A 144179-nucleotide genomic window follows, 5' to 3' on the forward strand; every position below is an offset into this window, starting at 1 on the left:
TGAATGGGAATATTTTTGGTATATGCCTAAGAGTGGAATTGCTGGGTCTTGTGGTAGACTCAAACCCATTTTCCTGAGGAATCTCCATACTGATTTCCATAGTGGCTGTACTAGTTGGCACTCCCACCAGCAGTGGAGGAGTCTTCCCCTTTCTCCACATCCTCTCCACAAACTGTCATTGGTGTTTTTTATTTTAGCCATTCTGACAGGAGTAAGATGATATCTCAGAGTTGTGTTGACTTGCATTTCCCTAATGGCTAGTGATATTGAGCACTTTCTCAGGTGTCTCTCAGCCATTTTATACTCCTCTATTGAGAATTCTCTATTTAGTTCAGTCCCCCACTTTTTAATTGGATCCTTTGGTGTTTTGGAAACTTGCTTCTTGAGTTCTTTGTAGATTTTGGAGATAAGCCCTCTGTCAGATGTGGGGTTAGTGAATATTTTTTCCCAATCTGTAGGGTGCCTTTTTGTCTTGCTGGCTGTGTCCTTTGCCTTACAGAGGCTTCTCAATTTCAGGAGGTCCCATTTATTGTCGACCTCAGTGTTTGTGCTACTGGTGTTATTTTCAGGAAGCAGTCTCCTGTACCAATTCGTTCAAGGGTACCTCCCACTTTCTCCTCTAAGAGGTCCAGTGTGGCTGGATTTATATTGAGGTCTTTGATCCATTTAGACTTAAGTTTTGTTCATGGTGACAGACATGGGTCTATCTGCAGTCTTCTACATGCCAATATACAGTTATGGCAGCACCATTTATTGATGATGCTATCTTTTTTCCATTGCATAATTTTAGCTTCTTTGTCAAAAATCAGCTGTCCATAGGTTTGTGGATTAATCTCAGGGTTTCAATTGTATTCCATTGGTCTACCTGTCTATTTTTGTGCCAATACCAAGCTGTTTTCAGGACTATAGCTCTATAATAGAGTCAGGGATGGTGATGCCTCCAGACATTGCTTTGTTGAACAGTGTTGTCTTGGCTATCCTGGGTTTTTTGTTTTTCCATATAAAGTTGAGAATTGTTCTTTCAATGTCTGTGAAGAATTGTGTTGGGATTTTGATGGGGATTGCATTGAATCTGTAGATTGCTCTTGGCAGGATTGCCATTTTTACTACATTGATTCTACCTATCCAAGAGCATGGGAGATCTTTCCATTTCCTGGTGTCTTCTTTAATTTCTTTCTTTAAAGACTCAAAGTTCTTGCAATACAGGTCTTTCACTTGTTTGGTTAGCGTTACCCCAAGGTACTTTATGTTGTTTGTGGTAATTGTAAGGGGTGATCATTCTGATTTCTTTCTCAGCCATTTTATCATCTGTATATAGTAGGGCTACTGATTTTCTTGAGTTGATCTTGTATCCTGCCACGTTGCTGAAGGTGTTTATCAGCTGTAGGAGTTTCCTGGCAGAATTCTTTGGGTCGCTTATTTAGACTATCATATCATCTGCAAATAGTGAAAATTTGACTTCTTCCTTTCCAATTCGTATCCCCTTTATCTCCTTTTGAACTTCCAGCACAATATTGAAGAGATATGGGGAGAGGGGACAGCATTGCCTTGTTCCTGATCTTAGAGGAATTGCCTTAAGTTTCTCTCCATTCAGTTTGATGTTGGCTGTTCGTTTACTGTATATAGCTTTTATGATGTTTAGGTATGTACCTGTTATGCCGGATCTATCGAAGACCTTTATTTAAGTAATTACCCCATAATTGTTAATCTAAGTATTTCTCTTACTGGAGAATGGTTCCAGGCTTCCTACCCCCATGGCATTACATCTTGACTCTCTGTGTTTCTCCTTCCCAGAATCCTCCTCGACTCCTAGTCCCTCCTATCTAGGTTTCCTATTGGCTCAACAGTACTTTATTGACAAATGCACAGGACTTCCCCCAACATCTCCTCTTTTCTGTTTAAACAAAAAGAAAGGTCTTAACTTTAACACAGTCAAATTGTATATAACAGAACAGTTATCAAGTAAGAACATAGTTACAATATTTTAGCATGTGGTAGAGCATAGCTTTTCAAAATATGACCTGATGATTCTCTGAATTTCCTCAGTGTCCGTTGTTATGTCCCCCTTTTCATTTCTGATTTTGTGAATTTGCATGCTCATACTCTGCCTTTTGGTACGTTTGGATAAATGTTTGTCTATCTTGTTGATTTTCTCAAAGAACCAACTCCTTGTTACACTGATTCTTTGTTATCATTTTCCTAGTTTCTACTTTATTGATTTCAGCCCTCAATTTAATTATTTCTTGGTGTCTGCTCCTCTGGGCTGAGTTTGCTTCCTTTTGTTCTAGAGCTTTCAGTTGTGCTGTTAATTCCCTAGTGTGACTATTTTCCAGTCTCTTCATGTGGGCACTTAGTGCTATGAACTTTCCTCTTAGCACTGCTTTCAAAGTGTCCCATAAGTTTGTTTATGTTGTGTCTTCATTCTCATTGAATTCTAGTAAGTCTTTAATTTCTTTTTTTAATTTCTTCTTTGACCCAGGAGTGGTGTAATAGTGTATTATTCAATTTCCATGAGTTTGCAGGGTTTCTGCACTTTGTGCTATTGTTGAATTCTAACTTTAAGGCATGATGGTCTGATAAGATACATGGAGTTATTCCAGTTTTTTTGTACCTGTTGAGGTTTGCTATGTTGCCAAGTATGTGGTCGATTTTTGAGAAGGTTCCGTGAGGAGCTGAGAAGAAGGTATATTCTTTTGTGTTTGGATAGAATGTTCTATAGATGTCTGTTAAACCCAATTGGGTCATAACATCTATTAGGTCCTTCATATCCTTGTTAAGTTTCTGTCTTGTGGTCCTGTCTAGTGGTGAGAGTGGGGTGTTGAAGTCTCCCACTACAAGTGTGTGAGGTTTTATATGTGCTTTGAGTTTTAGTAATGTTTCTTTTATGAACGTAGATGGCTTTGCATTTGGGGCATGGATGTTAAGAATTGAGACTTCATCTTGGTTGATTTCTCCTGTGATGAGTATGAAGTGACCTCCTACATCTCTTTTGATTGATTTTAGTTTAAAGTCTAATTTGTTAGATATTAGAATTGCTACCCCTGCTTGTTTCTTGGGTCCATTTGATTGGAATATCTTTTCCCAACCCTTTATTCTGAAATAACGTCTGTCTTTGAAGCTGAGGTGTGTTTCTTGTATGCAGCAGAAGGATGGATTCTGTCTTCAAATCCATTCTGTTACCCTGTGTCTTTTTAAGGGCGAGTTAAGACCATTAATATTAAAGGAAATTAATGACTATTGATAGCTCATTCTTGTTTATTTTGGAATGGTTGTTGTTGGTGTAATTGTATGTGGATTTCCACTACTTTTTCTTTTGCCTGTTGGCAAAGTGGCATTATCTATTGCCTATGTTTTTCTGGTAGTAGTTAACTTCCTTGGATTGGAGTTTTCCTTCCAGAAATTTCTGTAGGCATTGGTTAGTGGATATGTGTTGTTTAAATCTGGTTTTGTCATGAAATACCTTGTTTTCTTGATCTATATATCGATTGCAAGCTTTGCTGGATTAGTCTTGGCTGGCATCCATGGACTCTTAATGTTGGTAGAATATCTATCCAGGACCTTCTGGCATTCATAGATTCCATGGAGAAGTCAGGTGTAATTCTGATAGGTTTGTCTTTATATGTAACTTGGCCTTTTTCCCTAGCTGCTCCTAATATTCTTTCTTTATTCTGTATGTTTGGGGTCTTGATTATTATGTGTCGAGGGGATTTGGGGGGGAGGTCCACTCTATTTGGTGTTCTGTAGGCTTCTTGTACCTTCATTGGCATGTCTTTTGTTGGGTTGGGGAAGTTTTCTTCTATTATTTTGTTGAATATGTTTTCTGGCCCTTTGAGGTGGGATTCTTCACCTTCTACTATACCTCTTATTCTTATGTTTGGTCTTTTCACGGTGTCCCATATTTCCTGGACATTTTGTGTTAGGGATTTGTTGGACTTAAAATTTTCTTTGGTCGATGAGTCTAATTCTCCTAGTGTATCTTCAACACCTGAGATTCCCTCTTCCATTTCTTGTATTTTGTTGGTTATGCTTGCATCTGTAATACCTGACCATTTTCCCAGCTTTTCTATTTCCAGTATTCTTCAGACTGTGTTTTTTTTTATTGTTTCTATTTCAGATTTCAGCCCTTGCACTGTTTGAATTGTTTCTTGCAATTTTTGATTTGTCTTTTGTGCCATTTCTTGCATTTTTTAATTGTTTTTTTTTTCCATCTCTTTAAGGGATTTTTTCATATCCTCTTTGAGGGCCTCTATCATTTCCATGAAGTTGGTTTTTATGTCATTCTCTTTTGCTTCATTTGTGATGGGGTGTTCCAGTCTTGTTGGTGTAGGGTCTCTGGACTCTGGTGGTGTCATATTGGTTTTTCTGTTGCTCTTTGTGTTTTTATATTGTCTCCTTCCCATCCGTTCTTGCAGTGGGATCCAGAGGGTGCCTCTTCTGTTGGGTGTGGGACCAGGGTTCCCTTCTGGTTGTAGCAAGTCCACTGTCCTGGTAGTTTTCCACTTCCTGTACTCTTGGGTGGAAAAATGGACTAGGATGCTGGGGTGCTTTGGATCTCACTTGGATGGATGGGAGCCCCAGTGGTATACCCCAGGCACAGGAGTGTTGTCTGGAGACCGGCCCTTTTAGTCTTTGTCATGTGGGTGGAGCAGGAGACTAGGATGCTAGGGTGAGTTTGCTCCTGCCTCTGGGGTGGAAGCTGCTGTGGCAGTCCCCGAGCACAGGTAGGCAGTATAGTCCTAGTTCAGTAGGTGGAGCCGGAAACTATGGCACCTTGGCTCCTGCCGCCTCTGCCGGGATGGAAGCCTCAGTGGCAGAACCCAGGCCCAGGCAGGTGGTCGAGAAATCATTGTAATGTATTTTATTGTATATGAAATACAAAGTGTTGATGTTTAAATAAAAATCTTAGGCTGCATTGTTCAGAAAGTTTAAGGTTTTTTTTTTTCACTTTGTGAAAAGGCAAGCTTTAAAACAGACTAAGTCAAGCATGATGACACACTCCTATAATCCTGGCTCTTAGAGATGGAGACAGGAAGATCATAAATTCAAGGTCAATGTCTTAGTTACTTTTCTGTTGCTGTGACAAAACACCATGACCAAGGCATCTTATAGAAGAAAGTGTTTAATTGGGTTTGCAGCTTCAGAGGGATAAAGTCCAATGTGGTGGAAGAAAAGCATGGCAGCAGGAAAATCTGTAGGAGGCAGGAAGAGCTGAGCATAGCACAGGTCTTTTGGAATCTCAGAGGCTCATATCTTAGTGACTGTTTACTCCTGTGAAGATACACCATAACCAAGGCATCTCCTATAAAGGGAAGCATTTAACTGGGGCTTCTTTACAGCTTCAGCGGCTTAGACAATCATCAACATGTGAAGACAATGACAGCCTGCAGGCAGGCATGGTGCTGAAGAAGTAGCTGAGTTTTACATCCTTGTCCTCAGGCAATAACCTGGGCCAGGGGGTGGGGTATAGACTTGGCCTGGCATGGGCTTTTGACACCTCAAAGACCATCCATCCCCAGGGGCAAAACACCTCCAACAAGGCTAATTTTCAGCCAGTCTACCAACTGGTGAGTAAGCATTCCAATATATGAGCGATGGAGACTATTCTCATTCATACCATCACACCCACCCTCACTGACAGGCCATACCTCCTAATCCTTCCCAAGGAGATCCACCAACTGACCACTAAATATTCAAACATAAGCCTGTGGGGCCATTTTTATTCAAAGCACTACAGTCATCTGCTGGTGCATAGTGAGTTTGAAGTCAGTTTTGGCTGTTTTAGACCCTATCTCAAAAAAAAAAAAAAAAAAGATTAACAAAATCCCAATGCAGTATACATTACTGGTAATTTAAATGTGCTCATAATTTTAAATTTATTAGATGCAGAAATTATTACCACTGTTAAATACTTGATAAGCCCTATCATTGCTGTCTTAATATGATCTACATTCTTGGTCCTTCACTTTAACAGCTATCATTCCAAGGGAAAGAAAATAGCTTCTTGCTTATTTCTAACTTTCTTTATTCTAGAGGCCAACTTCTCAGGCACTGATTCCTCTTGGAGTTGTGTAGTGCCTTTTGAGTCTTTATTTCCTAGACAAATCTGACAACTTTGAGTGACTCAGCATGTGTGTATGTGTATACATGAAGTGTACCCATGTGTTTGTAACAGGAAAGAGTAAAGATGACTGGCATCCAAGTGAAGAAATACTGGACTTCTGATCCTGACTCATTTGGCCTCAGCACAAGCTCCTTTGTCAGTTTCCCTATCTCTTAGATAAGAACTGGACTTGAAGCCCAATAGTGACCCTGTTAATACCAGCAAGAAAATCCCTTTGAGGCCAGCTAGACTACACAGTGAGTTCTAGAACAGAAGAAAGGAGTTACGGAATAAAGGCAATGAGGCCAGGCTTGTGTCGGGGTGATCCTGAATGCAGGCCTAGTACAGAGACCATTGTGTCAAGCTATGAAGGTAAAGTCTGGATTGCCCTGGAGAACCCAGTGTTAGAGATGCCAGAGTCAAGGGACACCTGCCAAGGAGAACTGCAACAGGGAGTGCAACCAGCCCAAGAGAGAGCAGTGCATTGCAGTTAACAAAGCTGAAGAGAGTTGGAGATCTGAAGAGTGTTCTGACATCACACAGGGAGATGTACAGTTTGGAGTTGCCCACTTGGTGTTTGGTCTTGCTTTGGTGCAGTATTTCCTCATGATGCTCCCTTCCCTATGTTTTGGAAAAGTAATGTATATCCTGTGCCATTATGTGATCTGCCTTTTGATTTTGATTTTTACAGGTGCTTACACTTAAGAGATTGTATGAATCTCAGAAGCAACTTTGGACTTTAAACATTGTTGAGCCACTGTGATACACTATGGGGACTTTTAGAGTTGGACTAAATGCATTTTGCATTATGATGTTGCTACAAACTTCTGGTGGCTAGTAATGTGGTAATTTGAACACAATTAGCCCCCAAAATTTCACAGGGAGTGTCACTGTTAGGAGGTGTGGCTTTGTTGAAGTTGGAGTGCGTATGGCCTTGTTGGAGGAAGTGTGTCACTGTGTGCAAGGGGAGAGAGGGGAAACTGGGGTTTGTATATATAATGAAAACTTTCTTTAAAATAATGTTTATGGATCTATATAACTATATGATATGACCTAAATAAATGAATCTCTATTCAGAAAGACATTGGAAGGGCAAAAGCCATAAAGGACCATTACCTGGAGAGATGTGAACATCACTTCCTAACAGATATCTTCCCTTGTTTCAACCATTGTCTGCTTTTCTGCAATGCTTAGATATTACTTTTCTGTTGATTTAAAGTAAGAATATGCAGATAAGTTTACACATATAATCTATATTTACACACTCCTATTGGTCAAAAGTAATGCCCAATACAATGTCTTGAGCTTTGACCCGTACCATGATCACTGCAGTTAGCCTAAGTATAAAGGAAACTAAATGTACTATTGTTTCAGGCTCCCGTCTTGATGCAAAGAACAAACTATGACTGAGCCAGAAATTGGGTCACTAGGATTCACAGAGAAGGAAACTGAAATTTAGTATGTGATTACTACGGGCGTGAATTAGCAACTTAAATTATACATTTGATATCTTAAGCTGCAAACTGTAGGCCAGATATAGAACAATTATGCATGTTTCTATGCACGATAAAATTCATAGCATATTAGAAGATAACAGAAAGTAAGATCCTGGTCCAGGGAGAGAAAGAAGAAAAGTTGTTTAAACAAAGATTTAATGATGTCAAGTTTACAAATGTTTCAATATAAAGCTTGATTGTAGGAAAAAACCAAAATCATGCCTTAATGTGAGTGGGGGTCCCACTCTGAGCCCCAACTCCCAACATCCCTGGCTCCATCTCCCTGGGCGTTTTCTGTGCCTAGAGAAGACCTGCCCCTCCCGGAAGGACCACCCTGAGTATGCTCATACCTCAGTCTTCAGTATCTTCTGGTCCTTTCCTGGTGCTTAAGGTGAGTGGGGGTCCCGCTCTGAGCCCCAGCTCCCTACATCCCCGGCTCCTTCTCCCTTGATGTTTGCTGCACCTAAAGAAGACCTGCCCCTCCTGGAAGGACCACCCTGAGTCTGCCCACACCTGTGTCTTCTGGTCCTTTCCTGGTGCTTAAAGAGAGGAAGAGACCCCACGAGCTCCCACTGAAAGAAAGGATGGGAAGAAGGCAATATAAAAACACAGCCAACAACAGAGAAACCAGTATGACACCACGAGGGTATAGAAACTCTACACCATCAAGACCTGAACATATCAACACAGATGAAACAGAAAAGAATGACCTTCAAAACAACCTCGTGAAAGTGATAGAGGCCCTCAAAGAGGATATGAGAAAATCCCTTAAAGAAAGCACAAAACCAAAAGCTACAAGAAACCAACAAATCTCTTAAAGAAAGCAAGGAAACCCAAGAAAAAACAATCAAACAGTTCAGGGAAGGAAACAATTCAAACTGTTCAAGACCTGAAAACTAAAATGGAGACAATAAGAAAAACACAAACTGAGGTAATGCTGGAATTCGAAAGGCTGAAAAAACAATCAGAAACTACAGATGCAAACATAACTAACAGAATATAAGAAATGGAAGACAGAATCTCATGCACTGAAGATAAACTAGAGGAAATAGATTCATTGACAAAAGAAAGTCTTAAATATAACAAATCCTTAACACAAAATATTCAGGAAATATGGGACACTGTGAAAAGACCAAATCTAAGAATAATAGGTATAGAAGGCAAAGAAGCCAGCTAAATGGTACAGAAAACATATTCAACAAAATCATAGAAGAAAATTTTCCCAACCTGAAGAAGGACATGCCTATGAAACTAAAAGAAGCTTACCAAACACCAAATAGACTGGACCAAAGAAAAAAATCCCCTTGCCATATAATAATCAAAACACCAAACAAAGAATAAAGAACGAATACTAAAAGCAGCAAGGGAACAAGGCCAAGTAACATAAAAAGGCAAACCTATCAGAATTACAGCCGACTTCTCCATGGAAACTATGAAAGCCAGAAGGTCCTGGATAGATGTTCTACAAACACTAAGAGACCACAGATTCCAGCCCAGACTACTATTCCCGGCAAAACTCTCCATCACTATAGATGGAGAAAACAAGATATTCCATGACAAAACCAGATTTATGCAATACATATCCACAAATCTAACCCTACAGAAAGTTCTAGAAAGAAAACTCTGACCCAAGGAAGTTAACTACATTCAAAATAACACAGGCAATAGATAATCTAACTTTACCAGAAATCAGAAATAGGAGAAATCCTCACACATAAAACCATCACCAAAAACGGATCCAAAGCAAGCAAGAATCAACAATCGATGGTCTTTAATATCCCTGAATATCAATGGTCTCAACTCACCTATAAAAAGACACAGGCTAACAGAATGGATACAGAGACAGAATCCATCCTTCTGCTACATACAAGGAGCACACCTCAATTTCAAAGACAGAAATTACCTCAAGGTTAAGGGTTGGGGAAAGATGTTCCAATCAAATGGACGTAAGAAGCAAGCGAGTGTAGCTATCCTAATATCTAACAAAATTGACTTCAAACTAAAATTAATCAAAAGAGATGAAGAAGGTCACTTCATATTCACCATAGGAAAAATCCATCAGGAAGAAGTCTCAATTATGAACATATATGCCCCAAATATAAAGACACCCACGTTCATAAAAGAAACATTACAATTCAAATCACACATTAAACCCCACACACTTATAGTGGGAGACTTCAACACCCCACTCAGACCACTGGACAGGTCCACCAGACAGAAACTTAACAAAGAAACAATGGAACTAACGGAAGTTATCACCCAATTGGGTTCAACAGACATTTATAGAACATTCCACCCAAACATAAAAGAATATTCCTTCTTCTCAGCACCACACAGAACCTTCTCAAAAATTGACCACATACTTGGCAGTAAGCAAACGTCAACAGATACAAAAAAAGTGGAATAACCCCTGTATCCTGTCGGACCACCACGGCTAAAATTAGAATTCAACATCAACACAAATTGCAGAAACCTCACAAACTCATGGAAACAATGCTCAACTGCATCACCCCTAGGTAAAGGAAGAAATAAAGAAATAAAAGACTTCATAGAATTCGATGAAAATGAAGGCACAACATACACAAACCTTTGGGATACTTTGAAAGCAATGCAGTTCTAAGAGGAAAATGCCCACATGAAGAAACTGGAGAATTGCCACACTAGAGAATTAACAGAACACCTGAAAGCTCTAGAACAAAAAAAGCAAACTCACCCAGGAGGAGTACATGCCAGGAAATAATCAAATTGAGAGCTGAAATCAATAAAGTAGAAACAAAGAAAACAATAAAGAAGCAATGAAACAAAGAGTTGGTTCTTTGAGAAGATCAACAAGATAGACAAACCTTTTTCAAACCTAACTAAAAGACAGAGAGAGAACATGCTAATAAACAAAATCAGAAATGAAAAGGAGACATAACAGACACTGGCAAAATCCAAAGAATCATCATGTCATACTTTGAAAATCTGTACTCCACTAAATTGGAAAATCTAAAGGAAATGGATGATTTTCTGGATAGATATCACTTACCAAAATTAACTCAAGATAAACAATTTAAACAAATCTATATCCCCTAAAGAAACAGAAGCAGCCATAAAAAGTCTTCCAAACAAGAAAAGTCCAGGGCTAGATGGTTTCAGTGTGGAATTCTACCAAAAATTCAAGGAAGAGCTAATACCAATACTTTTCAAGTTGTTCCACACAATAGAAGCAGAAGGATCACTGCCAAATTCTTTTTACAAGGCTACAATTACATTAGTAGCCAAACCACACAAAGACACAACCAAGACAGGGAATTACAGACCAATCTCCCTCATGAACATTGATGCAAAAATACTCAATAAAATACTGGCGAATCGAATCCAAGAACACATCAGAATAATCATACACCATGATCAAGTAGGCTTCATCCCAGGGATGCAGGGATGGTTCAACATATGAAAATCCATCAATGTAATCTACCATATAAACAATCTGAAAAAGAAAAACCACATGATCATCTCACTAGATGCTGAAAAGGCCTTTCACAAAATCCAACACACCTTCATGATAAAGGTCTTGGAGAGATCAGGGATAACAGGAACATACCTAAACATAATAAAAAGCTATATACAGCAAACCAACAGCCAGCATCAAGCTAAATGGAGAGAAACTAAGGGATTCCTCTACAATCAGGAACAAGACAAGTATGTCCACTCTCCATATCTCTTAAATATTGTACTTGAAGTTCTAACTAGAGCAATAAGACAACAAAAGGAGATCAAGGGGATAAGAATTGGAAATGAAGAAGTCAAACTTTCACTATTTGCAGATGGTATGATAGTCTACGTAATCGACCCAAAGAATTCTGCCAGGAAACTCCTACAGCTGATAAACACTTTAGCAAAGTGGCAGGATACAAAATTAACTCAAAAAAATCAGTAGCACTACTGTATATAGACAATAAAGGGGATGAGAAAGAAATCAGAGAAACATCACCCTTTACAATAGCCACAAACACCATAAAACATCTTGGGGTAACTCTAACCAAACAAGTGAAAGACCTGTATAACAAGAACTTTGAGTCATTAAAAAAAAGAAATTAAAGAAGATACCAGAAAATGGGAAGATCTCCCATGCTCTTAGATAGGTAGGATCAACGTAGTAAAAATCGCAATCTTACCAAAAGAAATCTACAGATTCAATGCAATCCCTATCAAAATACCAGCAAAATTTTTCACTGACCACAAAAGGACAATCCTTAACTTTATATGGAAAAACAAAAGACCTAGAATAGCCAAGGCAACCCTATACAATAAAGGCTCACTTTGTGGCGTGGCTAGGGGCGTGTACGGAGGAAGTAATCAAAGACTGAACAGCAGAGCGCTTGCTCTCTTTTCGGCTTTCGGTTTGGTAGCAGAAGACTTGACTCCTCTGGGTTGCCCGTTTTTCTCTTGTGAGTAATTTCTACAATAAAAAGTTACCTATACTCTCAACAAGTGTGCAGTTTATCATTGCAGTGTCAGAATACTACTCAGCAGAAAAAAATTAGAATCTTGAAATTTACAGGCAAATGGATGGCACTGGAAGAAACCATCCTGAGTGAGGTAACCCAGTTACAAAAAGACAAGCATGGTATATACTCACTCATATATGGATTTTAGACATGGAGCATGGCATTGCCAGCCCACAACCCCACCGCCAGAGAGTCTGGGGTGCTTGGAGGACCCTAAGAGAGATATGCATGGTAACCCGGAGAAGGGTTAGGGGATCCGATCTCCTAACTGGATTGGGGGGAGAGGAGGGTAGAAGGAAATGGGAGAGAGAGAGAGAGAGAGAGAGAGAGAGAGAGAGAGAGAGAGAGAGAGAGAGAGAGAGAGAGAGAGAGAGAGAGAGAGAGAGAGAGAGAAGAGGAGGGGAGGGGAGGGGAGAGGAAGACATGGGAGAACAGGAAGGTTGAGCCAGGGTAAGAATAGAGGAGAAAAGGATGGGAGATACAAGAAAAGAGGGAGCCAGTATGAGTTGGAGGAGAGATCTGGCACTAGTGGAATCTTCACAGATCTACAACGACACCAACTGGCATTAAGGCTACCTTAAATGCCCTCCCATGATAATGAGAACTACTCTCATGCAATGATTGATAGAGGCAGAGGCAGACACCCACAGCTGTGAACTGAATTGAACACATGGAACCCAGTTGCAAAGAAGAGTAATGACCGAAGGAATCAAGACTGGGCTGGCGAAACCCACAGAGGCAACTGACCTAAACAAGGGGAAACACATGACCCCCAGACTGATGACTGAGGGGCCAGCATGGGACTAATCCAGACACCCTGCCACTGAACCTGGGTGACAGAGAGGAGGCCTTGGCAATCTGTGGGACCTGGGAGAGTGGAGCAGTATTTATTCCTGGCATACAGAAGGACTCTGGGAACCCATACCACACAGAGGGATGCTCTCTCAGCCTGGACACACAAGGAAGAGCCTGGGCCCTTCCCAGGATGATGTGATAGACACTGAAAATCCCTCATGGAGGCTTTTGCCCTCCCTGGGGAGCAGGGGGGGGTGGAGTGGGGGTGATAGGTTGGGAGGACTGGGAGGTGGGGGAGGAGGGGAGGGAGAGGGAACTGAAAGTGACATGCGTAAAAAGTTAAATAAAAATATATGGAAAAAAACAAAATCATAAGTTCTTTCTTCATGGAAAGAATACAAACTCTGATAAATTTTCTGAATCAAGTAATAAACTGGGAATGAAGAAGTACAAGTTCATGTTGTAAAAAGCTAGAATCAGAACAGGGGAAACAATGCATTCCGTGCAAAGCTTTTCCTTCTGTCTAGAGCAGAAACACCTCCTGACCACTGTTCCCAATGACACCCGGGAAACATTCCAGTCACATTCGCACTGCTGTGCTACAGAATGTGTACTCACTCCGTGCCTGGACACCGAAGAAAAACCCAACTGCAGGTGAAAACCACGGGCTGAACACACCAACAGGAAACTCATTGGTTGGGTCTCACTTCCTCCATTCCTATCAGTGTGCAAGACCAAGAAGAGGAACCCCAGTCCGAAGACACTTGAACTCCCTACCTCAGAAAGAGGGGCCTCCTGGCGGTTACACTGTGGCAACTCTCTTAACTCAGCCCACAGAAAGCAATCACCATCTTACAAACTAAGAATAAAATGACAAGTGTGGTGTTAAATACTCTTAATTCCAGCACTCCATGGGCAGAAACAGGAATCTCCAAATTCAAGGCCAGCCTGGTCAACACAGCAAGTTAAAGAGCTACACACACAAACCCTGTGTTAAGAAACAAATAAACAAGGTCAACAAATGGATAAACAGTTAAAATGAGAGAGAGAATTTATGTAAGAAAGTCTATCAATAGGACCAGCAAGATATAGAGGAAAGGGCTCACTGTGTGATCCTGAGAACCTGAGCTGTCTCCATAACCAACTGTAGAAAGATAATCTTCCAGCTGTCCCTTGATTACCATATATCCTGCACGAGAGTGGGCTTGTGTGTGCCTGCTGGTGAGCTCTCTCTCTCTTTTACACACACACACACACAGAGAGAGAGAGAGAGAGAGAGAGAGAGAGAGAGAGAGAGAGAGAGAGAGAGAGAGAGAGAGAGAGAGAGAGAGAGAGAGAAAGAGAGAGAGAGAGAGATTGTTTTGAACCATTAAAAATCTGGTCAGTGGGGCTGGAGAGATAGCTCAGCGGTTAAGAGCACTGACTGTTCTTCCAGAGGTCCTGAGTTCAATTTCCAGCAACCACATAACCACCTGGTGGCTCTGAAAGACCTCAATATACCCCCTTGAGACTCAGAAGGTTGCCTCAGTGGAAAATTCCCCAAGGTCCCCAAGGCAGGGAACAAGGTCAGATTGAAAAGAACATCTGGTCCAGAGTGCTGACGCAGGAAATCGGCAGGCTGTTAAGATAAGCTTAATTTTGACCTTGTGGTTTCTCCTGGAAGGCTAAGTTATGCCCACGCTTTTTACAATACCCCTATTGCTTGCCCAGATCTGCACCTGCAGCGGCTCCACTTCTTACAATACCCCTATTGCTTTGCTTGTCAAAATTATGTACATAAAAAGAAAACTGTCGTAAAGCCTGGCACGCTCAGCTAGCTAAGGCTGCTGGAGTGTCCGCAGACGCCTGTGTGAACAATAAACCTCTTTCAGTTTGCATCCAACTGTCTGGTTATTGAGCTCGGGACGTCATGAGGTATTCAGCCTGATTACTTCAGGTTTTTCATTTGGAGGTCCCACTGAGATTTGGCGACCCCTCTCAATAACCTAGACGTCAGGAGGTGAGACAATTGGGTACCCCTTGTCTGTCTGTCTGTTCTTCTGTCTCACTGTTGTGGTCTGGTGTGTACACTTCTGAATCTGGGTGTCCAGTGAGGGAATTGACAAATTCCGTACTCACTTGGTGCCGCCACCCTGGGAGACGTCTCAGGGTGCCTGGGGCCCCGGCTTTTCGGGGCCCACTTTGTATCTGAGGGTGAACAGGCCACCCTACTGGAGGACCAGCTAAGATTGCCTGTCCCTCTGTCTGTAAATCCAATTTTCCATCGGTTCTGTGCTGCACGGTGTCTGGCCTGCTGTTTGTTTGTAGTCTCTATTGTTATTGTTTGTCCTTTGTTGTTTTTGGAAATTTTGGGGGGGATGGGACAATCTTTAACCACCCATTTAAGTTTGACTCTAGACCATTGGAATGATGTCTTAGCTCGAGCACACAACCAATCCATGGATGTTAAAAAGAAGAAATGGCAGACTTTCTGCAGTTCTGCGTGGCCATCTTTCAATGTTGGTTGGCCCCGGGGCCGGCACTTTTAACCTGAATGTTACCCTCCCCTGATTCCTAGACCCAGGATGAGTCTGACCCGCGGTCCACTCCTATTCAGGCTCGCTTACGTCTCCACAGAGAACAACCTCGTCAGGAGGGAGAGGATGGACCATGGTCAGCTCAGCTTTTTCCCTTAAGATCAGTAGGGGGCCAACATCAGTACTGGCCATTCTCTGCATCCGACCTCTACAACTGGAAAACCGATAACCCCTCCTTTTCCCAAGATCCCCAGGCACTGACCAGGCTCACTGAGTCCATTCTAATGACTCATCAGCTCACTTGGGATGATTGTCAACAGCTTCTCCAGACGCTCTTAACTACAGAGGAGAAACAAAAGGTCTTTCTGGAGGCGCAGAAAAATGTACCAGGTCCCAATGGGGCCCCCACCCAACTCCCCAATGAGATCGAAGCAGCCTTCCCTTTGGAGCGCCCTAACTGGGACTACACCACCCCAGCTGGTAGGGAACAACTTCATCTCTATCGCCAGATTCTCCTTGTGGGTCTCCGGGGCCCTGGGAGGCACCCCACTAATTAGGCCAAGGTAAGAGCAGTCACTCAGGGGATGCGTTTTTAGAAAGGTTAATGGAGGCATATCGTAGATATACGCCCTTCCACCCGACCAGTCCAGAATGCCGGGGAGAGATTATCATGGCCTTTATAGGACAGTTAGCCTCAGACATTCGGACTAGGTTGCAGCGGTTGGATGGCTTGCAAGACTATACCCTTCAGGATCTTATGAAGGAGGCAGAGAGGATTTATAATAAGAGAGAAACCCCAGAAGAGAAGGAAGAAAGACTAAGAAAGTTGCAGGAAGAGAAAGAGGAGAGGTTAATAAAGGAACAAGAGGAGATCGTGATAAAAAAACGCACTAGGGAGTTAAGCAAAATCTTGGCCACCGTAGTTCAGCCTAGATCAGAGCCAGGGAGGCAGATGAGGAACCAGGGGGATATCCGGTACCCATGGCCTGGCCATGACCAATGCACCTACTGCAAAGACAAGGGGCACTGGGCCAAGGACTGCCCGAGGAAGCAAGGAGAAATGCAGGAGGCATCCCCCAGGTCCTCTCCCTTGAGGATTAGAGGAGCCAGGGCCAGGAGCCCCCCTGAGCCCAGGCTAACCCTCAAGATCGGGGGCAACCCGTAACCTTCCGGATCGACACAGGAGCTCAACACTCAGTGTTAACCAAAGCGCTTGGTCCTCTGAGTAATAAGACTTCATGGGTGCAAGGCGCTACGGGAGGGAAAAGCTACCCATGGACTACCGAGCGAGAAGTGCATCTGGCCACAGGTAAAGTGACCCATTCCTTCTTACATGTCCCAAATTGCCCTTACCCTCTCCTGGGGAAAGACCTGCTGACTAAAATGGGAGCCCAAATTGATTTCAACAAACAGGGGACCAGTCACCAGCCCAAATGGGAGTCCCCTCCATGTCCTCACCCTAAAGTTGGAAGATGAATATAAGTTGTTAGAACAGCCTCACAAAACCCCCCTGGAAAGCATCCAAGCCTGGCTCAAAGAATACCCCAAGGCCAGAGTAGAGACCAGGGGAATGTGATCATCCACTGCCCAGGACACCAGAAGGGGAATAGCCCCATTGCTTTAGCAACCACCTGGGGGATGAAACAGCAAGGAGGGCAGCATTTGGGTCACAGATTCTATCCCTGCAAACTAAAAAGACTCAAACAGCCCCTCCCCAACCGAAATACACCTATACAGCAGAAGACCTGGCAGAAGCACACAGAATAGGAGCCAGATATGACCCGGAGGTCCAAGGATGGAGATTTCAGGGGAAATTGGACCTACCCCAGAAGGACACCAGAACATTAATAGCGGACCTCCACAAATTAAGCCACCTTAGTAGGAAAAAGCTATCCACTCTACTAGAAAGGGAAAAGTTCTTCTTTTACATACCACATGTGCAGAATCTCATTCAGCAGGTTATTGATCAATGTGTTCCTTGTGCAAAAGTCAATGCAGGAAGACTAAAACTTCCAGAAGGATCCAGGACCAGAGGACACCGCTCCGGTGTCTATTGGGAAGTGGACTTTACAGAAGTTAAACCTGGCCTGTACGGTAACAAATACCTGCTAGTTTTCATAGATACCTTCTCAGGATGGGTTGAGGCCTTCCCTACCAAGAGAGAAACAGGTGGTAGTTAAGAAGATTCTAGAAGAAATCTTCCCTCGATTCAGCCTACCCAAGGTAATCAGGTCTGATAATGGGCCGGCTTTTGTCTCCCAGGTAAGTCAGTTGGTGGCCAAGTTACTGGGGTTTGATTAGAAATTACATTGTGCTTATAGACCACAAAGTTCAGGTCAGGTAGAAAGAATAAATAGAACAATTAAGGAGACCTTGACTAAATTAGCATTGGAGACTAGCACTAGAGACTGGGTTCAACTCCTGCCCCTGGCCCTCTACCAGGCCAGGTGTCAGAGCCTACCCCAGCTGCAAGTACCCAGGTACCCGAAAAGCCCTACAAGTAACTCCATTCTATGTCTGCCCTAGGGACAGCAGATCAAGGTCAGAGGTGCATAGATGTGGGGGCTCGGGGACTTCTTTTGCAAACAATGGGGTTGTGTGACCACATGAGAGGTTCCATGGCACCCCTCGTCAAGCTGGGACTTAATTACTGTTGGGAGGGAAAACCAGACTTCAAACACCCTTAATATAACTTTCACAAATCTGGGAAAACAGTTCAACGATGGGTCGAGGGACGAACCTGGGGACTAAGATTCTACATGCCAGGGAGAGATAAGGGACTTTCATTCCAAATTAGACTCAAGATAACCAGTCCCCTAACGGCTCCCATAGGACCTAATGATGTGTTGTCAGAACAAGGGCCGCCTAAAGCCCCAAAACCCCAACTTCCCCCAGTCTCATCCCATGCCTCCTTTGACGGAACAGAGACTCTTCAGCTTGGTTCAAGGGGCTTTTTCGGCCCTCAACAATACCCAGCCAAACCTTACTACCTCTTGTTGGCTATGCCTAGCATCTATACCTCCCTATTATGAAGGGATTGCCACGATGGGAAACTTTATTAACACCACCACCAGCCCTAACTGCGGCTGGGAGGTGGACCATAGGTTAACACTCATCCAAGTTTCCGACCAGGGTCTATGCCTACGAACCCCTCCATCCTCCAAGTCAGGTCTCTGTAACCGAACCGTCCAACAGCCAGGAAGTCAAAATTACCTGGTCCCAGAATCGGGACTCTGGTGGGCATGTAAAATACTGGACCCACACCCTGTGTGCACACCCAAGTCCTAAATGCCTCCAAAGATTTTTGTGTCCTAGTCCGCTTGCTTCCCCTCCTGAAGTTCTGGAACAAGTTTATGAGGGAATCCCATTAAGGTACAAGAGAGAGCCTATATCACTTACCCTAGCCCTCCTATGGGGGGCAGGAATGGCAGCCGGAATGCCTAGGCACAGGAGTGGCTGCACTGGTTCAAGGGTCCCAAGGATACTCAGAATTAAAACTAGCCATCGAGGAAGATATCCAAGAGGTTGAGGGCTCTATTACTAAATTAGAATTGTCTGTTGCTTCCCTGGCTGAGGTTGCCTTACAAAACCGAAGAGGTCTCGACCTCCTTTTTCTTAAGGAAGGTGGGCTCTGTGCCGCCCTCAAAGAAGAATGTTGTTTCTATGTTAACCATTCTGGGGTCATACAAGATTCCATGGCAAAACTTAGGGAAAGACTCAACCAACGCCGGAGAGACCGGGAATCTCAACAGGGTTGGTTTGAGAGCTGGTTCAATGGGTCCCCCTGGCTGACCACCCTGATTTCTACCATACTAGGTCCTCTGGTTATTTTGTTACTGTTACTTACTTTTGGCCCCTGTATTTTAAATTGCCTTATGATGTTCATTAAGGAACGCCTATCTATCACCCAGGCCCTGGTTCTCACACAGCAGTACCAAGCTCTTAAACAACAAGAGGGACCATAAATTTTAGGATTGAAACTTCACAAAAAAGAAATGTGGGAATGAAAGACCTCAATACACCCCCCTTGAGACTCAGAAGGTTGCCTCAGTGGAAAATTCCCCAAGGTCCCCAAGGCAGGGAACAAGGTCAGATTGAAAAGAACATCTGGTCCAGAGTGCTGACGCAGGAAATCGGCAGGCTGTTAAGATAAGCTTAATTTTGACCTTGTGGTTTCTCCTGGAAGGCTAAGTTATGCCCACGCTTTTTACAATACCCCTATTGCTTGCCCAGATCTGCACCTGCAGCGGCTCCACTTCTTACAATACCCCTATTGCTTTGCTTGTCAAAATTATGTACATAAAAAGAAAACTGTCGTAAAGCCTGGCACGCTCAGCTAGCTAAGGCTGCTGGAGTGTCCGCAGACGCCTGTGTGAACAATAAACCTCTTTCAGTTTGCATCCAACTGTCTGGTTATTGAGCTCGGGACGTCACGAGGTATTCAGCCTGATTACTTCAGGTCTTTCAGCTCACAACCACCTTGAATGAGATCTGGTACCCTCTACTGGCCTGCAGACAGAAGGCTGTATACACAATAAATAAATAAAATATTTTAAAAAAACTAATCAGTGAATTATGTTTTTAAAAGAATCTGAAATTTATCATTAGACAATATCCCAGCTATCTATAAAGTGTAATCCATATGTAAGTTTTTAAAGTTGAATTGCCATATGGATGCTGGGAACCAAAGTCCTCAGTCCTGGAAAAGCAGGCAGTCTTAACCACTGAGCCAACGTCTCTCCAGTTCCAGACACTTCCCTTTTGAACCACTGCATTATTGGTACAGGTAAAATGAGTAATTTATGGAACCATGTTTATGTCAAACTGGCTGGTTTTATTATTATCAAGGCCAAGCAAGACTTTAAATCAAATAAAATTTATTGATTAAACATACAGGTACCTTTACATTTGTCTACAACCATTGTGAACACATTCCTGGTGTAAACACACAACCTATTGGAATTAACATATCCCCAACTATAAGATTACATGTATAAAACTACCATAATTATGGATGAGGTACTCAAAGTAAAACATACTATTCAGAATGAAATAAAATGGAAATAATTTACTCATAAGATTCATATTTAAATCTTTATTTACAAAATACTATCCTGAGAATTATAATTCCATTAAGCTTCAATTTGAGCAAAAATATAATCACATAAGTAACAGCAGTTACTTAAACCGCAAAATGAGAAGAAATGACCACCAAGGAAACTGTCAGGTCTCCTGTGTTTCTGGAGGTTCGGGTGCAGGTTGTTTAGAAGGTGGAATCAAATCTGGGGGCCTCTCATTTCTAGTTTCAGGATGTGGGGGTGGGGGGAAGAACCCAGCTCTTGGGGGAAGGTAAGGTGGTGGAAAGCCCCTCGGTTGGTACACATTTCTCCCTGTTGGAAGAGATGGGTAAAGGACAGTGGAAGTTGAAACCCTGTAGTGCACACTTGTTAAAACACTAGCTCCAGCTATTCTGATATCCAAACTCTCATGCCACAATACTCGATCTCACAAATAAATCTTGACATTGAAAAATGGACTTCTTAACTACATAGGATTAATATGAACACAACCATCAGCTTTAGGTGTGTTTATCCTGTCTTGGCAGGTATGCAAGATCTCAATACACTCAAGACTTCCTGCAAAACAGCTTTTCAATGCAGTAAAACTTTCAAAGTTAACATTCAGATCAGTGATCCTGACATGATATTCTACTAAAAACATTCCCTGTAAAGCCAAATACCACCTTAAAACTTTCCAAACAAAACTGATTTTACTCCCCTAGAAGTTTAAGAGTAGAGATGAGGGCAAAGAGCAGATAACCTAGGACAGCTAAGGTGGTTCTTGTCTAATAATGAAAACATGATTTACTGTGTAGAAACTTGGGATTCCAAAGGGCAAATTATGCTATAAAGGCAATAAATTACTTTTATTTTAAAATGTAAGGGTACTACTATTTATGAAAAATACCTTAAAACACTTTAGTCAGTAATCTTAAGACAAAAATATGAGCAATTATATTAAATAATTGCTACTTTCTATCAAATAAATACACATAATTTTAATCTTAAAACTGCTTGTAGCTGGGCACTGGTGGCATACACCTTCAATCCCAGCACTTGGGAAGCAGAGACAGGTAGATCTCTGTGAGTTCAAGGCTAGCCTGGTCTACAGACTAAGACTTCCAGGACAGGCTCCAAAGCTATAGACAAACCCTGCCTTGGGGAGAAAAACAAAACAAAACAAAACAAAAAAAAAACCTGCTTGCAAATTTCCTGATTTTCTGACCTATCAGAGTGCAAATTTCCTGATTTTCTGACCTATCAGAGTACAGTTAAAATTCAAAATTACCTGAGGTGGATCAAGGTGAAGCCTTGGCTTCCTCTGATGCTGCACTGTAACCTGTGAGCCATATAAACCCTTTCCTACTCCAGTTGGTTCTTGCCAGAGTTTATCACAGTAACAAGAAAAGAACAGATAAAAGTTGACACACAGATGGACTTTTAAAATAGCGTACCTGGGTATGGCGGGAAGGGTGGTCCAGCAAAGTCCCTTGGTGGAAAATAATCTGGAGGACCTCCATAGATGTTTCCTGGAGGAGGTGGCGGGAATGGGGAGGCCCTTCTCATCATCTGGCTTCTTGGATCCCCTGCAAATGGAGGGCCTCTGGGGCCTCTAACCAGGGGGACTGGAGGGGGGATGAAGCCAGGGCCAGCTGTCTCACATTCAGTAGCAGGAGTGTTGGGCACAGTGGAGTTCTGTAACAGATTGACAATCAGCAGTCACTAAAGAGGCTTGATGGACAGCTCTTTTGCTGGGGGTGTCAGGCATAGAAGAAAATAGACCATGACATTCCACAAAGCCTCAGTAGGCTTTCCACACCTGTGTAGGAGCTGCTTAAGTGCTATCCTAAGTATTTTTACTAACTCAGCAGAAAACTTTGAGCATGGAAGTAATAGTCTACCTAGCACACCCTAAAATACAGATACGGTTCAAGCACATCAAAATAGACACTTGAAAAAATAGAAATACACCAGGTGGTGGTACACGACTTTAATCATAGAACCTGGGAGGTAGAGGTAGGTGGATCTGTGTCAGTTCGAGCCCTGCCTGGGAATAGAGTAAGTTCCAGGACTGGCTCCATAGCTACTGGGAAACTATCTCAAAGACAAAAATATATACATATAGACACTCTTATCAAACCACAGAAAAGAAAAATGGTTAAGAAACTGATTATTTTCAAAATGATTAAAATCAATGCTATATTTTAAAACTAAAATACATTTTAAGATTAAACAAGATTTCAAGGAAGAAAATCTGAAATAGTGTACAGGTAGCACTGAAGCTATAAAGATCATCTAAAATTTGTTCTTATTTAAATGGGAGAAATCAGGTTTTTCTCTCTTGTTTCTTTGTCATTTCACATGTACGGATGTTTTGCCTGCATGTATGTCTAGATATCATAAATATTCAGTGTTCTTGAAGACTAGAATAGAGCTTCAGATTCCTTAAACCTGGAGTTAAGAAGGGTTGTGAGCCACCACTCGGATGCTGGGAATCAAACCCAGGTCCTTCAGGAGAGCAGCCAGTGGTCTTATCCTGTAAGCCATTTCTCTAGCCTATTTGGTATTTTGAAACAAGATCTGCTTATATAGCTCACACTGGCTTTGAATTTATAATCCTCCTGCCTCAGCCTGCCAAAATGCTAGGATTACATGCACCAACAAACCCTGCTTGATCTGGACTATTTCACACAAGGTTAAAAGTCAACAATGAAAGTGTTAATGCCAAGTAGACATATATTTTATTAATATATTGATATCACATAGTAGAAGAGCTCTAGCCTTATTCTAATAAAACCAAGAAACTAGTTATGGATACATTGGGTAGAATTCACTTTCCAATACTTACCCCAAGGTCACTTTTGGTATCATTGTTAGTGGATTCCAATTTCGAGGATACTGGCCCATCTAGACATAAAAATTAAACCAGGAAAAATTCATGAGTTCTCAATTTATTCCCAGACTGTTTCCAGATCCAAATGGCACTGGCATGTTCCACTCCCCTTGCTGGGACAGGGAACAACTTGACACAAATACACTAGTATTCCACATGAGAGTCCCAAAAGCAGCCTGAGGCTGGTGAAATTTCAATAGAACAGATATTCTTTTTCAGTGTGCTGGTGACCATTCCAGCTGGCTCCTAGGCAGTCTTGCTGCAGAAGCCTCAGTGAGCACCCGAAGAAGTACCATTCACTTACTGTGTTTTCTGTGTACATAATATACACTTGTATGAAAATACCCTTATAGATAACTCAATTATACAATGAAGACTTACATTTTGGAATTCTATTCATTCTTGATGTTATTTACATTAAAACCTACACTAGATGCACATATTTCTCAGCTTCAGTGGGTAGTGAGTGATAGTTGAAGAGCTCCTGGCAGATTCAATCTACTACATATGAAATGATTAAATCAGATATCTAATTGAGAACAAGAACCAAATTATTCTACGGGTAGTTTTTACATATCCATTGACATTTGCCTGCCTAATACCCTTGACTGCTAAACAGGATACATGTAAATGGATTATAAACAACAAGAAGTTAGCTATGGAACAGAGTAAAGTTTGTATTATAGTGAGATACACTCAGCTCTTAACTATTGTACCAAAACTAACCCTTAACTCATATATTAGAACACATACCTGAAATATGAAACAACTTGGAGAGATGGTTCTGTGCTTTAAGAGCACTGGCTGCTCTTACACAGGACCTGTACTTAATTCCCAGCAACCACACAGCAGCTCACAACCACCTGTGACTCTATTTCCAGGGGTTCTGATGCCCTGTTCTGGCCTTCTCAGGTTATCAAGCATGTGTGGAATACACAGAAATAAGATGTTAAGAGATGCCATAGTCATGGGACATCTGCCAAGGAGAGCTGCTCACAGGAAGTGCAACCTACCCAAGAGAGAGCAGTGTATTGCAGTCAACAAAGCTGGAGAAAGTTGGAGATCTGAAGAGCGTTTTGACATCACACATGGAGATGTACAGTTTGGGGTTTGCCCAGCAGGATTTATGTGTTGCTTTTGTCCAGTATTTCCTCACTACGCTCCTTTCCTTATGTTTTGGAATGGTAATGTGTATTCTATATAATGTGTTGGAAGCATGTGATCTGCTTTTTAATTTTCATTTTTACAGGTGATTACACTTAAGAGATTGCATGAATCTCAGAAGCACTTTTGGACTTTAAAACATTGTTGAAGCACTGTGATACACTATGGGAAGTTTCAGAGTCAGAATAGATTCGTTTTGCATTGTGATGTTATTACATTCTTCTGGAGGCCAGCAAGTGCAATGTGGTAGTTTGAATGTAATTGGCCCCCATAATTTCACAGGGAGTGGCACTGTTAGTAGGTGTGGCTTTGATGGAGTTGGAGTGGGTATGGCCTTGTTGGAGGCACTGTGGCACCGTGGGGGAAGGTTTTGGGATTTGCTATGCTCAGGATACCACCCAGAATTCAGTAGACTTCCTGTTGTCTGCAAGATGTAGGACTCTCACTGTTCTTCCAGAACCACATCTGTCTGTATGCCTCATTTCCCTGCCATGTTAAAATGGACTGAACCTCTGAAACTGTAAGTGAGTCACTCCAATTAAATGTTTCCTTTATGGTCATGGTGTCTCTTTACAGCAATAAAACCCCTAAGTAAGACACCATCCTACCACAGGACAGTTGCTCAACTATGTTCTAGCAGCTTTATTCATAAGACCCAGAGACTGGAAACAATCTAGATGTCCATCATGCAAAGAATAGATTAAAAAAAAATTGTGGTGCATTTATACAACGGAGTGTCACTCAGCTGTTCAAGACAGGAAAACAAAAATCATGAAATTGCAGGTAAATAGGTGGAATTAGAAAAAATTTTCTGGGTAACACAGACCCAGAAAAACAAACATGGTATGTTCCCACTTATAAGTGGATAACAGCTATTTAGAAAAGGATAATCATGCTACAATCACAAATCCAGAGAGGCTAAGTAACAAGGAGAGTGGGGGGGGAGTATACGCATGAATCTCCCTAGGAAAGGGAAATAGAATAGATTTAGTGAGTGGACTGGGGGCAAATGGCAATGGAAACAGGAGGGATGATCAGATTTGGGCGCAGGGTAGGGGAAAGAGTACTGGGTGAAATGGTGTGGGGGGGTGATTTCAGGGATGAGCTAGAAACCTTGAGCAATAGAAACTCCCAGGAATCTACAAGGGTAACCCCAGCTAAGAGTAGTAATAAGGGATCCAGAATCTGTACCTGTTATATTCTATAACCAGGTGAGGCTTCCAGTAGAGGACTGAGACACTACCTCAGCAACAAAACCTTCAAGTTCCAAGCAGTCCTGCCTGCAAAATATGGTGGGGTAAAGTGGCTCACAACTTGTGGGAGTGGCCAACTGTGGTGGTTTGAAAGAAAATGGCTCCCAAAGGGAGTGGCACTATTAGGAGGTATGGTTTTGTTGAAGGAAGTGTGTCACTGTGGGGGTGAGCTTTGAAGTCTCCTATGCTCAATTATGCTCAGTGTCACAGTTCACTTCCTGTTTCTTGTGGATCAAGATGTAAACCTCTCAGCTCCTTCTCCAGTACCATGCTTGCTGGCATGTCCCCATGCTTCCCACTGTGATGGAGATGGAGTAAACCTCTGAAACAGTAGGCCACCCAATTAAATGTTTTCCCTATAAAAGTTGCTTTGGGCATGGTGTCTCTTCACAGCAATTGGAACCTGAACTAAGACACCCACCAAATGGGGCAGGAGAGATGGCTCAGCAGTTAAGAGCACTGGCTGCTCTTCCAGAGGAACTGGGTTCACTTCAAGTATCCACATGGCAGCTCACAACCATCTAACTCCAGTTTAAGGAGTTAGCTCAGGCAAACATACATGCAGGCAAAACACCAATGCACATAAAAATAAATCTCAAAAGAGAGAGAGATACCAACCAATGACTGGTTCAGCTTGAGACCCAAGTCACAAGAAGGACCCACCCCTGACACTGTCTGAAGAGCTAGGAACCAGAGACTAGATAGCCCAGAGACCTATGATACAACCTGGAATAGAACCAAACACAACCAGCAGGGAAAAAAAGTCAGTGAAATGATTCCTAATGATACTCTGCTATACTAGTAGACTGGAGCCTAGCATAATCATCAGAGAGGCTTCATCCAACAACTGATAGAAACAGAGGCACAACCATAGTCAAACATCAGGTGGAGTTCAGGAAATCCTGCAGAAAAGGGAAAGAAAGAATGAAGGAGCCAGAGGGGTCAAGGATATCACAAGAAAGCCCACAGAACCAAGTAAGCAGCACTCATAGGGACTCACAGAGCCTGAACCGACAATCAAGGAGCATGTATGGGTCTAACCTAGGTCCTCTGGATATATTACGGTTTAGCAGCTTGGTGTTCTTGTGGGACTCCTAACTGTGGGAATGGGGATGTCTTGAGTATTTTGCCTGCTTTGGGGACCCTTTGGGTTGCCTTGCCCAGACTTGATATGAAGTGAGTCTTAGTGTAACTTAATATGCCATGTTCTGTTGATATCCCTGGGAAGCCTTCAGAAAGAAGGAGTGAGTTTGGGGAAGAAGGGGGTGGGGGCTGGAGAGGATGGAGGGGAAAGTGTGATTGGGATATAAGATATGAGAGAAGCAAAAAATTTAAAAAGTAAGTAGTCTGAATTAAGCCAGCCACAACCAGTGTGAGAATAACCTAGGAAAGAGCTGTGACAAGCAGGACATATATACACCAAGCAGTTCAGCTCAGACCATAAGTAAAAGCCTCTGGAGTGCACAACTTGCAGTTCCCTGCTGCAGTCTGAAAACCTGAAGCTCCATGTCTGTACTGGGCATCCACAGCTGCATCCCTCTTGTGGTGGTTTGAATAGGAATGGCCTCATAGACTCCTGTGTTTCAGTGCTTGGCCCATTAGGAGTGGTACTATTAGGAAGTACGGCCTTGTTGGAATAGGTGTGGCCTTGTTGAAGGAAGTGTGTCACTGTGGAAGGGAGCTTTGAGGTCTCCTATATGCTCAAGCTACGCTGTGTGGCAAACAGTTTCTGTCTACAGTCTGAAGATCAAGATGTAGAACTCTCACCTCCTCCAAAACCCTGTCTACCTGCACACCACCATGACAATGAACTAAACCTCTGAAACTGTAAGACTGCCCCAATTAAATGTTTTCCTTTATAGGAGATGCTGTGGTCATGGTGTCTCTTCACAGCAATAGAAACCCTAACTCACACAACTCTCTACAGGCAAACATCAGGAAAACTTAGAAAGCAAAAGGTAGGTCTTTTCACCTGTACATTTCTCTCACTCCAGCCAGCCGGGAACATTGGTCACCCCAGAGAGCATGACCTGGGTAATCTCAACAAAGGTGGGAGAACCTGCTCAAGATGCAGGAAGATTGCTGAGAGTTCAAGCAGCAACAACAAAAGAATGTGTGTGTGTGTGTGTGTGTGTGTGTGTGTGTGTGTGTGTGTGTGTGTGTGTGTGTACTAATCCCTCAAGATATGTAACTAAATTTGGGCTGGAGATGGCTCAGCCGTTAAAGGCTAGGCTCACAACCAAAAACATAAGATATGTAACTAAATTCAAGTATTTACTTTTGTAGCTCTACATCTCTACATTGTTCAGATTTTCAAAAATAAGCACATATTACTTGTGTAAGCAATAGAAACAACTGGGAAAACTTCCTTTTAAATACTCTTGTATCTAAAACGTCTCACAGTTTTTAAGAAAGAGAACACATATGGCTCTCTTTCCTTCCACCGCTGTGTCCCAAACACAAGATGTCTTGCAAATACGGATAGTGATTGTTGTTTTCACACACCAGGTGGAGGGGCCATCATCCTTCGGTCTTGTTCCCATGGAGGTGACAGGGACCTGTCAGAAGGTGCTCTGGGAGCATCAGATAGCCTGTTATAGCTTGAGTCTCCTCTTTCAGTGTTCATCTGATGGTCCAGAGGATTCTGAGGGCCTCGTGAGCCTAATTAAAGAAAACTCAAATCAATATCATCTCAAAACGTGTCAGAAAAGACCTACTGTCAAATAAAATCAAGACGCTTTTTCCAAAGTGAATTACAGAGTCAGACAAAGCTTTCCTAGAACATATTTAGCTTACAATTCTACCAAAACCATTTCTAAGAGATGGGAAAATAAGTTTGCAATGTGTATAAACCAATACTTGATACAGGCTGGAAGGACAGCTCAGAGATTAGGGTATTTGTTTGGCTAACTGAAGGCTCTGGGGTCAACCCACAGCACAAAATAAGTAAACAAATAGCCAACAACACTTGCCCATAAAATTCATCTTTAAGGATTACCACCATCATCATTTTGTAATTGTAATCAGTGGTTAGATAATAAATACTAAGTCTGAAAAATAAGGTATAGAAAGTAAGTTATAAAGACTTCTACTAAACAACAGTATAAAATTAGTAAAAGATAAGGTTTTTGTTGCTTAGGCATGATTTCTATCGATCATTATAGAGGCCACAATCCTGTATCGGTGATTCTGCTACTAACCAAGTAGTTTCACACAACTTCCTTGGAAGTGCATTATACTAAGCATTACATTAAGAGACTAAAACTTGCATCAGAACTTATAATAAGAATCTCTAAGTCTATCCAACAATGATTATATATTCTAGTAAATCCCCACATCTTTCCCCTAATCAGTTCATGAGAAGAAGGCTGGGAAGGGAGAACACTCAGGAGTCCACTAGGCTCAGCATATCTCAAGCAAAGCACACAGCCTTATGAGAGGTTCAAAGACTCTCCTCATCACGTGCTACCAGGACCCAAGCCACAAGCCATGTGACTATTAGGTGGACACTGTAAACGTGAAAATACAAAAGCTTAAAAGATTTTAAGAACAAGTATTTACAATTCGCTCTCTAAAAATAAATTACTTTCCTTATATACAATCTTATTCAAGCTTTCAAATCTCAAGATAATAAGAGGAAGGAGAAAGAGGCACTCTGTCCTTTCAGTGATCATAGGAAACTTGCTCCAAATCGAGATTTTAGGCCTGTTAGTAACTTACCAAGAATTTCTGTAGTTTTTTGACAGGAAACAACCTTGTAAATAAGCTAAACACACTGTCACTTAAAAGCAATTAAATAGAAGAGGAAAGTACTTCAACAGGAGAGGAGAAAGGAAAGGTCATTTTTATGATAATTTCGAACATTCACTTGACTACAAGCAATCCTTGACTTACGCAATTCAACTTCCAATGAGTTAGTTTAGTCAATTAAACCCTATTTCTAGGGTACTGTGTTCATATATGAATAGCTGCTATCCTTGTGTTGTGCAAAATTAACTTTGTCTTAATGAACATTCTTCTCTTAATGAAATATGATAAAATTGTTCAGAAAGTATCAGAAATCACAAAGCGCAATGGCAAATACTTTATGTGGTGGCTTTGATTGCATTTATATTGGTATATAATGTGACATGACACACATTTCTTACTCTAAGTCCAAGTGTAAAAGGTGGTGGCAAGGGGACTGACTGACAACATTAAGCCCAAGGCTTACAGCAGACGTGTAAATTTTAAAACATAACTCCTTTCTGGAGTGTTCAGTACAACCCCGCTAGGACTCCATGTGTGGCATAGTCATTTTCCCTGGAAGCTTCCAGTTCAAAACCAGCACAAGCAAAGCTCTTCCTGCGGTGAGCCAGGGCTGGCAGGAGGTGGGAAAACAGTTCCAAATGGAGCAAACTGAGGACCAAGAAGATAACAAAGAGGAAACAGGCTGAGCGGCTCCTTCCCCTGCAGCACCCAGGAACTGATCTTCTCACAAAGGATTCTGAAATATTGACAATGGCCCTGGGTTTGTCTGAGACTCTAGAAATGAGTGTACTCTGTGTGAACTGTTGACATGTTTGCTTTAGCCTGCTGCTTTCAGAGTCTCACTTGCTCCTGCCTTGTGTTTACTTTGTTGGATCACACACATAAATGGTTAGAGACATTCATTAGTAATTCCTGTACTTAATGTAGCTATGGAAACACAGAAAACACAAGGTGGCATGGGAGCAATGCAGACAATCCTGGCTTAGTCTCTAAAAGCATCAGTAAGAGTTAGCACTCCTGAAAAGGCCCCATCCAAACTCTGCCTACAAAAGCACTTCTGACTGCCTTCAGGATTAAAACAGGGGATAGGGGCTTTCATATTCTGATTTACTATAAAGAAAAAGTTATTGAATTAAATGTATACATTTAAAATTCTACATTCTGATCCTGTTTCATCAAGCACATTTTATGTTGGTTATACTGCTCTATTTTACATATTCTTTAAAAGGTTTTATATAGTATAATACAATTTTGAAAGATACACATTGACTCTTTGTTATCCAGTGTAGGTTGAGTATTCCTTACTGGAAATGCATGGTGCCATAAGTGTTTACTGCTCTATTTTACATATTCTTTAAAAGGTTTTATATAGTATAATACAAGTTTGAAAGATACACATTGACTCTTTGTTATCCAGTGTAGGTTGAGTATTCCTTACTGGAAATGCATGGTGCCATAAGTGTTTGCAATTTTAGACGATGGGGAAGTCCTTCTGTATATATATTTCTCTATTGGTTGATGAGAACCAATAGAACACTGATTGGCTGAATGTCCAGGCAGGAAGTATAGGCAGGGCTAGGAGATGAGGAGAATGCTGAGAAACATAGGCAGAGGCAGACAGGGTCACGATGTAGGCCACCAAAGGAGTAACAGGTCTGGGCATTCTCCCACAAGCCAAGACAATGTGGAAATAATAGATTAATAGAAATGGGTTAATAATTAAGACAAGAGCTAGTCAATAAGAAGTCTAAGTCACCGGCCAACACTTTCATAACTAATATAGCACCCGTGTGTTCATTTGGGGCTAAAGAGAGGGGCAGGATCAGCCACAAAGAACCTCTCATTACACTTGGATTTAGTGTGTGTGTGTGTGTGTGTGTGTGTGTGTGTGTGTGTGTGTGTTGTGTATAGACCTTAAAGGTTGAACATCACAAACTCAAAAATCTACAATATGAAATGCTTCAAAATTCACAACTTTTTGAGTACTACACCCAAAGAGTCTGCCATTGAGAGCACTCTGGATTTCTGAATTTCCATAGTTAGCATGGCCACCTGCCTTAAAACTGTGTGCAAGAGAAAAATATATCAGAAAAAGGTGCTATGGAGGGTTTTGCTGCTTGTTTTTGAGGCACAATCTTACTATGCAGCTCTGAATGACCTGAAACTCACTCTGTAGACCAGGTTGACCTCAAACTCACAGAAATCTGCCTGCCTCTGCCTCCCAACTGCTGGGATTAAAGGCATGTGCCACCATATCTGGCCCAAGATTCTTCACCCAGTTAAAAAATTAAGTAAATCTATGATAAGTACAAGGAATGCCTGTACTTTCCAAATGTCTATTTACAGATTATTTTAAAGGTAAGTTGAGATGAAAATATAAAGTAAGGAAGAAATTCAGAGTAATAAAAATGTTTAAACAATATACCTCTTCCTCCTCCCCCTGGAAGCAAAGGTGAGAGTCTGAGTGGACCCTCCAACAAAGTTGGAGGAGAGAGAAAAGCTCTCGTTTCAGATGAAGGTCGGCCCAGTGGGGAGGGACCATATGGAGAGTGCTCTGGAATGATTAAAACAGCAGATGTAAATGAAGATTTAGTTAGCTGTACCATAAAGTCAGAATCCCATTCAACAACTATCATCCAGTTAACCTACTGTCAGCTTACATCTAATCTGTGCCCTGAACACTACACAGATTTCAAGAGACTGTGGTGTTTTTAAAGCTTTTCAACAAATTAGACATTTAGTCAAATAAAAGTATAAGGTTTATATATAAATATTCAGAACTTGAATCCGCTCAGCTTTACACCTATGTAAAGAATTCTGATGTTTTTAACATTTTATTTTTAATTTGGCATGTATGTTTGTGTCTACGTGTGGGTTATGTACATGCAAGTAACAGCAGCCTATGAGGCCAGAGGCATCGGATCCTCTACAGCTGAAGTTTACAGGCACCATGAGCTACTAGGAACTGAACTCAGGTCCTCTGCAAGAGCAATATGTGCTTTTAACAGCTGAGCCACCTCTTCAGCCCTAAGACAGTTCTGACTTGTTTGTTTGTTTTGTTTTGTTTTGTGAGACAGGGTTTCTCTGTGGCTTTGGAGGCTGTCCTGGAACTAACTTTTGTAGACCAGGCTGGTCTCGAACTCACAGAGATTCACCTGCCTCTGCCTCCCCAGTGCTGGGATTAAAGGCTTGCGCCACTACCACCCGGCTAACAGTTCTGATTTTTAAAATGTGAAGGTCGTAAGGTCCGTGTTGAATGTTACTTATTTTTATCTGTGCAATGTTGAGGGCAGGCCACAAGCTCTAGAGAAATTTTACCTGGTTAAATAAACACAACTCTCAAGATACATTGTACATAAAAAACAACCAACAAGCAAAAGAACCACAAAACCATTAGCTACTACTCTAAGTAACCACACAAGCTAAACAAAGGATGTTGGGGGTATTTAGAAGTTACTGAAAGATTTAGGGAACATGAAGTAAGTTTGTTTTTTTTGTTTGTTCATTTTTTTGTGTGTGTGTTGTTTCATTTTGTTTTTTGAAATGGTTTCATTATGGAGCACTAGCTGGTCTGGAATTGGATATCTAGACCTTACTGGCCTTAAAATCACAACGATTACCCCGTGCTTGACTCCGAGTAGGGTTAAGGGTGTCTGCCACCACACACAGATATTTTGGAAACTTTGTGACAGCATACTTCCCAATATTTCAACTGGGAAGGTTTACAACTTGGAAGTACTTGATTTAAGTCAGAGCCAGATAGGTCATGGTCAACCATGAAATGTCCTAGTAAGAAAGTTTTGGGGGCTTTGTTTTGTTTTGTTTTTTAGTTTTTTGGAACAGAGTTTCTTTCTATATAGCCCTGGCTTTCCTGAAAATCATTCTGTAGACCAGGCTAGCCTTGAAATCAAAGATCTGCCTGTCTTTGCCTCCCAAGTGCTGGGAGTAAAGGTATGCACCACGACTGCCCAGCTACAGGTCAGATTTTAAAAAGTAAACAAATGTATAAAATACTCTGAAGAATCAGAAATTACTTTTGAATTTTACAAGTTAAAGACGCAGATATTATCATGCATCCAATAAACTTCTCTGTAATCCAGATGACTAAGAGCCCTAGCATTTTATAAATTAATCATTCCGAATTGTTATTATGCTTCCAAAGTTAAAAAAAAAATCAGCAACAAGAAAGAACTTAAACACCAGGGAATTCCCACTTAAAACACAGTAAATCTTATTGAGTATGTACTGTCTGCAGAGAAAACAAAGCACCGCTAACCCTTCAGAGCCCTGATCTACATACTTGCCCCACTCCAAGCTTTGTTACTACTTGAAGTCTTCAATAATCTGATATTTAAAATATAAGACATATATTGCATCTTAGTGAAAATTGACTCTCAAAAGTGATTTGCTGACTTCCAGAGGTTGTTAAAGGTATATTCTACGCATAAAAGTTTCACTTTGTAACTATAGGACTTAAATTCCACTTCAACTAAAATCACTCTGAAAATGATTAGCTCTTTGGAAATCATTAAAATGCTAACTCAGTAATAAACCGGCAGAGAACTGTATCTTTGAAGGGCTAACTTCCCTGGGATAATTACAGTCATCTAACACTACAGTTTGCCCTAACTTTTAAATCAATACTTTAAGATTTTTTGAATGGCTATGTTAATTATCACTTTAATCAAGCAAATCTCAAAGTATTGTTAATATGTAAATAGTCACAATGCTATTCCACTTAAGTACTTCTCATTCATTTTCCTAAAAATTAACTAATGGTACCTTATTAAAAGCACTGGGCCTTTAAAGGACCTGTCATGACATTTCTCTGAGAAAGGGAGATACCAGTAATTTTCATTACTGCTAAGAAACCAAAACCCAGAGCTAACAAAACAACTTCAAATAAAATCTTCACTACAAAATCCAAAATACTGTTGGGTGAAAATGTTGACTTACACTAAAGTAAACTATTATATACAATATATAGATACACAATATGTACTTTAAACAAGGGGCTTTTAAAAAAAGGAGAGAGACTACCTCTGCCAAATGCTGTATTTGGAACATCAGGTGCATAAGGATCTTTTTCTAAAAGTTCAAATTTAAATTCTGCTTCAGTTAACCTGCAAACAAAAAACAAACATCTCTACGTTACTCATCCTAAAGAAACACCACATTTTTAAGCAAAGGCCACTTCCAAAGCAGCTCCAAGCTCAACATCTGCTGAAAGAAAAAGGCCTACCACTGGTCTGCCCAGATGCCTTGTTACAGTTCTCCATTTTCTTGGGGGTGACTGACTTTTCCTTAGAGGTGCTCATGTTTAGAACTGCTTGGCTCTTCCATGGGTGCTATCTCACAGAGTATACATTTCTGAAGTAGAACATCCTAGATAAACTAGTCGAAATGTATCATTTTATAACTAAGGAAACTGAAGACAGAGACCTTAACTGACTAGTAAATGAAAAGGCCAGGGCAACAGTGCAGAACTGCTCTGAGTTACCTACACTTCCCCATATAAAACTTGAAATCCCATCAATTGATGTGGCTATTATATTTCTAAACTTTGTATCTTTAAATGTTACATTTTTAAACAAATGTTATTTAGTTCCTGAATCTTAAATTTGAAGTAAAACAACTGTTTGACTTTAATTTCTGAGCTATGAGACAGAAGACAGAAACCAGTTTTTAACGATGCTAAAAGTACAGTCTTGCAAGCAAGTCTAACCCTCTACTAGACCACTACCACCTACAGTTAGAAGCAAGTCTAATACTCTACTAGACCACTATCACCTGTAGATAGAAGTATTTACTCTTCCCTTTTATTGCACACTTTCACTTTAATACTGCACAATGCGACACCCAAAAATCAAACCAGGGCTGAGACAATAAACACGTCATCTACTTAGAAATAAAGAACACGGATACACTAAGCACCACTGTGTCAGAGAGACATCCTTTCTTTTGCCCAGTCTTGTTTTTTCTCCACTCATACTGGTTTAATTTTTTTAAATGACTTTTTACAGTGTAACTAGCAAAAGCTTCTTAAAGTGCCACTGTACTAGCCTAAGAAAAGTATTTCAGTCAAATTAAAACTTCACAGCTAGTAAAACTAACTAGATATTTAATAACATTATGTGAATTTATTACAATTTTTTAATTTATCCTTATACAAGCATTACATTATGAAGAAACAATTTCAAGTAAAGTATTCCCATGAATACTTACTTTTGTCTATTGAGAGCATTTTCTTTCCTTAAATCATTGAGGTTTCTTTCCAAAGTACGAGCCGCCAGCTTGAAGAAAATAATACATTTTGAAGCTATATCGATACAAACTTAAATACCAAGAGCATGATGGCATATAATATCACAACCAAAAACAGATAAGAATCTGCAATTATTGTAGTCAATATGAAACATTTTAAATTTAGGGAATTATTCACAAAGGGGATGAGTTTCATGCCAGCCAAATGCATAAATATAAAGCTGGAATTTAATTGGTACTTGTTAATGAATGTTGCTAATCAATGCAAAATCAGGGCCTAAACTTATTTGATGATAAAAATATCCAATCATGGGCTGGAGAGATGGCTCAGGGGTTAAGAGCACTGACTATTCTTCCAAAGGTCCTGAGTTCAATTCCTGGCAACCACATGATGGCTCACAACCATCTTGAACAAGCTCTGATGCCCTCTGCTGGCATGCAGGCAGAAGATTGTATACATAATAAATAAATAAAATATTTTTTAAAAATCCAATCATAAAAGGCATGCTAGCAAACTAGCTTAGGGCAAAGTCCATGGAAATGGATGATCATCATGTCATTAATTCTGGTAAACTACAAAGGTCTAAAACAGTTTCACAGTATGCCAATACAGGTCATTTTTTAATAACTAAATACAATCAATACATATTGCACATCTATTAAGTATAAGACAATGTACAAATACAATTTAAGGAGTTATTATTTGTATGCACATAAGCGCATGCAGGCAAGCCCATGTTTTTGTGTGTGTATTTGTTGGTAGTGTGCAGCACCATGCCCGGCTTAGTTATAATAAATACCAAGAAAATGAAATATTCCCAAATAATCATTAACAAAGGCCAAACATATGGTGCTCTACATGTTCCTCAGCCATTCTGTGGACGCTACAGATTAGATGCAGAATATAGAAAACATTAGATAGATCAATGCAAAATGTAAGCTTACCATACATAGATAGCAAAGACTAACACTCTATAGCCATTAACTATTTACAAGTAAAAGGAACTCTACTTTCAAAGACTTTGAAATACACATGAGTGATAGGGGAAGTCCTTCTGTGTATATGTAAATAAAGGACTGTTGGCCAATAGGGAAGCAAGATAGGTGGGGCTAGGAGAATTGACTTTAGCCAATGAATAAACTAAACATTCACAGAAAACATAGCTTAGATATATTTTAGTACTATCAAAAAACATTTTTTGGGTAGGCAGTGGTGGTGCACACCTTTAATCCCAGTACGAAGGAGACAAACGCAGGCGCATCTCTAAGACCAGTCTGGTCTACAGAGCTAATTCCTTGACAGTCAGCGACACACAGAGAAACCTTGTCTCAAACCCCACCCCAAAAGGATTTCTTTTGTGTTAATGATTTTCCAATATGCAATCATAAAATCAATTTTGAACAAAAAAGAAATGCTGTAAAATGTAACAATTCACTAACTTTTAAATTTTTATTTAGCTCTATATGTATAATTAAGTGTTCCTCCTGATTCTGATACAACTGAACTTAGTTGTTTGCTGTGTGACACATATATATGCACATGTGTGAATTTCGTATGTGTGTGTGCGCTCACATGAGTGTGAGTGGAGGTGTCCTAAGAGGACAGAAGAGGGTGTCAATTCACCTGGAACTAGAATCACAGGCAACTGTGAGCCATCTGACTTGCACAGAGTCAAACACAGCTCAGGTCCTCTCGAAGAGCAGCAAGTTCTGAGCTTAACTACTGAGCCATCTCTCCAACCCCCAAAATTTCTTGTCATGTCTATGTGATTTTATAACGAATTACATTCAGAGAGAAAAGTACAAATAAAGCACAAAATAAGATGACTACTTCTCAGTGCCTCCTATGGTCTGACTTGTAACATGATTTCAAGACTGGTAAAATTAATAAAATTAATAAAGCAATTAATTTTTAAATACTATATATATATCTTTTTTTGGTTTTTACGAGACAGGGTTTTTCTGTATTGTTTTGGAGGCTATCGGTCCAGCCCGGCCTCGAACTCACAGAGATCCGCCTGCCTCTGCCTCCCGAGTGCTGGGATTAAAGGCGTGCGCCACCACCGCCGGGCAAATACTGTCTATATTTTTACCTAATCTAAAATGAGTAGTATACATAAAGGAACTTAAAAACTTACCCAATTATCATGTGCCTTTTTTTCATGAGCAATAACCTAAAAAATAGTTATTAAGATTATTTTTAAATAAAAGCATTCATTCCCACCACTAAAATGTAAGGCCCAAACCATACACTCACACTGCTGAGGCACCTCTGAGGCACTGTAAGGATTTTGAAAGCATAATTTCATGTTTACAGATGATTTACTCTGCTGAACTTGTAAACAAAAACTGAATGTAAGAGTTTTACTGTCAACAAACCGCATGTGATGACCAGCTACAACAGTTTCCGAGGAGCAGATAACGAACAGAACATGGGACTGCAATGGTGACAGACATTGTTTGGGCTGCATAATCCTCATTAACAAAGAAAGGAAAGTTTCAGAAGTTTTTTATTTCAGCATCTTTGGCTCCCTGGGTATATTTCAGTTTTACAAAACACCCCGGGAGGGGTGGAAGCCACAATCCTGCATCAGTTGTATCAAGTCAATGTGCTCTACTGTGGACACAGCAGTCATATGACATGCATACCTGCCCCTGATAAGAGCGAATTGTTCTCTCCAGCTCCTCTTCCACATCCTTGGCACGCTGTCTATAAGGAACAAGTAGTTACTCCACTGTGGTAACATATAATAAGGAATGAGAGCACGTGGCTACAAGAATACAAACACGAATATTCTACCTTATTTAATAACTGCAAGACTCATCTTTTGAGAGATGCTAACAGATTTTAAAGATCATCTTCTCCTCAACTAATTCTAACCTCAATTAAATCTTGTGAGCACTACTGTTTGGGTGTGGCTAACACAAGGTCACAAAGATTTAGACTGTACAGAAGGTCTCACTCAGCCTGGCCTCAGGCTCAGTTATAATCTTCCTATCCCTCCATCCTAAGTACAGAAGTCACAGGCACAAGCCACCATGCCTGATCCTCAGGTTTTCATTTTCAGGACATGGAATCCTGAAAGATTAACTCAGATCCTGTCATCTTAACAGAGTTCCAGGAGAGGAACTATTTTTTTGTTTTGTTTTTTCAACACAGGGTTTCTCTGTAGCCCTGGCAGTCCTAGAACTCGCTCTGTAGACCAGACTGGCATTGAATTCATAAAGATCTGCCTGTCTCTGTCACCACCACCCAGATCAGGAGAGGAAAAATATAACTTACTGCCTTTATGAAACAAAGAAAGTAATTTGTCCTTTTAGACAAAGCCCAAATTTACTCTTCCTAAGGTAAAGAGAACTGTTCCTATGACTCAAGCTGCTGTGGTGTGCCTCTTTCTAACAGACATCCTAGTGTTTCCTTAGGTTCACTGAGGACTGGACCAAAAACCATAGCCAAGCATTTACTAAAATGCCAATTATGGCTTGTTCAATTAGTGGCACACTTATTGAATGTTAATACTGTGTATGCTCTTTCCCATCTGAACAAAGCCCAATGAATGAGCTTGAATTAACTGCTCTATTTCCTTCTTTGAAACGGGGTCTTGTGTAGTCCAAGCTAGCTTCAAACTCGATATTTAGCCAAGGCTAGCCCTGATCTTGTGATCATTCTGTTCTACCTCCCAGTGCCAACACACAGCAATTAACTATTTACAAACTTCTTGATATTAACAGAAAATATGCCTATACTTATATATCAAAGTCCCCCCCAAAAAAACTTTTTCCTTTTAATATTTTCTGAATATATGCAAAATACCAAGAAATTCAAATGCAAAGTAATGAAATAAAAATAAGCCAATTCACTAAGTGGTGGTTGCAGCACACACACCTTTAGTCCCAGCACTCAGGAGGCAGAGGCAGAGGCAGGCGGATCTCTGAGTTCAAGGCCAGTCTGGTTTACAGAGTGAGTTCCAGGTCGGCCAGGGATACAGAGACCTTGTCTCAAAAACAAACAAAGCCATTCTGTTACTGCTTCCTGCTGCTGAGCATCCCAACAAGAATGAGCACTTCATACCTGTAGGTCTCCAGCTCCTTGGTCGCATGACTGATCTTCTCGTCCACTTTGGAAAGTTTCTCCTCTTTCTCTAATCGGCAGTTTTCCTCTACTGTTAATTTCCTTAAAACAAAGAGTATTTCATTTCTTTTAATGTATGGTATTCACATAATCAACTACATTTTTAAAATCACATCAGAACTGGTGTATCCCACAAAGCAATTTCCATACACCACGACAAAGGACACATGCAAAAAAATAAAGTCTGTGTATTTCTCATATGAAATTTAGCATTATAAACCCAAGATCACATTGTTCTCAATTACAGTGCTATTGGTATTAACAGTCTCAAGTGTTTTACATTATTGTAATGTATCTAGTAAAATATCAATAAAAACTGTTGTGACTATCATTTATCAGGGTTTCATGTAATGAGGCATTATGTTTGCTAGTAAGAAGCCAACAACTAAAACTATGGCTTTTGTTTTGTGTTTTCAGACAGGGTCTCACAATGTAGACCTGAAACTCACTCTGTAGACCAAGCTGGCCTCTAGTTCACGAAGACCCACCTGTGTCTGCTTCTGTAGACCAGGCTGGCCTCTAGTTCACAAAGACCCACCTGTGTCTGCTTCTTGAATGCTATATTTTAATTGGTAGTTTAAAATAATAAGAGAATAGATAATACAAGCACCAGCACTATCCCTGCACTACTTTTTTCTTGTACTACTAGCAGGTAACAGGTAACTTGCTGAACTACTAGTGTGTGCCAAACTGTTGCTAGACTTCTCTGTGGGTATTAAACTAGTCAGCAGCTATATAGGGCTACTATTTCCACTGCATAAAAGTGAAAACAGAGCACAGAGAAACCAAATACAGTCATATACTGTGTAACAATAGGCTCTGAGAAATGAACCAACAAGACATTTCATCACTCTGTGCATGTCAGAGTGTACTTAACACAAACCAAGATGGCTAAGAATCAGCGGGTGGCATTGTCATATCTGTGGTTCATAGTTTACCAGCATGTTACCACATGTCACATGGTTGTCACTGGGAGCAGGCTTTGGGAGCATATAGCCTCACCGTTCTTCCGGGCTCCTCCCTCTTCTTCAAGTTTAGGCCATGATCTCTCAGCTTCCTGCTCCAAGAACCTGCTCCCATGCTCCCCTCACTACCACAGGCTCTTGCTCTGCAGCCATGTGCCAAAACAAGCTCTCCCTTCTACTAGCTGCCTTGATCAGAGTACTTTGGTATTTAGGGGTTTTTTGCTTTATTTTGTTTAGTTTTTTTCAGCCATGGTATTTTATCACAGCAACAGAAAAGTGCCTAATACAGCCTTTAAGTTCAAATTTCTACACTGTGAAAGTGAACTCTACTGATGGAACTTCAAAGAGAAATCACATATTTAAAGCAGCACACTAAACTCCTAGGTTCGAATATTTCACTTCTTTCCCATATTAAACTTAAAAAATTGCAAGCAACATAATGTATCAGTCATGAAAAACATCAAGAGATTAACTGAATCTAAAAAGGCAATCTAGAAAACAACTGGACCTAAATTATACCCTATACAGGCAAGAATTTATTCTAACATTTTAACAGTTCTACCAACTTTCTATATCCTAATTCAGCTTGAGCAGTGAGTGAATTCAGAACAGACTATATAATATTTGGGTATCCAAAATACTCGTGCTAATTAGGTTTTTGTCAACTTCTCATAACTACAGGAACTTGGAAAAAAAGGATCTCAGCTGAGAAAATACCTCCACAAGCTGGCTGTAGGCAAGCCTATGGGGCACTTTCTGGATGGCTGATTGATGCAGGAGGGCCCCCCACCCACTGCAAATGGTGCCACCCCTGGGTTATAGGAGGAGGCTGATCAAGCCATGGAAAGCAAAGCAGTAAACAGCACTCCTCCATGGCCTCTAATTCAGTTGTGCCTGGACTTCTCATTATGACCAGCTGTGATCAGGACATATAATCCAAATAAACCCTTTCCTCCCCAAGATGCTTTTGGTCATGCTGTTTTGTCATAGCAACAGAAAGTAAACTAATACATTAAATCACAGTGTGAACACATATGAACAAGACACAATGCAGCTTTTCATCACTGCTTTGGAAATCTACAGAATTACCTTTGAATTTTTAAGCATCACTCATTAAAAACTAGAACATACACTCAGAAGTCTTTCTTTAACTTCAAATCTATTTTATATGCAAAACTTATTTCCAATATTGTTCATTTTAACCCCAAAACAATGAATACCCTAATCCACAGTTTACTAACTAAAACCCTGAGGTTATCCTCCATCTCTTATATTTGGTTAAGTTTAACCTCTTTTATGGCCTTAAGTCATCCTAAAAGGCCCAAGGTCTGTGATGAATGGCAAGTTTTAACTTACTAAGTGTGAGTGTAGTACAAAGGTTGGAAGTAAATGAGAATGACCAACCATCCAGCACTCATTTCTCAACAGAGATTAATGTTCTCTATTTGTTTTCAAATACAGAGTGGGTTCCTGTTGCCTGAGCTCATTCTATTCTATTAAGTGACCATGAACTATTAAATATTGGGACCACTGGTTCCTGGGGTAATACAGGATTACTGCTCTGATGACCTCTTTTCATAAAACTTATCAACTAAACAATACACAACTTTGTTTTATGTGTAGGTGCTCTATTTAAAACTTGCCATGGGACTGGAGATATGGCTCAGTGCCTAGCAACACTACTGCTCTTGCAGTAATCAGTACCCGCATGACAGCTCGCAAGCATCTGTTGCCCAGTTTCAAGGGATGCAATGCCCTCTACAGGCCTTAGGGGGCATAAAGACATATTTTGTGCATAGACATACAGGAATTCATACATACACATAAAATAAAAATAAACTTCTATGGGCTGGAGCAATAATTTGGCCATTAAGAAAAGTACATACTGATCTTGCAGAAGACCTAAGTTCAGTTCCCAGCACTCATATCCAGTGACTCATAACTGCATGCTATCTACAAATCCAGGGAGATCCAACACTTCCGAACTCTGCACGCACCAGCACTGGGTGCACAGGCTCACATACATACACATAACTTAAAATGATAAATCACTTTGTTTGTTTTGGTTTTTGAGACAGGTTTTCTCTGTAGTTTTGTAGACCAGGCTGGCTCAAACTCACAGAGATCCACCTGCCTCTGCCTCCCAAGTGCTGGGATTAAAGGCGTTCATCACCACTGCCCAGCATGATAAATCACTTTTTAAAACTAAATGAAAACTACAATGGTGGCAAACATCTGTTCCAAGCACTTAGAAAGTGAAAGCAGAAAGATCAAGAGTTAAAAGTCATAGTTGACTTTACGTAATCAGGGTCAAGCCAGCATGGACTACATGAAACAGTCTCAAACAAAATACAAGATGTCTTACTTAATCTAAATTGTAGATTTCCTAACATTAAACTCATAGCCAACAGCACTTTAAATTATAACCAAAGTTCACTTGATACATGGTATTTTCTCCACAAAATATATCATGGCCTTCTTACCATCAAGTACACTTGACAGCACTAAAGCACATGTTTGGGGTGTATGCGAACAGCTACATCACCAAAATAAAAAAAATTCTCAAAAGATGTGGCACTCAGAGAAGGACACTTATTTACAGAATGAGAATTGAAAGAAGTTGCTGTGTTAGTCCTCAACCGGAGTGCTCACACTGGGTATCTCAGGAGCTTTATCATTCTCAGTATACCATGAAAGACCATGAACGCTCCGAAACAACAGGCTTTAAGGTTACAAAGTTATCAATACTTTACATCACACATACATACATACATGCATACATACATACTGTATGAAGGATAAGGACTGGCAAGGGACTTCCATTAACTTCCTAAAGGGAAATAAAAGTCTGCTAGGTTTTATAATGAAAAGTCTATGCTATAATTCATACTTGGAAATCTGCAGTTGCTGGATTAGTAGGTATCTCAAGGGTCTTTTCTCCGCCTATATCTGGGCATCTCTGTGCACAGGCACACCCTGCCGTCAATATTTAAGTACACTAAGCACAATATTGACTGGAAACCTATTTTCCTTTGAGTTTAGGTACTGGGAATATAAACAAAAATATGATGCTTCTTACAGAGTTTAAATTAATGTGAGGTGGAGGACATGATGTTTAGAGCACACAAGGGGCTGTGAAGAAAGGTAAGGGAACAGAATAGCAGGTATTGTTTTAGTCAGGGTACCAGGGAAGCCTTCTTTAAGATGACAGTGGACCAGCCCCATGCTGGATTCCCAGGCATCAGCCTGGGATTCAAGAGTTAACCCTTGTCAGGTCATCTGTTTCTGGGGGTTAAACCAGCCCTGAGGAGGCCTAGGTAATCTATTGGGCCTTGGGCAGTAGATCAGTATTTATCCCAAGTATACACATGGACTTTGGACTCCCATCCAACAATAAGAGATGCACTCTCACCCTGAACTCTTGGGGGAGGGTCTAGACCCTGCCCTGTATGAAATGACAGACTATGGGCACCCCTATGGAGGGCCTCACCCTCCCTGGGGAAATGAGGGGATAATGGGGGGGGGTTGAGGGAGGGCACGGGAGGAGGTGAGGGAAATGGAGAGGGACCTGGAACTGACTTGTGAAGCAACTTTGTTTCTAATCTAAATTTAAATTTAAAAAGAAAAAAATAAATAAAATAAATACAAAAAAAATAACCATGGGGGGGAAAAAAAGATGACAGTGGAACCCAGATCCAAATAAAACAAAGGGTCAAACCATGCAAGCACACAGAACACCAGCCACTGCAAGCAAAAAAAAAAAAAAAAAAAAAAAGGCATAAAAGACCTTAAGACACAGATGTGCCTGGCACACCTAAAATTAAGAAAGCCAGTGTCAACAGAGAGCAACAAAGAAAAGAGACATAGAATAGGCTAGAGCCAGCCAGAAAGCAGGTACAGTAATCTTGGCTCTGAGAAGCCAAGATTAAGTTTTACTTTAAATCTGCTTAAATGCACTTAGGGGATCCAAGAAACACAGTGGCAGTACCCACAATTCATGCTTTAGGAATAATTCTGAAGCTACAGAGAAAAGACAGTGCAGTAAGCTAAGGTGTGAAGACAATCATTCATAGGACTATTGTGATAAGTCAACTACTGCCAATGATGGCTTTAACCAGAGAATCGGCAGAGGGTAAAATGCCATCAGATTGCTGGGCGTTGGTGGCGCACGCCTTTAATCCCAGCACTCGGGAGGCAGAGGCAGGTGGATCTCTGTAAGTTCGAGACCAGCCTGGACTACCAAGTGAGTAGGACAGCCTCCAAAGCCACAGAGGAACCCTGTCTCGAAAAAAAAAAAAAATGCCATCAGATTAAAGGTTAGGAAGGTCGACAGGATTTAATGATAACACAAACAAATATGCGACACAAAAGGGGCATTTAAGGATTAACGAGCAGCTGCCCTGTACACAAAGCAAATGGCACTGCCATTTAGTAACAAAAACAAGGAGTATTAAGCAAGGCTAACTTGCACAGAAGGAAGGACTCAGTTTTACATATACCAGGCAGTTCCATCCAAAGAGACCACTCAGATTCCCTGACCCAGTTTGTCAGCATTAGATAAATGCTTACTAGACACTAAGGAAGATTTAGTGAGACAGCTTAGAAATTTCAACATATTTACATTTTCTTCCATGAAGAAAAACGTTCAAGACCAAATAACATTCTTAAAAGTGAATTATGTGGCCGGGTGATGTAATGCACTCCTTTAATCCAAGCACTCAGGAGGCAAAGGCAGGTGGATCTCTGTGAGTTCAAGGCCAGCCTGGTCTACAGAGCGAGGTCCAGGACAGGCTCCAAAGCTACACACACAAACCCTGTCTCAAAAAAACAAACAAAAAAAAGTGAATAATTCCATATAATTGATAACATCCAATAATCACATGTGTAAGGCCTCAAATATGTAACATATACTTTAAAGTCATGCTTCCCATTCAATGGAGTTACCCAACACTTCGCACCTGTGAAGCTTCATTTCGTTGTCATGGTACAGCTCCGTCATCACTGTGAGTTTCTGCTGAAGCTTCTGTTTCTGGTTTTCAAGTTCTGAGTTAGCTGACTGCAGAGATGCTTGCTCAGACTCCAGACATCTGATATGCTCTAGAGAAAGGTTTGAAGTCATAAAGAAACAAAACTAAAGGAATTTCATAAAAATAAAGCCTATTAAAGATAGACAAGTTTGGACATGCCCAGGGTGATAGTAGCTATAGACAATTACTACAAATAACAGCAAAATACACTTCCTCCAGCAACAACAGAAAATCTCTAAGGTATTTTGTTTGCCTAATTGCTTTTCACTAAGATGGTACTTTTAAACTGTTAATATTAATATTTATGAGGATCTCCCAAACCTTCAACATTGTAATTCTAGCATCTGACTGTCAACCTAAGAGGCAACAATCACTGAAGGAAGGCTGTGAGGATGAGAGTTTCAACAGTGGGCATTTCAACTCAGCATTTCTTATTTCCTATGCTGAATGTCTTTTATAACCTAATGAGAAGTCACCTCAGTAACCTGACGTTCAGGCTGGTGGACAGAGCCAAGTGGTAGAACCCTGGCCTAGAACACTGAGCCCTGGTTCAGTCACCAGTATCATAGTAAACCAGCCTTCTTTTTAAGTCAAAACTATACATGTGTCATCATCATTTAAGCTAGCAGATAACAAATGCTCATTTTCCAGTTTGGTGAGAAGACCATGTCTCAAACAAGATCAAGACTGGAAAGAATAATGACTTTAACTTTATTTCAACTGCTAAACTACTGAATCACCCACAAAAATGGGAAGATAAGTCAGTAAGGTACTGAACGTACAAACATGAGGACTCCAGTTTGGGTCACCAGCAACCACATAAGCCTGTCAGAGTACTGGAAAGGGAAATGCAGGATCCCTGGGGCTCACTGAGCAGCTGTTCTAGCCAAGTAGCCCCATCCTGGTTTAGTGAAAGCCTTTCTCAACAAACGAGGTAGAAAGCAACTGAAGAAAACCGTGAACATCGACCGGCCTTTGTCCTCTATACACATGAACACGGACACACAGAAAATGGAAATGAACAATTCCAAGTGATTATGAATTCTGTATAAACTAGCACACCACTGTTTTTAAACATCTATTTCTCTTTCATTGTAATTACTACAACTCTAAACAGCTCTAACATTGAAATGAGAACCTCAACTCTGACTCTTCTAAGGAATCATTTCCCAAAACATGTGTGACCCAAGCTAACACAAGGAAAAATGCACTATGCCTCAAAAGAGCAGTTTCAAAATCATAACATAGAAAAGTTTAGTAACTATATATAATGGGATATAGTTATTCTAAAATACCAACTAATTAAATATACAGACCAAAAGAACAGTTTGTGTAAATACACTAATAGTAAATGGTGCATATACAGTATAGGAAATCATGCAGGGGTGTTTTCTACAAAAATTGTACATCCATATTTTAAAAAAATGTTCATCTATGCTGTCAGTCAATTCCAACAAATCACTTAGCAGAAATCAATGTTCAATATAAGCTCCACTATAACTGAATCATTCTGACACAAAGCAACACCAATCCTTTTACCCTTATACACTCTAGCTCTTTTGTCTCACCTCATACTTCACTTTAAAACTTTTAAAAATTAGTTTGGGAGCATGGGGGGGGGGCAGAGGGAAGGATGGAAAGGAAGAGAGGAGGGAGGGGAGTGGGGAAAAAAGTACAGCTCAAAAAAAAATGTGTGTGTGTGTGTGTGTGTGTGTGTGTGCCCGCATCTGTGTGTGTGTGCCCGAGTCTGTGCGTGTGTCTGTGTCTGTGTATGCAAAGGTCAGAGGACAACTAGCATCGGCCTGTTCTCTCCTTCCACTGGAGACTGAATTTCGGTTGTCAGACTCAGCAGACAGGGCTTTTATGCACTGAACCCACACACTTTATTTTAAGAGGGCACTGTACCGGCCAGGTGTGGTAATTAGCAGCCTATATATGCAGACATGTGGGAGTCTGAGGTAGGAAGGTCAGGACTTCAAGACAGTCTGAGGTTATATAAAAACACTGACTCCAGAAAAGAGCACTGTAAATGATAACCAAAAAGGGCAGAGACTAGGGGAGAAGAGAGATGGTTAGAGGAAAACGTTCACATTAGATGAAAATAAATTATTGAAAACTTTGTTCCATTGAGAAAAGAAAGTTGGGTGGAGAGATGGCTCAGCAGTTAAGAGCACTGACTGCTCTTCCAGAGGTCCTGAATTCAATTCCCAGCAACCACATGGTGGCTCACAACCATCTGTAATGAGGTCTGGTGCCCTCTCCTGGCTTGCAGACATACATAGAAGCAGGATGTTGTATTCATAATAAATAAATAAAATCTTTAAATAAAAAAAAAAGAGCACTGGCTGCTCTTCCAGAGGACCACATGGCAGCTCACAACTGTCTGTAACTCCAGTTCCAGGGGATCTGACACCCTCACACAGACATATATGCAAGCAAAAAAAAAAAAATCAATAAAATAAATACACAAAGACCATTAAATAATTTTTAAAAACACCAAGAGAAAAGAAAGTTGGATTTGGAGGAATGCTATACACAGACACAGGCTTCCAATATTACTTGGGGCAGGGAAGGAGGGAATAAAGACTGGCCCACAGACTGGAGGAAGCAATGGAATAACCGGTGAATTGATTCCTTGCTACCCTGGTTCTTCTACCAAGACACAAACACGTTAATACATGCCACGATGGAGCTGCCTTGACAACAGAGTGCCTACTCCCTCCTCTCTAGATCTTCCATGCTGGTAACACTCTTCTTCCCAGATAGCAGCCTTTTTTTTTTTTAAGTTAGACTAGTGTTTTTTTTTTTTCAGATCTAATAAAAATACAAGTACTATAATCAATGAGTAGAGCAACAGTCATTTTTTAGCAATTTTTATCCAGTGGTTCAATCTGTTTTACACATCTTGCTCATTAAAAAAAAAAAAAATTAAAGGATACCTCCATGGAGGGCCTCACCCTCCCTGGGGAAATGAGGGGATAATGGGGGGGGGGGGGTTGGGGGGAGGGTACGGGAGGAGGGGAGGGAAAGGGAGAGGGACCTGGAACTGACTTGTGAAGCAACCTTGTCTCTTATCTAAATTTAAACTGAAAAATAAATTTTAAAAAAAATTTAAAGCCTTTGAGATTCAGACAAGGGTCCTTCTGGTCTTTTTCTCATCAGATCTCAACACTGGTCTTGGAGGTCATGAAGAAGTAAAATGACACCGAATCTGGCCTCCCAACAATCAAGTCTGGAATAGAGCACAGGTCCACACTCAAACAAGTCTGCCTGCTCTTTGTAAGACAGGACAAGTTGAGAGTTAAAAGAGAGACATGTGAAGTTCTGGGCAGCTGTAGCAATGGTTGACTACATAGTTGAGACATTCCTTCTTCGCACTGAAAGGATTTTTCCTGTGTGTTTTGTTTTAGCTGGGTAACCAGTAAAGGGGCCTTGTCTGTGATCATCGGTCTGTTGGCAGGAAAGGCATCAGGCAGAAGGAAATGAAGCTCCATGAGCAGAAGCTGTTGGCTAATGCTGCATGTGTAACTGGATCAATAACTGACTGTTTTGGAAAGAAAATATAGATGAGGAGAAATACAATAAAAAGATGCCTGTGGTCCCTTCCTGAGTTAGCCAGTACAGACATTTGAGTATGTCCATCCATTCTTTTCAGATATAAAAATATGAATTTCTTTCTTTGACATAGTGAGACATGATATACATTTTAAGCATCCCAAACACAACTGGTAGAATTTATTTTTCAATGTGAACATTATCAGCAAATAAAAAAATTCTCATAGGTCTAACATCACTATGTATGTTATACATGCATTAAAAGCAGTAGACCACACTAGTTCCACTACTGAACACCAATTTCTCAATTTAAAAAAAAAAAATTAAGAATAGACACCCCCATGGAGGGCCTCACCCTCCCTGGGGAAATGAGGGGATAACGGGGGGGGGGCACGGGAGGAGGGGAGGGAATGGGAGAGGGACCTGGAACTGACTTGTGAAGCAACCTCGTTTCTTATCTAAATTTAAACTGGAAAATAAAATATAAAAAAAAAATTAAGAAAATTTTACATTGAAAACTTTTTAACACCTAAAACTATATCAAATATTTAACACCGTGTGATGGCTTGAATGAAAATGGGCTCATAGGGAATGGCACTATTAGGAGGCGTGGCCTTGTTGAAGGAAGTTGTCACTGGGGGTGGGCTTTGATGTTTCAAATGCTCAAGCCTGACCCAGTGGCTCTCTCTCTTCCTGCTGCCTGCAGATCTAGATATAGAACTCCTGGCTCTTTTTCCAGCACCACGTCTACCTGTGTGTCACCACGATGATGATGGACAACTGTGAAACTGATCTTTGGCAGTGGAACTACTAGTATGGTCTACTACTTTAATGTGTTTATAGAGTTTACAGGCCCTATAACTCTCAACTGTAAGCCAGATCCAATTAAATGTTTTCCTTATAAGAATTGCCATGGTCATGGTGTCTCTTCACAGCAATAGAAACCCTAAGATGCACCGTACTCCACAGTCCTACATGCTTTAAAGATTATTTCATAAATATAAAAGACAGTATAATACCTTTACCACTAACAACAAAACTCAGAAGTAATTCATTTTCTTTAAGGAGACATGCTCAATAAGAAACCTTACCTGTAAGGTTATCGTTTGTTTTATCTACTTCAGATAACTGAGTATAAATTTGGTTTCTCTCTCCTTCCAAGGCTTTTAAAGAAGCACTTAACTTAAAGAAGGAAAGAAAAAGAAAAGCAATAATCAGTTACACAAGGACACACACATCCCTGACACACCCCATACTACTATTCTACAGATATTTTCCCTCTGATGATGCTCTCATGGACAACATAATCAGTGCAGCTGCTAAAGCAGCCTTCACACTACATTATCAGGGCTTCTAACACAGATTAGTGAGGAGCATGCAGAAGGAATAAACCAGAAGAAAAAAAAGCTATTATTTTACTTCTCAAAATAGTATATGGAGCCACAGGGGTAAGAAAATAACAAAACCAGAAGGAAAACATTGCACAAAGGGAACTACAAAATAAATACATTAATATTTAGGGTTTTTTTTCGTTTGTTTGGTTTTTGGGTTTTTTTTTTTTTTTTGGTTTTTCAAGACAAGGTTTCTCTGTATGTTTTGGGGGCTGGTCTCAAACTCACAGAGATCCGACTGCCTCTGCCTCCCAAGTGCTGGGATTAAAGGCGTGCACCACCAACGCCCGTCTTTCATTTTTTAAGTATTTTTGACGGAAGGGTGAGCAAAATTTGAAATTATTCTAAATTCTCTAAGTATGTAAATATCTAAAGTTAAATTAAAAAGGCAATTGATAGGGCTGGAGAGATGGCTCAGAGGTTAAGAGCACTTGCCTGCTCTTCCAGGGGTCCTGAGTTCAATTCCCAGCAACCACATGGTAGCTCACAACTATCTACAATTCAATCTGGTGTCCTCTTCTGGTATATAAGCAGAACATTGTATATGTGATAAATAAATAAATCTTTAAAAAAAAAGGCAATTGATAAAAGAAAATTCTAGGGGCTGGAGAGACAGCTCAGTGGCTGCTTTTCCAGAGGACCCGGGTTCAACTTTCAACACCCACATGGCAGCTCACAACTGTCTGTAGCTCCAGTTCCAGAGAATCTAACACCCTCACAAAGACATGCATGCTGGCGAAACACCAATGCACATAAAATAAATAAATTAAAGGAAAAGAAAATTCTAATCATTTCTCATATAACCTTATAAGAAAACAATAAAAGCAATCTTTAAATTAGTCACTAAGGACAGACAGATTTAATCTCTGTTGTAGGTCCTCCTCCTCATCTTTATATTTACATAATACAAACCTTAGTAGCATAAATTAGCTTCTTCAAAACTCCCTTCGGCTGGTTACCTACAGGGAAAAATAAAACCATAATTATTGAAGACATCCAAATGAACGCATTAGTCCTCAGCTGGTCTTACAAACCCTTTTCTTGCCACAATAAACAATTTGGAGGTGAGTTTAGGAACTCTTGCCTACAATCCCAACACTTCACAGTTGAGGCAAGGGGATTGCCATGAGTTTGAGGCCAGCCGGGGTTACATGGTCAATTCCAGGCCAGCTTGAGCTACAGTGAGACACTGTCTCAGAAAAACAGTAATTAAAATAAAAATAATAATTTATATAAGGTAGAGTGACCTACATTCAGCAAACTCGACATTAAAAGCAATTTAATGTACTACAAAGTCCTAACAAGAACTGAATATTCACCTAAACACTGTCCAAGAACTTAACTACGCTTAGACTCTTATGGCATTACAGCATCCAAAGTATTAGTGAACCATGGCTCCAAACATAAAGTCTATTAGAAAACTATTTCTTACATGATAAATTAACATGAAAAAATACAAATGTAACTTTATTACAGCTCCCCTTAGCGATTTTAGGAGCAGTGTGTCCATCTGTCCTGAAATGTTATGTACTCTCACCACCTCATTTAGCTAGACTTTTGAGTAAATGTTTTATCACCTCTTCAGAGTTGCAGCCTCCTTCTCCTTTGTCCTAGGTATCATACATCTCTTCATTATTTTTTTTGGGGGGGGGGATTTCAAGACAGGGTTTCTCTGTATTGTTTTGGAGGCTGTCCTGGAACTCACTCTGTAGACCAGGCTGGCCTCGAACTCACAGATCCACCTGCCTCTGCCTCTCGAGTGCTGGGATTAAAGGCGTGCATTATAACAACTTAAAAATTTTGATCATAACCACTGTGGAACCTTTTTTTTTTCTTTCTTTCTTTCTTTTTCTTTTTTCTTTTTTTGCTAATCATATGGGTGTCAGAATAATTTGTGAAGCCCTTTGCTTTAGACAGATTGTAGTATGTTAATCTTGGCCACCACAAATTGTTACTACAGCTGCTGGTTATATTATGGCACACAAAACTAAGATCCATTGAGCTATTTACAGTATTTTCAAACCAATTCCTCATTAACATTTTGTGTTTGTTTGTTTGTTTCTCGAGACAAAAGTTTCTCTGTGTAACAGCCAAGTACAAGTGTACGAGGAACATGACACACGTGTAGAATGAAGAGAAAAAAAGAAGCCAGGCACCATACCTACATGCACATCATTTTCTAAATCACTCTTGACTTCTAAATCCAGATTACCATCATCTGTTACATCTTCTCCAAACAAGGAAGTCCAGTCTTTCATCTTTAGCAGGCTCTCCATCAAAGACTGGATATTGAACAAAAGGAGAAAACAAAAAGAGAAGGTAATGACTCGTGCTAATAGCTTTACAATTTAGAATTTAGTAACAGTAATTTAAAACTCAATCCAGAGCCAATGAGATGGCTCAGCAGGTACAGGCACTGTCACTAAGTCTGATGATCTGAGTTTGAACCCCAGAATCCACATGGTAAGAGAAATACCTTCCAAAAGCTGTCTTCTGAACTCTGTACACATATCATAGAATGCACATACCCCACACATACATACACAAGTATGTTTTAAATATAATAAAATTTTAAATCAATCCACATAAATACATCATCATGTGCTCTTATTTTCTACCTGCCATTAGGATACTTAAGTAGTTGTTTGGTTTTTGCTTTGTGACTGCAATGTTTATTGACTATTAAGCCTTAAAAAATAAAAAACAAAACTTCCTGAACATGGTACATCTTTTATGCCAGCACTCAGAAGGCAGAAGCAGGCAGATCTCTGAGTTTGAGGCCAGCCTGATCTACAAAGTGAGTTCTGGTAAGGAAAGACTACCTCTTGAGACTCTGTATCTAAAAAAAAGGAAGGAAGGAAGGAAGGAAGGGATGGAGGGAGGGCAGGAGGGTGGGAAGGAGGGAAAGAGAGAAACAAAGGAAAGAGAGAAGAGAAAACAAAAATCAAACACTGTTTTATAAGGGTCGTTCTTGCTAACCATATTATATGACTGCAAACAATAAAGTATTTTCTTCTGTGTGTATCAAATGCACATGAGTATGCACATGGCTGCAAGAGCATGAGGCAGGAAGATGGAGGGTCTTCCTCTATCACACTCTAGCTTCCCATGGAATCAGAACTCCACTACTTCAGAAGCTTGGCCATTCAACAAGCTCTGGGATCCAAAGTCTCTATCCCCAGTGCTGGGCTTACAGGCATGCACAGCCAAGCTCATCTTTTAAGTGAGTGCTTAGAATTCAAGCACAGGTCCTCATGCTTGCAGAGCAAGTGCACTAACCCACTAAACCGTCTCCCCAGTCCCTAAAATAGGTTCTTATGGCATTTCTTACATATCTTACTAAATAGGAGTTGAACTGGGGAGACAGCTCAGCAGTTAGGAACTCGTTACTCTGCTAGAGCATCTAAGCTCCTTTCCCAGCACCCATATCAGGCACTCAAAACCGCTGGTAATTCCAGCTCCAGGAGATCCAATGGCCTCTTCTAGCCTGTGTGGACACCTACAGAGTGGCCATTAACATAAGGGGGGTAAAAGTTGTGTGATGTTTCATCTCTGAGAAATACAAAATCTATAAAATATCTATAAAGTCTATAAAAAGATCATAGACAACTTGGCACTGCACTCACATGTACATATCTACACATGGGCACATACAAATACACACAAGTTAAAAAAATTAATTCTCTGCTGGAGAGATGGTTCAGCAGTTAAGAGCAAATGTTATCCTGCAGAAGGCCCAAATTCGCTCCCAGCACCCATATCCAGCAGTTCTCAACTCCCTGTAACCTCAGCTGCAGGGAAACTCATATGCACGAATCCACAAAAACATAAGCCATACATTCTTGGTATATTCGTGTAAATAGCTACAAGTACAACTGAGACAAAGAAAGACACATTGTAAAAGAATTGGAATGGAGCACTGGAAGTTCTCCAACTGTTTTTTGCTGCTGTTTTTTGAGACAGTCTGACCATATAGCCCTGGCTGGCCTGGAGCTCAGAGAGATCTGCCTGCCTCCCAGTGCTGGGATTAAAGGTGTGTACCACCATGCCTGGCTCAGCAGTGCTTTTTTAACCTTCTGAAGTGAAGAATATTTTCTAGAAACATAGGTAACAGTGCTTCTGAGCCTCCTGACCAAAACCAAGTGTGACGGTACAAGTAACAAGATGACTATGCACCATGCATTTCTCGGGAAGTGCCATCTAAAAGTACTTGCCACAAACAAAATGCCCTGCAACCCTGAGCAGTGCTGAGGTCTCACATCCCATTCCTTTCTCATTTAGGAAGAATCCTGAGCTTCCAAGTAGAGTAAGGAAGTTTAGAGGAAGGAAAGTACAGTCATCCCTCGGCATCCACAGAGCACTGCCTCCAGGATACCTGCTACTGTCACTTCATGAATACAAACTCCATGGGTGTTCAAGTCCCTTTACACATGGTAACAGTGTTTGCATATAACCTACATGTGTCTTCCTATACACACAAACTGCTCCTAGATTACTTGTAATAACTAATACAACACAAATGCTACCTTAACAGTTGCTATGCCGATCATTCTGGGAATGACGGGAAGTCTGCACATGCACAGTACAGATGCCATTACTTTCTTTTATTTATTATCAGGGTTTGTTTTGGTGTACCTGTGAATTAAGAATGTAGGGCAAGCACATGAAAGTCAGAGGACAACGGAAGTGTCAGTTGGCTTTCTCTTTTTACTTTTCCGTGGCTTGGGGACCAAACTCAGGTCATCACTTTTACTCAGTGAAGTATCTCATCAGCCCAGAATTGTTAAGAGCACCATTCTGTGATTGGTTGAATTCAGAGAGTCCACTATATGTCAAACTGTGAATAAAACTAAAGCTAGAGTCTACTGAAAACATTTTTCTTGTTTTTTCACATTTATTTATTTAGTGGGGAGCAACATATGTGCCATGGCATATGCCCAAACATCAAAGGGCAACTTGTGAGAGTCAGTTCTCTCCCTGCACAATGTGAGTCCTAAGGATCCAATAAACTCGTGTCAGGAAGTGTACACCAAGTGCTTTTACCCACTGAGTACACTCAATGGCCTATATACAGTTAATTTTTTATTCCTACAATTAGACTCAAGTTCCAATTAGTGTATGTGGGTGTGAACCGAGAGCCCTATGTATAGGTTCAAGTACACACACCACAACAAAACTACAGAAGTCAGAAGACAACCTTTAGGGTCACTCATTCCTTTCCACCTTGCTTGAGAAAGGGCTCTCCAGGACTGTGGAAGCCAGGCTAGCTGGCCTAAGGCTTCTGACGGACTCTGCCTCCATCTCGCTACTACACGGCACTGGCACTAGATACTATGCTACTAAATCCAGCTTCTAAAATCTGGGGATCTGAACTAATATCACTGGGCTTATGAAACACATGACTTATCCTGTGAGCCACCTTCCCAGTCCGAGTTTTAATGTTTTAAAAAGCTTTCGTATGAATGAAGTAAGTAACACAAACTTAGTAGACATAATAAGAATATTCAGCCAATGCATATAAACTATAAACCCAATTTCTAAACATTTTCTTAAACAAACAGCAGCAAATGTGAGCATAACAAGAAAAGGTAAAAATCACTATTTTCTTCTTTATTGATAAACACCAGGCTAAAATAGTGGAGGACAAAGACATGGAGTAAACATATATTAGAAATCTATGTGTCTTCAAGAAGCATTTGAAATGAGAAATGACACAACAGCAATAAAAGTTATTAAAAGCATTTGAATTTCCAATTAAGTATGAAATCGTGGTCAACAAGTCACCAAAACCAACGAGCCATTACCATGATCTGATTTTCTTTATCATTTAGGACTTGCTCTGCTTGTACTTTGGATTCTTCAAGTGTTACTTTCTGTTTATTGAGTTCATCAGTCTCTTCTTTCATTACTTCAGCTTCCTGTAAGAGCTGACAGGAAAACAGTAACAGATGTTTAGATGCATTTATTTACATGTTTATATGGATCATTAAAAGATATTAAAAAGGCAAGGCTACTACTTAAAAAAGGAACTCAGATGTGGCTCCCTTTTATAAAGAACTTTCAAAACAGAAGACTGTGAAATAGCCGGGCGTTGGTGGCGCACGCCTTTAATCCCAGCACTAGGGAGGCAGAGGCAGGCGGATCTCTGTGAGTTCAAGGCCAGCCTGGTCTACAAAGTGAGTTCCAGGACAGCCTCCAAAGCCACAGAGAAACCCTGTCTCGAAAAACCAAAAAAAAAAAAAAAAGAAAACTGTGAAATAACAAATATTCTCCAACTGATTTACAAGGTAAAGTTTTATCAAGAACAAGATTTTGACACATACTTGTCTGATAAATCTAATCAATTCTTCTTCCTATCCCATATAATCACTACTTTAATGATTTTTTTTAAGTCACCATGCTGCTTTGTTCAGAACTATCTGAAGACAGATAACCCTCAAGAATACTATTAATCTAGAACAGAAATTCTGCAGATGCTCTGAGCCTGAGCTGCACTGTGAGTTCCTGTCTAGCATGGGCTACATGGTAGAAGTGAGGAGGAGACACATTTGATTATAGCATAGGAAATCTACACAGGAGTCCTCACAACCATGTTCTCTGAAATCTAAGATGACACAACAAAGACGTAAAAGGAAAGGCATCAACCCAAAAGGAAATGGACAAATAGCATTAGGGACACAACTGTGATAAAAGATTCCACAGACAATAGACAGAAGAAACCTAAGCCGGTTAGACAAACAGAAAATAAGATGACTTCACGCCATCCAGAAAGGCTCATGATTTGGAAGCAGTAGTAAGAGAGTGATGAGTGGAAACCAAACGGGAAGAACTGGGGAATTGGAGGGACAGATGAGTACTTAAAAACACATACTGCTCTTGCAGAAGACCCACACTCAATTCCCTGCACCTGCACTGAGAAGCTCACAAATGCCTATAATTCCAGAGGATCTAATGGCCTCTTCTGGCCTCCTTGGGTGCCTGCACACATACGCACATACCAACACACAGATGCACACACATTCATGCTCCTGCTTTCTCTCCATCCTCCCTCCTGCTCCTGTCTTCTGCTAGACATGCATATACACATCTCATTCTCTGCCACTCATCTTTGTTTCTTTTAGGCATACATATAGCTGGATGTTTCATCCCTACTGGGGATCTTCAATAGTGCTGAAAGGTGTTATGCATGCAACAGAGGAAAAAAGTAGTCATCAATGTCACCTGTCTGTGAACCATGCAAACTGCAATAACAAACACTGGCAAGATATGCCTCCTGGGACAGGAGTGGCATAAGTGTAATGAAAGTAACCAACCACTTTCTAATGGGACTTTAGGACAACAAGATGGAACCTAGCCCATCCCAGGGACGCACACCTTTTATCTCAGTGCTCAGGAGGCAGAGGCAGTTGGAATTCTGTGAGTTCAAGGTCAGCCTGATCTGCATAGGGAGATCCAGAATAGCCAGTATTACATAGAGATTCTGTTTCCAAAAAAAAAGGAGGAAAGGGATCCATCTATTCCTGGTACTGTTAAGGCCTCTGGCCTCTCTCTGGTCTCTACACACAGTTACACATATGTACCCACATGAACACATTAACATGCATACACACACACACACACACACACACAACACACACACAAAATCAACAAATAAAATTTTAGATTATCACAATAAATAATTCTAGTAACCCACAGAATCAAAAGTTTCCAGAATGAAAGTGTTCAACATATGAAAGAAACACTACGTGACACATCATCACATAATCTCACAGAGCTGAAGACAACGGAAAGATATTGTTCATAAAGAAAGAAAGCGCAGAAAACAAAGAAGACCCCATAATCTACACAGCATTCAAGTCTCAAAACCAAAAGTGGAAAGGGAAGACAATGCAGCAATGTCAAAATTTTATTTTAAAAATGTGCAGCACGGCAGAAAGATCTCTGGGTTTGAGGCCAGCCTGGGCTACATAGTGAGTTCCAGAATAGTCCGGAGTCCGGACTGTTACACAGAGAAACCCTGTAGCAAAAAAAAAAAAAAAAAAAAACATGAAGAAGTGAAAATAATTATCTAAACAAGGAGTTGGAGCAACTGCTCAGTGGTTAATACCATGCACTATTCTCTAAGAGAAGTTCAGTTCCCAACACCCATATCAAGTTGGTCACAACCACTTACAACTCCAACTCCAGAAGATTCAACACCCTCTCCTGGCCTCTGAGGGCACCTTAATCATGAACACAAATGCACACAAATACAGACACATAGTTAAAATAATAATAATAAAATGAAATCTTTATAAAAAATGAAAAACAAGACCTTTTCAGACAGAGAGGTCTGTCTGAAACGGGGCGGAGAAGACAGAAAGACAAACAGAATTTTCATGCCAAATCTTGCATGAGGACAACAGAAGGGAGGGCACACGTGCAGGAGTGCCAAAGTGAGAGGAGGTTGAGAATAAAAGCTACGTTTTCACTTTCCATGCCCCCAGAACTCCTCCTTCCTCTAGGCCCCATGTAATGTGTTAACTCTTACTGCATTCTCTGCTGTGAGGACTGCTGGTAGGCGCTGTGTCCTGTGAGTATCTGCCTTGTCTTACTGCTTTCATGGGAGAAGACAGAGACAGGAGGACACACTTTTAAATCTTTTATAGGAGATAGAAGTCTGCATGGGAAACAGCCTGCTCTCAAAAGCCTACTCCTTCACTACACAACTCCACACATGGGTCAGTCAGTTGGGAGGTGCCCAGAACATCAAAGGCTATATTCAGATCCAAAGAGTATCTGGAGGCTACAAACCTGCTTCTGGCTTTCCTGAAGTTGAGAATTTTCACTCAAGGTATCTTTTATTACTCCCTTAAGTCGTTCTTCATTTATTTCAAATATTCTAAGGGTAGTTTTAGCCTAAGTAAAAGAAATACAAAGTTTATAACAGTTTAACAGAAAACCTCCTGTTTATGTTCTCCAAAGAACATAAAATTTAAGCAAAGACCAAAACATGCCACTATTAACAGCAGAGGCAGTATCAACACTCATGTGCTATGTAACTTTGATCAAATTATTGAATCTTCCATGTACTATGAGGACAATTCTGTTAACTACTGAAATAGAAAAGATAGAAAAGAACAATTTTAGTTACTGAGTTATTGGTTTATTTAGTGACTTACTTAAAACACTGCTTGCTCTGCCTATTTGCCAAGCATGGCTTCCCTTGCTACCAGGAACAGAATGACCTGGAGAAACAGCTGAAACAATGGGTTGCTGCCCTTAGCGACTACTACTGCCATGTACACGTCAGAAAAATCTTGCTTTCTTGCCTGCCCACTTTGTGATTTTAGAAAAGAAACTGGACCCACAATTGAAGGCTTTCAGGAGGTGTCCTGGCTACAGTCCACTGGTGACATCTCTCTTCCACACTCACTAGTGCAGGAGTAATTGTTCCAGAAAGATCCCACACTACTTACTCTTTGTCTCCTGCTGTAAACCTGATACTGCAGGAAGCAACTCTGTTTACTATCGTTACATGTTACACAACTTTAAGAGTGCTCATATACAGCCATAGTTTAAATCTATCCAGGGGAAAAGGAATTTCACTCAAAGTAACTCTAGTTAAAACAAGTCCATATTTAACATTCCCTCTATTTCAAACACTAACGTAATAGTTTATTACCTAATGTGATGGCTATTCTTGGTTGTCAACTATATCTGGAATTAACTAAAACCCAAGCAAGATGTGAGTAATGTTTCTTAATGAAATCATCTGAAGTGGGAAGACGACCTTGCATCTGGATCTTCTGAGGTGCTACACCTTCTGGCAGCAGCCTATCTGAGGACATGGAGGGAGGAAGCTTGTTTGTCCTCACCCTCACTGGCAAGTCCATTTCTCCACTGCATCACAGCTACTTCTTTGGGATTCCGGTGTATGCTGAGAGTATCAGGTCAGACATCCAGCCTCACAGACTGAACAACTACTGGATTCTTGAACTCTGTTGGTAGACTGCCATTGATGAACTAACTGGACCACAGCCTGACAATCACTCTAATAAATCCCCTTTAGATAGGTATGATAGATGTCATCCCGTTAATTCTGTTCCTCTGGAGAGCTCTGACTCATATACCTAATGATAATATGAAAACATAAATGTTCATCAAAAGTGACAGACCAATTAAAGTAATTCAACTTACTTCAGCTAGTTGTGACGTGACAGACTTTGATTCATCTTCTAGAGATTGTATCCTTTTGGAAATGTCTGTCATCTGAAAAGACAATATCAGTAAGTATTTAATAAGCCCCTTTTTCTCCAAGACAACATGCATTAGTTAGATACATTGTTAATTTATTATTAATAAAAGTGAGATGCCAGATGAAGAGGACATGTCAGCTTGCTTACCATGTGCTCACAAGGACTTTACAAATTATGTGATGATAGTACGTCTTTACAAATTCAATGTATCACAGCACTTTTCAGGTTCAAGATGAACCCACTAATTCATATTTTAAATAATCTCACACACATCAGGATTTTCCTTATGCCAGAATTTAAAGTAAAAAAAGTTATAAATATTGTAAGTTAAAATGTGTGTGTGTGTGAGTGTGTGTGTGTGTGTGTGTATCTCCTTCACTATGGTTATTCACATTACATTGTTTATGGTTACTTCCGCAGCAAATATGGAAATTTTCCAAGTAAATGTACAAACGAGCAAAGTGTAGGGGTGCCCACTTGTAGTCCCAGTTCTTAGAAGGTACAGGCAGGAAGATCATGAGTTTGAGGCCAGCATCAGTTACACAGTTATACAATTATACTGACTGGGCTATATTCTAAGACTGTTTCACAAATGAAAACAATAAGAAAAAGGAATATGCAAAAAACACTTATGATCATAACATCTAAAAAGTAAAAATTTGACAGGAAGTGGTGACACACACCTTTAATTACATCAAACAGGAAGCAGAGGTAGGTGGATCTCTGTGAGTTCCAGGATAGCCTGGTCTACAGAGTAAGTTTCAGGACAGCCAGGCTATTATACAGAGAAACCCTGTCTGGAAAAACCAAAACACAAAACAACAAACAAACAAAAAAAGTGAAAAGATCAGATGTAGAAATTTTTGTTCTCATGGTCTTCTATATTCTATTTTTTACATACAGGAGTTTCCTGTTTTGTTTCATTTAGCTTTGGTTAGATGTATTATTTGGTAGGTTGGTTTTGGAATTTTATTTATTTATTTACATTTTTGAAGATAGTGTGCCCTCTCCCTGCCAGGCCAGGATAGCTTGGAACGCTTGCCACCTCCTCCCAAGGGCTAGGATTACAGGCTTGCATCACTATGGCTGGCTCACGTGGAATATTTTCATCATCATATTAATATGTAAGATTCTTAATTCTCTTGGAATACACAGGACTCACCAATTCATCTTGTTCATGGTGCTTAGTTCTTTCTTCTTCGAGTTTCCTCTCTAAAAGTAGTATTTCATCTTCAAGTTTAGACTTATCTCTTTCTAGATTTTTATAGGTTGCCTAAAATAAAAAGCTAACTTTAACAAGCCAAGAATAAGGATTTTGAGTTAGGGTAAAAATCAGATGAATATAACCAAACAAATTTATAAACACTTTATACATTTGCTCATTTCTCTAATATTAGAATAACAGCAGGTGTAGCAGTAGACAGCAACTACTATAAAAAGTGTAAGTATTACAGGCTCCCATCAGCTAACCATGACAAACAAAGACGATCCCTGAAGGAATTAATATGATTGCATTCCAATAAAACTTTTATGTACAAAGACAGAAGATGGGGAAATTCCAGTAAGCACAGCTTGTCAACAGTGCTAAAGCAAGTTAAAAAGCATGTTACAAGGAAAACGGACAAGTTTAATTTAATAGAAAAATAAATTTAAAAATCAAGATTATATCATATTTTCCATTGAATAACATTTTGTATATTTTTAATTTAAAATGATTAATTATTAGATAGGATTTTGGACTGTAGACATTATAATTAACATACCTCTGATATTTGTGATCCTTCAACAAACTTGATAAAAGAACAAAACCAAAATGTATTATAGTAGTCTCAAAAACATTTTACCTATAATCTCCACGTATTTGACTATTTCATTATAGGACTTCTGGCTTAAATCAAGATTACTCTATTGGTTTGATTTTTACCTGCAAAGTCAACTCTCAAGCTTTGTAAAACTTATATTACAGTACAGTTTGTGTCCAACTATGATCACTACCCCTAAAGATGGTTCCAATTACTAATACTAAATAATTTTCTAAGGTATTCAATGTAGCCAAATCTCAACTCATCTTACTCATAATTCACATAAATTTATTGTCATAAGAAGTGTGTGTTTGCTGGGCGACCCCTTTGATCCCAGCACTCGGGAGGCACAGGCAGGCGGATCTCTGTGAGTTCGAGGCCAGCCTGGTCTACAGAGAGAGTTCCAGGACAGCCTCCAAAACAATACAGAGAAAACCTGTCTCAAAAAAAGCAAAACAAAACAAAAAAAGTGTGTGTTTACCTGTAACACCCAGTCTGAACAAATATTTGTCTTTATTAACCAGGAACAAATATTCTGCCAGCATACATGCCAAGGGGAAGCTTCTAAAACTCTTTATGGGTTTTGAGTTTGTGTGTATGTGTGTGTGGCATTTGTTTTGTTTTGATTGTGTGTGTGTGTGTGTGTGTGTGTGTGGTGTGTTTTGAGACAGATTCAGTAATCCTTCAACACTGGCCCCCCTCCACGACATAGCTGTGACGATAAGCATCTCCCACACCTGCCTAAATTCCTTTTATCCCAGGAAACTAGTAAGTTCCCATTAGGATAGCACTTACAATACAGGCCCAACAAATAACAAATAGCAATCACAAAAGGTTCTTGAGGCTTACTAAATAAAACAGCAACTACAAAGGGTTCTTGAAGACATTCATAGGTAACAAATAATGAAAAAACGTTAAGGAATGTATTTGGAGTCTAAACTTCTTATGGGTTCTACAAGGTCATTCTAAATCATAAGGCACAGACTTTCTACTGAGGACAGATGACACAACTGCCACGCTGGACTAAACACCTAAATCAAAGGTAAAAGGTCTGTTTTCTATTTTATCCTGCAGGCTGCTTCTACTTACGATACAGGCTCACAATTCACTTTTTACAACCCTTCCATCTGCAAACAGTATTGAGGCACTCCATCACATCCATTGTGTCCTCTGAAGCAGGACAGTTAACTGTCCATCTCTCCTAAACTCTCCATTCAGTGGTATCATGTCACTGACTGAAAACTGGACATGATGGAGAGTACAGACAGGGACTGAATATTTACCACCATGCCACTATTTACAATGTAAACCTCTGGTCTAATTTTGAGTTAATGCCTACTACCATGGTAAGAAAAAAGAAAATGTGGTCAAACTTACTTGTCTCCTACTATTCTTAAATATGTGAGAGTTCTGTGTGTTTTTCCTGAAGCAAAGTATGCCAAAAAAAAAGGAATGGTCTTTTCAATGCATTCTTAGGAGTACAGAGTAAAGTATTTCTTTCTATAAATCAATAGATTATGATAAACTGATTTATTATCCTTCAAAACAAGTTAATAACAAGAGCTGAATTTGTTTTATTTTTTAATGTTTTATGCTACCTACAAATGTTGTTTCCTCTATACTTTTTCTGTAAAGTTTAAGATCCAGATACACCATTTCATATTTCTCTGAAATAATTACTTTTGAGAAGATGACGTATTTTTAATAAGAATCTTTTCCCTAGCTTTTAAACCATACTTTATTTTACCTCCAAACTCTGTGCTTCTGTTGACGCCTTGTCAAAGTTGGCCTCCTTTAAAGATGACTCTAAGCCTTCATACTGAATGAAACAAGGCAACACGTGAGTAAAAACTACAAATTTATCTCAAATTGTATCTAAATAGGTGTCAAAGAAGCAAACAATCTATAGCCACATAGGTAAAATTCTCTTGGATTTTCTGAGCTTAGTTTTGCAATCTAACCACTGTGCTGAGCAAAACCAGGGTCACAAACACCACAACCACCAGCCTGGGCAACATATGGCAGAACTTTACCCTTGTGACTAGCAAAGATGTCCCAAGTCTGCTGAGGGTGAAAAGTCTAACAGCAAGAGTGACTAAAGCTTATCCAAAGAAGTGAGTCATCTATGATCCCCTGAACAAATCACAGCTTCTCCAGTCTATCAATAGAGCAATGTGTAGTAACAGGCTATCAGACATTTACATTATGTGTCAAATAAGGCAAGTAAGGAAGATAAAATCTTTAAGTTTCAGATCCGCAGGGAAGACAAAATCTGTGAGTTGGAGACCAGCCTGATCTTCAGGGATACACAGAGAAACCATGTCTCTTAAGTCTCAGCACCTCAGAATGTGTGATATTTGGAAACAAAGCCTTTAAAAATAACTAGGTTAAACTGATGCTGTTAAGATGACCCAAACTAACATGACTGGTATCCTAACATGAGAGCATTAAGACAGAGTGAGACACAACAAGCAGACAGTGGTAACTACAAGGGACAGGCCACAGACGAAGCAAAGTCTGCCTACATCTCCATGGACCCGTTTCCAGAACTGTAAGAAAATTCACTCCTGCTGCTAAAGTGGCATTTTGTCACAGCAGCCCTAGCAAGCTAATACAAAGCCCAAATGAAAACAGTGAGTAAAGTGTCTACACGACACCAAGCAAAAGTTCCTTTATATCCTTGATGAGAGAAAATTTCATGACACATTACAGCACATTAAAACTGTAATTCTAGACCTCCAACTTCTAAGAAACCAAACAAAACAGAAATATAATCCACAGAGTAGAAGATATTTGCAATCCACATATCTGACAAAACTCATATATAAGATAAAAAATATTAAAAACAAAAACCCTTCTTCTATATTACCTAAAGGGAAAAAGATTATGAGTGCCTTTAAAAGGGTAGAAATGGGCCAGCAAGATGGCTCCGTAGTTGAAGAGCTTGGTGCAAAGACTGATAACCTGAGTTCAATCCCAGGAGCCCACATGGTAATGGGAGAAAACTGACTCCTCCACATCCTATGATCACCACACAAATGCCTTCTTGGTACATACACACTCTCACACAGACACAAATAGACACATACAATAATAATAAAGTCATGTTTTAAGGTGAAAAAGCCCTAAAGGCAATTTCACAATATCCAATGAGCAATGAGCAAATCAAGGTGCTCCCTCCTCTCACTATCTGTCAGGGAAGACAAGCACCATACATCACCAGGGTGGCTGCAAAGAGAATGGCTAAGTGATGAAGGTGAGGAGCAGGGAGCTCTGCTCTGACACAGCTCTGATGACACGGAATCATCCGTGGAGAACCAGTAAGTGCCACACTACGATGGATGTTATTTTCAAACAAGTCTTACCTCCTTTTGAGCAAGGCTCACTTGTTCAAGTAGTTTACATTTCTCTTTCAGTAGCACAGAAAGTTCGAGAGCCAGTTTTTTCTCCCTTACTGAGAAAGCAAAAGAAAGATTATTATGACTAAGTGTGATCAGTTTTTAAATTATATACAACCACAAGATCTAAAATCAAAATGACTACTTACCAACATAAAATCGGCTTTGAATCTGAAACAAATTTTAAACAAAATTACATTAAAACAAATATTCCTTCAAGTAAATCTATATCACATGTACTCCAAGTTTTAAGATAACAACTTTGTTATGGCCTTACAGTGAATGACTTACCCAAAAGCATTCTATTTCCAGTGAAAACAATGCTACATAGTAAGATCTCCCATTGAAGATTTACACTGAGTGTTAACATACTAAAGACTCTGAAACAGCCTCATACCAAAGTCACCTGCTAAATTCCACTTAAATCCATGTTTCCCAAACATATATTTGGGACCTAAAACAAGTATTTTACAGAGCCCCTTTTATAAAGTCTCCTATTGTTAATAATCAAAATAAAAGTCTATGAAATATCAAGGGGCTCTAGACCTGGACTGACTCTAATAAAGTCATTAGACTTTTACTTCTCAAAGAAGCTCTCAATGAAGAAGGGATAAATCCACCCTGGAGAGCACTGGGGCTAGAGTAAATTGAGCAAGGGAAGCAAACAAGCAGACGTCTACCACCTAGAAAACAGAGACAGAAAATCAGAAGAAAAGCTGGAAAACACGAGATACATTGGGATGTGTGTATACCGAAGATAAGGAAGGGCAACACCAGTAGAGGGTCTCCTTCTGGAGGGAACTAGAAAACCATGAAGAAATTAGAAATGAAGTCAGAGCACAAGGGCAAACATCTAAAAAAGAAGTCTCAGAAAGAAAAGGATATGGCATGACTCCCTCCTAAAATAAATAAATTAAATATAGGAATAAGCAATACAGGATCCAGGACAAGCGTACCTCTACACAGCAGTCCATAGGAATGAAATCAGGGATTATTAGCTGCATATACAGTAGGGTTTTTTACTCTATGTTGGGAGGTAGATACATCTGCTGGCATTTTAATACTGTTAAAAACAAACACAGAACCGCCATCTCCCACCCAAGAAAAAGAAGAACCAGGGAAAGAAAGAAGGGTGGGGCTTTAGTACTAGTATATACAGTACCCCTACAAAGAAACTCTTTTAAAACATCCTTACACACAAAAATATTTCTCTAAAACTGTATTCATTTTACCATGAGTAACCATGAACACTGTGACCTAACTTATTTCCCTGAAATAGCAAGTTTCTCCAATTAGTTGTTCAGTCTAAACATACAGAGTTGACTCAGGGGTTAAGAGCACTTGCTACTCTTGTAGAGGACCAAGATTCAACTCCCATCATCCATATTGTAGCTCACAATCATCAGTAACTCCAGTACCTGGGAATCAAAAAATGCCCTCTTCTCACCTCCTTATGTACCAGGAACTCATGATATACATACATACATGCAAAACAGTCATACACATAAAAGAATATAAATTTAAAAAACAAAAACAAAATGACCATTCTCTTACTATGAGTGGTTACTTACTGATCTGAAGCCTCTCCAAAGAAATAAGACAATAGCAAGCAGTCCAAGGGTTAGCACACATGTCACCAATTCCAATGATGCCCCACTAGGATCAAAGCTTGCTGTCATATCTTCAGGCACTGCTGCCACAACCTTCAAGACAAAGAAGTTAAGCCTATTAGCATGCATCTTTCACAGTACTGTTACAAAAACAGGTATAGGTGGCATGGACAACTCTGTGAATATGAAATGGGCTGCCATAAAATACGAAGCAGAGAGCCTCCAACCACATTTTCTGGCAACTTACAATTGTTCTTACTGAGTGACTAAGTGTGGTGAAACACAATGGTTTTCAAACAGGAGTTATGAGGAGATTCTCAGAGCTTAACTCCAGGAGGGTTGGAGGATAAGGGCAGAGTGTCAAGAAAGAATTTTGTGTAATATTTAAGATGTGTTGCATTATTCTTTGCTGCATAAGTTTACCTCTGTAAAGCTGTGTTACTTTGCCTGCCTAAAACACCTGATTGGTCTAATAAAGAGTTGAACATGCCAATAGCTAGGCAGGAGAAAGGACAGGCAGAGCTGGCATGCAGAGAGAATAACTAGGAAGAGGAACCTAGAGATGACCCAGTAAGAAAATAAGAGGAGGACACCAAGGGCCAACAATGGAGTAAGAAGGAAAGAAAGATATATAGAGTAAAGAAAGGAAAAAAGGGCCAGGCTTTGGTGGCGCACACCTTTAATCCCAGGACTCAGGAGGCAGAGGCAGGCGGATCTCTGTGAGTTCAAGGTCAGTTTGGTCTACAGAGGGAATGCCAGGATAGGCTCCAAAGCTACACAGAGAAACATTGTCTGGAAAAAAACAAACAAAAAAAAGGAAAAAAACCCAGAGGGAAAGCATAGTTAAAGAAATTCAGGATAAGCCCGGCGTTGGTGGCGTACGCCTTTAATCCCAGCACTCCGGAGGCAGAGGCAGGCGGATCTCTGTGAGTTCGAGGCCAGGCTGGACCGACAGCCTCCAAAACAGAGAAACCCTGTCTCGTAAAACCAAAAAAAAAAAAAAAAAAAAAAAAAGAAATTCAGGATAATTTAAGTTAGAAAACCTGACTACAGAAAGGCTGAGCTAAGACCATTTGTTTACAAGTCAGGATGAACCTCTGTGTGTATTTATTTGGGAGCTGAGTAGGGGATCCCCAAAGAGTCTAAAAAAAAAAGCAACTACCACAGATTATCAGTGACCTGGGTTGGCTGCTTTTCCCTGACTTCAAGTTTATGATTTATCTGTATGCACTGGGTTTGACAAAACATTTCCCTACAGACGAAAAACACAGATCTGCAGCTTGTAGGGTGGGGCAGGGGGGGAGGGGTCAGAAACAACTGACAGAGCTTTAGATTTGGGATTTAAACCCTTCCCTCCTGTCTCATATCTTGGGTTAAAATAATGCAGTTTGAGCACAAGAAGAAAACTGCATTAGAAAACTCACCTTCAGTGAATCAGCATGAAAAGAAAAAACTGGAACACTACAAACCAGTTAGGCTAACATACTAACAAAATACTACACAATACTACACAACAATAGCAGAAAAACATTCATTCTCAGATGTACACAGAAGATTCTTCAGACCAAATCCACTCATCAAGCTAAAATAAACCTCAATGTTTTTTAAAATAATCAAATCACAGGGCCCAGCCCAGAGAAACGGCTCAGCAGCTGAGCACATTTACTGCTCTTGCAGAGGACCAGAGTTCAGTTCCCAGAATCCATGTCATGCAGTCCTTAACCACCTGCCCATAACTCCAGCTCTGGGAGATCCTATGCCCTCTGCTGGCCTCCTCAGGCACCTGAACACACACACACACACACACACACACACACACACACACACACACACACACACACACACACACACACAATTTAAAATAGTAAAAATTCATTTTAAAAAATCCAAATCCTGAGAAGCATGTTCTCTGATGACAGTGAGTTAAAATTAGCCATCAAAAACCAGGAAGGGCTGGAGAGGTGGCTCAGCAGTTAAGAGCATTTGTCATTCTTGAAGACAGATGACCCAGGTTTGGTTCCCAGCATTCACATGGTGGCTCAGCACTATCCATGACTCCAGTTCCAGGGGAACATGGCACCATCTGCTGGCATCTTCAGGTACTGCAAACATGTGGAGCACAGACATACATGCAAGAGCAAAACACCCATCCACACAAAATAGATTTTTTTTTGTAATACAAATAAAATACTTTCAGGTAAGTTGAAAAATGCAACACAAAACTTATAGAATGCAACTAATTCCATGAATAACAGGGAAATTTATAGTTGTAATAGCCTTTTAAAAAGTTATTGGGGGGGAGGGTACTGAAGAGATAACTCAGTGGTTAAGAACACTAGCTGGTCTTGCAGAGGTCCTGAGTTCAATTCCCAGCACCCACATGGTGGCTCACAACCATTTGTCATGTGATCTGGTGTACTCTTCTGGCCTGCAGAGTGTTGGAACCCAGTATTATGCTGACTCCCACCCCCTGACAATGGGCGGGGCACTCATATCAGCATGCATCTCCACATGCTCTCTCTCCTCTCTCCTCTCTTCTCTCTCTCTCCACTCACTCTCCCTTCTCTGCTTCTTTCTTTCCCCCCTTCCCCCCTTCTCTTCTTCCCTTTCCCTTTAATAAACTCCACGTGGTTAATGAATCTCTTGGTTCATGTTCCATCGCACCTGTAATTTAAACAAAAGAGCAACATTGGTGGTGCCAAAAGCCACTCAGGCTGTCTCCGAAATCTCTCCGGTCACCTGCTCACGGGTGGCTGGAGATACTCAGGGATTCTGATCCCGAACACTTTTCATCTACCTGTTCACTGTGATCCAGTAAGGCACCCCTTCCCCCTGTCAGCATAAACGTTTCTCTGAACCCCAAGGATTGAGCACCGATTTTGTCTGGCACCCTTCTGGTGTTCTTGGAAGCAGGGGAGCCCCCAGCCACAGTCTCTAAGGTCACGACTGATCCCTCTCTCTGACCACCACCTCTAGTACATCTCCCACGGGTGAGGTCCAGCACCACACTCGCACTGGCTGAACCGTATACTCGTTTCAGCCGTAAGCCTTCTGCGGTTTCTTATTGCCGCCTTTGGACAGCTGAGTCCTATCGGACTGCTGAGTCCTACTGGGCCTTGCCCTTGCCTTGCTCTCGGGTTGACGAGTTCCAAGAGCTATCTGTGCCACTTCCGGCCTCACCCATGGGAAATATACTTCAAATTGACCACTTAATGCCTCTTTAGACCATTAAAATTTCAAGGAACCTTTCCAGTTACTGCCAGCAGACAGGTAAACGGAAGGAGTTACTGTATATCTAAGCTTTATTGTACCTCTCTGCTAAGCAATCTCTTTCCCTAGACTTGTCTGTTTCCCTCCTCTTCCCAGAATGCTGAAACTCCCTCCTGCCACCGCAGTGCCCTGTCACTTCGCATCACGGCTAAGCCTGTCTCGGGGCGGGAGCCTCCTTCCTCCTGGGTATGTCCTGTCTCCCTAGACCTCTTATGCTCCTGGTAAAAATGTCTCTCGCTCTCCTGCTTGTCCTATCTCTGCTGCCCTTCTACCGAGTCTCTTCTCCATGCAGATGCCAGCGGCTCACGGTGGCCTGGCCTGAGTTCAATTCCCAGCACACACATGGTAGGTCACAACCATCTGTAAGGAGATCTGGTGCCCTCTTCTGGCCTGCAGACATATAGGCAGACAGAACACGGTATATATGATAAATAAATCTAAATAAAAACAAAAAGTTATTGGGCCAAAAGGTTATTGGCTCAGCAGGTAAGAACTGATAACTTGAGTCTGACTCTCAGAACCCACACAGTACAAGAAAAACACAGACTCTTGGGTCTTTTGATTTCCACACACGCACACTCCAAAAAACCAAAAACAACAAACAAAAAAACAAAAAAATCAATGTCATATACCACAGTTAAATAAAGAAAAAAAAAGACCTTAGCAGATACTAAGAAAATATTTAACAGAACCAAACACCTTCTAATCATCAAGAGACTGCAAAGTACGATTACATTTCGCAATCTGACAAATAGCACCAATATAAGACCCACAGCTAACACCAACCTGAAGGTGAGACAAGGACTGTTCCCCTAAGACCAGCCACACATCCACACAGGCCACTGGCCACAAAATCCTGCCAAGTCTGCAAAATCTCTCCATGTCACTCATTCCCAGCCTTATCAGAGCCAGGTGTTGGCAACTTCTAGGCGCCTGCGTGTTTTATGTCTGCTGCATGAGCATGCACAGAGAAGTCAGAGGTTGATGTGGCAAGTCTTCCTCCTCCACCTTAACTTTTCTGAGACAGGGTCTCTCACTGAATCTAGAGCTCACACATTCTTTGCCAGGCTGATGACCAATGACCCTGGGATTCCTCTACAAACACCTCCGCCCAGCATTCACATTGCCTTAGAGGACTCCAACTCCAGATCATGATTGCATGGCAAGCTCTTTCCCCACTGAGCCATCTCCCTAGGCCCTAACTGTTGATTTTGAGGGAAGATGTGTGTGATTTGTCTCTACAATACGCTTCCCTTCCCATAAACCCCATCTCAGTAACCTAACCTGACACAGCTAGAAATTTAGGAATATTCCAGATTCTCCGCACATTCCACCCCTCTCCACAGCTAATCAAGAAAGTCATATACCCATTTTAGCTCGTACTTCCTCTTGCCCCCATTTAGGACCAACTTCTGTACCCTTACCATTTCTCCTTCCTGTTTTTTGCTCATTGACATTTGAACTACATACTATCAGGAAAACCTATACATTTTTTTCTACAGGCCTAACCACTGAAGAGCCTCCGGTGGCCCTCTTGCGCCCGCCAGAGAGCAGTCCTTGGGACCAGCGTGTCTACAGTAAGCATCATTTGACACACTTGATGCTCTGAGTAGCAGAGCTCCTGAGCACAATACGTTGTCACATCTCATCTACCTGAACTTCCTTGCTCAGTCTAGACTTTCCCAACAACCCAAAGTTACAATCGCTCCCTCCCTTTGTTTGGCAAGAGGCTTCTACTGTGGATTAATTTTGTGTGTTCTCTCCCTAAAAAGCCAACATGATGACAATGATCAAAATCCTTAGTTCATTTAGAACTTGCATAGAGCTTCTTCATCCGTGGGCAAATGAACCGTGAGCAGGACAACACTACTTTAAATTCCCAGAACATGACGATAATTAGAACTGGTTAATCTGAACAGCCGCAATATTTAAATGGTCTTTTTTAAAAATGCAATGCAGTTTTCAAAAACTGTGTGTGTGTGTGTGTGTGTGTGTGTGTGTGTCTCCCTAAACGTGTCAACAATAACACAGCTACCTACAAACACTTAAGCAGCAAAATCTCTGCCACCTGGTTACAAAATCAAACAGAAAAAAAAAATGCATACATACTTTGGCTATTGAGCGTTCACAATCTCTAGAGTTTACAAAAACACCTTTTACAGTAACAATACAAAAAGGAGGAAGGAACTCTACGGTTAAAGCATCTGCAAAGGGCAATCTTTATTGGGGAAAAAGAATGCAGAATTAGAATCTTAGCTCTGGAGTCCTCTTAAGAAGTTTCATCACCAAGAAACTCCAGGTTCCGGCAGTCAGAAGAACCACGTGTAACTGACCCCTGTCCAAAATAAATAACGCTCAGGCAAATTGATTCGGGAGTCGGGAACGATACGGACCACTCTGGGACGTCCACCTTGGCTTCCGGATCCCGGAGCCACCTTTCAAGCAGCAGACGAGCAAAGGCCGGGCGGGCGGACCGAGCTCGGGCTTCCCCGCCAAGGCCGCTCGGCCGAACCGGGCCCGCGGCTCCCGCGCCCACGACTCACCCCGTGCAGCAGCTCCAAAATCCGCGGCACGCACACCGCGGCGGTCCAGGGCCCCGCCATCGCCGCGCCCACCGGCGGAGGCCTCGCAGCCGGCCGGCCGGCCAGCAGCACACCCGGCGCAGTGAGCCGGGCTCTGGAAACGGGAAGGCTCCGGCGACCGGCTCACACCACCGCGGCCCAGTCGGGGGAGCCCTCGTCGCACCCCCCGGCCTTGGTCTCGCCGGCGCGGCGGCGACGCCCCCTCCACCGCCCTAGCTCCGCGGACACGTCCGCGCTCGCTCTTAAAGGGCCCGCACGCCAGCCTCCCACATCGAAGTGAAAGCGCCCAGCCCCCTCGTCCCAGCTCCTAGCGCACTCTGTCCTATCAAGTCTAAAACACACACTGTCTTTTAGAACAATGAAAACTGAAAACAGCCAGTGTGGGGCTGCAGCCCTACACTCCAAGGACTGGGGCACAGCCCTGGAGTGAAAGCGCCCAGCCCCCTCGTCCCAGCTCCTATAGCACTGTACAATCCTCTCCAGACCATAAACCACAGGGGGCACCCTCCCGCCTTCGCACAGACGCCGACCTTCCTCTTAATTCCCGTCAGGAAATAGTCTGGTGCGCGAGCCCAAGAGTCCGCACTTTGAACTCTGTACACCTAGAGAGCGTTAGGGTCAACTGTGCTCTCTGGTCAGAGTTTAACCTCCCCTGTTCAAGCACACTTCGATCCTCCTAAGCCCAGCATTCTGGTTCACTCACCTGAGTTCACCAGGTGGGCACTAGCCAGGCATCCCAGGCTTAAATCCCTTAGCGCCCAGGTACCTAAATCAAGCCCTTTCGGACTTCTGCCCATCACCAGGTGCTCAGGGGCAAAAGAACTAAATGTAGCAGCTTGTCCTCTAAATTTAGAGCTCTATTTTACAGCCATTGCAAGGAGTACTGGGACATAAGGTTTAGAAGATAACCTGTCTCTAACGTTTGTCTTCTTTACCGACGCCATTATCTTACCCCAAACTTCAGTGAAGCAATTCAAAGAAGAGCAGCTGACAAAGAAAAGTTGATAAACGAAATCATGACCTCTTTGTAAATTCCTGCAATATAACCTTCTAGTGAAAGCATCACTTTCATGCCATAAACACTCACACACGAAATCAGGAAAATCCACAGTACAGTCAGTAACTTCAGACCACACTGAGGACTGCTTTGTTGAAACTCAAACTGTTCTTTGCCACATCACCCTCGGGAGTTTCAGAAACTGCTACTATTGGAGATAGCAGAAGTTGCTCAATACTCAAGGTTTAAGGTAGTGCACAACTTTCTCGTACGATTGTATTTTGAAATTAGCTTATGTGAATAATAAAGCCACAAGTGCACCTAATATTTTATCTTTAGAATTTCAAAGGTGCTTAAAGCTTCGACTGAAAGAATATTACTCTAATAAAAAGTCTTCAGTGAGTCTGGGCATCTTTAATGGGCTCCAGAATCTTACTGGATTTTACGATCTGTAAATAGAAATGAAAAAAATTGCTTTGCTCAGCCTATCTTCCCTATGTTAATGTGTTCCCCTTTCCAATCTGCACCAGTTACCATCCCAAACGCTAAAGCATAAATGACACAAGTGAAATTTTAGAAAGAAGGAAAATCCAAGCATACCTATAGCAAACATTGCTCCACAGCAAAAATAGTAAACTTAATAGTCAGTGCAAAATCCTAAATCAAACTTCTGAACACATTACAGTCATGGAGACACTTACCTCTTCACCCAGACCTTCCTGGTCCATGTCTTAGAAAGTTCATGCTAAAGTACCCTTACATATAAATAAAGCTGTCTTGAATGCTTCATTTCCTTGAGAAAGATTCCAGATTTTAATACCTTCTGCCTGTCGGTGTCCACACAGAGTATAATTCTGTTTTGACACTGAGATACAGGGGTGCTATAGGTGGAGCTGTGACTACCAACACATAATCCAATTTCATGGACCACATAACTTAGTAAATATGTGTGTGCACACATACTTATGCCTGGATATAGGTATTTTCTTAAATATTATACATATTACATTAAAATTCACAGCTAGAAAGAAAAATCCTAAGATTACTAACTACTAAAACACTAAAGAGTTTATCCTATTGTCTATTAACATAAATTTCTACCAGATAAAAGATATTCAGAGACTGTTCTCCATAGTAGACATGAGACCAGCTTTCAAGGAAATGGACAGCAAATGTTATGGGTGCTCATAACAGCTATGAGAGAGCATCACTGACTCTCGACATTGCTAACCAGAAAACCTAGTCCAAGGCCTGGAAACAGGTTTCCCTCATGAAGGCCCTGGATCAGAGCTGTAAGGACTAGCTGCTGCCACTTAGTTTGGCCCTTTGGAAGGAAACAACACTGCTGTGACACATTGCTCTTCTCTGTCTGGATGATGCAACAGTTGTTCTCAGAATATATTGAATCAGGAGCTACCTGTTCAACAGGAATGGGCCATCTCCTTCTTTATAACACCTACAAATGAAGCATGTTGTGGAGTAGATGAATGTCAAGAAGGTCCTCGGCTATAGAGGAAAGGTGATGAAAAGCTGTGTTGGCTGCTGTTACTTGAGTGATACAAGGAAGGTGCATCTACACAGGATCTACCTGAAACACCAATTCATTGAAACAATCACCTCAACGAGGCAGGAAAAATCTCACTCAAGATTAACTGGAATATTGCTCCAATTTTTTTTCTCTGCAGATGCTTTTCAGATATGTTATAGGTGCCTCAAAGCTGTGCCAGATTGTTAGGTTCCAGGCTTGTTGGAGACTCTTCAGAACATTTAATGCTATGATTGTGAGCTACGGGTTCCAGACAAGCCAAGCAGGCCAAATCCATGCATACAGTTGTACAGTACAAGTCTACAGTTGTACAGTACAAGCCTGAACTTCTGGTTGCCAGACTAGAGAAGTTTCTACAGCAATCTATTAAGTTTTTGAGAGAATCCGGAATTGTTAAATGAACTCACATTTTACATAGTGACAATTGACGTGTGAGTGTGTGTGTGTGTGTGTGTGTGAGTGTGTGTGTGTGTGTGTGTCTGCTGTTTTTTGTTATAGTTGTTTTCAGTGCTAGGGAATTAAATCCAATGCCTGTGCAACACAAGCAAGTTCCCTCCTCCATGGGGCTGCCTCACTAACCCACATCCCCAGGGTGGTGACATTTTGTTCATGATTTAACAATTAAAGCTTGCCTAAAGATCAAAGTACAAAGCTAGCCACCATAGTTAGCCATAGAGGCCAGGCACCTTTAATTCCAGGGCTTAGGAGACAGAGGCAGATGTGAGTTCAAGGCCACCCTGGGCTACATACAGGAGCATGAATCAGTCTAAAAGAGAAACAGGTCACACAACGGTGATCTCAGCACTTAGGATCCCATGCCTTTAATCCCAGCACTAGAGAGGAATACAAGGCAGGAGAAGACAGAAGCTGAGTGAGTGTGAGGTTCAGTGGATCCCTCTTTTGGTCTGAGCATTGGCAGAGGTGAAAACTCTAGTGGCTCGCCACTTTGCTTCTTTGATCTTCAGCTTGAACCCCAACCTGTCTCTGGGTTTTTAGTATTCATGCTACTGCCAGCACAACAATGACTTTGTTTTGTTTGTTTTTATGAGACAGGGTTTCTCTGTGTACCTCAGGCTGGCCTCAAGTCACAGAGATCTGCCTGCCTCTGCCTCCTGAGTCCTGGGATAAAGATGTGAGCCACCACCTCCAGGCTCGACAATGACTTTTTAAAAAACGATGTACAAGACCACTTCACCAGAAGCTTGTCAGCTAGTCTCAGGCCCTCACACTGAAGGTTTAATACTAAGATGCCTTCTCCAAAGAAGATGCAACTTTTCAAGACCACAAAATAATTAAAATAAATTTACATTCAAAAATTTCACCTCTAAATAATTTCAACCAAGATAGTTAAGGAAAATATAATTGACTATATTTACTAAGCCCACAAAAGTAAGCATACTTAGTAGGTTTCATTAAATAAATACTTTATAGAGATTCAAATATCATGCACCAATTTGTAAATTATTTTTTCAACTTCTTAATTTCTCTGGTGTAATTTTCGGCAGAGGATATTTCTTTTTGTTTGTTTGTTTTTCTCTGAGACGGTTGTTCTCTGTGTATCCCTGGCTGTCCTGGAACTTACTCTGTAAACTTTGAACGCAGAGATTTGCTTGCCTTTGCCTGCCATGTGCTGGGATTAAGGATGTGGGCCACCACCATCTGGCTGCAGAAGATTTCTTTTGTGCTAAATACTAAAGTGTGGCCTTTATTTCATAATAAGTTGGGTTTTTTTGTTTTTTTGTGTTTTTGTTTTTGTTTTGTTTTGTTTTGTTTTCCAGTTTTTCAAGACAGGGTTTCTTTGTATTGTTTTCGAGGCTGTCCTGGAACACGCTCTGTAGACCAGGCTGGCCTCGAACTCACAAATACCCGCCTGCCTCTGCCACCTGAGTGCTAGGATTAAAGGCATGCACCACCAACGCCCGGCTCATAATAAGTTTTTTAAAGATGTTTTTATCTTCATTTTAAGTATATGAGTATTTTTGCCTGCATGTATACATGTACAATATGCGTGTTCCTAGTGCCCTGGTGTCTAGAAGATGGTGCGGGATCCTCTGCAACTGGAGTTAACAGTTGGTTGTAACCTGACAAGTGGGTGCCAGAAACTGAACCCAGGTCCTGTGCAAGATGGGTGTCTCTGGGGCCCCCTCCTCTTTCTGAGATGGAGTTTCACTTTATAGCCCAAGCTGAACTCCAACTCACAACCCTCTTGCCTCTGCTTCTCGAGTGCTGGGATTGCAAATATGTGATACTCATCTAGCTGATCATCAGATTAGCAACTAATTAGAATGTGAACAGAAGTTGGAATTTTTGGTACAGTAAAGTTAAGTATTACAGAACTGTTTGATTTTCTATTCTTACTCTACCACTTCAAGATCACACTGTCATTTGGTAGTAACAATTTGCTCAAGACTCTTTAATTCACACTATTTCCAAATGACTCATTTTGTATTATTGAAAAAAACAGAAAAACATTATTCACAACCTTTTTTAAAGAAAATTCCTACTGGGCCATGGTGGCGCATGCCTTTAATCTCAGCATTCATGACGCAGAGGAAAGCAGCCCTCTGAGTTTGAAGCAAACCTGGTCTACAGAGTGAGATCCAGGACAGCCAGGGTTACACAGAGAAACCTTGCCTTGAAAGAACAAAAACAGAAACAGAAACAAAACACTCCTGACAACATCTGGTAGCAAAACCTTTATCTAAGGAGAACCGGCACGGAAGATTTCATGGAAAGGGAAGCACTGTGAGGCTTGCAGAAGGAAGAGTCACTAAGCCTATATGAAAAGCGGTTGCAAACGATTTGGAAATCCATAGGGTGGGTGAGATGGCTCATCTGGTAGAGGGGCCTGCTGCCAACACTAATGGGTTTGATGCCTCAGACTCACGAAGCGGAAAGAGAGAACAAATTGTCCTTGATCTCCACTTATGTATTGTGGCTCATACACACACACACACACACACACACACACACACACACACAGAGAGAGAGGGGGGAGGGAGGGAGGGAGGGAGGGAGGGAGGGAGGGAGGGAGGGAAGAAGGGAGGATCACACTAAAAAAATAGATAAAAATTTTAAATCTGACTCACCCTTTCTATAAGAATTTCAGTTGATATAAAAGCAAACTTCATGAAGCCATAGACATCGATTTGAAATAAATACTTCAGAATCTGAAACTGTCCATCATGTTCTGTTGTTTTAGAAATAAAACATATCATCACCACTTGATATATAATTTCTGAATCTAATTTCTTCTTCAGCCCAAGAACTGGAGCACATAACCACCCCTTACCTTTCTGAGAAACCAGCTGACTACCGAGCAAGGCACCTTCCAAAGACATGTCAGTTTCTGCCACAGCAGGCCCTTCAGGGTCCTCCCATGATTCTGAATCTTCCTCATTCCTCTTCGAAGATGAGGTTTTGAAATGTATTTCTTCATGGACTATCATAGGCAACTCTACTTCAGAGGCCATATCTACAAATGCATAAAGAGAAATGTCTTTTCTAAAATCCTTGCTTCAGAGTTCACTTCTCGTTATTCTTCGGAAAGCTATTCTTCAAAACATGACCAGTATGACACTTCATTTGAGAAATTGCACAAATCATTAGCTGTAGCCTGTACAAGTTCTTAAAGTAGTGTGACAAATGACCACAAGATTTTGACTTAAGCAATAGAACTTTTCTCTGTTAGACCTTTGGAGTCAAAAATCTTAAAGCCTTATTTGCAAAACTGTATTCCTTCCGGAGACTTGAAGAAAAATGAAGATCCTTGCCTTTTTTTTGTAGCACCTTCCTGACGCATCCCCAGATTGCTTGCTTCATAGCACTATTCTCCACTATTCTTACACCAGCCGTATAGAGTCCTCTCACCTCACACTTTCATTGTCCTGCTTTCTTCTCATGAAGAACCCTGAGGCACATTGTACAAAGAATACCGTCGGAAGTCCTTTCTGCATGTGTGATAACACGCGCACTCACAAACAGGGCTGGAGGGAGCTTCAGTCAGATGCTCACATAGTGCTTCCTCTATACATTGACCAAATAGTTTTTTTGTTTTTTGTTGGGTTTTTTTGTTTTGTTTTTGTTTTGTTTTGTTTTGTTTTGTTTTGTTTTATGAGACAGGGTTTCTCTGTATTGTTTTGGAGGCTGTCGGTCCAGCCCGGCCTCGAACTCACAGAGATCCGCCTGCCTCTGCCTCCCGAGTGCTGGGATTAAAGGCGTGCGCCACCACCGCCCAGCTGACCGAATTGATTTTTTAAAGGGACTTTACTCATCCTGGAGAGATGGCTCAGAGGTTAAGAGCACTAACTGTTCTTCCAGAGGTTTTTTGAGTTCAATTCACAGCGACCGCATGGTGACTTTCAGTCAGCAAAATGAGATCTGGTGCTCCTTTCTGGCCTGCAGGCATACATGCAGACAGACCACTGTATACTAAATAAATAAATCTTAAAAAAAAAAAAAGAAGTCCCAGGCATCAGCCTGGGAATCCAGCATGGGACTGATCAAGACCCCCTGACTGGGGTGTCAGTGAGGAGTCCTAGGGAATCTATTGAGCCTTGGGCACAGATCAGTACCCATCCCAAGTATACACACAGACTTTGGACTCCCATAGAACAATGTGAGGTGCACTCTCACCCTGAACTCTTGGGGAAGGGTCTAGGCCCTGCCCTATATGAAATGACAGACTATGCACACCCCCATGGAGGGCCTCACCCTCCCTGGGGAAATGAGGGGATAAGGGGGGGGGAGTTGGGGGGAGAGTACAGGAGGAGGGGAGGGAAAGGGAGAGGGACCTGGAACTGACTTGTGAAGCAACCTTGTTTCTTATCTAAATTTAAACTGGAAAATAAAAAAAAAGAACTTTACTCAGACCTATTCTACACATTCATCTTTTGTCCTAAAAATTGTGCTTAAGCAAGCAAATATAATTTTTTAAAAAATTAAAACATGGAGGAAAAAAATAAAGCCAAGCAAGGTGGCACAGGTCTGTAATCCCAACATTCCATAAAAATAGGGGAGTAGTCACAAATTCAAGGTCAGCCTGGGTGACCCGAAAGACCCATATTTTAAAGATTTATTGATTATGTATTATGTATACAAAATTCTGTCTGCATGCCTGAAGAGGGCGCCAGATCTCATTACAGATGGTTGGGAGCCACCATGTGGTTGCTGGGAATTGAACTCCGGACCTCTAAGAAGAACAGTCAGTGCTGTTACCTGCTGAATCACCCCATATTTTAAAGAAAGGAAAACTGGAAACTAATAAACACCAACACCTTTCTTCTACTGTATAAGCTCATGATTAAGAATAATAAATAGGTCCCGTTGAGATTTCATTCCTTGCCAGGCAATTGTGGTGCATGCCTTTTATCCCAGCACTAGGGAGACAGAGACAGGTGGATTTCTGTGAGTTAGAAGTCAGGCTGGTTTACAGAGTGAGTTCCAGGACAGCACAGAGAGAACCTGTCTCCAAAAAAACTAGTCACTCTCACCCCCCAAAAAAGATTTCATTCCAAGGTAAAGGTGCTTGCTGGGAAGTGTGACAACCTGACTTCAATACCTACGTCACACATAGGGAAAGAAGAGAACCAATGTGGAGCCGGAGAGATGGTCCAGCAGTTTACATCACTGCCTGGTCTTCCAAAGGACCCAGCTTCAATTCCTGGCACCCACATGGCAACAGTCTGTAACTCTAGGTCCAGGAAACTCAACATCCTCCCATACACATACACGCAGGCAAAACACAAATGCATATGAAGTATAAGTTAGAGAGACAGAGAGGAAGAGAGAGAGAGAACTAAATTCTACAATTTGTCCTCTGAGCATCACATACACACCTTGACACATGCATACAAACACATACAGACACACACACACACACAAATAAAAATACATTTTTTAAAGATTTCATTCCTGGAACTGGAGAGATGGTTCAGTGGTTAAGAGCACTTGCTGTGTTTGCTGAGACCCAGGTTCAATTCCCAGCACCCACACAATGGCTTTAAACCATGTGTAACTCCAAATCCAGATGATTCAGTGCTGGTTTCTGGTGATGCACAAACACTCACATAAATACAATATTTAAAAGATGTCTGCCATTCTTTGATCCTCACACAAGGGGGCAGAGGCAGGTGAATCTCTAAGTTTGAGGTCACGTTGGTTTACAGAGCAAGTTCCAGGTCAGCAAAGACTACACAGAGAAGCCCTATCTCAAAAAATTAAATAATAAAAAAAATTCCATTACTATTAAAAAGGTGTATCCAAAAAGATAAGATAGCCGGGCGTTGGTGGCGCACGCCTTTAATCCCAGCACTCGGGAGGCAGAGGCAGGCGGATCTCTGTGAGTTCGAGGCCAGCCTGGTCTACAGAGTGAGTTCCAGGACAGACTCCAAAACAATACAGAGAAACCCTGTCTCGAAAAACAAAAACAAAAAAACAAAAAGATAAGATATGCAGACATCACTCAATGAAACAGATTTCCCATACTTTATCTGTTAGATAGCCAGGGAGTCAGAATGACCAGAATTATTTACAGTATCTACAGAATGCCTAATATTTGTAGCTAATTCTATTTCATAAGTAGAACAAATAGTTACAACAAGAAAAGCCATACTAGAATGTACAGTAATTGATTTCCAAGTTCAAAAACTAAACCCACTAGATCATGTGTATGTACTAATATGCACCACTAAATATAAAAACTACTATCGCTCAAGCATGTGCATCTGGATGCACGTGTGCACAGCACATGTGTGGAGATCAGAGGCCTTTTGCAGGAGTCAATACTTTCCTTGTACCACGTGATCAAATATTTGTATGGAAAAAGGCCAGCATCACTAGGCTATTAGGAAGAAGTTTGAAAATGATAAAGTGCCAATCAAATGTCACACATTGTTGTCCTTTACGTTCTTTTAAGGATTCGTTAAATTCAAATTCCATTCTTGTTTGTCCCTTTATATTCTCTTGTTTTTTGGGTTTTTTTGTTTTGTTTTGTTTTTTGTTGTTGTTGTTTTGTTTTGTTTTGCTTTTACATTTTTTCAACACAGGGTTTCTTTGTGTAACCCTGGCTATCCTGAAACTTACTCTACAGACCAGGCTGGCCTTGAACTCAGAGCTCTGCCAGCCTCTGCCTCTCTAGTGCTGAGATTAAATGTGTGAGCCACCAGGCCTGTCATTGGTTGTCACTGTAATTCCATGTCCATTCCATTCCATTAGTATACTATACCATACCACACTACAGAGTTGAGGGAGCATATTAAGAAAAACAATTACTTTCGAAAAGGCTTTTAAAGTCAGGCAGTGGTGACACACACCTTTTAATCCCAGCAGAGGTAGATGGATCTCTGTGAGTTCAAGCCCAGCCTGGTTTACAGAGCAAATTCCAGGGCAGCCAGAGCTACTCAGAGAGACCCCGTCTCGAAAAACAAAAACAAAAAAAGGCTTTTAAAATTCCACAGTCAAACCCATCCTTTATATCAATTGAAAATTTCAGAGAAATCCTTCTTAGCTAACACACTGTCTTATATTATACACTTGATTATTTACTTATTGCTCTTGTCTCAGCCTTCCCAGTGCTGGATTACAGAGGTGTACAACCACATACAGCTCTTAGTATATCCTGTATTTAGAGTTCATTATGTTAATGACTCATATACCAGAAGGTGTTGTGTAACACAAAGTAAAAGAAAAAAATCTTAGCCAGGGATTATGCTGCCAACACTCGGAAGTAAAGGTAGGAGGATGAAGAGCTGAAGGCTATCCTCTGCTAGTGAGTTTAAGGCTAGCCTCAGCTACATGAAACCCTGTATCAAAGAAACAAATAAGAGAAGGATTGACAGAGGTAAACAATTTGTATTTCTATGTTGGCTCTGTACGTGGAAGATACAGATACTATAAAAATACAAAATAAGCAACTGTGAAATCCATGAGTTTATATACACAAGGGCTTCTTTTCTCTTTCAAGCCAAACACAGGACAAGGCTGTGCTGAGAAATTAAGTTAAGAACAATACTAAGCTATATTTTAGATCATTTTGGCTGTGACCACTTCAGGCAAAGGAAAACTCTGACACAAGATTATTGTTTCCGTTGGTGATTTCACACTGCTTCAGCAAAATAAGAATGTCAAATTATCTTGGAGGTTTGGTAGGAAAGCAGCTGCACACCTGCCTCTGCCAGGAGGCCAATCATAGTGGGCAGCATTACAGGGTTGGAGGGCTGAGCCCGGAACATGAGCAGGGGCTGGCCCCGGCGAAGCGGCACCTCTGGCCTGAAGACAGCTCCATTGAGCGCCTGTAGCATCGGTGTGGTGCCCTGGACCAAGCCCACAGCTTTGTAGGGGGCACCTGCCAGGGCCACAGGCAGGAGGCATTCCCCACTGCACTGGTCTCCCGGGACCACAGGGCTGCCAAACCTCCAAGATATCTGACGGAGACGCCTGGCACGTCATGGGCCTCTCGTCCCTGCTGCCCAGCCTGGAAGCGTGGAAGCAGCACGTGTCTGAGGCCTTCCAGTTCTGCTTCTGACCCTGGAGCACAGAGGCGCCAGCCCCTCAGGCCTTTCTGAAGAAACCCGCTCACTATGATCTATAGGGAGAAGAGATCCACGTTCCTGGGGCAGAACCTGGGCACCTGCCTTAAATAACATCTAGTAAACAGTCTTAACTCCAAAAAAAAAAAAAAAAAGAATGTCAAATTACTGAAAGCAATCTCAGGAAATTATGAAATTTATCACTGCCTTTTGCTCTCTCAGAAATCAGGTCCATCTAAATAAAAATCCATGTTATCAACCAAGCATGTCGGTACACTCCTGTAATCGAGCAAGGCTGAGGCAGGAAAATTATGTGTTCATGGCTAGCCTAGGCTACAAAGCCAACCCTTGCCTCAAAACTCAAAAATTAGCTGGGGGTTGGTGGCACACACCTCTAATCCCAGCACTTGGGAGGCAGAGGCAGGTGGATCTTTGAGTTCCAGGCCAAGATGATTTACGGCGTGAGTCCCAGGACATACAGAACTATACAAAGAAACCCTGTCTCAAAAAATAACAAATAAAACAAAAACAAACAAACAAACAAACAAAGAAAAACTCAAAACATAGGTGCCAGGAAGTTGCCTTCCAAGGAAAAGACTCTTGCCAAGCCAGAAAGCCTGAGTTTGATCACTAATTGTCTTCTGACCTCAAGATGTATACTGCTGCACAACTGACCCAGCCCTACCATACATACAAACAGATGCATACTAAATAAATAAATAAAAAGAAAAATTAAGTAAAAGGGGGTGTTGTAGAGTCTAAGGAAAAGGGAGGAAGCAGAGGAGGATTTGATCAAGATATATACAAGTATAAAGATGTCAGTCTAAATTAAAAATATTTTTGAAAGCATGATATCTGGTGGTAGCAAGATGGCTCAGCAGTTAAAAGCATTTGAGTGTTCTTCCAGAGAACCCGGGTTCAATTCCCAGTGTCCACAGGGCAGCTCACAATGACCAATGTTCTCTTATATGATGGACAGACAAATATGCAGGCAAAAATACTCATAGACACAAAATACTTAATTTTTAAAAAGCATATTATCCAACTAATAATTGTTATGGATTTTCATGACAGAATTTCTTTGTGGAGTCTTGGCTGTCCTGCCACTAGCTCTATAGAACAAGCTGTCCTTGAACTCACAGAGATTCACCTGCCTCAAAAGGTGTGTGCTACCACCAAATGGCTAAAAATTTTTTAACTTTAGGGAAATAAAATTTTATTTTGTATCTCAGTGCTGACACAAGTTTAAATAAACATTCCTGAACTTTCTGTGTTTATACTATAACTTTTTTTTTTTTTTTTTTTTTTTTTTAGACAGGGTCTCACTCTGTAACCCAAGTTAACCTTGAATTCTGGGTCCTCTTCCCTCAACCTCTTAAGGCCTAGTATTACAGGCATTGGCCACCCATGCCTAAGTCACAAGTGCGTTTTTTTAATTTGTTTGTTTGTTTGTTTTTGTCTTTTTTTGGGGGGGGTCCGAGACAAGGTTTCTCTGTATTGTTTTAGAGGCTGTCCTGGATCTCACTCTGTAGACCAAGCTGGCCTCGAACTCACAGAAATCCACCTGCCTCTGCCTCTGAGTGCTGGGATTAAAGGTGTGCACCACCACCGCCCGGCTCACAAGTATGTTTTTTAAACAAGCCAAAACATGCCTGAATTCAGCATCAGAATAAAAATATATGTGCACATCTACTGAAAACCTTCATTTTTATTATTTGAACAGAAAACACCAGTTTATTGAAAAAAAGGTAAAAGACAAAAACAATGAAAAAATAAAAGATGATGAATTGACTCAGAGTGTTACAAAAAGTTCCAGTTCTTCCCCATTAAGCCCTGAATTCTATAAGAAACCTACAGTTTTGAAGGATTATCTGAGCAGGGAACTGGCTCAGTAGGGGCAGGTACTTGCCATCAAGCCTTATAACCTGAAATAATCATAGTGCAAAGAGAAAATTGGCTTCCAAAAATGTTCCACTCACCTCCGCTCAAGCACCATGACATGCAAATAGGCACACACAAAATAACATAAGGTATAACAAAATTTAAAGAATTATATTCTCCACAGAATTAACTTTTACATTTCCAATTTCAAACACACACAGGTCAAAAAATCACTGTTTATATTGGTGTGTCATATAGTTACGCCCATGTCAGGTCAAAAGAGCCATCAGTTTATTTCAGGGAAATCAATAATGGGGGAAGCCAGTCGGATGGCTCAGCAGGGAAAGGCACTAGCCACACATTCCCTCACGTGGGAGGATAAGGGAGGAGGGTCAGGAGTTTTAGCACAGCCTTTGCTGCATGACAAATTCACAGCTGACTTCAGCCAACCTAGGACCCTGTCTCAAAAACAAAAACTAAAGGAACAGTCTCAGCATTTAGGAGGCAGAGGCAGATGGATCTCTGTGAAATTGAGGCCAGCCTGGTCTACAGAGTGAATTCCAGGACAGCCAGGACTACAATGTAGTTACACCCTGTCTCAACAAACAAATAAAAACATAATAAAGTGTCATTAAATTTTAAAATAGTGAGTAAAAATAAGGTTGGAGAAATGACTCAATGGTAAAGTGCTTGCTCACTGAGGTCCTGGGTTCAATTTTTGGTCACACATGCACACTAAATGATTGGCCGGTGCTTTCACTTCGTGTATGTTTTAGCACACCCTGTTTTGTGTAGACATTGGAGATCTACTTCCCGAAACTAAAAAGAATTTCTCAAAATTTTCACCAGAGTTCATTTAAACTGGTTACAATTTCTACTTGCCAATTTTCAGGACCTTGTTCTTTCTTTCTTTTGGGGTGTTTTGCGAGAAGGTCTCATGAAGCCTAGGCTAGCCTTAAATTTGTTTGAACTCACTATATAGCTCAATTTGGCTTTGAACTTCTGATCCTCTTGCCCCCAACTGCCAGCCGCCAGGGTTACAGGGGTGCATCACCATGTCCAGTATGTCAGGCTTTCTTGTTTCGAAGATTCCCCAGTATTACTTCATGAAATGATAAATAAAATTTTAAATACTGATTTTTTTTCAGGATACCTTGAAACACTGATTTTTTTTTTCAGGATACCTTGAAAAAGTTGTGAATTTTTTTAATATATCAATCTCGTTGAGCAGTAAATAATTTTATTGGAGATTAGGCACAATCTGTCGGGACTTTCATTTTCTATGAATTCTTTTTTTCTCTGTAAAATATTTTTAAATTTAATATTTGGCAGTTTTATACATATATTCAATGCATTGTGAACATATTTACCATGTATCAATCTTTTAAATCTATATTTCTAGATTTGATATTGTTTTGTTTTGTTGTAGTCTCTTTACTTTCCAATGGCCCTGATCAGCTTTTCCACAAACAATTTTTGGGAAGATTAACAAGTTTAGAACAAGGGAATGTCCTTTACAAAAAGCCCTCAACAATCTAGGTGCTTGTGGCCATGCACCATTCTCATTTGGGAAAAAAAGCTAAGTCTAAATATCCATATTACACAGTGCTAATAGTGAGCAAGTAGAAGACTCATATTTTGGCGAATACTGAGATATTAACAATTCTTGAGGGCTGGAGAGGTGGCTCAGAGGTTAAGAGCACTGACTGCTCTTCCAGAGGTCCTGAGTTCAATTCCCAGCAACCACATGATGGCTTACAACCATCTGTAATGAGATCTGGTACCCTTTTCTGCCTGCAGGGACACATGCAGACAGAACACTGTATACATAATAAATAAATCTTTAAAAAATTCATTTAAATACAGGAAAATCTATTGGTTCTAATACAAATGTGTTTCCTTCCGAGTTCTCAGCATTTCGGGCTGTGTCAAGGTTTTGTGCCATCCTAAGGATCAGCTATTTCTGTATGATTGATCGATATTTTCTGAGGATTTTTAAAATATTTTCTCTCTAATTTCTATTAATGTGTATGTATGTGCACCTTCTCCTGTGTATATGCATGCATTGTTCCAAGAGGCCAGAGAAGAGTGTCATTCCACCTATAGTTGGAGTTGCAGGAATTGGTGAGCTGCCCAATGTGAGTGCTGTGAACTGAACTCAGAGCCCTAGAAAAACATTGAGTGCTCTTAATCACTGAGCCATCTCTCCAGGCCTTTTCTGGGTTTCTGATCTATTCATCACAGACAAATCAGAATGCGGCTGAGAGCCATGTACTTCACATCTTCACTTTTCAACGCATGTGGGAGGAGTCGTTTGTTTGTTCTGTGATTTGGTTGTTGCTTTTGTTTGTTTTTTGTTTATTTTGAAACAGGGTCTCTGTATGTAGTCCTGATTGTCCTGGAACTCACTATTGTAGATCAGGCTGACCTCCAACTCACAGATACCCGCCTCTACCTCTAAGGGCTAGGATTAAAAGTATGCATGGCCACAACTGTCCCACCCCGTGTGGTTTTAATCATAGAAATGGCTAATAAAATTGGCATCTAAATAAAGACGTGTCTTCGGACATTCTTCCACTGTATGGCCCTTGTAATGAACTCTTAGAAATAAGAAAGTGGAAAACCATTTACAGTATTTGTGATTGAATATTTTTTTAGTGTCTTATTTTTATTTTATGGGTCTGAATGTTTTGCTTACTTATATACGTGTGCGTGCATGCACGTGAGCCACATACATAGCTAAAACCTACACAAGCCAGAAAACAGCACTGTGTCCCCAGAAACTTGAGTTACAGGTGATTGTGAGGCACCATATGGATTCTGGGAACTGACCTTGGCTCCTCTGCTAGAGCTGCAAGTGCTCTTACCCCCTGAGCCATCTTTCCATCCTGCTTGAGATTCTCTAGGACCTGGTACACTTAGAGAAGCCCTTATCACTGCTCTTCTTAGGGAAGCACTACAGCTGCAAACAGAATAAAAAAATTGTTTAAGAATACAGACTAGCTGGGTGTGGTAGTGCACACCTTTAATCCAGTTCAAAACAAAAACAAAAACCAAAGAATTTGGACTATTTTGAATTATTGAAGTTGTCCTTAACTTAGGTTTCAAAGAAAATCATTTATATATGATTCTACAGGCAATGTCTTAAAACTGAGTAGCAATAAGTGAAAACCTTATCTAGCAGAATGGAAAGTCAGCAGATCTTGAATAAACTAGATTTGTCAAAGAAAAATAATAAGAAGATTTTATTTAGGAAATAAGAGAAAAAGACTAAATAGACTTCAAAAATAAAAATAAAACAAAACAACAAGAACAAAACTAAGACCTCTGGGACAATGGTGAAAATAAAGACGGAAAGAGCAGAAAATTGCTTTCACTTTTAAGAGGCCTTCACCCTATTTAAATTTTTAACTTATTTACATAATGTTCTCTGGTAGTTAAAATATACTGTAAATATCTTAAAATAGTCATATAATATCAGGACATCACTAACCATTCTTTTCCTTGGGTTTTATTTTATAAGTTTCAGAGTAAATCAAACAATAAGAATAGTTCTGAGAGTCTGACCACATAAAAGTCTTGGCTCCCCTATGCCCTGTGCTTGAAGTGAGTCTAGGTTCTGCCCAGGCCCAACTCCCCCATGCCCTCTCAAACAAGTGAAGGTAACAATTCAAACAGTTCAAGGCTTGAAAGCTGAAAGAAACAAAAAAGAAAACACAGAATGAGAGAATGCTGGAAATAGAAAAGCTGGGTAAATGGTAAGGAACTACAGATATAAGTATAACCAATAGAATACAAGAGATGGAAGAGAGAATCTCAGGTGTTGGACACTCACTAGAGGAAATAGAATCATCAACCAAAGAAAAATCTTAAGTCCAACAAACCCTAACACAAAATATCCAGGAAATATGGGACGCCGGGAAGAGGCCAAACATAAGGATAGGTATAGAAGAAGGTGAGGAAATACAACTCACAGGTACAGAAAACAAATTCAACAAAATCAAAGAAGAAAACTTTCCCAACCTAAAGAAGGATATGCCTATGAAAGTACAAGAAGCTTACAGAACACCAAATAGACTAGACTATTTAAAAAAAAATCCCCTCACCACATAATATTCAAAACACCAAACTTAAAGAATAAAGAAAAAATATTAAGAGGAGAAAAGGAAAAAAGCCATGTAACATATAAAGGCAGACCTATCAGAATTATACCTGACTTCTCAATGGAAACTCAGAAAGCCAGATGGTCCTGTCTACATATTCTACAAATGCTAAGGAACCAAGGATGTCAGCCCAGACTACTGTATACCCAGCAAAGCTTTCAATCACTATAGGGGGAGAAAACAATATATTCCATGACAAAACCAGATGTAAACAATACATATCCACAAATCCAGCAATACAGAAAGTACTGGAAGGAAAACTCCAACCCAAGGAAGTTTACACTCACAAAAACACAGACAATAGATAATCCCACTTTACCAAACAAAAAAGAAAAAAAGGGGGGAGGGATCCACACACAATATCCCCACCACCAACAAATCCAAAACAAACAAGAATTAACAACCAATGCTTACTAATATACCTCAATATCGATGGTCTTAACTTCCTATACAAATATACAAACTAACAAAATAGAAACAATGATAGAATCCATCCTTTTGCTGCATACAAGAAACATACCTAAACTTCAAAGACAGGCATAAAGGGTTGGGAAAAGATTTTCCAATTAAATGGACCCAAGAAACAAGCTGATGTAGCAATCCTAATATCTAACAAATTAGACTTCAGACTAAAATTAATAAAAAAAATGAAGGTCATTTCATATTCATCAGGAAAAGTCCATCAAGATGAAGTCTCAATTCTGAACATCTGTGCGCCAATATAAAGGCACCCACATTTGTACAAGAAACATTACTAACATGTAAATCACACATAAAACCACACACACTTATAGTAGGAGACTTTAACACCTCACTCTTACCACTAGACAGGACCACCAGACAACTTAACAAAAAAACAAAGGAACTAACAGAAGTTTTGGGTCAAATGTGTTTAACAGACACCTATGGAACATTCCATCCAAACACAAAAGAATATACCTTTTTCTCAGTCCCACATGGAACCTTCTCTAAAATTGACCACATACTCGGCAACATAGCAAACCTCAACGGATCACTATGGTTTAAAATTATAATTCAACAACAACACAAATTGCAGAAACCCTATAAACTCATGGAAATTGAACAATGCACAATTGCACCATTCCTGGGTCAAGGAAGAAATAAAGAAAGCAATTAAAGACTTCCTAGAATTCAGTGAGAATGAAAACACAACCTACCCAAATTTATGGTACATTTTGAAAGCAGTGCTAAGAGAAAAGTTCATAGCACTAAGTGCCCACATGAAGAAACTGGAGAATAGTCACACTAGAAAACTAACAGCATAACCGAAAGCTTTAGAACAAAAAGAAGCAAACTCACCCAGGAGAAGTAGATGCCAGGACATAATCAAATTGAGGGCTGCAATCAATAAAGTAGAAACAAACAAACAAAAAAACAATACAAAGAATTAATGAAACAAAGAGTTGGTTCTTTGAGAAAATCAACAAGATAGACAAGTCATTATCCAAACTAACCAAAAGGCAGAGAGTGAACATGCAAATTAACAAAATCAGAAATGAAAAGGGGAACATAACAACAGACACTGAGGAAATACAGAGAATCATCAGGTCATACTATGAAAACCTGCACTCCACAAAATTCGAAACTGTAAAAGAAATGGACAATTTTCTGGATAGATATTGCTTACCAAAATTAAATCAAGAACAGATAGGCAATTTAAATAGACCTATAACCCCTAATGAAATAGAAGCAATCATCAAAAGTCTCCCAACCAAAATAAGCCTAGAGCCAGATGGTTTCAGTGCAGAATTCTACCAGAAATTCAAAGAAGAGCTAATATCAATACTCATTAAACTGTTCCACACAATAGAAGCAGAAGGGTCATTGCCAAACTCTTTTTACAAGGCTTCAATTACCTTGTTACCCAAGCCACACAAAGACACAACTAAGAAAGAGAATTACAGACTAATATCCCTCATGAACATTGATGCAAAAATGCTCAATAATATACTGGCAAATGGAATCCAAAAACACATCAGAAAAATGATCCACCATGATCAAGTAGGCTTCATTCCAGGGATGCAGGAATGGTTCAACATTAGAAAATCCATCAGTGTAATCCACCATATAAACAAACTGAAAGCAAAACCACATGATCATCTCACTAGATGCTGAAAAAGCCTTTCACAAAATCCAACACCCCTTCATGATAAAGGTCTTAGAGAGATCAGGGATAACAGAAACATACTTAAACATAATAAAAGCAATATAAATCAAACCAACAGTCAACATCAAACTAAATATAGAGAAAATCAATGCAATTCCTCTAAAATCAGGAACAAGATAAGGCTGTCTACTCTCTCCATATCTCTTCAATATTGTCCTTGAAGTTCTAGCTAGAGCAATAAGACAACAAAAGTAGATCAAGAGGATACAAATTGGAAATGAAGAAGTCAAACTTTCACTATTGGCAGATGATATGATAGTTTACATGAGTGACCCGAAAAATTCTACCAGAGAACTCATACAGGTGGTAAGCACCTTCAGCAAAGTGGCAAGATACAAGATTAACTCAAAAACTCAGTAGCCCTACTATATACAAATGATAAATGGGCTGAAAAAGAAGTCAGAGAAACATCATCCTTTACAATTGCCACAAACAATATAAAATATCTTGGGATAACGCTAACCAAACAGGTGAAAGACTTTTATGTCAAGAACTTTGAGTCTTTAAAGAAATAAAGAAGATACCAGAAAATGGAAAGATTTCCCATGCTCTTGGGTAGGTAAGATCAACATAGAAAAAGTGGCAATCTTGCCAAAAGCAATCTACAGATTTAATATAATCCCCATCAAAATCCCAGCACAATTCTTCACAGATATTGAAGGAACAATAATCAACTTTATATGGAAAAACAAAAAACTCAGAATAGCCGAAACAACCCTGTTTCCAACTTCTGGAGGCAGCGCCATCCCTGACTTCAAGCTCTATTATAGAGCTATAGTCCTGAAAACAGCTTGGTATTGGCATAAAAATAGACAAGCCAATAGAATTGAACTGAAGATCCAGATATTAACCCACAAACCTATGAACACCTGATTTTTGACAAAGAAGCTAAAAATATACAATGGAAAAAAGAAAGCATCTTCAACAAATGGTGCTGGCATAACTGGATGCTGACATGTAGAAGACTGCAGATAGATCCATGTCTATAGCCATGCACAAAACTTAAGTCCAAATGGATCAAAGACCTCACCATAAATCCGGCCACACCTAATCTCTTAGAAGGGAAAGTGGGAGGTACCCTTCAACGAATTGGTACAGGAGACTGCTTCCTGAACATAACACCAGTAGCACAGACACTGAGATCGACAATTAATAAATGGGACCTCCTGAAACTGAGAAACTTCTGTAAGGCAAAGGACATAGTCAACAAGACAAAACGGCAGCCCACAGAATGGAAAAAGATCTTCACCAACCCTACATTTGACAGAGGGCTGATTTCCTAAATATACAAAGAACTCAAGAAGCTAGTCACCAAAACACCAAACAATCCGATTAAAAAGTGGGGTACAGAACTAAATAGAGAATTATCAATAGAGGAATCTAAGATGACTGAAAGACACTTAAGAAAAGAGCTCACGTTCCTTAGCCATTAGGGAAATGCAAATCAAAACAACTCTGAGATACCATCTTACACAGGCCAGAATGGCTAAAATCAAAAACACCACTGACAGTTTACGCTGAAGAGAATGTAGAGAAAGGGGTACATTCCTCCATTGCTGATGGGAGTGCCAACTTGTATAACCACTTTGGAAATCAATATGGAGATTCCTCAGGAAAATGGGAATCAGTGTACCTCATGATCCAGCATTTCCACTCTTGAGCATATACCCAAAGGATGCACATTCATACAACAAGGACATCTGTTCAACTATGTTAATAGCAGCATTGTTTGTAATAGCCAGAACCTGGAAGCATCCTAGATGTCCCTCAACTGAACAGTGGATGGAGAAAATGTGGTACATTTACACAACGAAGTACTACTCAGCAGAAAAAAAAAACAATGAAATCTTGAAATTTGCAGGCAAATGAATGGAATGGGAAGAAACCATGCTGAGTGAGGTATCCCAGTCACAGAAAGACGAGCATCATATGTACTCACTCATACATGGATATTAGACCTAGAAGAAAGGACTACCAGTCTACAATCCACACCACCAGAGAAACTAGGAAACAGAGAGAACCCTAAGAGAAACACATGGTCCCCCGAAGAAGGGGTAAGGGACAAGATCTCCTGAGCAAATTGGGAGCATGGTGGGAGAGGAGCGGGAGGTAGGAAAAAGAGAAGGGGAGAAGAGGAGAGAGGAGAACAAGAGGGATCAGGAAACCTGAGTTGGGAGGAATAGAGGAGAGCAAGAAAAGAGATATCTTAATAGAGGAGGCCAGTATACACTTAAAGAAAAAAATATGGCACTAGGGAAATATTCAGAGATCCACAAAGATGACCCCCAGCTAAGAATTTAGGCAGTAGTGGAGAGATGGCCTTTGATTCCCCTTCCCCTATAATGAGATTGATGACTACCTTAATTGACATCCTAGAGCCTTCATCCAGTAGCTGATGGAAGCAGAAGCAGACATCCACAACTAAGCACTGAGCCAAACTCCTGGAATCCAGTTGTAGAGAAGGAGGAGGGATGAGCAAAGGAGTCAAGACCATACTGGAGACACCCACAGGAACAGCTGACCTAACCAAGTGGGAGCTCACGGACCCCAGCCGGACTGAACCAAACCCTCTGAATGTGGGTGCCAGTAAGGATGTCTGGGCAGTCTATAGGACCTCTAACAGTAGAAACAGTATTTATTCCTAGTGCACATATGGACTTTGGGAGCTCATTACATATGGAGAGATACTATTTCAGCCCAGATACACGGAGGAGGGCCTAGGCCCTCCCCCAAATGATATAACAGACTTTGATGATCCCCCATGGAAGGCCTCACTATCCTTGAGGAAGGGAGAGATTGGGAGGGTTGGTAGGGGGCATGGGAGGATGGGAGGGATTGGGGGCAGGGGGTTTGATATGTAAAATAATTGTTTCTAAATGAAAAAAAATAGTTCTAAAAAACATGGGCTTTTTTTCTTTTAGAGTGTGTATGTGGCCTACAGAATCAACTAAGCAGGGCTCATAGGTGTTCACAGAGACTAAAGCAACAGTCACAGACTCTGCACGGGTCTGAGCTAGGCCCTCTGAATGTATGCTATGGCTGTGTGGGATAGTGTTCTTGTGGGACTCCTAACAGTGGCTGTGTGTGCAAGGGTGTCTCTGACTATTTTGCCTGCATTTGGGACCCTTTTCCCACTACTGGGTCACCTCATCCAGCCTTGATAAGAGGTTTGCCTAGTCTTATTGTAACTTGTTATGTCATGTTCAGTTGACATCCCTGGAAGGTCTGCTCTTTTTTTTTTTTTTTTTAAGAGAAATGGAGGAGGAGTAGATCTGGGGGAGAAAGAGGAGGTTAGGTGGGAGGGAGGGGAAACTAAGGTCAGGATGTAATTAATATATGAGAGAAGAATGAATTAAGTAAACAAACAGAGCGTGTGGGCATTTGGGTATGTGTGAGTGTGCGCATGTGGAGACCGGAGTGAGCATCTTCTGTCCACCTCAGTTGCTCTGCATCCTACTTACTGAAGCAGGGTCTCTCACTGAAGTTGGAACTTGACAGTTCCAGCTAGTCTAGCCAGCCAGCTTGCCCCTGTATTCCTCTGCCTCTGCCTTCTGGGTGCTGAGTTTGCAACTGGCCCCCATGCCCGCCCTGCTCTTCATCTATCTTTCTGGGGAGAATCCAAAGTCCTCCTCATGCTTACACAGCAGGCACTTCATCCACTGAGCCATCTCCCCAGGGCAAACATGAACCTTTTCATCCGATGGGTACTTATGGAAATAAATTAATGACTATGCTGTAAGTCTTCTCATACCAACCTGACAGGCTGTCTCTGTCCTCCAGCACCACGGGATCTTTCATGCTCTCTGCAGCAGAATTTTCAGTGGAGAGTGTTTCAGTTTCGTCATTTTCAACGCTATTCGCTTGATCCTGCATCTGTGTGGGAAATGGTAGCTCTGTGTCCTCTGGGAGACTCTGGAAACTCCAAGGGTTATAGAAGAACTTCTTCAGGTACTGCATAGAATTGGAATTATCTGTCTTCTCCAGGGCTCTTTCCTTACCTACCTGATCTTCTGTTTCCATGAGTGTTATCATTCTCCTTTCTTGTTCCTTTCTGGGGTCAAAGTCATTTGCTATAGGATGTTCGTGGTTATCAACCTCACCATCTTCTCGCTTCTCCTGGTCATTATTTGAAATGGTTTTGTCTTCATCAGCATATGCGAGGCCTAGCATACCAAAACTAAAGTCAAACCAAGACGGACTGGGAATTGAGTTGTCATTAATGACTGTATCCTCCTTGTCTGTTGATATTTCTCTGCTTGGAGCTGGGGCTTCTTCATCGGGTGAAACAGAATTGGGAACATCTTGTAATGGCGAATTGCTTTCTTTGGACAATAACTCATGCACCGTGTCCTCCTCTCCAAAACCCAAAAAACTTGCAAATCCACTATCAAACCAGCCAGTGGCCGGAGGCTTGAGGATGTCCTCTGACTCAGACACTAGTTCGTACTGCTCCTCTGGCACTGGACTGAATTCTGGTGTCTCTGAATCAAACTGTGATTTTGAGTCTTGCTCAAGTTCCATTTGGGGTTCACCATTGTTTAATTTCTCTGGCTCATTCTCTTCCACTGCTAATTTTCTACTCTGAAATGAGCTTCCTTGTATGGGTTCAGTATGTGCTTCAAAAGCCTTTTCTTCAGCTTCTTCTTTCCCCACTCCTAACCATCCTTGCATCTCAGACGTTCTTAGGGATGGCAAGACATGGTCTAGGTCAGGAGTGTAACCCTGCTCCCCACTGCCCGCACGTCCAGCCTCTTCCCAGTCCTCAGACTCATTGGAAACCCTGAACTCTTCACGAGCTTCTGAGGCTGAAATTTGGTCTTCAAACAAAGCCCCTTCAGAAGCTGAATAAAAGTCAGGCTCCAGCTGAAAATCACTTTCATATATATTATATTCTTGGTCTTCATCTTCTTCAGATGGGTACATATTTCCATTATCATCGCTATTTAACTCACTATGTTCACTTCCAAATATGTAGCCTTCTCCAAGCAGACAAAGAAAGTCAGATTCCTAAAAGACAAAAAAAAAAGGTCATAAATGAATCTCCTTAAACGTTTTAAGATAGCAGACTGTAGCCAGGTGTGCCGTTTCACTCCTATAAATCCAGTATTTTGGAGACTGAGTCAGGAGGATTGGGGAAATTGAGGCTAGCTATATAGAAGTCTATATATAGCTATAGAAGTCTATATAGAAAGACTTCATCTTGGAGTAGAAAGATGGCTCAGCAGCTAAGAAGACTTGCTGCAGCCAGCCAATGGTGGTGCACGCTTTTAATCCCGGCACTCAGGAGGCAGAGGCAGACGGATCTCTGAGTTCCAGGATAGCCAGAGCTACATAGGGAAACCCTATCTTGAAAACAAAACAAGGGGCTGGAGAGATGGCTCAGAAGTTAAGAGCACTGACTGTTCTTCCAGAGGTCCTCGGATCAATTCCCAGCAACCACATGGTGACTCACAACCATCTACAATGATATCTGGTGCCCTCTTCTGGCCTGCAGGGATACATGCAGAGACAGATCACTATACTAAATAAATAAATCTTAAAAAAAGAAAAGTTTTCAGGACCTACAGTTCCAAGGAATCCAATACCCTCCTCTTGCCTCCTTGTGTACCCGAACATGTGGCATATACTCACACAGACAAGTAAATAAGACTATTTCAAAAATGAAATAAAGTTCTACAATTCATTCTGAGGTATGCATAATAAATAAACAAATCTTTAAAAAAATGAAATAAAGTAAAAGACTGACCCCGGAGCAAAACCTCAGTCTCTGAATCTCAAACACAGGTATCACAAATGACTCCCTGCCAGGCAGTGGTGGCACACACCTTTAATCCAAACACTCTGGGGGGAGGGGTGGTAGAGGCAAGAGGATCTCTGTGAGTTCAAGGCCAGCCTAGTCTACAGAACAAGTTCCAGGACAGACTCCAAAGCAATACAGAAAAAAAAACCTTGTCTCAGAAAAAAAAAACTGACTTCTAAGGATTAATGGTAAAGCTTAAATGAAAACTCTTAGAGTATGCTTTATTTGTTACCAAATAGTTGAGACGCACAGATTATTAATGGTTTGAGTATGTTCCACAAATAAGTTCTGATGAGAAGGCATATATGTAGGAGCTACAAAATCTGACACCTCCTAAGAGTGTACTAAGTGAATGCACCCATTTGTGCAGTGATTTCAGGGCTTAGATGTGCTTCCCCCAAAAGCACATATAGGAAACTAATTGCAGCAGTTTTAGGAGATGGACCCTCGTGGGAAGTGATTAGGCCATGAGGGCAGTGTGAATGGATAAAAACTTTTAGCATTACCAGGGGAGTGGGTGCTATAAAGGTGCAAAGGCACTCCTCAAAGTTGTCCTCCACAGGCCCATGGCAATGACTCTTCCCTCATCATGCACATAAAGGATGATAATAATAATAATAATAATAAAAGGGATAGCGATGCCTTGGAAGAGGTCTACCAGAGTGGAAATACAGAGAATAGAATGTGCTACAGACACTGTGAACAGATACAAGTGACAAGGCCAAGAGTCCGGCAGGAAGTAGACAGCTAATCCCAGTGCCAACAATAGACAGCTTGTGGAGGCAAAAGCCTTATTTCACGATGACCTTACTCTTTTGTGGCAAAACCTGGAACGTGAATTAAATTGGCAAGTCTAATCTATATATTTTAAATATCACTTTCTGATTCCTTTTCCATTGTTATGTATTTACTATTATATATTTCCTTTTCCTTAATTATTTATTTTATTTAGAGTGTGTTGTGTCTCTGAATAATTATATATTATATGTATTTAATATATATAATTTGTTTAATTTTATGTGCGCTGGTGTGAGGGTATCAGGTCCCCTGTAACAGACAAGCGTGAGCTGTCATGTGTGTGCTGAGAATTGAACCTGAGTCCTCTGGAAGAGCAGCCAGTATTCTTAACCCTAGAGCCATCTCTCCAGCTCCATTAATTACCAAGCTTAACATGATTTGGAATTAAAGGCGTGCACCGCCACTGCCCATCCAGAATTCACTCTTTAAGCCACTGTACTCTATTGTCCTGTTAATTGCTCAGAAACCAAAGTCTTTAGCTGCCATCAATCCTGTTTTATCTCATTGTATTCACATACCCAAACCGTGCCAAGAACAAGTTCTTAATAATAATTCCTTACAGTCACTAAATGAGGTACACAACCAATGAACATTTATTCCAGGAAGCCATTTTGCCAAGAATTTTTTAAATTCAATTAATAGGTGAGGATGAGTTTACTCACTTTAGTTGGCATTTCGACTTCTTCAGATATGAATACCTCTTCAATCTGGACTGCATCTCTGGGAAAAAATCCAAAGTCCTTTCCTTTCTATCAAAGCAAAGAATAAAGGCTATAAAGGAAAAGTGGTTGAAGCAGGAATAACTACTGAGTCCCACTTTGCCCCGTGACCTTGGCTGTGAGCTACATTAAATCACAAAGCATTAATTGGCTATCAAACGCCACCTAAAAATCATTAGTGGGGACCGGGAAGCCAATGAAGTGGTATAGAGTGCTTGCTTAGCGTGCACAGGGCCCTGGGTTCATGCCCCGATGCCGAACAAACTCACAGCAATCAAACAACATGACTGAGGCCTTATGTTTTTTGTTATTTGATGGAATAATATTAGCTTAAGGGCCTAATGACCTAGTGAGTCCTTAAATGGTTATTAGGTACAGGCCATCCATCTCTACTTCATCTTAGCAAAAAGGTAGAGAAGCAATTAGACTAAGCATGTAATGGACCAAACTAAAAGCAACTGAGATTTCACCCAGAGTTTTATCCATTAAACAGTATTTTGTGTAGAATTACTATTTTCACACTTGGTAAACAAACCAAAAAGGTTGCTTTCTTAGCCTCTTATGACTTATACTCTGTCATTTTCTTATACCTGCACAGATTTCTGTGATGCATTCAAAACACAAACTGGTTTTTTTTTTAAAGCCATTCTAAGTGGTAAGGTGTCCTGGAAGCTGTAGAGCAGAAAGCATATCTGGCCAGTGGCAAAGGCAGGCTACACATGCCCTGGTACAAAGAGGAAAGTTTCAGATAGTCCATGCCCTCAGATGGGTATGGTGTTGTACGCCGGCAACATCAGCACATGGGGAGTTTATGGATGACCTGGGCTACATGAAACTGTTCATTCCGACAGTGAGCATAGAGACTGCATTGGGGAAGACCCTGATACATACACGACATGGGAACTCTGTGAGACTCTACCAGATTGGTCATATCTGTTGAGCTTGGAAGTAAACTCATCTACCAGTGCATGCCGTTATTACACAACATAATACACATCAGAGATACAAATCTTTTCAACCAACAACAGTAGTTATTATCCTCAGAGATAGTTTGGGCTGCTTTTAGTTTGGCCAAATAAAAGGATCTCGAAGTTATTCTTTTGTTTTCCATGAGATCTTATATACCTTACTTCCCTAGAGTACCAGCTTCTGTTGACTTCTCCAACACACTTCAGTCATCTCTGTGCAGACAGACATACTTTGAAATCTGATCAACTAACTTCTCAGTCCTTCTGAAACTTGGTCACTGACAGCACAGAGAAGCGGTGTGGTTGCCATTATAGGAGTCAGTACTTCTAAAGACTTTCTAAGTAAGCACAAACGCTAAGCTTAAAACTGTGCATATTATGTAAAAATAATTTCAAGGCACACTTTTAGTCCTTTGTCTCAAGCTGATTTCCTAAAAACTTCTTTTACAGAAATTTTAGATTTTTTTTCAGAAATGTTTGTGATTTTTTTTTGAGCCCTGACTGATCTGGAAGTTGCTATGTAGACCAGGCTAGCCTTGTACCAAGTGCTTGGATAAAAGGCATGCATGCAATCACTTTTTGTTTGTTTGCTCGCTTAAATATGATGAGGGTTTTAACATTTATACAGCAAGTTTCACAGTGAGTATCTTTGTGCAAACTGGTCATTTATTCTGCATTCAGTTCTTAAAACTACATACTTACGCTTCCCGCCCACAGATCTTCTCTCTCTCCTGCAAGTTTGACATAAACAGATATCTCTTCGCCCTCAGTGAAGTTCAGGTACCGGCAGTCAGGTCCTGTGTGATCTCTCAGGGCTAAGACTCTGCTGATTAAAGCTACATAGACACACAAAGAAAAACACACACTTTGAAATGTTATTGCTTCTCATTTACCTTACAGACAAGGTCTTGCTATGTGTCCTACTGACCTCAAACTTAAAATCTTCCTGCTTCCACTTCGCCCAAGTGCTGAGATCATAGATACATGCCACTAGACTTGACTCTTCCGTCCATTTTGCCTTCCTTCAATCCATTCTTTTAGTATTATGTTTGCTTTTGGATTTTGTTTGCTTTTTTTTTTTTATTGTTTGGTCTTTTTTGTTTGTTTGGTTTGGTTTGGTTTGGTTTTTCGAGACGGGGTTTCTCTGTGTAACAGGTCTGGCAGTCCCAGAAACAGCTCTGTAGACCAGGCTGGCCTCAAACTCACAGAGATCCACCTGCCTCTGCCTCCTGAGTGCTGGGATTAAAGGAATGCACCACCACTACCCAGCTCATCCTTTAAATTATGAAATGATAACTGGGCCTAATAGTTCCTAGCACTCACGAAGCTGAGGCAGGAGGATTTCAAGAATCTGGGCTACATCTTAGTTAGGATTTCTATTGCTGTAAAGATATACCATGACCACCACAGCAACTCTTATAAGGAAAACATTTAATTGGGGTGGCTTATAGTTCAGAGGTTCAGTCCATTATCATCGTGGTTGGGGTCATGGTGTATAGGCACACATGGTTCTGTGACACTAGGTGGTATCTTGAGCATAAGAAATCTCAAAGTAGGGGGGGGGACAGGAGGAGGGGAGGGAAAGGTAGAGGGACCCGGAACTGACTTGTGAAGCAACCTTGTTTCTAAACTAAATTTAAACTGAAAAGTAAATAAAAAAGAAAGAAATCTCAAAGTCACCCCCACAGTGGCCATATCCACTCCAACAAAGTTGTGTCTCCTAATAGTGCCACTCTCTATGAGCTTATGAGGCACAATTACATTCAAACTACACAGGTGCCAAACATTGGTGGCGTATGCCTTTAATCCCAGCACTCGGGAGGCAGAGGCAGGCGGATCTCTGTGAGTTCAAGGCCAGCCTGGTCTACTGAGCAAGTTCCAGGACAGTCTTAGAAAAAAAAAAAAACTACACAGGCTAGTTCTATAATAACAACAACAATAACAAAGTTTGAAATGCTAATTTACTGATATTATGATCTCAAAAACCAAAATAAACTTTTCACTACATATAGATTCAAGCCCAGATTTTTTGGCACAGTATTAAAGATTATTTACAACCTGATCCCGTGTGTGTGTGTGTGTGTGTGTGTGTGTGTGTGTGTGTGTGTGTATGTACATATAGAGGTCAGAGTACAACTTTTGGGAGTCAGTTCTCTCCATATATCCTGTGGATCCTGGTTGTCAAATCAGGTTGTCAGGCTTGGCGACAAGTGCCTATACCCGCTGAGTCATCGCACAGGCTCTCCCTTCCTTGTTGTGTTTTATGTCTTAAAGATGTTTCTATTTATTTTATTTTGTGTGTTTGAGTGTTTCACTTGCATGCATGTCTATGCACCACAAGTGTGTGCCTGGTGCTCGCAAAGGTCAGAGAAGTTACTAGATCCACTAGAATGGGATCTATAGGTAGTTGTAGGCTGCCATGTGGGTGCTGGGAACTGAACCCAGGTCCTATGCAAGAGCAGTAAGCACTCTTAACTACAGATCCATCTCTGAAGCCTGTGCCCTTCCCTATTTTAAGCAATCTCTCCTGTTTGCACAAATTCAGGGCTACACTCCAGCTTGTTGTACTCAGAGGAGTCACCACTGAGGATGCTGTGTGTAGGATGCTGGCTTTCTTTCTGGTATCTTTACATTCCTAAGCATTATATTTTCATTCTGTTAAGTCCTCAGTGCACGTCTATAAGGTAAACAACCCCATTTCGTTCTGACAAGTGAGCCTTTAGCCAAGGCTTAGGGGGCTAGCTAAGGCTCTGGTTGGCTAGATTTATCCTGAGACTTCACTTACATCACCTTCCTTATCCTAAGTATCTATCTTCCCTCTGTCCAGAAAAAAAGCCCATCTCTCTTCTTGCTTAGCTCATACCTTGCTTCCTCTCTGAGTCTGAACTGTAGCATTACCTGCTATCCTTACAATTTGATATCCCTATTGTTTCACCTTGATCTGTGTTGTCATTATTAAATGAAATGACTATTCCTACAGAGTAAAAAACAGTTGGCATTGCACTTTGTTACCTTTAAGACACACTGTATTAAAAACATAACCTAGAGACATAGTAAGCCCTCAATAACTCTTGAGTATATCACGTATGCTTGCTTCAGACCATCAGTGTCTAAAGTTACATACATATCATATAACTATTACGGTACTAATGTGTAAAATTTAAAAGTGTACTGATTAAGTCCCTCAATAAGAGTCAAAGTAGCATTATAAATTACTGTGAACTTGAATTCCCATTGGACTCTAAAGATATTAAAGTGCTGATATAACTCGAAGTGGAATTGTCACTGTAAAGCACCGTGGTCTCTACATATTGAATGACTTTTCCAAGAGGTTAAGAAAAAAAGGACTATGCATAAAAATATCACTTGGGAAATTTTTACATTTAAGCTGATCATCTTTAGCTTTTTGAAATGCCATCTTCTGGATGTGATGTGGCTGTGACACTCACAAAGTCACAGCAATTGTTGTAGCCTGCCAAAGACCTGGATAAGATGAAGCCATTGACAGCCCACAACAGAGTAGGGGGCTCACGAACCCCACCTGCCAGTTGAGGAGCTACCGAGTCCATGACTTCTGGGGGAAGAGTCATTTTTCTTCAGGGGTGTGGCCGCTGGAAGGTTGTGCATGCTCGGATGGATGGCCACACACACACACACACACACACACACACACACACACACACACACACACACACACACACACACGGTGGTTCACAACAATCGGTAACACCAATTCCAGGGGATTCCATGCCCTCATCTGACCTCTGTCAGCCCCAGGCATGCAAGTAGTATGCAGAAAACACACGTAAAATAAAATGGATAAACTTTTTTTGTTGTTTTTGGTTTTTTTGTTTTGTTTTTGTTTTTCAAGACAGGATTTCTCTGTATTGTTTTAGAGGCTGTCCTGAAACTCGCTCTGTAGACCAGACTGGCCCCTCTGCCTCCAGGAGTACTGAGATTAAAGGCGTTTTTAAGAAGAACTTTCTTTAAAAAATTAAAAAAGAGAAAATGAATTTGAACAGAGGATGCTGCAGAGGCTGCAGGTAGAGTTGGAAATGGGATTATGGGCTAGACATTATCAAAAACACATTGTATAAATGAATGAAATTGCCAAAGGATAAATAAAACACTATTAAAATGTAACATGCCGTTATTAGAGAAAAATTAAAGGATCTTTATTATAAAATTCCATGTAGTTGGTAGGGACTAGAGGCACAACACTTTAATCCCAGCAACTTGGGAGGCAGATACAGGCAGATCTCTATGAGTTTAAGCCCAACCTGGTGTACACAGAGAGTTCCAGAACACCCAGGACTATGTATAGAAACTGCCTCAAGAAAAAAAAAAAAAAGGAGGAGGAAAGGGAAAGGAAGGAAAGAAAAAAAAAAGAAATATGTAGCAAACATGTTTCAAATGACTTCTGAGAAAGGTTACTAAAGTTTTATTCATAAAAATATTACTACCCAGGCGGGGTAGAGCACGCCTTTAATCCCAGCACTCAGGAGGCAGAGGCAGGTGGATCTCTGTGAGTTCAAGGCCAGCCTGGTCTACAGAGTTCCAGGACAGCCTCCAAAACAATACAAAGAAACCCTGTCTCAAAAAAAAAAAAAGAAAAAAGAAAGAAAGACAGAAAGAAAAGAAAAAATATTACTGCCCAGGCCAGGCAGTGGTGGTGCAAGCCTTAAACCCCAGTACTTAGGAGGCAGAGAGAGGCAGATGGGTCTCTGAGATTGAGGCCAGCCTGGTCTACATTGTGCGTTCCAGGACAGCCAAGACTACACACAAAATAAATAAATAAAATGACTGGGGCTGGAGAGACGGCTGAGAACATGGGAGCACTGGCTGCTCTCCTAGAGCACCTCCGTTCAATTCCCAGCATCCAAACCCTGGCTTGTGGCCATCTATGACTCCAGTCAGTGGAGTCAGAACCTTCTCTGACCTCTGAGGGAACCAAGCACATACCCAGTGCCTTTACACGTAGAATAGAGGTAAGGAAATCTTTCCTATATATATGTTAGCAATTTTTTGTTTTATATGATTATACTTTGTATTTTAATTTACATTTTACAAAATTAGAAATAGCTTTCATGTGGGAAAGACAGAACTTATTTTCAACATCTAAGATGAAGATACAATATTTTCTTTTTCTGTTTTTGCTATTCTTTTATTTTGAAACTTTTGAAGAACTCACTATGTGGAACAAGCTGGGACTAGAGATTCGCTGCTTCTGCCTCCTGAGTGCTGGGACTAAAGCTGTGTGCCACTATACTAAACAGGATAAAATTATTCTGTATCATCATATGGATAAAAAAAAAAAAACTTAAGTTCAGGTTCAGCTCTCAGCACCCACATGGCAGGTCATTTAACTGTCTGCAATTTAAGTGCCCGGGAATCCAATGCCCTCTTTTGGATCACTATGCACATATGTTGTATATTACATGCATGCATACATACATACATACATACATACCTGTAAGCAAAATACCCATATACAAAATAAAATTTTAAATGTAAGTTCTTAAACAACAAAGTAGAAATTAATTTCTCATCAGAGAAATGCAAGAACATTTAAAATAGAATGTTATAAATCATATATATCTATATTGGAACATTTATTTTGGCATTTTTACATAACAAATTAACACAAGTGATTAACATTTGTTAGCCAACTAAATCATGATGTTTGAAATAAAAACATTTTTGGGAAAACTCACGAGAATCAGAAAGTCCTGATTGTGAAATAGGAACTAAAATGTAGAAACTTCATAAATAGTGAATTACCAAACTGCCTGCTATCTTCTTAAGCAACTCAACTTATCTTTTAAAAAAAGAGTAAAAGTTTTATTTTTTATTAGTTTTTGATACATGGATGAATACCATTTCTGACACATTTCTATATCAGTCTTATGTTTGTCTTCTATGTTAAATTTATAATAATGCTGTCACAAAATGTTTTGCTTCTAGAATTCCTTTTTCATATCAAGCTGTAGTTTGTAATTCAACTATTTCTCAATATTATTATTGTTGATTTCATCATACAGGTTCACAGTAATATTTAGTGTAATTTTAGAACTCAATGTAAAAAAACGAAGACGAAAACTTACTTTCACATTCCAAGTCACCACACTTTTTGAGGTGTGCCAGCAGCTCCGTACCTTCCAGACACTTGACCAGAGAAATAACCAAAAGAAGGGTTCTTCCAACACTAATCTCCGCCATGGTTAGACAAGACACCAGGAATCCTAAACAAGCATTAAAATGCTTGTTAGGTCACAGACATGCCAGCAAAACAGCAGATATTCTCTTCGGTAGTTTAAGAGGAAGAGATTGAGTAATTTTCAGTTCCTCTTTAGCTACATTTACTTGTCGGTGTAATGGCTTAGCTTCAGGAATTAACACTCTCTGGTCTTAACCTGCAGTGTCTGTTAGCCAGATAATACAGAAGGGCTTAATAATTAACGGGGATTTTTAGTTGGACTAATGTTTTATAAAGTAGCCCATGTGAAACTGACTCACTTAAAGGCACCTTTGCTCAGCAGGACAGTTTTTAAAGCCACCACAGAGAGGTAGTTAATCTCTACCATTGTCTTCAGGCAGATCAGTCAGCAAGTACAAAACCAAATATTTACTGCATGCAATTTCTAACTTCATTTCTTTTTTTTTTTTCTTTCTTTTTTTTTTTTTTTTTTTTTTTGAGACAGGGTTTCTCTGTGGCTTTGGAGGCTGTCCTGGAACTTGCTCTTGTAGACCAGACTGGTCTCGAACTCACAGAGATCCGCCTGCCTCTGCCTCCAAGTGCTGGTCTTAAAGGCGTGCGCCACCAACGCCCGCAATTTCTATCTTCAAAAGAGAAGGTATAGTATAGCCAGAAAAATAAGTGAATAATGCAGTGAATAAATGCATTCACCATGAAGGCTGATGACCGGAGTTTAATATTACCTGGGTAGAAGGACAGAATGGATTCCCACAAGTAGTAGTCTGATCTATACTCATACATACACACACACACACACACATACACACACACAGAGAAAGAGAGAGTGAGAGACAGAAACAGAGACAGAGACACAGCAGAGAGTGTAATAAAGAAATGTAATTTTAAAAGTTAAATGCATAATCCAAAATGAATTTACTCCTTTGCAAAAAAAGTTTCAAATATAGAAATTAAATTGGAAACAACTGATGTGCACATGATATTGAAAAGGAGAAGGTATATAGTCATACAAAACACTATTAATACATGTTAAAAGTATGATTTTGAAATATGATTATCAGAAAAACTATTCCTTTTGGTATCTTAAAAAATCTTCAGTATTACTATGAAGCCATAATTAGAATAACAGTTAAAACATAGTAATTATTTACTAAGGTCTACATATTACCTAAAGTACCTAGATAATGTGTACAGATACATGATCTGACTTGAACTTCATGCCAGCTCCCTGGGGTAGGTGATATTATCACCTCGATATTTGTATATTAGCCACAGTAGAGGCAGGCTAAGTCACCCAATATTATGTAGTGAATGAAAAATAAATCTAAACGTATGTACTGTGAAAAAGCAACACAGTAACTACTGTGTGTTAAGTCATCTGCTGTGGAAAAGCAGAAGGCATTTAAGATTACAGGTGTATTTCTGAAAGTGGATGGAAGGGAAGTGAGAGATGGAGAGCACTGATTGCACTCCTTGTAGATGGAAATGTGATTTCAGCATGTATTCTTCATAGCTTTCTTTTGTAAAACCCAGTGAGCATATGTTATTTAAAAGTGAGTTATAAAATCCGGCGGTGGTGGCGCACGTCTTTAATTCCAGCACTCAGGAGGCAGGGGCAGGAGGATCTCAGTGAGTTTGAGGCCAGCCTAGTCTACAAGAGCTAGTTCCAGGACAGCCTCCAAAGCCACAGAGAAACCCTATCTCGGAAAAAAAAAAAAAAAAAGTTATGAAAATCGAGTCATTTGAATGTTGCTGTTGCTTTAAAAGATCAAAGTCCTATACTAGGAAATTTTGTTTAAGGGACTAATCTGAAGGTCCACGGGTCCCAAAGCAGCACACTGCACTTTGGTGCCAGACAGAAATAACACATATCCATCCCCCCACCACCTCCGACAAGCTAAAGTACCTTTGCTTCCAAAGTCCTAAAAGAACAGAAATACGATTGCCTGCTGGTTTGTTTACCCGTGGAAATCTGCTCTCTCCGAGATAAGGTTTGTACATTTCCAAAAAAAAAAAAAAATCCGATCAAACATGCACTTCAGAGTCAGTTGGCTTGCAACAGAGCACTTCACAATTACGCGTGCGCACATGTGCGCACGTGCGCGCAAACGCGCAGTGTTAACTGAACTTCTTGAGCGACTTCACAAGTCTGAAATGTCATTGTTAATGACATGTAAATAGCAATCAGCTCTTCCGGGCCAGGTGTGGTTGTACATGCCTTTAATCTTAGCACTCTAGGGAGGCAGGACCTCTGTGAATTCCAAGCCAATCTGGTCTATGAAGAAAGTTCCAGATCAGTCAGGGTTAAGACCTGTCAGTGAGAGAGAGGGTTAACTCTTCATCCTCCAAAATTGGTGTGAAGTTATTTGCACGGTTTATTTTATCCAAGTCAATATTAGAAGCACCAGAAGCGGCTCGTCTGTAAAGGGCACTTATACTCTTGTGGAGAGCCCAAGTTTTGAGTCCCCAGTAGCCAGAGGGATCTGTCGCCTCTGAGGGTGCCTGCTCCTCATGTGCACAAACCTACACACAGACACATAATTGAAAATAATAAAACTAAGCCGGGCAGTGGTGCCTCACACCTTTAAGGCCAGCATTCAGGAGGTAGAGGCAAAAAACCAAACCAAACAAACAAAACAACAACAAAAGGAGTTAATAAGTAAAGAAATAAAATCAAAATCTTAAAAATTGAAACCCATAATAAATTGAGAACACTTAGCAATTTTAAGTATCACTCTTGTTCATGTTCAATACTAAAGACTTCATGAAGCCCAGTGTTGGTGGCATATGCCTTTAATCCCAGCACTCGGGAGGCTGAGGCAGGAGGATCTCTGTGAGTTCGAGACCAGCCTGGTCTACCGAGCAAGTTCCAGGACAGCCTCCAAAACAACACAGAGAAACCCTGTCTCGAAAAAACAAAAACAAAAAACAAAAAACAAAAACAAAAACAAAAACAAAAACCTCATGAATCAAATTGAGAACTAATGATCTTCTAAATTAGCCGTAAATGAGTAGGTGAGATGGCTCAGTGAGTGAGGTGCTTGCCCTGCAAACCTGCTGACCTGAGTTTAGTGGAAGTGAAAGAAAAGAGCTGACTCCCTCCACATATGCACCGTGACACGTGTGCACACATCATGAAAGCACATATGCACAGGCTTGTATCATGAAAGCACATATGCACAGGCTTGTATCATGAAAGCACATATGCACAGGCTTGTATCATGAAAGCACATATGCACAGGCTTGTATGAACACCAGGCCCAAACCATCAGAGTTGACCACCAGGTCCACAGGGTGGAAGGAGAGAACCAACTCTGGTAAACTGCACTCTGACTTCAAGGCACTAACACTTACTCACACATACACTCACGATGATTGACAGACAGGCAGGCAGACAAGCCAGAAAGATGGTTCAGAGGTAAAGGTACTTGCCACAAACCCTAAAGGCCTGCATTCAATCCCTGGAACTCACACAGAGTAAGGGAGAGACAACGCCCCTTCAAGCTGTCCTCTGACTAGCACATCCCACTGCAGCTCCAGAGTATGCATGTACACACACACACACACACACACACACACACACACACACACACACATAAATAAAATGATAAGAGCCTGGTAAGGTTTAAATTTGTCTTCTGAAAGCATGAGAAGATATACGCTGATAGAGAAGCAATTCAGAGATGGGTCGCCTAACCCCGTGCACCCACTCGTGCCTAATACTGCACCCGGTGATCTCATTCTCTGTTCAGATCCTGATTTAAAGACAAAGGAACATGCAGCTGGGTGGTGGTGGCATTTTCCTTTAATCCCAGCACTCAGGAGGCAGAGGCAGGTGGATCCCTGTGAGTTCGAGGCCAGTCTGATCTACAGAGAGAGTTCCAGGACAGCCAGGGCTACACAGCAAAATCCATCTGGAAGAAAAAAAAAAGGGGGGGGCTGGAGAGATAACTCAGCGGTTAAGATCACTGAGTGCTCTTCCAGAGGTCCCGAGTTCAATTCCCAGCAACCACATGGTGGCTCACAACCATCCTTAATGAGATCTGATGCCCTCTTCTGGCCTGCAGGCACACATGTAGGCAGAACCTATGTTCGTAATAAATAAATCTTAAAAAAAAAGAATTACTATAAATAATAGCTACATCAACTTATAGGTTACCTAACAACTGATGCAATATGTAGATTAAATGTATCTGAATTCATCTACAAAGCCAAGACTACGGAAGATGTCATGGCAACAAAATGCAGTCAGTGGAGGTAAGCGAGTCTCCTGTACTAAGCTGAAGACTGAATTGTCAAAGTCACACATCGCATCCTCCAGATAAAAAATCTCAGAGCAGCCTCTCCCTCACAACATAAAAGCATCCTCATGGTGTGTGATTCTTATTGTGTGGTGATATTATTGCCAACTCCATACAGTACTGCCTCCTTTCTTAATGTCTGAAATTACCTAAAGTGAAAACCTATTTCCTTAAACCACCTGCCTGTCACTCTGGCAATTTATAAGTTCAGTCAGGAGCACCTTAGAATACAGAACTGAATAAACCCGTAGGGCTTTACCAAGGTCCAGACATGAGAACAGAGCCCTGGTATGAAGTCCCCGTGGTAGGCAGACTCGTAGTAAGAAAAAAAGGCCTCGGAACGCCTGAGAGCGAAGCTTCTGGGGAGGACATGGACTGACCTGGTCTCCCATCCTCCAGGTAGGAGTTTCTGCCCAGCTGCTCCGAGTCCAGTCAGCTGACAGTGTGCTGCAGGCTGTGATGTCAAAGTCTGCCTTCACTGCAGGGAGTAGCCTTACCCAAGATTACACCTCCTGGGTGTTCTGGTGCATCTGGGAAATAAACAAGATAGGAAAGGGCAAGGTCATTTCTCATCCAGTGCTTCCTGCTGACTAAGCCTTGCAATTTGAAGTCTGTGCTTTTCTGTTCTTTTTCCTTTTCTTTTAAGGGAGGGAATCCCTTGAGCCAAAATCCCATCTCAGCATCTGTGGTGATGTTTTGTTTACGATCTAACAAATAAAGCTTGCCTGAAGATCAGAGTGCAGAGCTAAGCCACTAGTTAGCCAAAGAGGACAGGCAGTGGTGGTCACACCTTTAATCCCAGTGCTTCTGAGACAGAGGCAGATGGATTTCTGTGAGTTCAAAGCCACCCTGGGCTACATGAGTGTAAATCAATCCAAAAGAGAAACAGAGCTCAAACCTTTGATCCCAGCACTTGGGATGACACACCTTTAATGTCAGCACTAGAGAGGAAAATAAGACAGGAGGAGACAAATGCAGTCAGCTTCAGTATGGATTCGTGGAGACAGGATCGCCCAATTCCGTCTGAGGTAGAGGTAAAAGCTAGTAGCTGACTGCTTTGCTTCTCTGATCTTGAATTTTAACCCCAATATCTGTCTCTGGGTTTTTATTACTCGTGCTACAAGCATCTGCTTCTAGAAGATCCAATGTCGGAAGCCATGAGATACAAAGAAACAACAATAAACACAAGTTTTAGTCTTCCATTTGTGCTAGTCACTCTGTGACTTCCTTGTCTGTTTCGTGTTGCTGAAGTCCACAGTGTAATTCTACTCACCATTTTATGTTTTGTTTCTTGGTTTTGTTTTGTTGTCGTTTTGTTTTTTCTACACAGGATTTCTCTGAGTAACCCTGGCTATCCTAGAACTTGCTCTGTAAACCAGGCTGTCCTTGAACTCAGAGATCTCCCTGCCTCTGTCTACTAAGTGCTGGGGTTAAAGGCCTACAATGTCGCTGCCTCTGCCACCACCTGGTTTGTGTTTTGTTTCTACCAATAGGAAATGACATTGAGATTTAAGGGCTGATAACCTGGTGATGATTCTGAAGGAACAGTTCACAAAGATGGAGACTAGGTTAAAGGGGAGCAACAAGGAGGTAACATCCTCAGGCAGGGAGGAATTCTGACTTGCTCAGCAAGAGTTACAGGAGAGGTCTGCCCAACAGGAACTTCAGGCCTTCAGAAACTTCAGTGAAGCTCTGTCAAGAGGGCCTCATTCTTCATTGTCTTTTGCTGCCCTGCAGTACTTTTCATTGACCAGAACCAGCAGACACCAGCAAAGAGGGGAGCCCTTTGAAGTAGCTGTAGATATCTGCGTTCTGGAGGTGTCAACACAGTGACGAATGGAAGAGTAGATTAGAAAGAACAAAGGAAACACGTCAAGACTCCTTCCCAGTGCGTTGTCAAGACCCAAGACAGCCTTGGATAGTATCTAGTCTTTTTTAAAAGTGTGTGTGTGTGTGTGTATGTGTGTGTGTGTGTGTGTGTGTGTGTGTGTGTTTTGACATACACATGGAGGTAAAGGGGATCTGTTCTTTCCTTTCACCATGGATTTCTGGGATCAAACTCAAGTGTTAGGCTTGTGTGGCAAGTACCTTTACCCCACTGAGTCATCTTGCTGACCCATAGCTCATCTTTAACAGTACTTTCCTTACTTCTAACATGGAAACTAACTAGGCTATGTTGTATGGAATATACTCTACCATCTCAGAAATTTCTAAGAGTCAGAGACTTCCCTTTGTTCTTAGATCTGAAGGGAAAAGGCAGACTTGAAGAATCTGTGTCCCTTTGGGGGGGCCTCATCATGTATGTTTATGACCATAAACATATCTCATCTCTTCTAAAGGAGGAACCTGCTTTTCAAAAAAAGATGTATTTATTTAGTCGTATTTTATTGATGTGAGTGTTTTTGAATGTGTGTATGGATGTACACCATGTGCATGCCTGGTGCCACAGGCCACAAAAGAGGACTTGAATCTCTGATCCACCATGTGGGCTCTGGAAACTGAACGCTGGTCACCTTCAAGAACAGCAAGTGCCATCTCTCCAGTCCACAAGCCTGCTTTTTATTATGTTATACCTCTTAACATGTACAGGCTTCCCCTTCCCCCACTATCATTCTCTAAACAGTGTTATATAGCAACTATTTGCATAACGTTTACACTGTTTTAGGTATCATAATTAATTTAGATATGATAAAGTATATGAGAGGGTATATGTTGGCTATCTACAAATATGCCATTTTATATGTGGCTTAAAATATACTCAGTTGGAGAGGGCGTATCACAGAACCAGTCCCAAGGGATGGTTGTATAGTGAATACATGTGAAGGTAGACCTAGGTATGGCTCAATGGTGGAGTGTTTACACAGCATACACCAAGTCCCGAGTTCGGTTCAGCATCACAAGCACTGTCACACACATGCCTACATAAAAAGCATGATGGCATGGGTAGGAAAGTCAACAGAAGCCAGACAGCAATGCAGTCATAGGGGATCATACTGAGCTATGCAGAGTGGAGGGGGGGGTTTGATGTAGAAAAGGAAGCCATACAAAGTTTTAAGGAAGCAGGTGATATGATCTCTGATTTCTTCATGTGACTGCTTTTCTAGATTGTATTATTCTTCAGGATTCAAACAAAATCACATAAATATTAGTCCTTAATACTTTTTTTTTACTGAAATAGTGCAAAGATAAATGAGTAAATGAATAGATTTCTTTTTGAGAGTAAGTCATATCTCATAACTAAATAAAATCCTGTGTTCAGTTGGATGGTCCCCTGCTGTCTCAAATTAGAAAAAGAATCAAGGAACCTTTATGTCTTAATGAGAGATCACTGACTCAGGTCTGACAAATGGGGAACCTGCCTAAGACCCAACTAGACTCCCTTAACAAAGGTGACAATGGTGTGGCTAAGACAATATATGAGGTCACTGGCAGATGTAACTCTAATGCACAAACTGACTTTGTGGAGTCCATTCTATATGGAGAAATACCTTGCTCAGCCTAGGTGTGTGTTGGGGGGAGGCTTGGTCCTACCTCAGGGTTATAATAGGACAGACTTAGTAGACTTTCTAGGGCAGGCTTTTCCCTCTCTGAGGAACAGATATGAGGTGGGAGGGGGAGTGAGGGGATCGGGAGGAGAGGAGGGAAGGGTACTGGAATTGGAATATAAAAAATAAATTAATAAAAAAAGAAAAACAAACAAAATAGAAACTATATGGTCAGAAGTTCAAAGTCAACTAGGCTACACGAGACCATTTCAAAAATATTTTATGTATTTTTGAATTTTTATTTCATATAATCAAGAAAGATTCAAATATATTTTCTGTATACTTCATCTACCTTCCCCAAATGGTAACATCTTCTATAGTTAACAGAAATAAGCTAATGCTATATTATAATTTATTAACTGAACTGCATACTGTATTGTTTATTTCTGAATTTTTAAAATAATGTTTCTTTTTGGTTCAAAAATCTAATTCAGAGCCAATATTTTGTGCAACTTGCCTGTGATCCCAATACTGGGGATGCTAAGGTAGGAGAGTCCCATGTTCCAAACCAGCTAAGAGTACATAGGGAGACCTTGTCTCAAAAAAACTAACAGAAGATAGCAAATTGTATTGGTTGTTATGCCTCCTCAATCCTCTATATTCTTCGAAAGGCTTTTGATCTACACTTTGGAATGTTCCTTACTGCTCCTGTAGTTCCAGTAGACCAGGAACTCCCTCTGTAGACCACTCCCAGAAAGCTGCTTGGTGCTTTTTGGGGAGATGGGGAGAAGGGACACTGCATAACAGCATCCCAAGGGTTACACCTGACTGATGTTATCACCTGACTGCAGTAATGTCTTCCAGGCATATCCAAAGTTAAGTTAACTGCTTCCTTCTCTTGTTCTACTCATGTGAGGAGAGTTACTAGGTCCACCATACTTTCAAGAAAGAGAACTTTGCTTTAGTCCTGAGGATTATCAAGGAATTTATCAGAGGGTTCTCCAACGGTAAGTAACCCAGATCATTAGCTTCACAATAATCACCTACTTGTTCTCCACTGTACGTAAGTTTCAGAACTGACAGCCTATGCCTGGTACTGAACAAATTGACCAGGGAAGTGTTTGCCTGCTCTTCCTTCTGTTTGCCATGCAATGTCTAATTGCATTTTTGTTCAATGATTTAGGTCACTGGCAAAACAGTGATATCATATATTTGTAATATATTTGAACTCCCTTATCACAACCTACATTTTGTCTTGAGTTCCTCTACTGCCTTAGGTGATGTATAGACAATACAAATTAATTCTTTGTGGCCTACAGTTCTATGGATTTTGACTAACATAAATCTGTATATCCACTACCACTATTCCACACACAACATCTCTAAGACATTTTAAAGTTAACTTTTAATATGAAATTTTATTTTATTTGAATTATATAGAGAATTCTTAACTTTGCCTATTCTGTTGACAAGGTTTGTTAATCCTTTAGCAGAATTGAAAAACACATAAAAAGCCAGGCAGTGGTGGTGCACACAGGCGGATCTCTGTGAGTTCAAGACTATCCTGGTCTATAAGAGCTAGTTCCAGGACAGCCTCCAAAGCCACAGAGAAACCCTGTCTCAAAAAACCAAAAGAAAAAAGCTGGGTGTTGGATGCGCACGCCTTTAATCCCAGCATTCGGGAGGCAGAGGCAGGCAGATCTCTGTGAGTTCGAGGCCAGTCTGGTCTACAGAGTGAGTTCCAGGACAGCCTCCAAAACAATACAGAGAAACCCTGTCTCCGGAAAAAAAAGAAAAGAAAAACACTTAAAACATAAGATCATTGAAAGCAAAATGAATATCTTTGCCTTTTTATCTTTGTAAGATTAAACTCCAATAAAGGTTACCTTTGAGCTCTTGAACTAGTTCAAAGTTGAAAATGCTCCAATAGATATCTTTTGAGGCTGTTTTGTCCTGAGTCGACAACCCAGTAAATCACACAGGTCTAACACAGCATACATAAAGAACTATATAGTCCAGGAGGTGGTGGCACATGCCTTTAATTCCAGTGCCCAGAAAGTAGAGGCAGAAAGATCTCTGAGTTTGAGGCCAGCTTGGTCTACAGGGCAAGTTCTAGGACAGCAGGGACTACATAGAGAAACCCTGTCTTGAGAAATCTACCTCTTCCCCCCCCCAAAAAGAAAAAGAACTGTAAATTAAAAGTCACCTGCTAAACTCAAAGTGTTTAACTGAAATACATTTACAAACCTAATTGCTGTAATATGGTATATCTTCAAAAATTATTTTCAGGGGGCTGGAGAGATGGTGCAGCGGTTGAGAGCACTGGTTGCTCTTCCAGAGGTCCCGGGTTCAATTTGGGTGGCTCACAACCATCTGTGTCTGCAGGCAACGATGTATACATAACAAATAAATAAAAAAATAAATCTTTTTTAAAATTTATTTTCATAAACCATTCTGGTCCCAAAACACTGCCAGACAACTTCACCGCTTTTAAAATACATCCTAGCCCTCCAGCTAGCTTGGCTTCTAAGTAGCGACAGGTGCTAGGCGGTGGTAGTGGCAAGCACCTTTAATTCCAACACTCTGTAGTCACAGGCAGGTGAATCACTGAGTTTGAGGCCAGCCTGGTCTACAGAGTGAGCTCCAAGACAACCAGGGCTACACAGAGAAACCCTGTCTTAGAAAAAATAGGGAGAGAGAGAGAGAGAGAGAGAGAGAGAGAGAGAGAGAGAGAGAGAGAGGGAGGGAGGGAGGGAGGGAGGGAGGGAGGGAGGGAGGGAGGGAGGGAGGAAGTCGCAATAGAAAGAGAGAGCAGCAGGAGAAAGGAAAATACATGCCACTCACCTGTGCTTCCCACTTCCAGAAAGACTGAGGCAGGAGTTTTGCTTGAGATGCAAAATAGCAAGATTCCTGCCTCCTGAAAAGCAAAACAATAGAAGCCACAGAGGATCCAGAGAGGGCTAGAGGAGGTGCAATTGTGTTCCAAGATGCACTTATTGGCTACTCATTGCATGGTCTTTGGGAACAGAAGGTACTGGGAATTAGATAGGTCCAAGAGAGGGAGGGCTTTACTGGATCTTGTATCTACAAGATAACACCAGCTGCTGGGTGGTGGTGGCTCAAGCCTTTACTTCCAGTTCTCTTGGGAGGCAGAGGCAGAGTGAGTTCCAGGACAGCTAGGGCTATTACACAAAGAAGCTGTGTCTTGAAAAACAAAACAAAAGCCCGGCATTGGTGGCGCACGCCTTTAATCCCAGCACTCGGGAGGCAGAGGCAGGTGGATCTCTGTGAGTTCGAGGCCAGCCTGGTCTACAGAGCGAGTTCCAGGACAGGCTCCAAAGCCACAGTGAAACCCTGTCTCGAAAAACCAAAAAAAAAAAAAAAATAGTAATAGAAAAACAAAACAAACAAACAAACAAACAAACAAACAAAAAACCCACAAAAAGACAAACAACAAAAAACAAAAAAAAATCCTATTAATTACAGAATAAATTAAAACAATAGGAAATCTTAAAATGTCAGAACAGTTTTGCTTTGTGTTAGTTACTTTTCTGTTGCTGTGATAAAACACCATGACCAAAGCAATTTATAGAAGAAAGTTTATTTTGGCTGGGCGTTGGTGGCGCACGCATTTAATCCCAGCACTCGGGAGGCAGAGGCAGGCAGATCTCTGTAAGTTCCAGACCAGCCTGGTCTACAGAGTGAGTTCCAGGACAGCCTCCAAAACAATACAGAGAAACCCTGTCTCAGAAAAAAAAAAGTTTATTTTGGCTTATAGACAGCAGACAGAATCCTTCTCCTGGCGGGGAGGCATGACAGCACGTGACAGGAGCAGGCAGCTGAGAGCAAACTGGAAATAGTTGAGGTTTCTTTTGGGGGGGGGGATAGAAATACTGTTTTATTGGAGAAACTCACATCTAAGTTACTTTCAGTTTTTAAGAACTCCTAACAAGCATCCAAGAAGAAAGCACACACAGCACAAACGGGCTGTAACCAATGCAGGGACACCGCTTTAAAAAGTGTCACCTACCTCCTGATGAAAGTAAATACACTAGCTGTCATAAATAAGACTTTCTTACTTTATAAGATCCTGCTTTGAGGTGTATTAAATACAAAATATGAAATACTCTCTGACCCAGATGAAGGGGGAGGAAATTCTTCAGCACCTCAAGTCTCATGTAATAAAATCCAGAGGTCTGTTGAATCTGCCTTGTCGATTCATGTACTGCCTGTACTTCCTCTTCTGAGACACGTTTATGGCATAGGCATTTACAGAGCCATCAACCTTCTTCCCTTTTGTGGAGTCAAAGGAGGCAAGCCCCATTAATTTCATCATTTCTATTTCTTCCTCTGTTTTACCCTCCAAGTCTTCCTCAGTAATCTGACGTTCTTTGTTTCTTTAGTTTCTTTCTTCTCCTGTCTCTTCTTCCTTTCAATCGAGAAGGGGAAGGAGATGTGGATCTATGTCGCCTCGGAGACCTGGAGCGTTTTTTGGTGTGGGGATCTTGAGCGGCTCCTTCTCCGGTTCCTCTCTCGGGCCTGGACCTTTCTCGGGGCCTTCTTTCTCGATCCTGGGATGACAGACTCTAGAGATCCCTCATGGAGGGTCTTACCCTCCCTGGGGAATGGAGTGGGGATTGGGTTGGGGGGCTGGGAGGGCTGGGGGAAGGAGTGGGCATGGAGGGGAGGAAGAGGGAGCTGGGACTGACATGGGAAGCAAGCTTGTTTCTAATTTAAATATACAATAAAAAAGTGTTCAAAAAAAAAGTTGCCATGGTCATGGTGTCTCTTCACAGCAATAAAAACCCTAACTAGGCTGGGCGTGTTCGTACATGCTATTAATCCCAGCATTTGGGAGGCAGAGTCAGGCAGATCTCTGTGAGTTGAGTCCAGCTAGGTCTACAAATTGAGTTCCAAGACAGACAGAGCTACACAGAAAAACCCTGTCTCAAGCAAACAAACAATCCAACTATCCCCGCACCCCCCCCCCCAAAAAAAACCTAAGACAGATTGGGTCTCACTAAGTTTCCCAGGATGATCTTAACTTGCTCTGTAGGCCAACCAGTCTTTGAACTTGCAGTCCTCCTGCTTCAATGCTCCTGCATGGCCTTCCAGTTTTCCAGAGAGGAGACAGGAAAAAACCATGAGTCTGTTCTCTGGGGAACAGTTATATACCCTGTGGCAGTGGTCTTGAGTATCTCTGGGGGAGGGACCATCATTTGGCGGGCTTTCTGAGATGCAGAGGGGTTTGGAGGGAGATGGGGAAGGGGAGCTTGGGTGGAATTTCCACTATAACATCCCAGACTCTTTGGATATATGGATGCTGGCTCATGTCTGGCTTCTTCCTGCTGACAAGGGACGATGTGTGGGAGAGGGCATCAGGAGTTAATGGGTTCACTTATGCTCAGCAGGCAGTCTGAGGGAAGAAGCATTCAGTTAGCTGCCATCCTATAGAACTCAGGCAATCAGTTCCTTGAGGAGTTGCAGAAGGCAGGTTGCTAGGATAAAAAATAGAGTGTTATCATTGACCCTATGAATGGGGCTAGCCGTGGGAAGGGTGATAACTGTCAGAATGAATCGAATGGAGAAGTGTCCTGATAGTACAGAAGAGGCAAGGGTGAATGAGTGAGACAGGAGAGCAGATGTGTCCTTCATTGGGAGGGACATCTTGGAAAACCAGATTCCAGTTGTTGGGTAGGATTCCATTTAAGAATGGAGAGGGGCTGGAGAGATGGCACTGACTGCTCTTCCAGAGGTCCTGAGTTCAATTCCCAGCAACCACATGGTGGCTCACAACCATCTACAATTCAGTCTGGTGCCCTCTTCTGGCAGAACACTGTATATGTAATAAATAAATCTTTTAAAAAGAAAAAAAAAAAAAAGACTGGAGAGGTGGTTCCGATGGTGACATCCCAGGAGCTGGTGCAGATGCTGGTGTTATCTGGAGGACCCTCTGTGGGTTGGCCTCAGCCCAGGTAGGAGGAGTGAACCTGCAAAATATGCTCGAAAATAGGTGGGGAAAAATGGGTTCTGGAGACTGTTTTTATCAGACCAGATCTTGATATAGAAGAACTTCTCCCAGGAAATTGCAGGAATCTGTAAGTCAGCTGGAACACAATTTACATCTTGGTGTCATAGCAAAAGGCTATGGCTTTAGGTTAAAGGCATAATAATTTTAAAAAACAACCAGAGGAAATTGAAAACTCTGAACCCCTGAAGTTACATCTGAAACCTGTCAGTCCCTGACTATGAAGCCTGTAAAAGAGGCACACCTGTCTGTATTTTAGCGGGAAACTTAGTGAAAATGAGCTCTCAGGACCATAGTCATCAAATGCCATCAGATCTGAGGGATGAGTAGACAAGCAGAAGTGAGACAGCTTTTTCAGCTAAAGCAGTCCCAGGTTTTACTGAAATGGGAAAGAGGGGGTCCCATCCGTCCTCGTGACAGTAACTGGAGAGGGAACTATGGAACCCAAATGAGAGGTCAAAACAAAATAGATACTCCCGTGTCCAAAAGAAAAGTAATGAACTTACCCCGACTACCTGCAGTGTTACCCTAGGCTCGGAGAGGGCAATGGGAGTCATCACGTCTGGGCCACATCAGTCCTCTGTCAGGCAGAATAGCTCGAAGGCTGGTACAGTCTCAGCTGCCTGTGTTGGTGAGGCAGGACTTCCATGGTGTGGCATGGAGGACAAGCCCACACAGGGGCATTCTGATTTCTAGTGTCCAGGTTGGCGGCAGATGGGGCATGGCCTCGTTGGTGGCTGAGGGTCCAGGCAATATCTTGCCAAATGGCCATCCCGCCTGCATTTGTTGCAGGCTCCTGGCGGAGCTGATTTGGGTTGAGCTCCAGTGGGGTGGAGCCTCTTGGTGGTCGACTTCTCTTGTACGCCTTGTGGTCTCAGGGCAGCTGCTAAGGCTTGGGCTTGGAGCATGGCCTTGTCTGTCGGGAGGACTCACCTGCCTCTTCTTGGGCATTGAAATGTTTAAAAGCCATTTTTCACCAATTCCTGTATGGGAGTTTGGGGACGCCACCTCAGCCTTTTTAAATTGCTTTCTAATATCTGGCACTGACTGAGAAATGAAATGGGTGGCCAGGACTGTGGCTCCCACTGGGGAGGCTGGGTCAAGTATAGGTCAATGTGTAGAGGGGGATCAAGGGGGTGCCATGGAAGGATAGGGAGGGGCGGAAGAGGGAAAAGAGGAAGGTGGGTAAGGAGGAGGCAGCTGTTACTCGGCCTTTGTCCTTGAAGGAAAGGAAGAGGAGGAAAAGGTGACTAGACAGAGGAATGGGTCACTGAGTGGAACATGTGGTCCCGTAGGAGGGGGCTGGGCAAGCAGGGTAGGGGAGGAGTCTATCATCTCAGGTAGCAAGGTCAGGGCAGAATTTTCAGGGTCCCAGTGTTGCTAGAGTTTTTCTTTCCAGCCTGGTCCCACAGCCTTTTAGCCCCCCAAAAACATGGATGCTGTATTAATTATTAAATTCTTGACTGAATGGCTTGGGCTTCTTACTGGCTATCTCTGTCTTAATTATTAACCCATTTCTATTAATCTATGTATTGCCATGGGACTGTGGCTTACCAGTAATGCGTCATGTTACTTCTTGAGCAACATGGCGTCTCCTCAAGGTGCCTCTCTGCCTCTCTACCCAGCATTCTCCTTGTCTCCTGGTCCTGCCTACCTTCCTGCCTCTATTGACCAGTGTTTTATTCATGAACCAATAAGAGAAACATATATATATAGAAGGATATCCCTATCATCCCAGTTCCCAGAGAGGCAAGAATCTGGACGCACCTTGACCCTAACCAACAAGACCAAGACCAGTGCTGTGAAACACTGGCTACTGAGGGAAGGGCGGGAGCACAGTATCCAGGAACCCGGGCATATGGAGGTTCTGTTCACTTGTCCCCATGCCAGCAAAACACTTCAAGATAACGGAGGACGGAAAAATCAAAGGTTCCCCCCAGTGGCCTTCATGTCTCATTGTCAATGGGCATATTGAGGCCAGGCTTTAGTGTATGGAGAAATCAGGCATCCAGGACACATGGAGTCAGATAGCCCCAATTTTAAGAGATTTCGTAAAAGGCAGCCCAAGGGCATTTGGGGATCTGGATTTGAATGGCAGGTGCCCATTTCACAGTCTATGCAACACATAGAATTGGAAATAAATTTTACCTATGTGGCTTCCATAATTAAACAATTCCTAACTGGGCGTTGGTGGTGCACGCCTTTAGTCCCAGCACTCGGGAGGCAGAGGCAGGCAGATCTCTGTGAGTTCAAGGCCAGCCTGGTCTACAGAGAGAGTTCCAGGACAGCCTCCAAAACAATACAGAGAAACCCTGTCTCGAAAAACCAAAAAAAAAAAAAAAAAAAAAAGTAATTATTACACCAGGCATTCTAATTGTAGCACTCAGGAGTCAGAGTCAGGCAGATCTCTGTGAGTTGGAGAGTTCCAGACTAGCCAAGGCTACACAGAAAAATCCGGTCTCAGAAATAAATAAATAAATAAATAAAAGTAAATAGTGTATTGCTTTGAATTCAATTACAGTGAGATGTCATAATAATAAATAATCCACAAACCTTCTATAATTTAAGACAAAAACAAGCTTATCTTTCATTTCCCAAGCCAAATCTGGCTATTTTTCACTATTTACTTTCTTCTAGATAGTAACCCACACATCCAGAATATTTCCATTTTGTGACCTTGCATTCTAGATCACGTGGCCTCTGAAGTCATCACAGAAGTGAAAGAGAGCATGCAGAGAACCTCCTGTGGCCTTTCACAGTCCAGCCTAAGAACTCATCCCCTTTACTCAAAGACACTGCAGAACCCAGTCCCGTGGCCACAACCTGACTGCCAGAAAGGCTGCAGTGAGTGCCCAGGAAGGTGAGGGTGAAATACTCGACCTTAAGATAGCTTCTCATCAAACTTCTGCAGTGTGCTTTCCTGCAAATGTGCATCAGTAGTTCTGTACTAGCTAGCCCTTGTGATTGATATACATGTATATACGTACATACATCACCTGCTTGCCTCAGAATTTCATCGTCATGACTGGTTTAAATGAACATTACAGCAGAATTTTGTTCAAACTGGTTGCAGCTCTGAGTAACAGATCACAATTTCAATGTATAGAACACACTGTTCCACGATGCCTGCTCAGTGCTGAATCACATGCTTTCACTCTGAGCAGAGCTAAAGACAGACAGTCTTAGAAAAGCTGAGGAGTTCAAAAGGCTGAGTGACTAAACAAGAAATTACCTTGCAGCCCCACCCTAAAAGCCAAGAAAGGACTAAGGACACCGTGCTTGGCATGTAGAAAAAGTAATTTTGCAATTGCTCCAGGACATGGAATCATCAAACTATAAAGTTCTAAGTTAGCATTGTCCAACATCAACAGACTAAGTGTGAACAGTGAGATGGCTCAGTGGGTAAAAAGCACTTGCTACGAAGCCTAATGACCTGAGGCCAATACCCGGGTCTACATGGTAGGACAGGACCAATTCCCCAAAATTTTCTCAGATCTTTACACATGCTCCACAACACACATTCCCATATGCACACTAAATAAAGCTTTAAAAGTAAGGTAGAGAATGATAAAGGAAGACATCTGAAGTCAACCTCTTGCCTTCACATGTGTGTATTATGGTGGAAGCGTCACCCCAGCTCCTGGCATCGATATACCCAAAGAGTCTGGGATGTTATGGTGGAAGTTCCACCCAAGTTCCCCTCCCCTATCTCCCTCCGAACCCTGCTGCATCTCAGGAAGCCCACCAAATGATGACCCCCTCCTCCAGAGATACTCAAGACCACTGCCACAGGGTATTTAAACTGTTCCCCAGAAAAAACCCATTTGGTTTTCTAATCTCTTTCCTATCTCCTCTCTGGGATGCTGGAAGGCCATGCAGGCGCATTGTATCCATTAAACATGGGCTTTTAGCTGGGCATTGGTGGTGCATGCCTTTAATCCCAGCACTCGAGAGGCAGGGGCAGGTGGATCTCTGAGTTCGAGGCAAGCCTGGTCTACAGAGCGAGTTCCAGGACAGGCTCCAAAACAATACAAAGAAACTCTGTCTCAAAAAAAAAAAAAAAAAAAAAAAAAAAAGACAGGAAAGGCATTAGTCATTCCAGACCCCAACCTCCGGCATCCCCAGCTTCAAGTGAGCTCGGGTCCCCCTGGGACCATCCCCCATCCACCGCCCATCACTCATCCCAATCATCCGGGGACCCCCCCTCCTGGCATCCAAAGGACCCACCCACACAGGAAAGGCATCAGTCCTTCCAGACCCCAACCTCTGTCGTCCCCAGCTTCAGGTGAGCTTGGGTCCCCCTGGGACCAACCTGCCCCTGCCCATCACCCACCCCCTCAATCTTCTGGGGGCCTGCTCCTGGCATCCAGAGGACCCACCCACACAGGAAAGACAAGAGTCCTTCCAGACCCCACCCTCCAGCGTCCCCAGCTTCAGCTTCAGGAAAGAAGGAGACCAGTAGAGACAGCACCTGCACCCACTGGAAGAAGAGATGGGAAGAAGACAGAATAAGAGCTCACTCAGCAATAGAAAGACCAACATGACTCCACCAGAATCTAGAGACCCAACGCCAGCAAGACCTGAAAAGCACTACCTAGATGAGGCAGAAGAGACAGACCTTAAAAATCATTTTATGAAGATGATAGAGGAAAAGAGGAAATCCCTTAAACAAATAGAAGAAAACACAAACAAAAAGAAAAGACGAACCAAAAAATTCAAGAAATAAACAAATCTCTCAAAGAATCTAAAGAGTACCAAGAAAAAACAACCAAACAAATGAAGGAAACAACTCAAACAGTTGAAGGATTGGAAGCTGAAATAGAAACAATAAAGAAGGGTCGGGCGTTGGTGGCGCACGCCTTTAATCCCAGCACTTGGGAGGCAGAGGCAGGCGGATCTCTGTGAGTTCGAGGCCAGCCTGGTCTACAAGAGCTAGTTCCAGGACAGCCTCCAAAGCCACAGAGAAACCCTGTCTCGAAAAACCAAAAAAAAAAAAAAAAAAAAGTATCACCAATAGAATACAAGAGATAGAAAAGACAATCTCTGGTGTTGAAGACTCATTAGAGGATATAGAGTCGTCAACCAAAGAAAATCTCAAAACCAACAAATCCCTAACACAAAATATCCAGGAAATATGGGACACCGTGAAGAAGCCAAACCTGAGAATAACAGGTATAGAAGAAGGCAAAGAAATACAGCTCAAAGGTACAGAAAACATATTCAACAAAATCATAGAAGAAAACTTCCCTAACCTAAAGAAGGATATGCCTATGAAAATACAAGAATCTTACAGAACACCAAATAGGCTGGACCAGAAAAAGAAATCACCTCACCACATAATAATCAAAACATCAACCCTACAGAATAAAGAGAAAATATTAAGAGCAGCTAAAGAAAAAGACCAAGTAACATATAAAGGCAGACCTATCCCAATTACACCTGATTCTCAATGGAAACTATGAAAGTCAGAAGATCCTGGACAGATGTCCTACAAATGCTAAGGGAACAAGGATGTCAGCCCAGACGACTATATCCAGCAAAGCTTTCAATTACCATAGATGGAGAAAACAAAATATTCCATGATTAGCCAGATTTAAACAATACATATCCATGAATCCAGCTCTACAGAAAGTGCTGGAAGGAAAACCTAGACCCAACGAAGATAACTACACTCACAAAGACATAGGTAATAGATAATCCCACTTTAACAAACACCAAAAGAAAAAGGGAAGAGAACCTACACACAATAACTCCACTACCAATAAATCAAGCACAAACAAGAATCATCTATCAATGGTCATTAATATCCCTCAATGTCTGGCCGGGTGGTGGTGGTGCACGCCTTTAATCCCAGCACTCCGGAGGCAGAGGCAGGCAGATCTCTGTGAGTTCCAGGCTGGGCTGGACCGACAGCCTCCAAAACAATACAGAGAAACCCTGTCTCGTAAAAACAAAACAAAAACCAACCAAACAAACAAACAAAAAACTATATCCCTCAATGTCAATGGCCTCAACTTGCCTATAAAAGACACAGACTAACAACAGAATGGATACGAAGACAGAACCCATCCTTCTGCATACAAGAAACAGATCTCAACGTAAAAGACAGATGTTACCTCAGAGTAAAGGGTTGGGAAAAGATTTTCCAATCAAACGGTCCCAAGAAACAAGCGGGTGTAGCAATCCTAATATCTAACAAATTAGACTTCAAATTAAAATCAATCAAAAGAGATGAAGAAGGACATTTCATAGTCATCAAAGGAAAAGTCCACTAAGATGAAGTCTCAATTTTGATCATCTATGCCCCAAATACAAAGGCACCCATTACTAAAGCTCAAATCGCACATAAAATCTCACACACTAGTAGTAGAAGACTTCAACACTCCACTCTCACTGCTAGACAGGACCTCCAGACAGAAACTTAACAAAGAAACAAAAGAACTAATAGAAGTTATGACCCAACTGGGTTTAACAGACATCTATAGAACATTCCACCCAAACACAAAGGGATACCTTCTTCTCGGCGCCACATGGAACCTTCTCTAAAATTGACCACATAATAGGAAACATAGCAAACCTCCACAGAAACAAAAAAAATTGGAATAACCCCCTGTATCTTATCAGACCACCATGCATTAAAATTAGAATTCAACAATAACATAAATCGCAGAAACCCTACAAACTCATGGAAACCGAACAATGCACAAGTGCACCATCCCTGGGTAAAGGAAGAAATAAAAAAAGAAATTAAAGACTTCCTGGAATTCAATGAATATGAAGACACAACATACCCAAACTTATGGGACACTTTGAAAGCCGTGCTGAGAGAAAAGTTCATAGCACTAAGTGCCCACATGAAGAAACTGGAGAACAGTCACACTAGAGAATTAATAGTACATCTGAATGCTCTAGAACAAAAAGAAGCAAACTCCCCCAGGAGGAGCAGATGCCAGGAAATAATCAAATTGAGGGCTGAAATCAATCAAGTAGAAACCAGGAAAACATTGCAAAGAATCAATGAAACAAAGAGTTGGTTCTTTGAGAAAAATCAACAAAATAGACAAACCTTTGTCCAAAGTAACCAAAAGACAGAGAGAGAGCATGCTAATTAACAAAATCAGAAACGAAAAGGGAGACATAACAACTGACACTGAGGAAATCCAGAGAATCATCAGGGCATACTTTGAAAACCTGAACTACACAAAATTCGAAAATTTAAAGGAAATGGACAATTTCATGGATAGATATCACTTGCCAAAACTAAATCAAGAGCAGATAAACAATCTAAACAGACCTATAACCCCTAATGAAATAGAAGCAGTCATCAAAAGTCTCCCAACCAAAAAAAGCCCAGGCCGAGATGGCTTCAGTGCAGAATTCTACCAGAAATTCAAAGAAGAGCTAATTCCAATACTCCTCAAAGTATTCCACACAATAGAAGTGGAAGGCTCGCTGCCAAACTCTTTTTACCAGACTACAATTACCTTGGTACCAAGCCACACAAAGATACAACTAAGAAAGAGAACTATAGACCAATTTCCCTCATGAACATCGATGCAAAAATACTCAATAAAATACTAGCAAACCGGATTCAAGAACACATCAGAAAAATCATCCACCATGATCAAGTAGGCTTCATCCCAGGAATGCAGGGATGGTTCAACATTAGAAAATCTATCAATGTAATCCATCATATAAACATACTGCAAAAGAAAAGCAGATGATCATCTCACTAGATGCTGAAAAAGCCTTTGACAAAATCCAGCACCCCTTCATGATAAAGGTCCTAGAGAGATCAGGGATAACAGGAACATACCTGAACATAATAAAAGCAATATACAGTAAACCAACAGTTAACATCAAACTAAATGGAGAAAAACTCAACGCAATTCCTCTAAAATCAGGAACAAGACAAGGCTGTCCACTCTCTCCCTATCTCTTCAATACTGTACTTGAAGTTCTAGCTAGAGCAATAAGACAACAAAAGGAGATAAAGGGGATACAAATAGGAAAAGAAGTCAAGCTTTCACTATTTGCAGATGATATGATAGTTTACATAAGTGACCCAAAAAACTCCGCAAGGGAACTCCTAGAGCTGGTAAACACCTTCAGCAAAGTGGCAGGATATAAGGTTAACTCAAAAAAATCAGTGGCCCTATTAATATACAGATGATAAAAGGGCTAAGAAAGAAATCAGAGAAACATCACTCTTTACAATAACAAGAAACAACATCAAATATCTAGGGATAATGTTAATCAAAGAACTGAAAGACCTGTACATCAAGAACTTTGAGTCTCTAAAGAAAGAAATCAAAGAGGATACCAGAAAATGGAAAGATCTCCCATGCTCTTGGGTTGGTAGGATCAACATAATAAAAATGGCAATCTTGCCAAAAGCAGTCTACAGATTCAATGCAATCCCTATCAAAATTCTGGCACAATTCTTCACAGACCTTGAAAGAACAATAATCAAATTTATATGGAAAAACAAAAGGCCCAGGATAGCCAAAACAACCCTATACAATAAAGGAACTTCAGGAGGCATCACCATACCTGACTTCAAGCTCTATTACAGAGCTATAGTCCTGAAAACAGCTTGGTATTGGCACAAAAATAGACAGGAAGACCAATGGAACTGAATCGAAAGCCCTAATTTTAACCCACACACCTATGAACACTTGATTTTTGACAAAGAAGCTAAAATTATACAATGGAAAAATGAAAGCATCTTCAACAAATGGTGCTGGCATAACTGGATATTGGCATGCAGAAGACTGCAGATAGATCCATGTTTATTGTCTTGCACAAAACTTAAGTCCAAATGGATCAAAGACCACCAACACAAATCCAACCACACTGGTACTCTTAGAAGAGAAAGTGGGATATACTCTTCAACAAATTGGTACAGGAGACCACTTCCTGAACATAACACCAGTAGAACAGACACTGAGATTGACAATTAACAAATGGGACCTTCTGAAAATAATAAGCTTCTGTAAGGCAAAGGACACAGTCAATAAGACAAAAAGGCAGTCCACAGAATGGGAAAAGATATTCACTAACCCCACATCTGAGAGGGGGCTGATCTCCAAAATTTACAAAGAACTCAAGAAGCAAGTCTCCAAAACACCAAAGGATCCAATTTAAAAGTGGGGTACAGAATTAAATAGAGAATTCTCAATAGGGGAGCCTAAAATGGCTGAAAGACACTTGAAAAGTGCTCAACATCCTTAGCCATCAGGGAAATGCAAACGAAAACTCTGAGATAGTATCTTACTCCTGTCAGAATGGCTAAAATCAAAAACACCAAAGACAATTTATGCTAGGGAGGATGTGTAGAGCGTGGAACACTCCTCCACTGCTTGTGGGAGTGCCAACTCATACAGCCACTTTGGAAAGCAGTATGGAGATTCCTCAGGAAAATGGGAATCAATATACCACAAGACCCAGCAATTCCACTCTTAGGCATATATCCAAAAGATGCAAATTCATACAAGAAGGACATCTGTTCCATTATGTTCATAGCAGCATTATTTGTAATAGCCAGAACCTGGAAGCCCCTCAACTGAAGAGTGGATAGAGAAAATATGGTACATTTACACCATGGAGTATTACTCAGCAGAAAAAAACAATGGAATCTTGAAATTTGCAGGTAAATGGATGGCACTAGAAGAAACCATCCTGAGTGAGGTAACCCAGTCACAAAAAAGACAAACATGGTATGTACTCACTCATATATCGATTTTAGACATGGATCAGGGTAGTGCCAGTCTGCACTTCCACTGACAGAGAGTCTGGGAAACAGGAAAGAACCTAAGAGAGATATGCATGGTACCCAAGAGAAGAAGAATGAGGCAGGATCTCCTGACCAGATTGGGAACATGGTGAGAGGTGGGGGAGGGGGGGGGTGGGAGCTGGGAAGAAGAGAGGGGGAGAAGAGGAAGACAGAGTAGGTCATGGGGGAACAGGAAGGTTGAGTGGGGGGGGTAGAGTAAGGGGTGAACAGGATGAGAAATACCATAATAGAGGGAGTCATAGGTTAGAAGAGGGATCAGGCACCAGTGAGTCCTCTCTAGTGATCTAAAGGGAAGACACTAACTGGCAAGCTAAGCAATAGTGGAGAGACCACCTTAAATGCCCATTCCTGATAATGAATTTGACATCTACTCTATTTGCCATCCTAGAATCTTCATCCAGTGAAGCAGATGGAAGCAGAGGCAAACACCCGCAGCTAAACACTGAACTGAACCCATGGAACCCAGTGACAGAGAGGAGCGATGAGCAAATTGGCAAAGAATGGGCTGGTGAAATCAGCAGAGACAGCTGATCTGAACAAGGGGAGAGCTCTTGGACCCCAGATCGACAGCTGGGAGGCCAGCATGGGACCGATCCAGACCACCTGAGTGTGAGAATCAGTGAGGAGGCCTGGATAACCCATGGGACCCTGGGCAGTGGATCATTGTTTATCCCTGGCATACAAGCGAACTTCGTGCTTCCATAACTTAAAGAGGGATGATCTCTCAGCCTGAACTCTTAGGGGAGTGCCTGAACCCTGCCCTGAACAAAATGACAGACTCTGGATATCCCCTATGTGGAAGTGGGGATAGGGTGGTAGGCTGGGGGTGGGATGGTGGGGGGGTTGCAGTAGGAGAGGAGGGAGAGGGAACTGGGATTGACATGTGAAGCAAGCTATTTAAAATTAAAGTAATAAAAAAAGTTAAAAACAAAAAACAAAAACACATGAGCCAGGCCTTGGTGGTGTACACCTTTAATTCTAGCACTTGGGAGGCAGAGGCAGGCAGATCTCTGTAATTTCGAGGCCAGCCTAGTCTACAGAGCGAGTTCCAGGACAGCCTCCAAAACAATACAGAGAAACCCTGTCTCGAAAAACCAAAAAAAAAAGAGAAAAGAAAAAATGCATATTGTCACTAGGAGGTGGTGGCACATGCCTTTAATCCCAGGATTCAGAGTCAGGCAGATCTCTGTGAGTTCGAGGCCAGTCTGGTCTACAGTGAGGTTCAGGACAGCCAGAACTACACAGAGAAATTCTCTCGAAAAACCAAACCAAACCAATGCATAGTGCTCTTGCAGAGGACTGGAGTTCTAGTGTTAGCACTCATGTTAGGCAACTCTAGCTTCATAAGGATCTGACACCTCTGGCCTCCTTGGGCACTTGCACTCATGTGTACATAACCACATACAAGCAGAGGTAGACATAGTTCTTTGAGTTCGAGTCCAACCTGGTTTAAATTGTGTGTTCTAGGCCAGCTAGAGTTACATGGTGAGATCCTATCTGAAAAAGAATTTAAGCAAAAAACTAAAGGCGAGACTCAAAGTCAGGCAATGATGCAGGCTTATAGTCCCAACACTTGAGTGATTAATGCAAAAGGATCAGGACTTCAGAATTTTCCTTGTCTCTACAGTTAAGTCCAAAGCCAGCCTAGGCTGTGTGAGACCAACCATCTTGACACCTCCCCTACAAACATACACACAAAGTCTAGTATCAAAAGTTCATGAGAATAAAAGATAACTGTGGAGAATATTTGGTTAAACTCTGCTTAATTTTGGTTGACACAATGATGGGGGTGGGGAGTCTGGAGAGATAGCTCAGTGGTTAAAAGCACTGGCTGCTCTTCCAAAGGACCTGGGTTCAATTCCCAGCACCCACATGGCAGCTCACAACTGTCTGTAACTCCTGTTCCAGGGGACCCAACACCCTTACACAGACATATATGCAAGCAAAACACCGGTGTACATAAAAATACAAATAATTAAAAGAAAACTGTTTCTTAAAAAAATGATAGACAAGGTAAAGAATGTGGCCTTATTAAAAGACATTCTAAAACAATAGATTTTAAGACTTATGAAGCCACCGAGTGTTGATGTACACCTTTGATCTCAGCACTTGGGAGGCAGAGACAGGTGAATTTTTGAGTCCAAGGCTAGCCCACTCTACAGATGGATTTCCAAAACATCGAGGACTACAAAAAAAAACAAACAAACCAAAAAACCCATGTCTTGAAAAACAAAAACAAAATTTGAGCTTGACTGTGGGGACACAAGTGTCTGAGACCCAAAGAGGATCAGATCCCCTAAAGTTGGGGTTACAGGAAGTCAGAAGCCACCTGGCATGGGAGCTGGGAAATTAAACCAGGTTCTCCAGAATACAGATCAAGGAATGCAAATGATTCTGGGTTGGGTGAAAAGAGAAATAAGGACCACATAGGGACTTTTTTTGAGACAGGGTTTCTGTGGCTTTGGAGGCTGTCCTGGAACTACCTCTTGTAGAGCTCAAACTCAGAGATCTGCCTGCCTCTGCCTCCTGAGTGCTGGGATTAAAGGTGTGCGCCACCACTGCGGGGCCACACAGGAGACTTAACTACATTAATTTTCTAGGTCATTTTACCTACAGAGAATTCAGTGATGACTGAATTATCACGCTTTGTATATTGTAATGCAAAAGATGGGCAGCCTTGAACATACAAGGTTATAGAAGCCCCTGAGAACAGTGGAACAGGCAAACATCCATTTGAAGGACTGTTGGATAGTGTTAAGGTTAGGTAAATGTTTGACTTATGCCAGAAGAGGGCATCAGATCCCATGACAGATGGTTGTGAGTCACCATGTGGTTACTGGGAATTAAACTCAGGACCTCTGGAAGAGCAGCCAGTGGTGCTCTTATCTGCTGAGCCACTTCCCAGCATCCGGTGGGGGAAAGTTTATGATAGGTAGAGGGCTTGCCTAACATGCAGGAAGTCCCGGGTCTCATACCCAATAATGCATCAACTGAGTCATGGTAAATTTCTGGCCTATAAAAGAGATATGGGCTATCAATCAAAATGTAAACATATTATCATTATTGTATATATACATGGATGTATGAGTAGAGATTTATTTGGTAAGCATTTTAATTGCTGGGCCACCTCACTAGGCTTTTCTGTGTAGTCCTGGAGAATTCACAGTATTTAAAGACACATACACAGACATGAGTAAATAACACAAAAGATAAAAATTCTGAATTCTTAGTCAGGGGGCCACAAACCCCTTCTCCCTGAAGATCTACAGTTAATGATTACTGGGGGAGACATTTAAATACCTGCACTCTTATAAGTAACCCTAATTAAGTTTAGAAAGCTGTTAAAATAAGGACATGAAAATGGAAGGGTACAAGTTAGGACATGAAGAGTGGGACAAGGGCTGGAGAGATGGCTCAGAGGTTAGGAGCACTGACTGCTCTTCCAGGGGTCCTGAGTTCAATTTCCAGTAACTGTATGTTGGCTCACAACCATCTATAATGAGATCTGGTGCCCTCTTCTGGCATCCAAGGCTGAATGCTCTATATATAATAAAAACATTTTTCTTTAAAATAATTTAAAGAGTGGGACAAAAGGTAAAGAGGAACAAATATGTTATATATATACATGTGTGATATGTCACAATAACACCCATTATAATTAATACCAAGTCTTCCATGGGCTGGAAAAAAATGGCTCAGCAATTGAGACACTTGCTGCTTTTCCAGAGGACCTATCTCCCAGCACCCAATAGTGCAACTCAAGACTGTCTGTTACTCCATGCTCTAGAGACCCGACACCTTCCTCTGGCCTATACAGAGCAGTGAATACAATACTAAATTGAAAATGTATATAATTTAAATTATTAGTACTCAATATAAAGCTTAAGTGGAAAATATTCAACTTATCTTTTTTATAAGCATAAAAATTATTCAAATTTCCCAGGTAAAAAATGAGGGCTTGAACTTAGAAGAGGCAGACAGTTCAGAGTTCTAGGTCAGCCTGGGAGTTCCTAAAGAAACCTTGTCTCCAAGGGGAAGGTAAAAAAAAAAATCCTCTCCTTACCCCACAAAAAACAAGGAGTTGGGGGCCAGGTCAGAAGAGATGTGTTCAGCCAATACAAGGACCTAGACTGAAATCCACTGATGAAAAGCAGCAAATAAACCTTGAATCACACAATGGGCTGCATCCAGGACCTAACACTTTCTAGGCACTGGACCATATCCTTAATCCTGTACATAGGCTCTCAATGTACTGATGTCATTCAGAGTTATGAGCTCACACTGCTCTAGCAGAGGACTGAAGCTTGGTCCTCAGCATCCAGAGCAGCTCTTTTAACCCTCACTCCAAGAGATCCAATGTCTCTGGCTTCCTTGACACCTGCACATACAAAACCTATTTAAGTAAAAAATGTTGAGTATAACTTCCTTGGAGGCTCTCGCCACACCCAGTTTTCACCTTTTCTTAATAAATCTATGTGCTTTAAAAAAGAGGCCAAGCTTTATTTCTCCTCAGCCATTTTAAATTTAGCAATTCCTTTACTCACCTATTCCACCTTATAGCACGAGGTCATGTTTTACCTAGAGTACAAACTGATAAGCCGGTCGGTCTTGGTGCAAACAGGTTCACGAATCTAGGGTGGTTCTATAGTTTGATTTTTGTTCATTTAACAAGAAAAGGATTTTAATAAAGAATTCTTTTCACATTTGCTTTAACACGTGGGTTGTACAGACACAAAACTAAATGAAGATGTTTGTTCATTTTTCATGCACTGTTTACTTGTAGATGGCTAAAGCTACAATGTTAAAATATCAACTCAAAAATAGCCACTGCCATTTAAATGTTCTCATATGCATCGGAAGGTTAATACAAGTACTAATCTTAAACAGTCACAAGTCTAAGCCACATTTATTTGCACATATATAGTAATGGGCAACAGATACTCCAAGTCCATACAAATTTATAAACAAAGTTAATAATCACTTGGTACACTTGTGTATTGTTTACATAGTCAAGCCTAGATGAGCTTCCTTCATTGTGTAAACTTTCATACAATACTTAAACAAAAAATTCTTGAAAACACATACTGGCATGTTTCAGTTATAGCCAACAGAAAAGACAAGACCACAAATTCAAAAACCAAGTTCAGAAGATACTTTTACCCCCCACCATCACCACCCAGCAGGTGATAACTATAACAGATTTATACACTATGTTGTTATCACACAAGTAGCTGTGAGGACAGAGAATGATGCTCCCATAACCATGAAATGACAACCAAATTATACTGCTTAAGTTATCTACCAACTGAATGGTTTAAATGAAAACAGGAAAATGCTTAGATTAAAATAGTAAGATAGGAAATAACTGAATGCTTAAAAAGAACTATTCCCCGTCAAAGCTGTGAAGACCTGGTAACTCAAAATAACTGTTATCAGGCAAATCCAAGTGATGACACTTTCAAAAAACATTCTAATTATATTCAGTATCTTGTGACAAACTGAAAATGATAAAGATATTTATTATACAAGTGTCAACAAGGAACATCCCAAAAATAATGAAAGATGCACATTTATTTCTACAAAAGCAATGTATGGTACAGAACATAAAGGAACAATTTAAAGATTTACCTATTAAAATATACAGATTCTGACTGAAGAGTAATAGGGTATTTAAAAAAGATGACAAGGGATGTTAATCTTTTTTTATTATTATTATTTTTACATATTTTGGAACCTCACATAATTTTGATAAATAACTCTTACAAAATTATGCAAAAAGTACAAGAATGTCTGGTAAACAAACAGTCTGTATTTTCCAAAAAGAATTTTTACAGCATGCAATTCTTAAGGCAGCATCCTCCTTACAAGGTAATCCTTTTACTCATCACATCTTCTGCTGCAAATAGGCTAAGAAAGCCTGGCTTCTTCCATTAACGCCTTTTGTCTTTCCTGTCTGATTTTCGGTCTCTTTCACTTCTTGAAGATCTTTTGCCTGATCGACTACTTTCTGATATAGACCTTTTTCTGTCAGATCGGGAATTCTTATCCTTTGATCCTTTCGTATCTCTACTACTACCACCTTTGGAAGGTTTGTGACTTCTCTCTAGTCCTGAGGTGTCCCTTCGCTTCCGGTCCATGCTCCTCCTGTGCTTCCTATCTCGGTTATGTCCTCGGCCCCTACTGCGACTTCTACTATCACTGCTACTGCTAGTGCTGCTGCTGCTGTCTCTGCTGCTGCTCCCACTGGTGCTGGAACTGCTACTGGAACTGCTCCGGCTACTGCTGCTGCCACTGCTGGAGCTGCTCCCACTGCTGCTACTGGTAGAGCTGCTACTGGAACTACTGCTGCTGCTGCTTCGACTTCTACTCTTACTTGTCTTATTTCTTGCTCGACCTCTGCTTCTGCTCCTAGTTTTGTTTTTATTTTTGTTTTCTGAATGGACTGTCAAGACTGGCTCTACAGGCACCTCAGGGAGTTTTATAGACTCTATAGGAAAATCCTTCCGCTCAGGCAGTAAATTCCCTTGCTCCTGAATAACCTGAGGTGGAGGCTGCAAAACGGCTAATGGCAAAGTCTCAGGCTGAGTGAGAGGTTGGGACTGGAGCACAGGCTGGGGCTGAGGGTGGGGCTGGCTCTGGGGCAGGGGCTGAGGTGGGGGCAGAGGCTGAGCCATAGGCTCAGGTTGGGGCTCAGGTTCTTTATCTTCTTTTTCCTCTTTTTCCTCAGACTCCTTTTCCACATGCAGAGAATTAACATTCTCTTTTCCAGGAGAAAGAGATTTACATTCTTTATCTGGCTCAACATCAAACTCCATCTCTGGCTCCAATTCTTTGCTAGTTTCATTTTCTGAAGGTTCTATACTTTCAACTTGATTAGTCTCCATTACTTCCTGCTCAGCAATTACGTTCTTGACACTCTCAACCATCTCTAACACATCCATAACTTCTTCTGGCTGACTATCCTGCTGCTTCTCACCTTCTCTTACCTCAGTCTCCTCCTCCATCTTAGCCTCCATCTCCTGCTTGTGCTCCTCCTCGTCCTGCTCTTTCTCTGCGTCACTATGAACTACACCTGCTTCCTTCTCCTCCTCCTCTCCTGCCTCCTCTGTCTCCACATCATTGTGCTGGTTACCTGTCTCCTCCAACTCTTCCTCTCGCTGAGCCACCTTACCCTCTTCTTGCTCCGCCTTCTGGTCTTCATTACGCACCACCTGATGCTCTTTTTCCTTCATTGATTGTCTTCTAGGCCTAGCCTCCATTTTATTTATTTGTTCTGCAAATTCGATGCGTCTACCTTCAAATAAAGCTAAACAATAAAAATTACATACAGATTATGGTAGTTAAGAAAGTTAAAAATAACATTTTAAAACCAGGCCACAAATTGTCACCATCATCTAATCATCTTTTTATATAGGTGGTTTTTTTTTTATAGTGTTGGGAACCTAACTTAGGGGTCTTATTCAAGCTAGACAAGCACTCTATAGCTGAACTAAACTACCAGTTCCTAAATGTTTTCCAAAATAGATGATAAAATACTGATTATGGTAAATGTATTACAAACTGACATTAAACCACACTGACAGGACACCTATAGATCAAGGAATTATACTCCTGCAAACCTGGACATCTACCTGAGGAAAAAAAGGAACATCTTTGCTGCTGAACTTCATGCTAGATGACAATCAAAACCTCCTTAAAGCAGAACTACCATTTTACCTTTCCTGGTCTCAGGTACAACAAATGCCCATTACCCACATGGCAGTGTCTAGCCCTTCAGATGAATACCTGATAAGAATTTATGTTTCTTTTGCCTCATTTCGTTAGCATTCTTGTGCATCCTAAAACTTGCTCTGTAGATCAGGCTGGCCTGGAACTCAGAAATCCTCCTGCCTCTGCCTCCTAAGTATTGGGATTAAAGGCATGCGCTACCACCACCTGGCTGAGGTTATACTCAATTGTGCAGAAAGCACTCCTACCCTAATCCCATCATCAACTTCAGTTTATTGTAACCCAAAACTGAACTATGAAATCATTTATTTCTACTAAATGGGCATGTGTGAATGTATGATTTTACATTAAGAAAACATCAATGGACGTCATGTACTTACCATTCATTTTTCTCTGTGACTCTTCTATTAGCTTTTGGGTAGCTGGACACATTCTTCCAGGAATATAGAACAAATGGGGCTTTGTTTTAGTTCTTATATACTTAATTATCTTGGCATTATGCTCATTCCATTCTTCTTGCTAAAGAAAAGTTTAAAAAGTCAGTGATCATTTAATTTATTACTTAAAAAACACTGCTTATAGCCCGGTACTGGTGGCACACACCTTTAATCCCAGCACCAGGAGGCAGAGGCAGGCGGATCTCTGTGAGTTCAAGGCCAGCCTGGTCTATAAAGTGGAGTTCCGGGACAACTTCCAAAGCAATACAGAGAAAACCTGTCTCAAAAAAGAAAAAGCAAAAACAAACAAAAGCACTGCTCACCAGCTGCGCAAGCTCAACCTTCTGTTCCAGAAGCCGCAGTTCTGTCTGTTTAGCACGTCTTTCCTCAAACAGTTCTCTCCTCTCATTTTCAACCTGCTTTCTCTCCTCTTCAGCCTGAACTTCAAGTTTTTGTTCAATTTCTTGACGCCTCTTTTGCTAAAAATAAATAATCTTGACTTAGTATAAGATAATCAAGGTTTTAGTTTTAGTTCAAATACAATAAAAACACCACATATCTTGACTACCTGAAACTTACAACTTTACTACATTAATTTACTTGCAATTTTATTGGCATCACATTTTCAGATAGTAGTAATTTTAATTTAATACTTAGGACTGACTGCAACTGACAATGTCAGGAAATAGTGACAAAGGCCTTTTTCCCATAAATATCTAAATTTGAAAGTCATTAGTCACAGATTAACCATTCCATTGCATCATGAAAGTTTCTTTAATATAACTCAACCCAGATTTGCAAGATGGATCACTGGATAAAGTACTTGCTTTCAGACCTGAGCAACTGAGTTCTATTCCTCCAACACATGTTGGGGATACACATCATTACCTCCATAGTGTGGTGGCATCTACATGTCCCTCTCTCCCTGTTAGTTTCCATGAAAAAGCACTAGCATCAGTTCCAAACACAAATCTATGGCTGTACCGAAATAAAAATTTATAGAAGCCAAATTAAATTAACTGCAGAGGGGGGCAGCCTTTCGCTTCTAGAATGGTAAGGATTGCCTCTGCGTGTGTATTAAGACTCAATTACAACCCTTGAGCTGATCCTCGTTACTTAATGCCTATAATTCCAGAATGTAGGTGTCGGAGGCAGGAAACCAGTTGCTCAAGGTCATTTTCAGCTCTACAGGTAGTTCAAAGCCAGCCTGAATTACATGAGACCGAAGTCCAAAGAGACAAAACAGACCCAAATACTTGAATTATTTGCAAAACCCAAAACCTTTGTTTGAAGAAAACTCTGACTTAAGAGCCAATAAGATGGCTCAACAGATAAAGGTGAATGTCATCAAAGCCTGATAACCTGAGTTCAATCCCTAAAACCTACATCTTAGAGGGAAATATAATCAACTCCAAAAATTGTTATCTGACTTCAGACAATATACATGTCTCTACCACATAAATGTAATTAATCCCCCCAAAAAACCTTGATACCCAAGTAAATAGGATTTGCCTATGACTACACAATAAGACTGTTATAGCTTAGGACAGAACCCATGCCCTCAATATTTATAGATTTAGGTTCTTTATAACAATACAAAGAACATTTAAGACTTTAAAAAAGCCAGTTGAAAATTAAACAATTTCTGAAGGTTTCAAGTGGTCTTTACAGAACCCCCCCCCCTTAGTGGTAGTGGGAGGGCCAGGGTTGTACTAGGAATTGAACCTAGGACCTTAATTGTCCTGGGCAAGGATTCTGCCAACTGAGCCACTCTCCCCAGGACAAGAATTTCTGAGACTGGTTCTTAATATGAATTTTTAAAGCTGGGAAAAAGGTTACAGGCCCGTAATTCCAGCATAGCACTGACACAGGTGGACTAAGCGGTCAAGGTGAGGTGCGATACACTATCTGATAAAGGCACTTGCTGACAACTGGACTTCAACCCTTCAAACATCAACGTCTTCCTATTATCTTCACAAGACAGCATGGAATACTTGTGCCCACATAATATACACCATAAGCATAAAAGAAAATCTTAAGAGTTAAGACCAGCCTGGACTACATAAGACTATCTCTAAAACAACACCTTCTTTGATTCAAATGGCTCAGAACTTGACCCCAGCCCCAGAGGATCCAACACCCTCTTCTTGCCTGCACTGTGTATACACACATATATAAAGGCAACATCCATACATATAAAATTCAAAGGTGGTCAGGCAACCCACCCAATACATAAATAAATAAATGAGTAAACACATAAGTTATATAGATAAACCCCAGCTTCTCTAAGGTGGAAGTAGGAACATCAAGACTTTAAGGTCATTCTTAACTACATGGTGAATACTAGCTTAGCAAAAGCCCTTATCACAAAAGAAAAGAGAACGTTCAAGCTCTTTTTATAATCCCCTATTTGGTAATGAGTAAATGAGGCAAAACAAAAACTGCAGCAATACCCTTTCAGTTGCAACGGTAGATTCTTGTTTAAATTTTTGAAGGGTGCCCATCAACAAGCCAAATATTCGCCGGTTCCTAAGAAACAGAAAAAGAAAATAAAGGTCTGCAGGATCCACACCAAAACCATTTTCTAAGAGATGCTATAGGCATTTAACAGTGTCAGTTTTCTTAGTACCCTATTATCTGACATGTTCTGCAGATACCTTTGCTTTCCCTTTTCATCCATATTTTGATCCTGGATAAGGTCTCTACGTGTACGCTCTTTGGAGGTAGCTACAACAGAAGACTGCAGTGCTGGCTACAAGAGAAAAGGAAACATTGGTGATTTCCTGCACGTGGGAAACACGATTTACAAAATGCACAAGTATTTAGTTCCAATACCTTTTTAACATCATCATCTTCTGGGTCGCTTTCCTGGCGTGATTCTCTTCTTGTCCGCCGCTCCCCACCCAGCCTATCACAGGAAAAACAATCTAAATGAGCACTGCAAAATCAAGTGCATAATCAAGGGAGGGAGTTTTCTAGGGCTCCTCTCCAGAAGTCACATTCTATCAGCTTACATGTCATTTACTATCTTTTGTCAGTGGAAAAAACAGAAGTAAAATGCTCAGACAAAATTGGGCTCTCACACTGTACCCACATTTCTCACAATGGCTTTCAAAGTACAAAAATAGAAAGGGTCACTTCTTTCCAATACCAGTGACTTTTGTAAGACACTGGCTAGTACAGTTCAAACACCAAAGGGACTCCAGAGAGAAATCATAGGCCACTAAGTAGCTGAGGCATGTATTGATGCTTCAGAAATCTGAAAACATACCTACTGACTGCCCCTTCCAGGTCTCTCTGTTTGGCTGGGGGTCCTCCTCCACTATCTGAGAATCCACGCCTGCAATTAAAATACACAACAGAAAGACTGAGAAACAGGATCAATTGGTATTTCCAGTTGGTGAAAGATTAAAAAAATAAGAAAACATTTCCAAATGAAGTAAACTCAGTGAGCATCCACAGGAAAAAGTTGCCTTCTTCCCTTGCTGGGGTTGCAATACACTCCACTACCACCAATTGTATTCTCAGATGTCAAAAGGCATTTACAGTACTTAAAAACACAATTAAGTTTACATGAAACTGCTCTAATTAATATTCTCCAATCTCTACTTTCCTAATATATTTATTAGAAAACTATCAGGTCATTATATCTGAATATCTGATTCAATCTAACCCCCCCCCCCAGGATTTTTCTGTGTAACAGTCCTGGCTGTCCTGGAACTCTAGACCACGCTGCCTTCGCCTCCTGAGCGCTGGGACTAACGGTATGCACCACCACCCCAGCTCCTGATAACTCTTTTTTTTTTGTTTTGTTTTTTTCGAGACAGGGTTTCTCTGTGGCTTTGGAGGCTGTCCTGGAACTCACTTTATAGACCAGGCTGGCCTCGAACTCACAGAGATCCACCTGCCTCTGCCTCCCGAGTGCTGGGATTAAAGGCTTGCGCCACCAACGCCCGGCCTGATAACTCTTTTAAGTTGATAAATTTTAGCATTAGTTAGCATACATGAAACATCTTACCTTAGCAATAAACTACCACGTCCTCTACCTCCACCAGGACCAGAAAGGGCCAGCAACCTGGCTTGGATGGGCCTATAAAAGATTTACAATCAGTGTAAAAGTCCTATGTAGTCACACGCAAGGGAATCATAGACTTCCACAGGTGCGGTACACCCCAAGGAAAACTGAACACAATTCTAAAACGACGGTTTCAGAGCCACTTCTTCGAGGCAGGAAATTATCATCCTGTCGCCCGTTTTCCCAGACGCAGTATTTCGGGGGAATCCATTTACCTCAAAACCGCTACACATGAATTAATAAGGCCGGATTAGCTCCTTATCTGCCAGCCCCAAGGGAGAGGGACACACAGGCCAGAGTAGGGAGAGAGGCGGCCGCCCTCCTGTCCCGGGCATCTCCGCTTTGGCCCGGGCTGGGGGACGGCGGGGTGGGAAGGGGCTTTGTACGCAGTTCCGGGCCTGCGGCGCCAAGGGCGGGAAGCCGTGGTCTCGGCCTTCCCACGGGTGCGGAAGCCATGCCGCGCAGCCAGGCTGCTCTCCCTCCGCCAAGCACTCGCTCCCCTCGCCCTGGGGCGCAGGAACGGCGTCTCGCCGCCCGACCGAGAAGCGTGCTCGGCCGGCCGCTGCCCGGGAGACAGGCTTCTGGACCCCGGACGGCCCACAACCGGCCGGCTGCCCTCTCGCCCCGACCCGACGAGTGCCTCTCCGACCTCGCGCGTTGCGTCCGACCCTTACCTCACATCATTGGGGTCCCGCCCGGTGAGCTTGCGGATGTTCTCGTCTACGTTCTTGAGGCTCTCTTTGGCCTTTTCCAGCTGCTCCTGCAAAGTTCTC

The 144179-nt window shown here is 41.1% G+C and overlaps 2 protein-coding genes and 1 long non-coding RNA gene across 13 annotated transcripts in view; all 3 read right to left on the reverse strand.

Moving 5' to 3' along the window:
- Positions 1–5103: 5103 nt before the first annotated feature.
- On the reverse strand, positions 5104–19441 carry LOC121139366. 2 transcript variants are annotated; one of them, XR_005876318.1, is made up of 4 exons: positions 18800–19441; positions 17333–17551; positions 15663–15739; positions 5104–7305 (listed from the first exon to the last, which is right to left on the reverse strand). It is a non-coding gene; the product is annotated as an uncharacterized LOC121139366 (long non-coding RNA). The 2 variants fall into 2 exon arrangements; XR_005876317.1 differs by having other exon boundaries at positions 17333–19441.
- Positions 19442–20260: 819 nt separating this feature from the next.
- Positions 20261–107706, reverse strand: LOC101822410 (MIA SH3 domain ER export factor 2). Of its 10 annotated transcripts, XM_040743032.1 has the most exons (30): positions 107447–107705; positions 102045–102178; positions 100318–100404; positions 97060–98064; positions 96813–96930; positions 79590–79772; positions 79387–79487; positions 67864–67995; positions 66442–66463; positions 66260–66348; positions 64642–64713; positions 62856–62882; positions 62255–62365; positions 61034–61105; positions 59648–59752; positions 56659–56781; positions 53016–53136; positions 51767–51813; positions 50555–50645; positions 45840–45978; positions 39857–39958; positions 38434–38494; positions 37923–37958; positions 35746–35813; positions 34561–34643; positions 31946–32074; positions 28276–28431; positions 23309–23367; positions 21915–22155; positions 20261–20790 (listed from the first exon to the last, which is right to left on the reverse strand). In XM_040743032.1, the coding sequence occupies exons 1-30, from the start codon at positions 107559–107561 to the stop codon at positions 20624–20626; spliced, it is 3996 nt and encodes a 1331-aa protein (XP_040598966.1). In that variant the 5' UTR covers positions 107562–107705; the 3' UTR covers positions 20261–20623. The 10 variants fall into 10 exon arrangements, with proteins under 10 accessions (XP_040598966.1, XP_040598963.1, XP_040598964.1 ...); XM_040743029.1 differs by having other exon boundaries at positions 96813–98064; positions 107447–107706; XM_040743030.1 differs by lacking the exon at positions 62856–62882 and having other exon boundaries at positions 96813–98064; positions 107447–107706.
- A 28350-nt stretch (positions 107707–136056) lies between these two features.
- Positions 136057–144179, reverse strand: part of Pnn (pinin, desmosome associated protein) — an 8198-nt gene continuing 75 nt past the window's right edge. Inside the window, exons 1-9 of the mRNA XM_005080522.4 lie at positions 144081–144179; positions 143350–143421; positions 142603–142671; positions 142167–142239; positions 141989–142083; positions 141785–141860; positions 139655–139810; positions 139275–139413; positions 136057–138472 (exon numbers count right to left, since the gene is read on the reverse strand). The exon at positions 144081–144179 is cut by the window's right edge and continues 75 nt beyond it. Of these exons, the coding sequence (XP_005080579.1) occupies positions 137097–138472; positions 139275–139413; positions 139655–139810; positions 141785–141860; positions 141989–142083; positions 142167–142239; positions 142603–142671; positions 143350–143421; positions 144081–144179 (2155 nt within the window). The 3' untranslated portion in view covers positions 136057–137096. The remainder of the gene's footprint in view (positions 138473–139274; positions 139414–139654; positions 139811–141784; positions 141861–141988; positions 142084–142166; positions 142240–142602; positions 142672–143349; positions 143422–144080) is intronic.

This window comes from Mesocricetus auratus, unplaced genomic scaffold (genome assembly GCF_017639785.1).
Source record: "Mesocricetus auratus isolate SY011 unplaced genomic scaffold, BCM_Maur_2.0 Super-Scaffold_15014, whole genome shotgun sequence".
NCBI classification, from domain to species: Eukaryota; Metazoa; Chordata; class Mammalia; order Rodentia; family Cricetidae; genus Mesocricetus; species Mesocricetus auratus.

Coding starts and splice junctions, on each gene's coding strand:
- LOC101822410 (XM_040743029.1), bottom strand. CDS start 107,561: ATGGCGGAGATTAGTGTTGGAAGAACCCTTCTTTTGGTTATTTCTCTG. Junction 79,773..96,812: donor GGACAGAGACAGCCTGTCAG/GTTGGTATGAGA, acceptor ATGCATTTGTAG/ATATGGCCTCTGAAGTAGAG. Junction 23,368..28,275: donor GATGATGGCCCCTCCACCTG/GTGTGTGAAAAC, acceptor TTTTATGTCTAG/ATGGGCCAGTATCCTCGAAA.